This window comes from Poromitra crassiceps (assembly GCF_964638095.1).
Source record: "Poromitra crassiceps genome assembly, chromosome: 3".
Taxonomy (NCBI): Eukaryota; Metazoa; Chordata; class Actinopteri; order Beryciformes; family Melamphaidae; genus Poromitra; species Poromitra crassiceps.
Genome location: NC_139625.1, coordinates 57964473 through 58108651, shown reverse-complemented (window position 1 = coordinate 58108651; position 144179 = coordinate 57964473). Strand labels below are relative to the sequence as shown.

The following is a 144179-nucleotide window of genomic DNA, read 5'->3' as shown; positions in this document are numbered from 1 at the left end:
ACGGATATTGAGACATTGTATTTTTTAAGCGATACCCAGCCCTATTCATGAGTACGGATATTGAGACATTGTATTTTTAAGCGATACCCAGCCCTATTCATGAGTACGGATATTGACATTGTATTTTTAAGCGATACCCAGCCCTATTCATGAGTACGGATATTGACACATTGTACTCGGATGATACTCATACTCGTAAAGGTACATTATATGTACCGGATACTCGTTTAATCCGAGTATTCAGCTCAACCCTATGTGCTAGGCTACTGTGAAGCCTACGACACAAAATACACATGGACTGACTGCTTTGTTAATTCCACTTCGTAATCCTCTCTTGACCCCGCAGAAACAGTCCCTGGAGAAGGACATCCTGGATGCAGAGACAGATGGCCAGAAGAACCTGGACCTGGCCAGGGATAACATCGGCCAGGTGGAGGAGGCTCTGCGGCGGGCCAAGCAGGACATGGCTCAGCAGGTGCGGGAGTACCAGGAGCTGATGAACCTCAAGCTGGCCCTGGACATCGAGATCGCCACCTACCGCAAGCTGCTGGAGGGCGAGGAGAAGAGGTGAGCAGGCGGGGGAAGGGGGTGGGGGAAGTGGGCGTGGTATTCACCCATGTTGCTGTGTGTTAAAATGTACATACCATGATACTTTAATTTAATGCTTACACTAACATTTGTCATTCCATCTCTTTAAAGGATGAATGAAATGATGCGTCCAGGTAAGTACTTTTGACATAAATCTCAAAGGAAAAATCCACCTAATCCACCTGATATATATATATATATATATATATATATATATATATATATATCGATGTAAGAGTATCAGTAGGTGGATTTTTCCGAATAACTGTATTGACATAGTACTTTTCAAGCAGAGAGAGCTCATTCTATTTCGGCAAGTTGAATAATGCTAAAAGCCAAGAAATCTCCCCATTATACTCTCATGATTGATTTCTGTTTTGTGTCCCAACTAAAATCAACCCTCTCTTTTGCGTAGATATGTAAAAACAAACCAACCAATCCAAGTCCTTGCTTGCACGCAGACGTTGTTCACTCGCCGTCGAAGCAACAGCCACCAGTGAAGCCACTCCTCATCGAACCTGTCGTTGCCCTGGCAACACCCAAAACAACAACAAAAATAAGCCACAACAAGAGCAACAACAACAAGAAGCGCCTGCTGGTCCGAGTGGAAGTACAGGCAGGCAGAGTGGTGTCTGAAAGCTCCCATTATGCTGACGATTGAGCCATTCTGTCCTGTCAGTGCTACAAAAAAAACACATATATGACATTCACATTCACAGCATTATGGGATAGGATTAGGGCCACATGTGTCAAATTAATTTGAGTTGTGAGTTGAAAGAAAGTCAGAATTCTGACTTTAAACTCTGAACTCAAATACATATTTCATGTGACCCTAATATTCTTCTATAATCTATAATCTATAATCTATACTTGCACTCTTGGAAAAAAAAGAAAGAAACCAAAAATGGTGCTGAATGTAATGATCAGAATGTTTCCTTTGTGTGCTTCCTGGTTTATCTGGTCAAGTTTGGTCGAGTTTACCAATGTTACTGTCTTGGGAGGTTCAATACTTTTTCCTGGAAGGCTTTGTTTGAAGTTGGAGACGTTTTGTTCATGTGATGGTGTAAGGTCTTATCTTTGTTTATATTTGCTTAGACTCGCAGCAATGCTCGTACCAAACCGGACTTCGCTTTGTGCTGTTTTCACCTTTCTTGCCGTTGTTTTTTCTCATGCTTTGTGAGTCAAGTGGAAATACAATGCTGTCTTTGTGAATGGGAAGGTCTGAAGGTGTCTTGATGAAATGGAGAATAAAGGCAACTCATGGTATCAAGGGAGTGTTTCTGTTGGCTATAAATATCTCAACGGTAGAAACAAGTGCACAGTGTGACACGTACATGTACACAGAGATCATGTTTGTGAGACTCGCAGCAGGGCACATCTGTGTGTTCAACATACTCTATGACCGGAGTTGGGTATAGTTATACTTGTAAGTATACTTGTAAATATAACTGTAGTCCATTACAGAGATACTTGTGAAAAATGTAATGATTAATTCTAGGAATACTTTTAAAGTGAAAGCAAGAAACTCAGAAGGGCATTTAACAGTTGTGTGTTTGTAGGCTACCTGAATTTTGCTCAACCTAATCATTAGTAGTAACTTTCCACTTTTTCCTATTTGTACTTGTACATAAATACCATATGGCTGAAAGTAATCAGAATTATCAATCCAGGACGCAAAAATTTACAGTATGTACATAGATGGTCATACACGCACATTCTCTCTCTCTCTCTCTCTCTCTCTCTCTCTCTCCCAGAACACACAAACTTATGGAAATAAACTGAAGATGCTATCTGGTTGTTAAAAGATCCAGACATCGCTGTGTTTGTTAGATGTGAACAGAGAGAGGGGCTTTCTGCATGGAGGGACACCAGTTCATGTAGGTCGGCCTCCTCCTTTAGCATTTAGTTAGCGTTTAGGACTTTAGGAAAACAAAATATTGGTCTTTGTCTTATCCCCATATAGCCTACTGTATATCCAGATTGAAAACAGTTTTCAGTGGGAAAGAAAACAGATTGAGATATTTTGCAATTTGCATAAAGTAAAAGAGTTACGATATACATAATCTTATTTCAATAGATTTACACCAGTGGTTCTCAAAGTACGGTCCGGGGACCCCTAGGTGTCCTTGCAGGGGGTCCCCAACAAAAAGGGGAATAATTTATTTCCAATATAATTCCAACCATAAGTAACATACTGACACAATGTATGACCATTTTGGTCATGGGTTTCATACACTTTCTGTAATAAAACTTCTAAAAGCAAAAATCTTACCAGACGGGGAACCCTGGGACATAATCTTATCAAATGGGGCACCCTGGGACAAAATCGTATCAAATAGGGGTCCGTGGTCTAATTTGTGTCAGTTTGTGGGGTTTACACCAAAAGACTAGACAAGCTTGATTCATTATAGTAAGAAATATAAGTATTTGGAAAGAACAGACATGTCTGTGAAGCACAATCACAGTGAACATGATTTTATTTCACCTTCATTTAATATTTTATCCAAATATGGCTGCAATTTGAAAAGTATGTATTTTTCACTTCAGCTTTCACATCAAGCAGGCTTGCTATTTGGGAGTAGCCATTTACTACTCCTACATAAGACTCTTGAGTTGAGTGATCGATTCTGTGAGCTTAGTTTTCCGTTCATGTTTCTTGTCTGTGTGTTGTAGGCTTATAATCTCCCATGTCTTCCAGATGTATTATGGATTGGGAATGCATCCACCCCCCCAGCTCACATACCAGCATGTAGATAAACACTGGAGAGAAGTAGGAATAAACACAGCAGGCAGGGGGGTGACCGATGGAGAAAATCTACAACTGAGTCTGCTTGTTCGCAGAAAAGAGCCATAAAAAGAAGATGTTTTGAAGGGAAAGGATTGCTACAACTGTGATTTAACGCTTGTTGTAAATCTTGTAATTTACATTTCCACTTTCACATATTGCAGGCCAGAAAAGAAAAACAGACTTCATAATAAGTTACTTATTTTATGGATATAAGTGGTGAATGAATCTTTCTCAAGTAGACAGATTTAATTTATGTTTTTATTTGTCTTTAATACTCAAATGACTTGATTCTCAGAGGTGGAAAGTAACTAATTACAATTACTCTCGTTACTGTAATTGAATAGCTTTTGTATGTACGTGTACTTTTTTGTAAAATTTTAAAATAATTAATTTTACTTTTACTTAAGTAAATTTTGTTTGAAGTAATGTACTTTGTTACTTTAAATCGTTTCAGAATACAGTGTAAAATAAATCCAAAGTTTCCCCAAGTTTTCTTTGAACTGTGTACCAGAAACTATCCAATCTATTGGCCCTCGCTAACTCCCAGTGTCGCAAACATGCTTGCAAGGAAAGTAGCTATTGGATGTTCAAAAAGTCGCTAGAAGTCACCAGATGTCATGATGGTAATCTGCATATCAATAGAGTCCCTGCTTGCAGCGGAGGGAGGGGGGCTATTTGTGTGGGAAGTGCTGTGATCATCAGAGCTCTCTGGATGACAGGCAACTAGAGCAAACTGGCATCAGCCATAGCAAATGCTTTGGGATTCTACACTTGGCCAGATGAATGACGGTCAGACAGCAACGAGAATACTTTGCCAATGAATCAAAAAGGAATTGGAGACGGATGAGTTATAAAACAGACCTAAATCCATCCGTTTGAGCTTTATGTTTTTGTGATTTTTTTTTATTGCATGAGAGAGATTATATGTAAATGCAACTGTAAACCTAAAGAAATGGAAAGCCCCAGAGACAAAACAAAAAATATAGGCTATAATTATATCCAGTGTAGAAGTGAAATAACAGGTGCGCTTTTTTGGAGAACATTGACAAATAAATGTAACAGAGAATCATTTGTTGATTTTCTGGTGATTTTCTGTTGTCTAGCAACATTTCCTCCTAACATGGCTGCATCATTAGCTGCACATTCTTCATCATAAATATGAAAATCCATCTGTATTTCTCAGAGCGAAACCTCCGATTCCTGCATCCTTGGTCTCCACCTGTCTCTGAATTTTTGCATCAGTTTGCACGCAGGTTCTGTGTACTGCCTGTTTGCCAGGCCGAGCACGAGCGGCACGACCGCCATACTCCCGATGCCTGTGCATGAAAGCACGATATGAGTGGTGGAGCTCCATTTGGTCTCACTTAGCAAGAGAGCCACGCACACATGCATGTAGATGATGTAGGGCACCCAGCACGCGAGGAACGTCAGCGACACCGCCGCCACGCAGCGCGCATATCGCAGGTTCAGCCTCTGCTCCCGGTCCGAGGCGTGACTCCCTCTCTCCACCGAGCGATGGAGGCGGCAAATGTCCTTCAGTTGGCCTCGGGTGATCCACAGAACCCGGCCCGTCATGCCTGCAATGGTAAGGATAGCAGGTAAGACGAGCCCGTACACCTCCAAATAGATGAAAGAGTTGGGGAACACTCGCCGGTATGAGCAGCAAGTGGTTCCGTTTGTAGAGCAGTTCGTAAGAGTCGTCATTTGTCCACTACCGGCACAACAGCCGTTCCAGTCTGGGCCGGTCCAGTTATTCCACCCGAAAGCAGGTAGGGATGCGTAGAGTAGCGGTGGTGTCCACACTACAAGCAATGCGAGTGGAAAACTACGATGCATCCACAAGCTGCTGTAATGCAGGGGGCTGATGATGCATATGTATCGCTCGTAGTGGACCATCACCAGGTTGAACAGGAACGCCAGGAATAGGAAGTTTGGGAAAACATGAACCACCAGGCAGGAGCTAAAACTCAACTCTCGGTTCAGGCCCATCCATGGTATGAAAGGGAGCGCTACACCCGTGCTCAGGTCAGCCACTAGCAGGCTGAGGAAGAAGTAGTTGGGCGTGTTGTGGAGCTGGCGGTTGCAGGCGATGCCCAAGATGATGACCAGGTTGGCCAGGATGATGGAGGTGGACAGCGGTACGGTGATGGCGTAGATTAGTCGTTCCCCGGACAGCAGGGGTTGGGAGTCATTGCAGTCCATCGCAGGTGAAATCAGACCACCAGACCTTCTCCGCCTTGGAGCTTGTCTCCACTCCCATCAAGGTGCAGGTGTCCTGTATGGAGACAGAGCACAAAAGTTATCAAAGGAGGCAATGACAGAGTAAACAGAGAAGGGATGCACAAAATAAATGACAAAGGTTTCTTCTTACACTATTAAGGTAGTAACTAAAGATATTTTATGGGATCCTCAGCTACAGAAACACTAAAACTGGCCACTGGCTGACTCATGCTCATGGTAGACCTCCAGCAGAAGATGAGATGGCAGCTTGGAGAGATTGAGTAGCTGAAGGAGTATAATCATACATAAGCATAGCGGTATGTATATGGACCAACGGGTGCTGGACAAGACCTATGCTCAAATCAATCTTGAGCATGTTGAGATGGGGCAGGAAGAGCAAAACCATGAAGCTTACAGTAGCAGACAGTGAGCTCAAAGTGGTTCAGCTGGATGAGGAATTGCAAGGGATAATAAGTACAGGATTGCAAAAGCTCTTCAGTCAAGAGGCTACCTCATTGTCCTCATTGAACAAGAAAAGATAGATGACCTCCTTGAAGCCCTAGCCATGAGCTCCAAGCTGGGAGAGCCAGGATGAGCAAGACATGAGAATAATAGGCCTAAACAGTCTCAAGATGGCTGATCTCCACACAGCCATGGGCCAGACTAAACATGGCCTTTTAGAGTCAGACGCAGCAGACAACAGACAAGCAGCTGAAGATGGGAAAAAAATAGGTATAGTGGAAAAATGGGAGGAGGAAGTGACAAAAACAATCCTATGGCTGGAAGAGAACGACCTTGCACAACTTCAGGTACAGATAGGCAGAGCAAATATTGAAACCTTTCAACGTACATTTCGGTTTCAGTTTTTTGATACATTTCTTATCTCGATTTCCCTCCATCAGATGGCAGAGACAAAGAAGCAAGGATGCATAGTTGCATGTTTTTTTTAGCTGCATGTTTTTGAAGGAAATAGAAAGCAGAAGATCACAGCCTATGGAGCAATATAAAAAGTAAAAACATATTCTGGGGCAATATTTTATCTCCCAAAACACAAAGCAAACCATGTCCTTTGCAATAATCTTCCTCAATAAAGACACACATCTTACCTTCAGTGTCAGCATTACATTTTACTGTGATATATTTGTCACTGAAATGAAAGAATGGGACTAGCAAAGTCTTCAGATGTATTTTTTGATATCTTCTATGGATGATGTAGAATCAAACTCCTCCATTCCAAGTGTTCACAATTTCACAAATGATTGTGTGATGTGTTTTTTTTTATATGTGTGTCGGAAAACAATGATATGGCTCCCTTTCTACAGTTCTCAGTCTGAGCTCTCCAATTGTCTGGGAGCCAAGACCAGCTAATATGTAAGATGAGAAGCAGCACGTGCAGGCATTACACTAAAGAAGCTATTAATGAACGCGAGGCCACTATCACTTAATAATTGATAAGGGAAGATTGTGGTGTTCCTTTTATAGTTAATGTGCTTGAGTTTCAAATAGTTGGAGAAAGTGGCACATACTGTATCCTTAAGATAACGTTATACTATCTCATGTCTATAAGGATCACACAGTGTCTCTATTGTGCATTATAATCCTCCATGTATACATACAATAAACCACACCTATATGACACACATAGTTTTATGCGTATAGGCTCTATGATGTCATATAATAGTTATTTCACTGTTTATATGGGCGGGGGGTTTGATTTTAAGAATATCATCTAAACATAAATATGCAATGCAACTGTGCAAATGCAAATATTTGCTAATCAATCACATTAAAGCCCAATTAAATAGTATAAACAAGTTTTATGGTATCAATCAAAGTCTTGTCAGTTTTGACAGTTTTTTTGGCAAATCTTAACCTCTTTTTCCCCCCAGCTCTACATTTCATTGTAAGGGGCACCTGTAGGAGCTTAATGCTTTCATCAGATTGAATTGTCATTCACAGTATGAATGGATATAATACCTGCTACAATTTTGAAATTGTTATAACACTGACATAAGGCAAAATACCACAATCCCTGACTGACCTTTTGCAAACTTCTGTGAACTTTTGGAAACACAAATCAATGAAACTAGTCCAGTCTGTTACCTTTATGAGATGAGCAATCCGGTCTTCTATCGCTTGTCAGAGAAAATTCAATAAAAACTCTGTTTCTTATCCCTCTCCTTGTGACTTGCATGTCATAACCACACCCAGAGGCACAAACAAGACGCAGCATCTATCAGGAGCTGTTGGAACTTCTTCTGCATGTTCAGATCCTCAACTCTGCTACACAGCTGCCTTTCCAAAGCAAAGACTGAGAGAGAAGGAATCAGGTAGAGATGGAGAGAGAGAGGAGAGAGAGATAGAGAGTGAGAGAGAGGAGAGAGAGTGAGAGAGAGGAGAGAGAGAGAGAGAGAGAGAGAGAGAGAGAGAGAGAGAGAGAGAACAGACAAATGCAATGGTGTTCCTCGGATAGAAACTTTTAAAGGGGAAGTAGCCTACACGCTGGAGGAGTAGGGAAGTTGTGGCAGGAGTTGCATGTTTCTCCTTCCAAAGAGGGCAACTGCTGGTCTCAGTGGGGATGGTGGAGTGGTGGTCGGGGGTTATTTGTGAGAACACAGGGTCAAGTGACACATGACCCCTTAATTCGTTCTCAGTCATCTTTGCACAACCTTTCCTCCATGTCAAGTCAAGTTAAGTTGTATAGCCCTAATTCACAAGCATGTCTCAGAGGGCTTCACAGAGAATATGTCTAGCTAAATCTAGCTGAACACATCAATAACTAATAATAACAACATGGTTGAACAAGCTTATGTTAGAGAGAGAGGGGGGGGTAGATGGGGGGAGGGGAGAAAAGGGGAGAGAAAGTGGGGGAGGAGAGAGCAGGGAAAGGGAGGAGGTAGAGGGGGAGAAAGGTAGGAACAGAGCAGGGGAAGGGAGGAGGGGAGGCGGAGAGAGAGCATAACAGACAGGGTATACTGGGGGTGGGCGATACGGGTTAGATCAATATCACGAAACATACTAATGTATATCACAATATTGTTCGTATAAACAAAGTAAAATTTAGCAATCAAGTTATCATGTATTATAATTACCAGGCGATATGATGCCACTGAATAGACCACAAACGAACTCCATGTTGTTCTCATGGGCCCCGTACAGATTTTACAACACTGTCCAGGAGCGCAGTGCACTGTGAAGATGGAAAGTTGTTCTCAGTGTAGCAGCAAATGATAACATTCCAGGATAATATCAGAGGCCATTTACACCTGGCATTAACATGCGTTTTCTGCCATCAGATTGCAATCAGATTGTGCTTGACCACATTAGCCTGATTTCATTTACACCTGGCATTAACATGCATTTTGCGTGATCAGATTGCAATCAGGTGTAAATGTCCTCTCAGTCGTGCATGACGTGGATTTGGACACGTGAGCCCCCCCATTTCACATCCTAAATGATGGGCCCCAGATGCTTCAAGGCAGCCTTTAGTTGCCTAAACCCAACCAAGTTGCTTCAGTTGCCTAAACCCAACCAAGTTGCTTTAGTTGCCTAAACCCAACCAAGTTGCTTTTGTTGCCTAAACCAACTGTCAACTGATGGTTGTTTCGCGTTTTAGACTTGAAATATCACTGCTTTCAAAACCACCACCACCACATCTGCCGATCTGGGGAGAGCTGTAGACTAGCACATGCTTCCTCTGATACATGTGCAGTCGCCAGCGGCTTCTTTTACCCTGACAACGAAGAGTTTCACTGGCAGGACGTATTCCGTGGGAGGATCACGCTATTCTCCGCAGTTCCCCTGTCCAATGAACAGAGGCGCTAGTGCAGTGACCAGGACTCATACCCCTCTGGCTTCCCACCCACAGACACGGCCAATTGTGTCTGTATGGAACGACTGACCAAGCCGGAAGTCTACCAGGAACTCCGCGGTGGTAGAGTGCTTTTACCTCTACACTACCCAGATGCCCCCTGTACAATCCCAGGTCTGTTAGAGGCTAAACAAAGTGCAAAACACCAGACATGTTTGGCTGTTACAAATTTATACATAAACACTGTTGTATGCATAACACAACAGTGTACGTATAAATACAACGTGTGTATGTATAAATTCATAACAGCTGACAAACATGTCTGGTATTTAAACATAGCATTGGATGGAGGGCCGGTGGCAGACCTGTGCTGAAGATACAGGAGGAGCGATAGTTTGGATGAGGCCTGGTCCGGTGAGATGGATGAGCTGGGGGCAGATAATGGCTTTAAACATAACATTCCCCCGTGTTCAGTGTCTGACAAGACCCTGTGCAGGCAGGACAATCTGGACATAACGCTACAAAGGAGACTACAATAATCATTTCTACAATTAAAGGTGCTATAAGTGATATTTTCCGTTAAAATAAGTGTTAAATAGCTCTACATTCCAACAGCCATCACTGATATATAGTTTTCGGTCAGCAGTAATGTGGGTTTCACAGTCCCTTCGCTCTCCAGTAAACAGAAAATACATTTGTGGAATCCTCTCTCCTGATTGGATAAAAGTGGGATGGGATTCCCCCAAAAATATTTTCTGTTTACTGCAGAGTGGAGGACCCATGTTACTGACCAAACACTCTATGTCAGTGATAGCTGTGCAAGTAGAGCTATAACATTTTATTTATTTATTTTAATACCACTTACAGCACCTAAAGGTGCATTATTGATCTATGACTTTTATCAACCTCTATTGGCAACCAATAAGAACTGCAACACCAATAGAACCTATTCTAAGTACTAATACCAAGCCACACCAGCTTAAATGACGAAAGCCTGGAGAAATTCCCGTCAGGGGTAATGACACCTTGCTGAGAGAAAGGCAGCACCTATGAGTTTGAAACATGATTCTTGAGCAAGCCCACAGACGGCACTTCTGGTTTGTTTTTGTGCCCCGGTAGAACAAGTTTGCAGTCACACCAGGCTTAAATAAAGGCAATTTATTTTATTTTTTAAAAAGCCAGGGGAAAAAATCTTCACAGCTATTCACCTTATGTAGCCCCGCCCACTTGACCCATTGTGTCACGACTTCCTGTTCAAAACACCGGCTGTTTTACCTGGTCAAACTATTCAGACTCACCTGGTCAAACCTAGTTTGACTCACATATAAGTCAGACTAGGTTTATGTAGTCTCTTAAAACAGACTGTCTCATCTACATCCGGCGAATGCAGCTATACACAGTCTGTACGTTACACCCCCAGAACATGCACAAGGAAGTTGGGAAAAAAACCTTCAGACAGGAAAGAAGTTCGACGGAATCCGACCAATCACGACACGTGTGTCCACGAAAAATGCGGCATATTGGATTCTGATTGGACTAATGAGCGGAAAACCCGCCTTTCTACTTCCCATTCCGGTTGGTGCATGATTCTCCCACACAAAGTACAGACGGTATGGCGGAAGCATTTGAAAATTGCGGAAGCCAACTCGTCTGTTCTAAGAGACTAAGGTTTATGAGTCACAGGAAGTGTAAACACAATCAGAACTTCCGATTGTGTTTACACTTCCTGTTACTATCTCAAGCCAGACTGTCTCTTCGACATAAGGTGAATAGCCTACACAATTCATGTCAGTTTTGTTTTGGTATAGCTGAGGACCTACATAAATCTCTAGTTAAGAGGTAATGATGTATCAATCATACTAAATGCTCTAATAACAATAATAATAATAATAATAATAATAATAATAATAATAATAATATTAATAATAATAATAATAATAATAATAAAAGCAACAACAACAACAACAACAACAACAATAATAATAATAATAATAATAATAATAATAATAATAATAATCATAATACTCATAATCATAATCATAATAATAATACTGTAGGTTATTTGCTTTTTTGGCTTGATAAGAAAGGATTTTTAGCCTTCATAGCTAAAATATAGTGGGACGGAGGTAGGGAGGGAGAGCCTCTTGAAACTCAAGTAGGTGGTTGGTTTTTGTTCCAGACATGTACAGGGTATGTGCCAGAAAGTGAGTTTTGAAAGCCAGATATCCTCTTTTTATTCAGCTACGCTCCAGATGTCTGCAAACGTTATTCCCCAGCTTTCATCATAATGAAACATGTCTTTTTAATGGCTATGTTACTTGACTCCTTTTCCTTCAGACATGTTTACCTTGGCAGGACAGCGGCACCTGGACCTCTGCTTAACTGATTTGTTACATCATATTGTCAGGGCAGCAGCCCTGGTCTCTGCTTAACTGATTTGTTACATCATATTGTCAGGGCAGCAGCCCTGGTCTCTGCTTAACTGATTTGTTACAGCATATTGTCAGGGCAGCAGCCCTGGTCTCTGCTTAACTGATTTGTTACAGCATATTGTCAGGGCAGCACTGCAGCCCTGGTCTCTGCTTAACTGATTTGTTACATCATATTGTCAGGGCAGCAGCCCTGGTCTCTGCTTAACTGATTTGTTACAGCATATTGTCAGGGCAGCAGCCCTGGTCTCTGCTTAACTGATTTGTTACAGCATATTGTCAGGGCAGCAGCCATGGTCTCTGCTTAACTGATTTGTTACATCATATTGTCAGGGCAGCAGCCCTGGTCTCTGGTTAACTGATTTGTTACATCATATTGTCAGGGCAGCACCGCAGCCCTGGTCTCTGCTTAACTGATTTGTTACAGCATATTGTCAGGGCAGCACTGCAGCCCTGGTCTCTGCTTAACTGATTTGTTACATCATATTGTCAGGGCAGCAGCCCTGGTCTCTGCTTAACTGATTTGTTACATCATATTGTCAGGGCAGCAGCCCTGGTCTCTGCTTAACTGATTTGTTACAGCATATTGTCAGGGCAGCAGCCCTGGTCTCTGCTTAACTGATTTGTTACATCATATTGTCAGGGCAGCAGCGCTGGTCTCTGCTTAACTGATTTGTTACAGCATATTGTCAGGGCAGCAGCCCTGGTCTCTGCTTAACTGATTTGTTACAGCATATTGTCAGGGCAGCAGCCCTGGTCTCTGCTTAACTGATTTGTTACAGCATATTGTCAGGGCAGCAGCCCTGGTCTCTGCTTAACTGATTTGATACAGCATATTGTCAGGGCAGCAGCCCTGGTCTCTGCTTAACTGATTTGATACAGCATATTGTCAGGGCAGCAGCCCTGGTCTCTGCTTAACTGATTTGCTACAGCATATTGTCAGGGCAGCAGCATATTGTCAGGGCAGCAGCCCTGGTCTCTGCTTAACTGATTTGATACAGCATATTGTCAGGGCAGCAACCCTGGTGAAAACGAGTTGTTATTTAATAGAACGGGTTGCAGGCCACTCCTGCAGCCTTTTGTCTTCACACATGCTGACCTTTGAGGCCAAACACCATCAGTGACAGATGAGGAAAGTATCCTGGCCTAACTGCACAATATCACAGGTGTTATTCCCCACCGGTTGCTAGTTAAAGGAGAATTTCTGTATTTTTCAACCTGGACCCTATTTAAAATTTTTAAATATGTATAACTAAGTAATGTGAACTGAAATCTTTGAAACTGATGCAGTATTGACCAAGATCACTTCAGTTGGCAACTTGGCTGCTATTTTTCCCGCATGCCCCTACTGCACTAACTAGCTTCCATACTGCTCACCAGGCATAATCCAAGTCTTCACAAGTTGATTTGAAAAGATGACCTGTTTTTAGCTGAAATCTGCATTGTAGCAAGTTACTCAAGGAAGAATAAACTCTCAATAACTGTCAAACTATTCATCATTCATCTAGTTTGACAGTTATTGAGAGTTGATTTGAGTTAATGAGTTATTAATTTGAGTTAGTGTGGACCAGTGATGTCACTGGTCCACACTTTAACACTCAATAACTGTCAAATTAAATGACAGACTTCAAAACCGTTTACAGTTTTCTGATATACTACTGATGTTCTAATGATACAAAGCTGGTTGAAAATGGGCAGAGTGTTCCTTTAAGCTCCAGCTATGTGGTAATTCTGGGAAACCCCTGAGGTGATGCTGGGTAAGCATTGTGCAGCTGCTTCTATGTTTGAGACTGGATGCAAAGTGCTAATTTATGAACACTTTACTTGCAAGCAAGGCACCAAAAGAACATTACAATCTGAATTTACAGTGAATGTACAAAATATTAGGGACATTTACTCTTTTCACGAAGTCCGGACTGATGAGGTGAATCCAGGTAAAAGCTATTATCCCTTGTTGATTTCCTCTGAATAAAGCAATACCAATCACTAAGGAGATGTGAAAAAAGAGAAGCAGATGAGAAGTTAGAGAAGGATTTTTTATTTTTTATTTTGAGACAGTTGAGATTGTGCAAAGGGGGCAGAAACTCAATATGAGGATGTTCTTAAAATTTTTAGTACTGTATATTATGCTATATTTGTGGCCTGATAATCTAGTTTAGATACCGGTAGAGGTATCGGTAGGTAGGTTTCGGTGTTGGTATGGGTAGTCGACTTCGACATGTTTGTGCACACAAGTAACTCTCTGCACACGCTCAAACTCAGACACACAATGAGCTCGAGTGCAAGATCCATGTAGGAGGAAGAAGCTCTTGTGAACAGGATACTGACGGGATGGTTGTTTTTCCTCATCTGGAGACGAAAGGGCAAGTGGAGGGCAGAGAAAACAGGGAGGGAGCGGAAAAGAGAGATTAAAAACAATGTTGGTGGGTGCCCGGGTAGACACGAGCATTGCAGGTTCGAGCCCCCGTGTTACCTCCTCCGGCTTCGTCTGGCATCCATACAGGCACAGTTGGCCGTGTCTGCAGGTGGGAAGCCGGATTTAGTGTATGTGTCCTGGTCGCTGCACTATAGTGCCTCCTCTGGTCGGTTGGGGCGCCCGTTCAGGGGGGAGGGGAATTGGGGGGAATAGCGCCATACGTCCTCTCTTCGCTGTCAGGTGAAAAGAAACAGATGCCGACTGCACATGTATCGGAGGAAGCATGTGCTAGTCTATGGCTCTCCCCAGATCGGCAGAGGGGGTGGAGGAATGACCGGGACAGCAGGGGGAATTGGTCAAGTACAACTGGGGAGATAATGGGCGGGGAAGGTGGGGGGGGGGGGGGGGGGGGGGGCTGTCTTGATAAAAATAAAATAAGTACAAAAATTTAAGCAAATTAGTGTCTTTTATCTGGTGCAATAAAAAACTGCACAAGTGGATGCAGAAGTGAAGTATGACTATGAGAGCTCGAGGATGGAGAGGGGGAAGGAGGCTGCATGTGAAGAGGAACTGGTAAAAGTGTTGGGAAGAAATATATTACACTGGAAGGCAGGCAGCTGTTTCCTTTTCCTTCACAGGTTTGGCCAAATCTGGTCTTCATCAGGGTCTGGATGACCAATCAATATAACAATAATAATAATTTATCAAAACCAGAGGTGGGATGTATAGGCCTCCGTGTCCGAGATTTTCTGTATTTTAATAAAGTATCTGTACTTTATTCAAGTTGTTCTTTCACTGAATTTCACTTCACTCTCTATAGATAGGCTGCTCACTACAAAATTGGTTACTCTTAGGAAATCAACAGCCCCCCCCCCCCCCCCAAAGCAACACCAAAAAGGAAGGAAAGGGACAGAGAGAGAAGCAGCAAGAGAGAGAGACAGACTCAGAGAGAGAGAGAGGGAGGGGGAGAGAGAGAGAGAGAGAGAGGGAGGGAGGGAGGGAGAGAGAGAGAGAGAGAGAGAGAGAGAGAGAGAGAGTTAATGTTTGAATTCAGCTGCTAGAATTAACTTGCTGCAGACTATCTCTCATCTGTGATTCAGATTTTAAATTTAGAACATAATAGCCTAAATGAATTTTGGAGAACGACTTTTACTTTAATACTAAATAGCCTTGTAACAACTTGTAAATATGCATCCATCAATACAAGTGAATGGGAAAGTGATGCTACAGTACTGAATCTCTGTTGGGAGGGATTTCATACACACTTACTTTCTACCTGAAGAGTGAAAAACACCCAGCCTACTTGGCAAACCTATAAAACACAATAACACTGTCACTGTGACCTTATTGTTTTACAGGCTCCAAACGTGTTAGCATGGCAACGAGATCTTGGCCAGCTGGTGAGCTAATGTGTTTTCCTGATTGGGGACAGAGATGGGCAGTATTTTAAGTACATGTATTTAAAATACGTATTTCAAATACATTTGTGTATTTTGTAATTTGTATTTGGCTGGACCGAGAAAAATAAGATGTAATTTGTATCAAGATACTTTCAGACCTTGTATTTTGTGTATTTTAAATACATAAAATACTTTTTTCTTTAATTCTATGTTATTTGATTCTCAAATTGACACATTCTTACCATTGACACAGGTTTAAACTGTGGAGGAAAAAAATGTGACATCATGTCTGATTGGCTTACCCTCAGAACAAACTCAACCACAAATCAGAGGCAGAGGTGACATCGCACAACCCTATTGTGTACCCTAACACATTACAGTTCTTTAATTTCAGTTTTAGCTGTTTTTCAGCACAGCTAATTTCTCCCTCACTTCAGCTGTTAATCACCTTCTGTGAGGGCTTTTGACTTACAGGCAGCATTTCTACCTCAAGCTTTGGAACTTTGACCATGTTAGCCCTAGATATCTGACATCATAACAGTATCCCTGGAGATAATGCGCCATGGCTGCAGTTATGGAAATCGCCGGCTCCAGGGGCTCCCAAAATCATGACTGACAGACAGACAGACACCGCCCACCCACCTTGGTGCCATCGTGCAAATGTGCGCCATCCGCTCACTACATCAGAGTTGCTCGAGTGACATCACTGATGACATCACAACTGCCTGAGTAACATCACAGTTGAGCAAACAGTTGCTCGAGTGACATCACTGATGACATCACAATTGATCGAGTGACATCACTGATGACATCACTGATGACATCACAATCATGACCCACACTGCCGCCACACACACTGCCACCCACTTTGCCAATTTTAATTAAGAAGATAATTAGTTGTGTCTTGATACATACAATATGATACACTGGTTTGAATATGCAGTAAACCGTTTCATTTGCAGATAGGCCAGTGCGTGCAATATCTAATCATCAATTTATATTAGTAATTTATCTCTGGGGGAATTTCCACCAATACAAGGCTTCATACTAGACGAACGCGATGGTTCCACAGTGAAACATTGCGATGGACGTTGGCATCGTCGTTGATGGGGGGTGGGGTTAATTAATGATTTATGAAGTCCATGTGGTGCCGTTTGGCTGCACCACTGCAATGTACGTTCACGTTTACAACAGGACAGCTGAGCTCTACATGTCATGAGAGACCAGCGGGCTTGGATAGGTTACTACTACAGCAAGCGGCAGCAGACGATTCAAACAGTAGGCTATCACTACCAGCAATATTGAAAGGCGCAAAACAATCAAACGTTAATGTTACAGATCGTGACCAACAACGTGTGTGTGTTTAATTTAACTAGCTGGCAGAAAAGGGGCAGAATTACTGGCGGCTAAAGTTAGATTTGTGTGGGCTCAGTTTTGAACCTAACATTGGGTTACGTTAAGGAGAGATAGAAACACAGCAGCAGGCAGCCTACACAGTATGTAATGGAGAGAGTTCCTGGAAACAGGCGAGTTGAATTCACAGTTGACGACTTGTAACATTACTCACATTGGGTTGAAAACAGGAAAGAACGTGAAGTTTCTTCTTTCTTAACATTTTCACAACACAACCGACTTCTGCTTATCTTATCTTCCTCTCCGCTTTACCACTTCTCTGAACTGGGGATAAGGTAAGCTTTGCCGCTTGTTTAATGTCGTCTGTGCGTCCCCCGTGTGTCGCGCGGTTGAGTGGAGATAGCCTTTTTTATTATTAAATCTGCCAAATTTTTAATTCGAACAGATAATCACGATGGTCTGATGTAGAAGTGTCAGAGGTCGATGGGGGTCGGCCCATCGACGATGGTCGATGCCATCGTCCATGCAGGGGTCACCAACCTTTTTGAGGTCGAGGGCTACCTGAAGGGTAGAGAGTCATGTCGGGGGCTACCTGTTGAAATTTGCTCGATTTACCTTTAAATAATGAGTATTATGCATTTAATCGAGACATACACTCTTTTCTTTCACTGTTGTGAAGAAGAACTCTTCCTCCCACTCCTCTTGAAATTGGTAATGTTTTTTCTTTCACTTTTCTGCCATTGTTCTTGCGTTCCATCATTTAGCTTAGCCGACTGATATAATCATTGGCAGCTGGCAGTCGCACTGTCGCAGAGTGAATGACGTAGTGACGTAACGTAAAACTAAACTTTGACCCCAGCCCAGGCGGATCAAAATAGTTAATCAATAATTAATTATACACAGACAATAAATTATACACAGACAATAAACGTTTTTAAAACGTATGCATTGTTAAACAAATTATTTTCTACATTTGTGTGTTATTGTGGGAAGGGAGGAGAAAAACAAATAAAAAATTAATTTTTCTGATTATATTTTTTTGTTTCGTTTTTTTGTTTTTTCTTTCTTTCCCCTGTGGCTGAGCCTGTTTGTCTGTTTTGTCTTGTTTGTGTAAAAAAAAAAAAAAAAAAAAAAAAAAAAAAAAAAATTACATTTTTCTGAACGTGGCTTGCGGGCGCCACAGCGCCACCCCGCGGGCGACTGGTCGCCCGCGGGCGACTGGTTGGCTACCACTGAGTCCATGGTGCCAACCCTAGTACACAAAGGAGAATACTGTCACAGTGGACTAAGAGATGATTTACCATCTAAGGAAACCAGAAAATGTCACATTTGATAAGCTGGAATCAGAGAATTAGGACATTTTCCTTACAGAAATGGCTCAAAATGATGAACAGATGATCAAAATAAGCAATTAAATGAATTGATGGATTGACTAATTGTTGCAGCTCTTTATCACTTTTTATAAAATCTATTTTTATGTATTTTCAAAATACAAAATACGTATTTGTATCTCAAATACATTTTTCAGACGAGTATTTTGTATTTGTATTGTGATAAATTTTTTGAGCAAGTATTTGTAATTTGTATCAAAATACTTTATGATGTATTTTCGCCCATCTCTGATTGGGGAAATATGGGCCAAGGCGGTAAAAGTGGCATGCATGGTCGGGCAGCAACATCCACATAGACGGCAAACCAGGGGCGTATGCAGAAATTGAATTATAGGTGGGCCTGGATCAAATTGGGTGGGCCTGGATAGGAAGGGGTGCAGATGCCTGGCCGAAGGCCAGAGGGCGTCTTGTTCAAACTTGAAGCAGCCTCAGTGTAGTGCCCGAAAAATTTGACGTGTTATTTTACTAAAAATAATGCATTTGACCATCATTTCAAGTAGAATGATACCACCCAAGCAAGAATATTTCAAGTGTTTCAAGTGCTTTACTGAAATATTTGGACCATATAATGATAATACAATTATCTCAACCTTAAAAGGTTACATATAGGTGCCAAATGTTGCATACATGAATGCTTATACTTGTGTGTATAATGTTACTTTATACAGAAATTAGAACCACTGATCCATATACTGCTGTGAGTTTAAAAAATAACAACACTGAGGCTGCTTCAAGTTTGAACAAGACGCCCTCTGGTTTATTTATCCACAGAGAGAACAAAATTCCTAGATGTCATGAAGTTGTCATGCATTAGACTCTGGAGATGATGTGCCCTGCGTTTTTACAAAAGTAACAAAACCATTGGCTAGCAATGCAGCAGCAAGTTTGCCTCTAGAAAACAACCAATTAAAAAAAAATTTTTTTTTTTTTTTTTTTTTTCTTTTTTGGGGTGGGCCAGGGCAAGAAGTGGGTGGGCGTGTGCCTACCCAGGCCCACCCGTAGATACGTCCCTGCGGCAAACGCTCGCCACAGTCACCCATAGAAAGCAAAACAAGAAGTGAATAGCAGGGTTTGACCAATACAGGATTTTGAAAGCTGGTATTTGTGTATTGAAGGTGGATATTCACGTGAGAAATCCATCTTGCCATGCTGCCAGATGCGTTTGAAGCCATAGACCAGAACTGCATCGCGTCTTCAAGCGCCCAGCTCCAAGGCCGCGCCCCTTTTTAGGGGAAACCCACCATAGTTAACCTCGCGTCACCAGGCTCTTCTCGGCGAGAAAGAGCCTGGCTCCCGCCCACAATTGATTTTGTCACCCTACTGGTTCCCGCCTAGAGCCCGCCCTAGACCGGATGGCAGCGTTTCTAGCTCGTCAACTTTCACGTTAACTTGACAATTTGACCCAAGTATCAGAATCCTCTTTCACCGTTTTGACCGGTGTGTCAGGCGGTGGTGGCGGAGATGCCATATTGCATAAACGTTTTGTTTTATGTAACGCTAGCTTTGTTTTGATCAGACTCAGGGCCGATCCTGGCCATTTGGGTGCCCTAAGCGTAATTGTTCTGTGGTGCCCCCCCCCCCCGTAAAACTTTCAATAACTGTCAAACGAAAGACTGCAAAATCATTAATTATGAACGATACTAGTGTATCTCACATTTCATTACATGTGGGAAACAAACAATTGTTAGAATTACTGTACATGTCAGCAAACAAGTGATTGTTAAACTGTACATGCAAGCAGGGGCGGACTGGGATCATAATTCAGGCCGGGCATTAGATACCAAGCAGGCCAGGCCGATACAGGCCGACGTGCGTGCCGGCGTCCGAAGGGCGGCGGTGAAAAATTTGGGCTGTTTGAAGCCCAATTTGGGCCGTTTGAAGCCAGATTTGGGCTGTTTGAAGCCAGATTTGGACCGTCTGAAGCCCGATTTGGGCCAGTTGAAGCCAGATTTGGGCCAGTTGAAGCCAGATTTGGTCCGGTTGAAGCCAGATTTGGGCCGCTTGAAGCCCAATTTGGGCCGTTTGAAGCCCAATTTGGGCCGAGTCCAATTTTACAATGAGATGCACCCTGAATAAAGTAATAAAACCACTAGTAAACCAGTATGCGGCGCCTGGCCTGCTGTTCAGTGAGTGGCCTGACTGAGGGCAACAAAAATTTTTTTTTTTTTTTTTTTTTTTTTTGGTGCCCTCAGTCACGTGATGCCCTACGCAGTCTGCGTACTCTGCGTAATGGGTTGGAGCGGGCCTGATCAGACTCTAGTTTAGGTAACATCACCGCGTCAAGCTAACGGCAACAAAGACGTTGTTAGGCGCATTGCCATCCGGTGTTAATTCTGGGTCCGGGGTTTACGCCCCCATGACAAAAAGCGGGGTGGAAGGTGCCCAGACTAACCATAGTAAACGACGTACAAGAAGCCGAAACCACTTCAAACAAACTATTTAAAACGGTTTAATTTGATAGAGATATGCCGAAGAGTTGCTGTGTTGTTATAGTTTCACTAACAATAAAAAAAAAAAAAAAAAAAAAACTGGTCTGCGATAGGGTAGGCGACGGCGTGACACCGTCAATGTGGACGATGCATGTAACCTGGTGGAAACTGGATACAGCGTTCATATAAGGCAAGTACCTCGTGTCGATGTATCTTGCGCATTCTATGGCCGGCCGAGTTGAAATATATTGTCATGTCATGGTGTCTTTGGGTCATTTATAAAGGAAATGAATTCTGTTATTTTTCTATAGATGTTTTGGGTACTGCTATTTTACATTGAAGTCAACGCGAGTGGCTTGTGTTATCCCCCAAAAAGGGGCGCGGCCTTGACGCTTTGGATGTGCAGTTCTGGTCTATCCCAGCATTGGGCCGGACCAATCAGCATTGAGGCAGCTATACGGGCGGGATTTAGATGTGACGACAGGCAGCAAGAAGCAAGCCCATGATAGACGGTGATAGACAGATGGTTCATCCAATCACCTGCCAGGTGTTTTTTTATTTTTATTTTTATTCTTGTCAAGGAGGAAAAGCCTCTGAAACCGCATTTAGAGCATCATAGGACATTAAAACTCTCCATTGAAATCCAGACTAATGAAATTATCACAGTTCTTTAAGGCGAAGGACGACGCTCACTCACAGGACAGAGTCCCTGTCTCTGCCCTGGGGCAATGGGGATGGGGATATATTATTCGTGAGACCAGAGGGAAGAGCATCTCCTACTGGTCCCCCAACACCACTTCCAGCACCATGGTCTCCCATCCAAGGACTGACCACAGCTAGACCTGCTTAGCTTCTCCAGGCAAGCTAGTGATGTGATGCAGGAGCTATGGTGCTGGGTAGGTTATCTCTTCTTACTGTGAGATGAATTTGAATGTAGGTCTCCAGATGAGGTGAATGAATGTTTGAATAGGTTACGTGAATGTGTATCTATGGTGGCCTTACGTCAAGTTCAAATCAAAGTAGGCGAAAGAAAGTTATTCACAAGAGTTCAAAGTATCAAAACAAACTGTAGGCTGAAGCGTCTCTTTCCTTTGTTGCACACCTGGTTTATTCCACGTCATGTGTGTGGCTATCAGTCTCAGCCAGTCAACTAGAAAATATGCTCATTAAAGAAAATGGCTCCAACGGTCCTTGCTTTTACCAGCTGCCTTATTGGTGCTGCAGCTATATTTCTTGTTAATTATAGTTCAATACTTTATTGCGCTGAAAACAGCTGGATGAAGGAGGGATTATCTCAGCCAGAAGCCTCTTGGATGAAAGAGTGGGAGGGGAAACCACTCGGTGTCCTTCATCTAGTTCAGGCTACCTTGCCATCAACAGCTGACTGCAACTTGCCTCGTGTTGCTCAGGTTAAAAACACAGCAAAAGTACATACCCACTATCCTGTTCAATTACACTTATATTGAGAGGTCGACCTTTGACCTTTTAAGTGGACAAGGACTCCTGTGGATCTTTGGACCATACTACACTATAGAAATCATTTCAGCAGCTCTACTAGTGGCATATATATATATATTATATATATATATATATATATATATATATATATATATATATATATATATATATATATGCCACTATATATATATATAGGAGCGCAGCCTGGATTCACCCACAGGGCCTTAGCCCTCCATGCACCGAAGGGTCTTTCAATGCTGCGGTGTAGCACTAGCTCTATTGCAGCGGATTGGGCATGATCAACCCTTCCGCGGGCTACATTGCAGACAGAGTAGGAAGGCTGATCCGTGAGCGGCTGCTTCCGGGACGCGGGTCGGGGTCTTAATCGGCCTCGGCTGGGTCTACTGGGCGAGGGTGTATGATGTTCGATAGACCCGAAACACCTTACGACCCCAGTTAACATCACTGATGACGCGTCCCAGCGCATGCTGTAGTATGTATTTAGAATTGTATATATATATATATATATATATATATATATATACCAGTTATAGGCAAGTTTCATATTCTACCTCCTACACATCTTTACCAGTTATAGGCAAGTTTCATATTCTACCTCCTACACATCTTTACCAGTTATAGGCAAGTTTCATATTCTACCTCCTACACATCTTTACCAGTTATAGGCAAGTTTCATATTCTACCTCCTACACATCTTTACCAGTTATAGGCAAGTTTCATATTCTACCTCCTACACATCTTTACCAGTTATAGGCAAGTTTCATATTCTACCTCCTACACATCTTTACCAGTTATAGGCAAGTTTCATATTCTACCTCCTACACATCTTTACCAGTTATAGGCAAGTTTCATATTCTACCTCCTACACATCTTTACCAGTTATAGGCAAGTTTAATATTCTACCTCCTACACATCTTTACCAGTTATAGGCAAGTTTCATATTCTACCTCCTACACATCTTTACCAGTTATAGGCAAGTTTCATATTCTACCTCCTACACATCTTTACCAGTTATAGGCAAGTTGAGTTTGTACAACTGATTAATGGCCCAAATGGTTGTGGGCAATTTTGTGTGCAATAACAGGACAGCCAAATAAAAGATCATTTATAAGCCTTCGCTGCCCTCTGGTGCTCGAGTAATGCACATAATTTAGGTAGGCTGTCAAAGTGAGTAGTTTGTGAATACAATGCTGAGATGGAGAAAAAGAAGAGATCACACCTGGATAAATGCATAAATAAGCAGATATCCAGGTGTTCCTATTAAAGTGCTCAGTGAATGTATGTCCAATATGTAAAACAAGAACCAAGAGATTACTGCACCAATAAATCTTAATAATTTTATTGTCTTTGTTCTCATGATTTTACAAATATGATACTTCTGCAATTCAACTTTAACTGTGCAACACAATGGCATTATGGACTGTTAAACTCGACATCCTGAGGGACGTCTGATTCCAGGGAACCGTGAATCCTGAGCACCGAGGACCTTTTGTTTGCTTGTTTTCTTAGCGTTGTCGTCCAAGTGTTTTTACGGAATAGTTGTATTTAGTGTTTATAATCTTTAAGTCGGGTTTATCGGCCCGCAGGATTCACGACAATCTTACACACACGATTTTTCACCACTGACGTAATGACGGCTCCTCTCGATCGCAGTGAAGTCGTACAGTCTCTTTGGATGAGGCTGGTGGTACCAGGTCAGAGTTGCAGGGCTGCTTGTCTTGTTAAACAATGGGTGATCGCGCCACGGAGGTTTGGGACACCAGTACATATAACAATGGCATGCAAGACTCACATACACACCCACTTGTTAAAATCTTTTCTTTTTTTTAATAGAAAATAAAGATTCTGACATACATACAAGCACTGAGCCCTCAGAAACACCCAACAGCCAAGCGTATTGGAAATTAGTATGCGGTGTTTAAGTTCCGTGCGGAGAGACGCACGACTGACCCGACGGCGTTAGAAGTATCGGGGGGCTCGCGACGTTTAAAACCATTTCAACACGACGGCTGGCTTTTTCATATTCAATAAGTCCCGCTCTGAGGACGTAATACATCTCACATTTATATTATTTCATCTCAGTTACTCTACACCTTTTTTTTTTTACTACAAATGTTATGTGCTTTCAATTTAAAACTCAAAGAAAAAGAAAAGAAAAAACAAAGATGTTTGTAGTGTAACGACAATCCACCCCACTCTGGCCAATTTATTGCAAATGAAGTGATAACCTCTGAACAGCAACACACACTTCAATATGGCACAAGCGTCTTAGAAATGACCTAAATCAAATGTGTCGTCGTCATCGTGGGTGAATATCAAAAACCAAACCAAAGAACCACACCATATCTAAAAATATTAAGACATTAATCATCAATCATCAGTAGAGCAGAAAAAAAAGTTTTTTTTTGTTTTTGTTAACTCCTCATCGAAACATGCAGCCTGCCGCTCTGCAAGCAAAAACTTGATTCTGGACCCCTTGGTTTTAAAACGCCCTCTTTAAAGTAGTGAGAGGGGAGGAAAATAAAGCAAAAAATAATCATAATCCTTCGTCTTAAATGCATGTGAACACTGCGAATGAGCGACCCGGAGGTCTAGCTTTTTGTGAAATCGGCTATTACAGTATGCTTCTATTCATCGCGGGGAGCTGGAGAGGCGTTAACGTTAAAGACTTGAGGAGTCCAGGTCGTTGTGCAATTGAGGATCCGACACGCTCTCTTCTTCTTCTCTTAAATCGAGGGTCGGGTGTCGATTCTCCTGCCCTAAGAATGAAGCTAAAAATAAAATGCACACACTGGCCAGCAAGGTGAAGTATGTAGCCCTCCACTTCTGAAAACATTTGCTTGTTCCAGATCGATCAAATTAACTCTTTAAATCTAACAAAAATAAAGGCGATGATCTCCCTTAACAGCAATCTTGGGGCTTTCGTTTGCTTCCGGACATCCGCAACCCACTTAATACCTAGCTTATGTGTGTGTCACCATTAAGACATTTATATATATGTGCTTATCTTAGTGAATGTCAGCTTTGGCACGCTCCCAGCCGAGCTTCCCGACCCCCCCAAAAATCGTAACACGGTTTTGTCAAGAAACTAGTCTAAACCCGAGGATATCGTCGTTGCTTTATAATATCTGACTCTAAAATGTCTCTGGTAGTGTTTAGGAGAAATTGTACACGCGCGAGAAGAAGGCATTCTCCTACAGCCCTTTCTTTATACTTGGGTGGGGCGGACCGAAAAACCTCCCAGCAGCACTCTTCTACCTGCTCGCCGTATATCCTACTACAGAATCCAAATAAATATCGTTTAAAATAAGGGCAAACTGGAATAAAATAAAAAAGGAGGATAATGAAGCAAAACAAATGTCTTATGTGGCCTTATATCGAAACACAAAAAATCTCCCAAAACACAATAAATCCAACAGCGTCAGTCCTCATCAGTGAGTCAAATAAAGGAATAAAGAAAGAAATATTACAGGGAAGGATATATCTATGAGTAGTGGTTGTTGTACTATGTCGAGAGAATAACCGGGCGTCAGTTTGTCATGTGTTAAAAACGGCTTCTTCCTCCTCCTCTTCCCGTCTCTCCTCTCTCTCTCTCTGCCCGGAAGTGATCATGCTCTGTCTGATCAAAGTCTTTGACCTTTCACCCTCGGTTCCCCTCCTCCTCGGCTGTTGGGGGAGGGGGTGTTCAGTCAGCGTAGTGCATGATGGACTCGACGTAGTTTCCGGGGAAGAGGCCTGTGGTGCCGCACATCACGCCCTCGTACCAGCCGTCGTCGTTCTTCTTGATCACGTAGATGATGGCACCCTCCTGGAACGACAGCTCATCCTCCTTGTCCCGGGCGTAGTCGTAGATGGCCACCACTGTGGGGGGGGGGGGAGCAAATAGTTGGTCGTCAATCAAATCAAGTGTATAGAGAGGCAAAGTGACCACCTACCTGCTTCAGCACTGTACCAGAGATTTTCATCCGCCATTTATTTTCCCATACACATTTCGTAAAATGCTTATAAAAATAGTTTTACTGGTTCAAACCAAACGGTACAGATATATTTAGAAACAGGAGAGATCGCATCACATTTCACTGGGACCAAAACGTTTAAAAAAATGCGGGTTTAAAGAAAATATTTTTTCAATGTTTGGTTTTGGTCCGAGTGAAATGTTCTATGGTCGCTCCGGATTATAGCGTTAGCTGAACCGTTTGGTTTGACGAAGTAAAACTATTTTATAAGCATTTTACGAAATGTCTATGGGAAAATAAATGGTGGATGAAAATCTCTGGTACAGTGCTGAAGCAGGAAGTGACATTCCACTTTGCCTCTCTATTGATGTAAGAAAAAGAAGACGAGTCAAGTTAAGTTAAATGTCAGGATTAAGGTTGGTGGCGGTGAAGTAGCTGAGGAGCGAACCGTGAAGACGGACCTTTCTCGAGGTAGGCGCGTGGGGCCCAGGGCGGGTCCTCCTCGGCGTAGGGGTCGCTGTACTCCACCACGGCCGACTCCTCCTCGTCCTCCTCGTCTTCGTAGTCCTCGGGCGGGGGAGGGGGCGGGGTGGGCTCCTCAAACACTGGCTCCTCGGCGGGCGGAGGGGGCGGCGGCACCACGTCCGAGACTAGAGGAAGTCCGAGAGGGACAACCAATTAGAGGTGAGGAAATGCGAGCAAAATGAGATGCCACTGGTTAGGGACTGGACGGGCATTCCCATGCATGCGAGATAGGACCAGGAAATGCAGGCTCCATGCTGGATGTGTTAAGACAACATTTACACACGTATCACTCTGTGTTCTCTTGAGATCCCTACATACTAATCACATTTACCTCGATAACAATAATTGACACAATCATTTGTTTCTGTTTCTAACCTCAGTGCAGAAATACTACATTCACAATTAACGTCAAATATAAAAAGTATGTTTTTACTTTGAAGGTAAACTTCCTGTCTTAGTCTGTCCTCCTCTCTCTAGCTTGTCAGCTGATTCTACACTTGCTCTGTTACCTTGAAGCCAAGCGGCCAAAACCACAGGTGAATTTTGAAGCCAATAACTTCTTCTAATGTGTCCTTATGGCGATTTTCAAAATAACTAGGCATCTCGTGCGTGAAGCGCGCTCGCTGCAGCTCGCCGAGCTGGCACTGCAGCTTGCATTTGCCTGTCCAGTAATCATCAGGGTCACCATTATGAGTTTGCTAGGGACAACCCTCGCCTTCGTTCTGGCTGTGTCAAAAGGATACTGTACTATAACCATAGCAGGGTCAGTACAGGTACCACACGGTACCATAACCACAGTACAGCCAGGTACAGATGGATCAGGGTTGTTGTGGTGGAAATAGACTCAAATAGACAACAGGGAACAAAAGTTTGACAAACCGATTAAACGTGCATTCAGAGAGATATGAGACGGAACTTCATCGGTTCAATTACTTGGAGTGAGGGTAAGCAAATGAAAATCACAGGCACACGTGAACATGCTCAAACATGCAGAATTTTTCAAAATCATGCTTTAAAACGTTGCTTCACTCCAGAAGGATATTTGTCACTTTTTGCCATACATTACAGTCAGAATATCTTTGTGAACAGTCAACCACCAACACTTGCTGCCGAACTGACCCATCATTAGCAACTCGCCATTTGTTTTGAGAAGCTTGTTCAAAACTGGTAAATGGTAAATGGACTGCATTTATATATCGCTTTTATCCAAAGCGCTTTATAATGTGCCTACATTCACCCATTCACTCACCGAAGGCGGGAGGCTGCCACGCAGGGTGCTGGCACAGCCATCGGGAGCAATTTGGGGTTCAGTGTCTTGCCCAAGGACACTTCGACATGCAGACTGGAGGAGCCGGGGATCGAACCACCAACCTTCTGATTGGTGGACGACCCGCTCTACCTCCTGAGCCACAACCCCCCCCCACCTCTACTTTGGCATGCGTCCCAGACAAACAGCTTAAAGGTGCCATGTGTCACACTATTAAACATTAATATTTCATTGTCAGTTAATTGTGATATCTTTGTATAATTACAGTAAACAAATGAGACCAAGATGGAGACGATGATCTGCTTTTGTTCAGTCATTATACCAACATCTCACATTAATGCGGTAATGAGTTATAGATGTTAAAAGGACATGTGTGCCTGTGGCATCTTTTTTGGCTTTGACTACTATAAATGTCTGGGGAGCTTTGAATGAAAGAACCCTTTGTTGTAGAACAAAGTAGAGCCAGGTAATATCATTCCATTCTGTGTCCAGGGCCATCATTTTGATAAATTTGCCAATTAAAGATTCATGATGACGACGCAGAAAGCTGGCGGAAAATAATCCTGAATGCGGTGACAGCAGATCCGTGGTGCAGCTTATGTTGGAGGTTGACCACACCTTCTCTCAGATGAAAAAATATGACAATATATTTCCCCGCCCCAAAGCAGGGGAGGGGTGCGGTCAAAAATCAACGAACAGAGGTCATGCAGGAGGGAGGGAGGAGCTAAAAAGCCACTTACTGGTCTCCTGAACTCGGGCCACAAAGCCCATGAGAGGCAGCTGGGGCGTGATCTGCATGGAGGGGGGAGGGGGCGCAAGCGGGCCTGCTACCACCATACAGCACCAATACAGGGCGATGGAGGGGGGGGGGCGAGAGAGAGGGCACCATGGGAAGTGTAGGGCAGACATAACAGCAGCACAGAAACGACAAAATATGAAGTTAGAATAAAGAAGAATAGTGTAGAAGAGACATAAAACAACAGATGTGACAATAGCGTAGAATAGATAATAGAGTAGAGCCAATAATATCAGTATAGCACAGATATATCAGTAACATGTAATTGTCCTCTCAAGTGTTGTTGTCATGCCAGGGCTTGAGGATTCAATCTGGATCTAATTTTCTGGTGAAAATGAAGTGAGAATTTTGGATCCCGTTTGACAAATCTGTTAAAGGAGAATTCAGTTTACAACCTGGACCTTATTTCCAGCTGGATTTATGTTTTACAAGTCAAACCTTAACAGAAATTTCTGAAAACGATTCTGTAATAATAAGCTAGAACGTGTTGGGAAACAGCCTGGAAAAGAGGTCGTAGGGGCACCTGCCAAGCGTGTTACGTTCTGTAAATAGCTTATTTTCTGCTACGCACCGGCTCATATCCTTATTATATCATAGACACAATGAGAACATGAAGGCTGTATTGACCTTTCTGCAGCTAGTGTGGTCACCCTGTCTCTGTCTGTTGTCCATCACAATGTAGAGATAGAAGCCCCTCTTCCCCCGCTCTTCAGTTTGTAATCCGTTAGCATCACGTTCTAGCTTCATACACACTCGTTTTCAGACATTTCTGTTAAAGGTGACTTGTAAAACATAAATCCAGCTGGAACTAACGTCTGGGTTGTAAAAGACCGGAATTCTCCTTCAAGACGGGCAAAATAATATACTAAGCAAAGTACGGCTAGTGAGTTTTTTTTATGTTTCTTCTTGTAGCTTCAAAACCCGATGATAATCAACTGCATAAATAAAAACAGGCACAACAGAGGCAAAAATAGCAAAATATTAATATTGGATGTAGTTAAAGGCATTAACATCCATTTCACCATTATTCACTTATTTGGGCTGAATAATTATGTCACACCTTGAGAGGACAATAGATGATACACAATGAGAAAAGCATAGAGTAGATTTAAAGTCTGTCAGTAGATGTAAAAAAGAGGCAGAGAATAGAAAATGTGTTGTGTTGTGTTCCTATATTATAGGAAAACATAAGAGATAAAATGGCACAGGAAAAAAAAGAATAGCATGTTTTTTTCTGGGGTAAAGTCCTGTTTTAATCTCACCTGATCAAATTTCTCTTCCCCCCTCTACTGTATTTTTAAACATGTTATTATTATTTTATGACTTTGCATCACTGTGCACATTAAATAGACTAAAGCATGGAACAGACAAAACATAAGAATAGCATTTATAAAACTAGAATAATCTGCCATTTGAATTTGAATATCAATTCATATTACATGCATACAGATCATAGGTTTGGCACACAAAACAGTTTAAAAGATAGGGATAGGATAGCAAAAACAGGAGTGAAGGTGCAGAGTGTGAAAGAGAGAAAGGAGGAAGAAGACCTGAAGATTAGTGAGGCAGTTAAATTGATGGGAAACAGACGAGAAAAACAGACAGAAGATCTTTTCATAAAAGATGCAGATAGAAGCCAGACAGCAGAGAGGTGCTCCACCCCCTCTGAGATATAAAGGCTCACAGAAAAGATGGACTTAAATATGGGGAATGTTCATTTTATGAGAAAAGAAATACGTGAAGATGACAGAATGCTTGAAATAAACATTTATTCTCAGGTACGGGTAGGCATGGGTCGATTTCCGGTTTTACCGGTTCGGTTCGGTGTACGAGCCCAAACCGGTTTGATCACGTGCGAACTGAAAAAACCTAAAAAAAAATTTTTTTTTTTTGCCAGTCCATTCTGATTGCACTATTGTTCGTATTAGCCTCTTCTCAAGTTGCCCTAGTATGCAAAAGTCTTATTTTGTTTATTATGTTGATGTTTGAAGAAAAGTTAAGCTGAATAGTTATGAGAAATAAATACAGGGTGTGTTTGTTACACAGGTGTCCTGCTTCTTTTTATTCAGTATCATTGCTGGTTGACAATACCAGCTTAGAGGTGTATTATCGCTATCAGGTGGACTGAAGTTGCACTACAGACAGTTATGGGCCACACTCGGGAGCCCTGCTTAATTTTTTTTTTTTTTTTTTTTTTAATTACAAAAAAAATCGGTATACCGGTTCGATCCGGTTTAGACAGCAATATCGAACCGGTTTTAAAATTTTCAAACCGACCCAGCCCTAGGTACGGGTCTGTGTATCTGTGCAGCTCTGTAATGACATTCTTCCAGGCAGAACCAGGATGGACTTTGGAAATTGACAATAATGGATTCCATAAGTTCCATTTCCCAAGTTAGACATGGCATGAATTGCACTTCAGGTGCATATCCACATGGTTAAAACCTTACAACAATTTTGGCCTTTTTCTTGCAGATGATCAGTTTTGTCTCTTCTTTTTGTGCTTTTTATCCTTGTATTTTATCACTGTTTGGAGGTACAATGGATCCGCACTGGTTCTTCCCGCACAATTCCGGACACCACAGATTAGAAATGAGATCAGACTTGAATGAAACCTAGTGTAGCGATGCATTATATTGCTGTTCCACCATTTTTGGACAGCAATGAATATCCCCTCCTCTTCCAATTTCCCTGTTGCAGACAATCAGGAAACATGAGGTAACAACATGAGGTAACAACATGAGGTAACAACATGAGGTAACAACATGAGGTAACAACATGAGGTAACAACATGAGGTAACACTGTCTACTGTTTTACATTTGATTCCATCTCATTTTGTCTTGATCACCGTGTAAAAACAGTGAATGCTGCAAAATATACATGTTTTTCCATGTAAATACAGCTTCATGGTTATTTAAAACTCAAGCATCATTGTCATGTAAATACAGCTTCATGGTTATTTAAAACTCAAGCATCATTGTCATTGGACCCTTGAAACCTGTTAAAAGTCCAGTGTCTAATCTCTAAACTTCATGGCCTTTTTGCAGATACCCGATAGCGGGGTGTGTGTACCTTGGTTCTGGTTGAAGTGGGGTCCACCGTTGAGCTGGCTCTGGGTGTGGTTGGGCTGGCCAGTGACGGAGGAGGGCCGGCGGTAGGGCAGGGAGCCTCCCACCGGCGGGTTCTGGGACGGCTGTGCCGGGCGGTTCATGCTGTAGAACTGAGGGGCACCTGGGAGGGAAGACCAGCAGGGGGCAGCAAAGAGAGATTTAACATGGGAGGGGACAGAGGCTTGTTGTCCCACTGGTGACCTGAAGGAATATTCTCTCCAATGTGACATTTATAGACCCCGAGAAAGGGATTTCCTCTCTTTGATCCATCTAATTTCTATCTTTCTTTCTTTGAATGTGTTGTGGCGGGACATAACCCAGGGAGGGAACATTCAAAAGTCTAAACCCTACATTCCCAAAATGTGGTGCACGGACCACACACACACACATCACGCGATATTTGGGATTTTTTTTTAATTTAGCGTGCTCAGTTTTAAAGCCAGAGTTTCTGGTATATGAAACTATAAGACCTGTCCAAAGGCATCGATTGGTACCATGTCATGCAAGCTTGTCAGGAAGGTGGCTAAATAACACTCCAAATGTAGGCAAAATTTTGGGGAGGGGGTAAAAACATTTTCAAAGGGGTCGTCTTTTTCACAGCCTAATGTTGGCAGGTGTGTGTGTGTGTGTCCGTTTTGAACCAGTAGCCTTATGTTGTTATTGAGCCTTTCTGATGCCATTGCATAATTAAATCAGCTTATTTAATTTTATGGGGGTCAGACTTGGGGTGTATACCCAGTGGAAGTGGTCCGTGGGAAATGTGGTTTGGTACATAGTGGTACTTGATTGGAAAAGTTTGGGAACCCCTGGTCTAAACCAATGGGAAATCAGTTAGGGGGAGAAAGGCAGTTTGATTTGATGGGATGGGCGGGACTGTAAAAAAAACGATGGTTTTATTGGTTGGTGTCTTTATTTAGCATTACGTCTCCTGGTGCATGAGGTCACCATTAAAAATACATTGATTTCCAGGAAATTAAGGCATTGGGAATTCATTTGATGGGGACTTTAACCTTAGTTTTTGAATGGCGTTGTTTCTCTTACATACAGCATATTTCCTTACAGCATTACTGTGACTGAACTGTATTTATTTGGGTTCCAACTCTCTCCTACATCACAGAAAATATTTAATTTAAAAAATATAGTAGCATCTGGGAATATCAACCCATTTCTGTCAATTCCCAAAAAGATGAGTTTGTGGAAATGCGAGACACTAATAAACAATAAATAAGGGACATGGCACAGTCAGGTTTCCCATGACTCCATATGGATGGAATGGAGAAAGCACCAGGGCAAAATGCATCACCCACTTTCATTATTTTAGCAGACAAATCAATATTTGACAAGAGAAAAGTAGCCCCAGTTTGTGTGGTGGAGTAGAACTTACCAGCCATAAATCAAATTTAGCTGGTGTTAATTTCCCAACCCAGACAGCAGCACTGCTCGTCAATTGTTAATATATTGATTGACATTCTTACTGGGAGTTTTCAACACACAACTTGCTGTCATATCAATTCCACAGAATACAACTTACACACATGAACTGAAAAACTGAATAAATACACAGAATGAAGAATTCATAGTGAGAATTTCACCCAAATGGCCCATGCATGAAACAGCAGAAGAACATCCCCCCACCAACACAATCACACACACAGCAGACTGGGTTGAATCCATTAGTGAGAGATGGGAGGTTTGACGGAGGCGGAGCCACAGTGATGAATAGTGACTCTGGAGTAGAGGAGAGCAGGGCTGTACATTAACCAAACATATTACTTATTATTACACTTATTACAAACTTATTATAACCCAATATCGAAAATACCCTCACATTAAAGCAGTCTACAATTTAACCTGATAATCATTTCATATCAAATCCAATGCGTTAGAGCACAGCGCCAAAACACAACAGTGTCACTGTCTAAACATTTACAGACAGAATTGAGATATGTTTGCTCCATGTTTTGATATGAACTGCCCTTTAATGCCCATTTTAGGATTTGCTAAGTTTGAATAAAATGTAAAATACCCCACTATCTGCAACTTTTGCAAAATCATGTTTTGATTAATTGCACAGCCCTTGGGGGAAGGATTTAATGGGAAGCAGAGAACACAGTGGCCGTATCTGAAAGCTCATACTGCCTGCTGAACTGTAAGCAGCAGGAACAGACAACAAAACTATCAACTTTAATGTAAAAAACACACACTATTAAGTCAAACTGTTTTAAGTGCAATGGATTCTGTTTATTAAATGTATTTTTAGGGAATCTTAGTTAGTGGTTTGATCCCCCTGTGTAGCTCAACAGGTGGAGCATGTTACCAGTATTAATATGGCCAAGGTTTGGTGTTTAATTCCAACAGCAACAAATGTGTGAGCTCCTGATAATCCTAAAGTGCAATCACACGTGCAGTTCTTTGTTCCGAATCGCAGTTGAAAAGTTAACTTTGTTGTATTTTTGTGTCCATTTAGATTCCCAATTACAAGTGAACCAGGATTTGTAAACAAAAGTCTCATGGAATCACAAGTGGCTTGTTTATTGGACAGAGTTCTGCCTGTCATCTGTCATCCTGCCAGGTTAGAGGTTTTGGCAGTGGGAGAAGGACAAATGAATCAGATTCTAGCCGCTAAAGCTTTAGCTGAGTATGATGGACCTTAGTTACTCCAATCAATCCTTGTGTTTTGGGATCATTTCCTGCAGTTGGTTTGGATTAAGTTCTCACTCCTAACAAACAGTTCTCCTTAAAGACGACTGCAACTCGCATTTTCCGGGCTTCTGTCAAATTACATTCTCACCTTACCAAACAAGTCAAAAATAACTGGAATAAACATTTGTATAAACTGCTCCAAAGGTGTTTTGTGCACCCACCATACGGCTTAATAATTCTGCGATTGTTAGTAGGGCTGGGTTAAAAAAATCGATATATCGATATTGAATCGATATTCATGTGAAGGAACAAGTATCGATACATAAATCCCAGTATCGTTTTTTTTTAAATGCATTTTTTTTTTTTTATAAACATAGGCTATAATATTATAGGCTGTGTGTGGTAGTTAAAACATAGTTTCAAGTTGATGTTTATTTATGTTTGTAGTTGAAAATAAAACATAAATACTGTAGGCTACATGTGCATTGTGCATGCACCATGAGCCAGATGTACAGACCTCAAATCTGTTTGCACTATAATGTTTGTGAACTGGAAATGTTCATGAGCTGTATTTAATTTGATTTACAAAGCATTTATACTTTATGAAACACTGTTTACAACATGCTGCTGTTCAATGATTCTGTATAGTGGAAATCTAAATTTGTTTGGCTTCTCACAGAAGACTGTAAAGAAAGAGACAGAAGACTGTAAAGAAAGATAAGATGTTGAATGACTGTTGGTCATGTTTAAATAAAAAAGAATTACATGATGTAACTGCTTGCTTTATGGTCAATTCTTAATGTAAATATTAATATTTTTTAATAATGCACCAGGTTAGAGGGTTCCTTGTACAATTTACAGCATTAGTTCTTTGAGAATCTCTTCCATTATCAAAGCAAAACTGGTATTGTAACTAAAATATCGATATCGTATCGGAAATCGTATACCGACTTGGGACCTTGTGTATCGGAATCGTATCGTATCGGGAAGTCAGTGGCGATACCCAGCCCTAATTGTTAGTTCCTGGTATCTTTTTATTTGTTGAAATGTAGATGCTTGATTGGCAGTATGAGCTGTGGGACACAACCTGTGAAACATCCAGGGTGAGGGCATGCCTGGTGGGATGGGAAACGTCTGGGGAGGCAGGATGTGGGCGGGGACACTCACCTTGTGCGGGGGTGCCGGAAGCAACGGGGCCCGTGTTAGTGGGGGCGGGGAGCTGGGGAGGGGGCGGGGGCACAGGCGGGACCTCTACTGGGGGGTTGGGGGCCTGTGGGGGGCCGTCTAGGGCGGTGGTGGGGGGGCCCGGGGTGGTGGCGGAGTTGGGGGGAGGTTTAGCGGGGTTGGAGGGGGCGGGGGCCGTACCTGAGGCGGCGTCGGGGGGCGAGGGGGTCGGAAAGGTAGAGAGAAGATAAGGAAAGGAGGGAAAAGAGGGGAGAGGGAGGTAAAGACAAAAGAACAGTCAGAGGGGGAGGAAAGGGTTAGAGTGAAGATAGATCCAGGGTTCCCACATATGGTCCCTTTCAAAATACCTCACTTCTTCCAGACTTTAATTTCATGACCGGAGTTGAGGATTTATGTCAGTTGTCAGTGTGAAGAATGCCGCTGGACGATACGACCGTCAAGTGGGCCAGTGGTTTTTAAATCGAGTGCTATGGAGGCTCAAGAGTCAATAGGTTTTCATTCTCACCAAACACGACTACAGCAGCTGATTTCACCAATTATACAGAGCAAAAATATAAATTCAACAGGTTTCGGTCACATGTTTTAAAAAATAAAATAGAATATCCCAAAATGTATCCACAAACAGCTTACTACTCTTAGCCTGGGAAGCTGATGTGAGCTCATGTTTAATTTGCTTTGGCAGATGCATCTGGCCCCCATCCTGTTCAGACAGATTTCCACCTGACCTGAAAACGGTTTGGCCAATCACAACCGTTGATCTAATATGGGGCAGGTTTGATATGATGACTGACAGGGGAGCACGGTTGAGGAATTTTCATAAACAGCCAAGATGGCTGCTGCTGATGTAGAACAGTCTGTAGAATCCGCTATTGTGACAGACCGTATTAAACAAATTGGACGGTATATTTTCTCTAAAAGAAGAACAAACAATTTTCTTATCTGAACTGTAATGGAGTGATATCGCTGACATTGTTGCATGTTATGTTTATATTTTTGTTTGAGACTCTGGCTTTGATGGCAGTATGGCACACGACCGAAAATCACTGAACACGGCCGCATGCCTCCACAGCAGAAGAGTATTATATACTACAATTAATTAAACGGCAGTGGGTCGACAATTGTGCAAAATTAGCGGTTCTAGCTGTCAACGTATTTCTCCATACTTTTTCCAAGACCAATCAAATCCATTTCAGACTTTTCCAGACTTACGCAGGAACCCTGGAGACCGAACACAGATTAGTCACGCTAGTTTCAGGCACGCTGAGATCCAGGAAGAAAGCAGGAGGCGGTGGGGCGTTAACTGACCTGGGAAGGCGGTGGGCGGGGCCGGTGTCGGCACGGCGATGGGCACGCCCACACTGCCGCTGCCGCTGTTCTCCCGGCTGCTGCTGCGACTGCTGCTGGGGTGGCTGCCTCCGCTGCTCCCACTGCTGGTGGGAGGGTAGCACACACACGTCAGACTACATGCACACACTCACACACAGCCACACACCTCTGGTAAACACTGCATAGTTTGGGACTGTTGTTACATTCCTGTTCACATCACTCTACATAAAGGTTGGTAAGATTCCATTTTGCAGTCCCTAGTTACTAAGTATTTAGCCAGTAAATATATGGTAAATTATAGTTATTATTGAGTAATTACCACTGGTAAATATTATAAGTACGGTAGGTATGTTATTACCAGGCTCATATCCCTTGTAACTGGTTATTCTCTTTTCAATGCAATGAACACAAACTTTTTTTTTTTTTTTTTACTTTCCAGCTGTAGTTTCTGAGCATTTACCTACTTATTTACCAGTGGTAATTACCCTATAATATAGACCTACTATAAATTTACCATAATATAAATACTTAAATAGGAGGAAGGAGGAAGCGTTACGGAAGGGTACCGAACACAATACAGTACATCCATTTTGGAAAAATGTTGCTTCCTCAACTTCACACTATCAATCAACTTTTCAATGATATAGATGAGTCCCCACCCTCATAAGGTCCTAAGATGACTCCTAAAGTTAATAGCCAAGCATAATGTGCATTGCTTTTATTCAAGCAGTCGAGTGTCATTTCCCCCCAAATGGCGGACATCTCATTTTGGAGTGAAACTCTTCACATCATTAATCTTTATGATCCCGCCTCTCGTGTTCCCAACAGCAACAGAATGCTGGATGTGCAGCCGAGGCCGGAGCAGCCCCTCCCCCCCCCATCCTCCTGCCTTTGGAATGACCATGTCACAGCGATAAAAAAGCTGGAGCGAGCTGGAAGCCTCACCAAGGACACAAGACACTGAGCTCTGACAGGTGACGCATTCAAGACAAAGACATATATATATATATATATATATATATATATATATATATATAAAAATAAAATCACACATGTAGCAGACTTGGTGTAGACAGAAGAGAGCACATGGACTGAGAGATGGATAAAATGAGTTGTGGATGGAACGGTGGAGATAAAAGACTCGTGCTGAGAGGAGAGTCAGGGAAAATCATCTCATCTAGTAAGAGCCGGCCCCAAAAACAAAAATAAAAGTAATTGGGCCATCGGTCAGTGCCTATAAGTGGAACAGACGGGCGCACGGACTAAACTTTTCGACTTGTTTTTTTCTCCTCCCCCAAAGCCTGTGCTTTTACTTCTGTCATGGCAGGCAGAGGAATCTATGAATATCTCTGGGAAGAAAAGAGTCTCAGGAAGAAAATGTCAGCTCGTCTGTCTTGGGAGGATGAGCTGACATTGGGTTGACAGGACTGCGGGGGCGGCGCTGTCTATTTCATGACTATTACCATAGGAACCTGCATCTCGCCGTGCTAAATACAGCTCACAATCTCTACCTCCTCCTCTCTTATTTATGTGTGCGGAGAAGAGAGCAGGTACAGGTGGTGGATCTATACATGTGCATTCCTTGGGAGCTGGACCTCTGTCACTGTGGTGCACAAAAGGTGGTCAAACTTGTGAGTATTACAGGCCAGGGCTCCAGACTGCGACCATTTAGTCCCATTTCGCTACCATTTTTGGAGACAGTGCTACTACATTTTATAACTAGGAGAAGCAGTGCGATGTTATAAGGACCAGAGAGCTGTCAGTTTGTTCAAACGACGGCCAGAAGTTGCTGGTTTGCTGCTCAAAGTGAATAAACCCTCACGTTTTTACAGCACCACTGTCTGGTAACAGTCTAACCTTCCGCTAACTGTTGTTGTACGAACTTCTGTTGACTGGAAACTTCCTGTTCACAGCAACTACATCAACACGAGATGAGCCGGGTGCATCAGAATAAAAGCACCAGTGGTTCCGCTTTGATTCAATCAATCAATTCATCAATCAAAACTTTATTCCAGACTCAAGGTCCATATAAAAAGACATGCAACACTAAAAAGAATCCCTACAGACAGCCGCGGAAAAAAGCAATATCCAAATAAATAGTGCATTAATTTCATTGTACAGTACTTTATTTCACTTTATGTTTATTTATATCAGTACTTTATTTAAAGATCCCCTCCCGACATGTTTTAAGATCTATCTCGATGCGACTCTCCATAGTGGGGCGGCATAGCTAACCTATCGTTCATTTTGTGATAAAAGCACCAAATTTTGCAGATATGTCCATAGATATATTCTGAACAAAAGACATCGTCTTCTACATATATTAAGCTATTTCTGTGCCAAATCTGGCACTTTTATCTCTAAATGAACAATAGCTGCACTAATAGGCCTATAATGTACACACATAATATAATGAAGTGACCAATTACTTTGTAAAAGTCCATATAATTTTGAATTAGTATTTTTATTTGGTTCTCTGGCTTACTAGGATCTATATTATGTCTGGTATTGCATGTGGGGCCAATGGGATAGGACATGTTGACATACCGCTGGTCGCCATTTTGAAAAATGCCTGCCACGGCCACCAGGGGGCAAATTTGCGATGCCCCAATATCCAGTTTTGTTCAGAATATATCTATGAACATATCTGCAAAATTTGGTGCTTGTATCACAAAATGAACGATTGGTCTCATATATTGAGCTATGCCGCCCCACTACCATGGATGCTTGCATACAAATATGAGTAAGTACAATCTGTAGCTTGAATAAGAGGCATGTGAGCCGGGCGCAGCTTCAAAATCTGCTGTACTTCCTTTACTACTGACGTCACTGGTACGAGGAAGTACAGCAGATTCTGAATCCAGAGACAGATTCTGAACACAGAAACAGATTGAAAAACTAGAACGACCGCAGCGTGGATTTATGCCTCCGCCATTAGTTCATTCTTGAGTCCAAATCGCCATTTGAGGCAAATTGGAAGAAATTCCATCAAGGCGCTCCTGAGATGTTGTGTTACAGAGCTTGGAAATTGGGTGTGTGAGGTCACAGTGACCTTGAACTTTGACCTTTAACCATCAAAATCTAATCAGTTCATCCTTGAGTCCAAGTTGATGTTTGAGGCAAATTTGATGAAATTCCATCAAGGCATTCCTGAGATATTGCGTTAACAAGATTGAAAATAGTGTTTGAGAGGTCACAGTGACCTTGGCCTTTGACCACCAAAATCTAATTAGTTCATCCTTGAGTCCAAGTCAATGTTTGAGACAAATTTGATGAAATTCCGTCAAGGCATTCCTGAGATATTTCATTAACAAGCTTGAAAATGGCATTCGAGAGGTCACAGTGACCTTGACCTTTGACCACCAAAATCTAATCAGATCATCCTTGAGTCTAAGTCGATGTTTGAGGCAAATCTGATGAAATTCCGTCAAGGCGTTCCTCAGATATCGCGTTAACGAACTACAGACGGATGTACATACGGACCAGAGCATGTGAGCGGAGCGGAGTGGGGGGATTTTGGCTTGAGCGGGGACCAGAGTGGTACGGGAGCGAAAGTTGGAGCGGCACCGATCACCCGCTCAGTCCCGCTCCAGTTTCAATCATATGTTCGAATCAAAATGCATCGGTGCGTGCCAAGTGCACACCCACTATTTTCTTGCCAGCTGCTGCGAGACGAGAAGGAAGAGAAACGAACATGCAGCCGACTCTGCTGAGCTCATGTTATTTGTAGTGAGCAATGCCCATTGCCCAGGCGTTTAAACGCAAATTAAAACACCCTGGCCTTTTGACCTTTTTTATTCTTTTGAGCGGAGCGGAGCAGTGAGTGCGAGCGGGTGAAATCTGTATCGAGCGGGGAGCGGTCTGGAGCGGAGCGGCCGGGAGCGGCTGTGAGCACTGGAGCGGGTGGAAAGGGCCGCTCTGGGAGCGAGGAGCGGTAATTATCACCCCTCCACTCCGTTCACATGGTCTGGTACGGACATACGTACGTACGGATAATAAAAGGCATAAAAACTGACGTTTTTCACACTATATCCCGATTTTGGATAAAGAGCTGGAAAAGTGGTTAATTGGTTAGTGGTTGATTTTTCTCTCTCTTAAAGCACTACGGTAATTCACTTTGTGACTTTTTCCTTAAAAACTAAGTAAATTGTCTATTTATTACCAAAGCATTGACAGTTGAGATGAGAAAAAAATATTAATGTGTTGCTGTGTTTTTGTGCTGGCGCTCCCAAAATGTCCAGTAGGGAGCAGCAGTGCTACTAGTGTAAAAAGTGAGTCTGGAGCCTGGGGTGGGAGTACATGTGATGACGGTCTCTATGTTGGGAGGGCAAAGTGTCAGAAGGGGTCAATTCACAGAGGAAGAAGGGGCATGTTCTCTCATTGCTGCTGTTGAGGAGAGGAAGAAAGGGGGAGGAGGGGCGTGTTTCACAAGTGTAGAGAGGCATGCTGAGGAAAAAGAAGGGGGGGGGGGGGCGGGGGTACCTGTACGTGCGGTTCCTCTGATTAACAGATGCAGTGCGTGCAGGGCTCTGCTGGGGGGGCGCCATGTTGCGTGTCGGGCTCGAGACGTAGTCGTTAGGGACAACGGGCGGACGCACCGGCTCAAGCGTCCTATAGGGGGAGTGGCGCCTGCGAGAGGGTCAGGAGGGCATGGAGGGGGGGGGGGGGGGGGCATCCACAGAGAAATGTGGGGGAGGGGGGAGGGATGGGGTAGGAGAGCAAGAAACAAACAGGTGCAAACTTATAAAAGGGGGTGTGACATCGGGGCTGGTCAGGTGAGTCCACAGGTGTTGGAGGACGGCTCGCGATCGCTGCTGTCAGATAATAAATAAATAAAAACGCCTCTGCAAAAAGTGTGTCTGGAGTGAGGATAAGAAGGCCTACCGACTTATCTGCTGTGCTTCCATCCAACTATCAGAACATTATCTTGCCCCCAGACTTCAACAGAGCGCAAGAGTGACAGCCCACTTTTGAAAGGCTCCAGTTTTATGAGTTTTAGGACTGGAACCAAGCCAACCAACTACGAGATGAATCGTGACCATAAAACATTTGATTCGAAACGTCAATGGATAAATGAATGGGAAATTCACTTCCTGGAACTGTTGCGTAAGAGTAAGACTCTTACACTGAAGAGTAAGTAAGTGAGTCGTTCCTTGACATGTCGTGTGAAGAAGTGTTTGTGGAAGTGACAAAAAATAACAAATAAAAATCCAGATCCCAGAGAGGAAATCTGCGACAAACACCACTGAGACAAACGGCAGATGCCACGAAGATAGTTGTACCGATTGAGGTTGCAAGCCTTGTCATAAATCAAAAGCAGAGTAGCTGCAATGATGGAGTAATAATGTCTAAAGCCACATTGAATGTTGTGCAATGAGACAAAATATTTGCCTGACTATATCATGCCAACTTGCCAAGCTTATGACATTTACAATTTGTCAAATCCACTGTTATCACTATTTATCACATAATTTCTTTGACAAAGCAAGCCTATTTCTTTTTACATTGAGGAACTTGATACATCTACAGTACAAGGGGGGGGGGGGGGGGGGGGTAAAAAAGATCAAAGCAAGACCATGACTGATCCTCCATGACCTCCTACCAGCACACAAGTCTCTCTGGATAAGAAAGACAGCTAAACACCAAATTGAAGCAAGAAAAACATGGTATGGTGGTGTTGTTTTTACCTGACAGCAGCGCTGAGCTGAAGATGCCCTGTGTTTTGTAAGGAAAGGGGGGTGCATAACCCTGAGGTTTGTTGATCTAGGCCTGTAAAGATGAATTTCCCAGCTGACACCGTGGGGTGACCCAACTCTGAGCACTGTTGCTGCTATGGCAAAATGTTGCAATGGAAAATATGGGGCAGCCAGGAGTGTCACACATAGTCAAAAGAAGAAAGGGGGGAAAAAATCAGAGAAGCGTAAAAATATTGAGTGAGAAATAATAATAAAAAAGATGTCCGCCCATAGCTGCAGAGGGCATGTCATGGAAGTTTGGAGTTGTGGTCGACCGGCATGTGTCTTGGAGGAACAGGGACACGACACACGCACACCTTTCAAGGTCAAAAAGCAGGGACGGCCACACACACGGGTGCACACAAACTCATTCAGATACGCACACAATTCTGAAGGTCATGGAAAAGGGACACACACACACACACACACACACACACACACACACACACACACACACACACAGAGAAACTCAAACAGCACTTGACGGCCAGGCAGGTCTCAGGAGTGACACTGAACACAATGCTTTGAGCACAGAGTCCCTGTGGGATAAGAGAAACCTGTAACAGTCAGACAAACACAAGACACATCACTTCTCCATTTGGGATCTCTCTCACAGAAAACACAATATTCTCCACATGCAGCCCATAACCTCTATGCTCTATCCTAGTCATAACCTCTATGCTCTATCCTAGTCATAACCTCTATGCTCTATCCTAGTCATAACCTCTATGCTCTATCCTAGTCATAACCTCTATGCTCTATCCTAGTCATAACCTCTATGCTCTATCCTAGTCATAACCTCTATGCTCTATCCTAGTCATAATCTCTATGCTCTATCCTAGTCATTGACACTGAGTCATGGGCATGTGATCAGGGCAGGAAACCAATACTCGTCATCGGCCAAATGACAAACCACCCCAAGGTTTTCTGGGTGAGAAGGAGATGGATGTTGACATCTGAATGAACCAGAGGTCAAACGGCGGTCTGGACTAGCGGTGGGACAATAATGAAACTTTCATGTCACGATTATCTTGTCAAAAATAATTGCGATTAACGATATTATCATGATAAGCATCAAAATATGCTAAAATCTCTTAATGTGGCACTAAAACATACTGGAATCACTTTACCTTACATTTAATTAAGAAACAATTATTGGAGGTGCTGGCCCCCAGGGCAGACACCTTCCTCCAGCAAATGGCAATTAAAAGAAAAACAGGAAATCGAAAGGACTGTTAGCGAACTAAGTTAAAACGCTTTTTCAAGTCACTCGGGACTCAGGACGATATTCATTCTCATGTGACGATATTTACGATTATACAATTAATGGGAATTTGCCATGATACAATTATCTTGAATTGCAGTGGGACAGGTCGGCCCAGACGTATAATCTGTAACAGCGAGAGAGCCTGAGAAGCGGATCTTCATATTGTCTAAAGGCTAAATTATGCTCACCCTGCCGTGAAGGGCGCGGGGGTGGAGCGAGGGCCGGGCGCGTCAAATGACGTAAATTTGTTGGGCGTGGTTATTCGCTACCTCCGTCGGGTGCTCGCCTTGTGCCTGATTTTTTTTCTCACAGCGCGAGCAACGCACGCTTCTCTCCAAACATGGCTGCTTTCAAGCCACTGAACCCTGAACACTGAGCTGTGTTTTCGCCACATTTATTGACCCATGTGGTAGGCTATAAACTTTGATTTGCAACTGTTCGTTTTTAGTCATTTCACCAAGTAGATGTGTTGTGTTGAGAGCATTATTGAGAGATTAAAAGCAGCACAGAGTAGGCTATCAGGGCTGAGAAGTAAAACGGCTTTCAGTAAAAACAAGTTTGGTGATTCCTTCATGTGCTGATGTGCGGTCGTTTGAGAGTGAAAGCGCACTCAGTACTGCACATAATAGCGTTTCATTGCGACTTTTCACGGGCTGTTCTCCATTGTACAATACATGCTGATCACTTTCTGAGTATAATGGCATCAGCCCCAGCGCGAGGTCTGCACGGTGACTCGCGGAGACTCAGCTTGCTGGAGTATAAGAGCACCTTTAGTCTCAAGGCCAACACATTATTGTGGAACAGCGGTATGGGGAATGCGTCAAACAAGCGAAAATGAGGACGTGATCAGTGGAACAGCGATATGTGTGTGATACTAGAGAGCTAGTACCAACATAAATGCTGCATATGATTTCACTCACAAAGTAAAAATATGTTCACTGTGACCTTTTGGATCTTATATTTTACCTTGTAACACTCTGCTCTCTTCCTTTTATCCATTTTATGTAAAGGACTTTGTGTATGTGTGTATGAAATGTGCTATACAAATAAACTTGCCTTGCCTTGACTTGAGTGTTTATTATCACGATAGACGATATAATAATATACTTATTATCGCGATAGACGATAATATCGTATGTATAGAATATTGTATATTGTCCCACCCCTAGTCTGGACTGATGCTCATATTCAGCTGTTTCTTCGTGTGTTCTCAACTGGTAAGAACACCACACAAGAAGAGAGCAGACAAGTCCAAGCCGGAGCTAGAATCAGATTTATTTTGACTCCTAACCTGACACTAGGATGGCGGGTTTAAAGTCTGTTAGCTTCTAATTAGACAGTGTGAACCTGAACTAACCAAATACAAACATCTGAACTAACCAAATACAAACATGCAAAAAAGTCAACTTTTCAACTATGGTTCACACTAGAGTTGCAACGATTAGTCGATTAATCAATTACCGGTAGCCGATTGACAGAAAATTAATCGCTGACTATTTTTATAATCGCTTAATCGTTTAGACCAATTTTAAGAAAATTTTAAATAAAATATCTGATTCCAGCTTCTTAATAAATGTGAATATTTTCTAGTTTCTTTAGTCTTCTATGACAGTAAACTCATTATGTTTGGGTTGTAGACTGTTGGTCAGGACAAAAGGATGTAATCTTGTGTTTTGGGGGAAAAGTGATGGTCATTTTTCACCATTTTGTGACATTTTATCGACCAAACTAATTAGTTGAGAAAATAATCAGCAGATTAATCGATAATTAAATAATTATTAATTGCAGCCCTAGTTCACATCAACGAAAATAAACCGCAGGTGTGATCGCACCCCAAAGGGCAGGAGGGAATTTGGGATTTCCAGACATATAATAAATCAAATATATCCATAATACACCTCTTTCCATCCCAAGGCCACAGTGGTACATCCCAAAATTCACCAGCTCCCTCCACATATTTTAAAGCCAAATAGATTTTTTGAATAGAACCCCTTCGACTGTTTACCTGCCGAAATGGCCAATAGCTAGACAAACAGACGAGTCACAGTCAGTGTGCCTCGTGGGATTTTCCCACCCGGATTACTACGATCAAGAACAGTTGAAATTCTGAGTGTGCCCTTGGCTGATGATAGCCCTGCTGTGTCCTGGCATAAGATAATGATAACAGTCCCCGTGTCCTGGCATAAGATAATGATTATAGTCCCGCTGTGTCCTGGCATAAGATAATGATAATAGTCCGTGTCCTGGCATAAGATAATGATAATAGTCCCTGTGTCCTGGCATAAGATAATGATAATAGTCCCCCTGTGTCCTGGCATAAGATAATGATAATAGTCCACCTGTGTCCTGGGATAAGATAACGATAATAGTCCTGTGGTGTCCTTGCATAAGATAATGAAATAGTCCCGCTGTGTCCTTGCATAAGATAACGATAATGGTCCCCGTGTCCTGGCATAAGATAATGATAATAGTCCCGCTGTGCCCTGGCATAAGATAATGATAATAGTCCCGTTGTGTCCTGGCCTAAGATAATGATAATAGTCCCGCTGTGTCCTGGCATAAGATAATGACAATAGTCCCGCTGTGCCCCGGCATAAGATAATGATAATAGTCCCGCTGTGTCCTGGCATAAGATAATGATAATAGTCCCCGTGTGTCCTGGCATAAGATAATGATAATAGTCCCGCTGTGTCCTGGCATAAGATAATGATAATAGTCCCGCTGTGTCCTGGCATAAGATAATGATAATAGTCCCGCTGTGTCCTGGCATAAGATAACGATAATAGTCCCGCTGTGTCCTGGCATAAGATAATGATAATAGTCCCGCTGTGTCCTGGCATAAGATAATGATAATAGTCCCGCTGTGCCCCGGCATAAGATAATGATAATAGTCCCGCTGTGTCCTGGCATAAGATAATGATAATAGTCCGTGTCCTGGCATAAGATAATGATAATAGTCCCTGTGTCCTGGCATAAGATAATGATAATAGTCCCCCTGTGTCCTGGGATAAGATAACGATAATAGTCCTGTGGTGTCCTGGCATAAGATAATGATAATAGTCCCGCTGTGTCCTGGCATAAGATAATGATAATAGTCCCGTTGTGTCCTGGCCTAAGATAATGATAATAGTCCCGCTGTGTCCTGGCATAAGATAATGACAATAGTCCCGCTGTGCCCCGGCATAAGATAATGGTAATAGTCCCGCTGTGTCCTGGCATAAGATAATGATAATAGTCCCCGTGTGTCCTGGCATAAGATAATGATAATAGTCCCGCTGTGTCCTGGCATAGGATAATGATAATAGTCCCGCTGTGTCCTGGCATAAGATAATGATAATAGTCCCGCTGTGTCCTGGCATAAGATAATGATAATAGTCCCGCTGTGTCCTGGCATAAGATAATGATAATAGTCCCGCTGTGCCCCGGCATAAGATAATGATAATAGTCCCGCTGTGTCCTGGCATAAGATAATGATAATAGTCCCGCTGTGTCCTGGCATAAGATAATGATAATAGTCCCGCTGTGTCCTGGCATAAGATAATGATAATAGTCCCGCTGTGCCCCGGCATAAGATAATGATAATAGTCCCGCTGTGTCCTGGCATAAGATAATGATAATAGTCCCCGTGTGTCCTGGCATAAGATAATGATAATAGTCCCGCTGTGCCCCGGCATAAGATAATGATAATAGTCCCCGTGTGTCCTGGCATAAGATAATGATAATAGTCCCGCTGTGTCCTGGCATAAGATAATGATAATAGTCCCCGTGTGTCCTGGCATAAGATAATGATAATAGTGCCCCTGTGTCCTGGCATAAGATAATGCCAATGAAAGGAGATCAGAGAGCTTGCCATCTGCAAGATGTCCAGGGGTAACATGTCAAACGGCTTGCTTAAATTTGGCATTTTAATGTTTCAAACCCAGCTCGCGGACATGGTGGTTCTGTCACCTGCACTGCAAGAAGGACCCTGGCAGAGGTTGTGTTAGACTTGACAGACAGGGTCATAAAGATTCTGCCATAATCTGTTATTATTACCTATGTTAAAATGACAGACAGCCTTCAGATTTTTCTGTCATTGTTAAAATAAAATTGGTTGTTACGACCCGGCCTAGGGGAAGATGGAAAGATGGAAAATATTCACTTAACACGAACACTGGACTGCTTAGATTTCTTCCGGCCCTGGTCCTTTCTGTGTGGAGTTTGCATGTTGCAGTGTTTGCATGCGGTTTCCTCCCACAGTCCAAACACATGCAAGTCAGCTGGACTGGAGACTCTGTATTGCCTATAAAAATGTATGCGAGCGTAATAGTCTATAGCTCTCACATTAGATGCTTCACTGCGCTCTAAAACCCATTACTTTTTGTGAGCACACCAGCTGTGTTTAAACGCTGGCTCTCTCCTCCCTGCTTTTGGAAAACGTTTTTATTTTCAGAGTTTTTAATGAGCAGCGAGTGCAGAGGGATCCATGTCCTACATGAAAGACCAGTGTCCAGGGTGTTCTCTGCTTTCTGCACAATGCATGCTGAGATAGGGTCCAGCTTTCCCGTGAGAGGGTATGGAGAATGAATGAATGAATGAAACAGTCTCATAGTATTTCGTGAACCAAAAGACACAGTAGTGGCAGTAGCTCCCAGTGCCGCCAGTTTCAGAGGTATAATGCATTTGCATTAGGGATGCACCGATCGATCGGCACGTGACCGGAAATGGCCGATTTTCACGTGATCGGCCTCGATCGGTGATCTGTTCCGGTCACTCTAAATAGCCGATTCTGTGAGCCGATTTTCACATGACGTGCGCGCACCCCAAAGCACCGAGACAGGCACCCAGCCACCACACCACACACGCCAGCATACCTTCCTCGTTGTGGATTTTTTTCACCGTCAGTGAAGTAGACAAAGCTCGCAGTTTGTCACACATGCAAGTCGAAAATAAGCCGTGGAGACAGAGGTGCGGCCGTGTCCCGCTCGGCTGGAGTCCAGTCAGAGCGGCTCGCTTCACCTCACTGGCCCCTCTCTCTCTGCTCTCTCTCCCCGGGAAGCGGTGCTCCAGCAACCCGCCACCGCGCACAGCCGGCTTGGCGAGGTGAACGCGAGCATTGTGTCCAGTATAACCAACCATTCCCCGACCTGCTTTTCCATTCCACATCAGCGCTGCTGCCTCAGCCTGTCAAGTCATGTTGTAACGTGACGTGGATACAGGAGAGACTATTTGTTTCGTATTGCAAATAGAACGACATGAGAACGACGGACATAATAATAAAAATGCATCGGACTCACAAGTGTGCAACGTTTTCTGTGCGTGACGATATTTTTTCGGATGGCAGATAAAAATACGCATACCAAACTTCGGACTGTGTGTAAACTCCGCCTGATATTCAGACTGAAGATCGTTACTGTAACTCATAAACTCATTTCCCCTCTACTCAAGAGGACTGGTCTGGAGCCAGGCTATAAACTCCTTGTCCATGGATCATTTTGATGTTCTGTTGTACCTGTTTTCTTTTGGAAAAGTAAATGCATGATAGCTGTGGGATATAGGCTATTGGATTTAATTTAATTTTTGTATTCATTGTATTTGCACAAAAAAGCTCTGTCCACTAGCCAACCTGGAACACTTTTATTTTGAGATGTGTTTGAGTGAGAAGGTCCTACTTCATGCAAATGATAAGAATTGTTTATTTGTTTATTTGGATCCCCATTAGATGTAAGAATTGTTCTATGAATCTTAATTTTTAAACAAAGTTACAAAAACGTTTGTGTAAGCTGTCAATTGTTGTTTTTAGAAAAAAAAATCGGAATCGGCAAAAATCGGTATCGGCAAGTCAGACTATTCAAAAATCGGAAATCGGAATCGGCCAAGAAAATGGCAATCGGTGCATCCCTAATTTGCATGTGAGCAAGTAAACATTATAAAGCCAAATATTAGCATGGAGTTTGGTGTGAAAGTCTCTGCTACATCAGGAGAGAAAGAGAGAGTGACACAAATCTGCGCTGGGGGCTTCCTAGAGAGGGAGACTCCGAAGCAGCGCAGATTATTAAAAAAAACTAGAACAACGATGAAACATGACATCGAAATACATTTTAAATCACCCCGAGTACACTAATCAAACAAGGAGATAAGAGAGTAGTGATGAAACTGAGAGAAACCAGGCCCGTCTCTGGAGCTTGTGCTTACTTCAGCAAAGCCACAAACACACAGCTACAGTATGAAAGACGTAACTCTGGACTCCTGGCGTCTGTCCGCCCAGCAGCCCGCACGCCGGCGCACTTTACATACCCAAGGGTGCCCTTCCCTGACATGGGGGGGCTGGGGGGCTTCTGTGTGGGGGGGTTGGTGCGAGGGAGTCCGCCCGCTCCGGCCTTCATGTTCTGGGCGCTGGCCTGAAATGGAGAAATGTCGGTTAACCACAGCACGTATGAGGTGGTACACAAAAAACACAGATAAAAACCTTCACTAGCCAAGTCCGTCTTTAACAGAGTAAGCAATAGGCTTGCTGCGGTAGTCAGTGTTGCACGGTGGTCGGAAATACAACGATTACTTTACTTGCCCACCGACACGCTCGTTTCTCTGTTTTTCCAACAGCGCAGGACATCACACAGACCAAATCCAGGTCATGCAGTCAGTCAGTCAGTCAGTCAGTCAGTCAGTCAAGTAACGCTTAGCGTGTAGGTGTTGCTTCCTGAGATGGCTTCTAGTTTCCCGGCTGGACGGTGTTTGGACATTCGGGCCAATCAAGATGCTTAAACACGGGAAACTCCACTCAACCGGGACGCTGGGTGACTTTAAACACGCCGGGCGACTTTAAACAAACGTGCATTCAAATGACAAGCACAGACGGTTCTGAGCTGTGAAGCTGAGAGGTTGTGTTGTGAAAATGTCGAGAAAGAAGAAACTACCTACATATTCTTTCCAATTTTCAACTCAATGCGAGTACAATGTGTTCAAGTGAATTCAACTTGTTTGTTTCTATGAAGTAGCAGCAGTGACTGATTCACAGCTCACCTCGACGGGTTAGCTTGTTTCGAGTATAAACAGTATAAACAGGGAGAAGTCCGCTGCCTACAACCCCACATGAATAAATGAACATTTCATAGCAAAAAGTCAGTCCAATGCAAACCCTGACCCCGGATATCCACACTTGGTGACTACGTTGACGCCTGCGTTGTAGAGCAGTTCAATGAAAAAATCCAGACCATCAGGACGAACTCGTCTGATCTTCACGGTGGAAGGAAGCGAGGAACAGAGATAAACCGAAGAGAAAAAAACGGTATTGAGCGGATATCTTCTCTTGTAAAATGTCCGTAACCGGTAACACAGGAGGTGTTGTCACAAGATTATTAACCGGCGGGAAAATGTCCACGCCGTGGCAGAGGCCTACTAAGCAAACAAAGCCCTGAACACGCACCGCAGACAAATCCACCGCAGCTCCAACACAAGCAACACAAAAACAAAACAACAACAAACACAAGCGATTCTGTTGTGTATCAAAACCCCGCCCACCCCTCCTTCAGAGTGCTTACTTTGAAAGTCTTACCTTAAACCTTAGCAACCACTATGGTTGGTTTTTAAAAGAGAATTTAGGCAAGCAGAAAGAGAGAAAAGAGAAGAAATCAGTGGGTTAGTGTGCAAATGGCGAGAGGGGGGAAATCACATATGCACATAGTATTTTTAAGCAGCAAGCTACAATCGAAAATGTATATTAAACATAATATTCTATATTCAAATATATCCTCGAATATAAACATGAAAAGAATATCAGAATATGAAAATTAATATTCAAATGTATTATTATTATTATTATTATATATCTTTTTTTACATTTAACCAGGTAAGAAACCTGGCCAAGAGGGCAACATAAAAACATACATAGTTTGCCTGGTTATTTAAAAACACTACAAAAGTGTAGGCTAAACTCTATTAGTACTAGGGCTGCCCCCTCCTGATCGATTGGTCGGTCGACGTGCTCTTGGTCGACGAGATTCACGAATTTCACGTTGGTCGAACAATCGCTGGTGTTAATAATTTCATAGGAGAGATTCAATTTCATAACAAGAAAAGCGGTCTGGAACGAAGTAACGTGGTGCGGAAGCAACCTTTTCTAGAAGCACACAGGAAGTGATCCAGGCTAGAGAGAGAGACAGGCTAATAGTTAGCAGACTATCTAGAGACTGAAAGGAGAGCAACCAGCAGAGTGATGGAATTAACAATTAAATGGCTCAGCTATCAGCGCAAACGATGGACACGTTTCAGCACGCAGCCACCATCAGCTGTTAACGAGGGCCTAAATCCGCAGTACACACCTTATGAGTCGAGACTACAGTCATCAGTGAGACTGGATATCCACAGAGATACACTCCAACTCCGGTAATGTTAGACAGACTTATAAGATGTTACTGGAATAAATCGCAAAAGCTGTCCTTTCTGCCAACTAATTAACCGTTACATAACCATAACATAACCATTGCACCAGCAACTCAAAGCTGTTTCCCATTAACTGAATATGCACAGCACGCTGATCAGTCTGTCCAATCCGGGTAACATTACAACGCTGCAAATAGCTTTTATTTATAATTATCAGCAATGTTTATGTTCAAATAAATATACCACATAGTTATATAAGCTCTCTGGTTGTATTGGTTTGCCTTGCCATGCATGCAAAAAAAAAGAAGGAAAAAAATGTATTTGAATATATTCGAACGAATATGATTTTGGACCAATTTTGACAGCCCTACACCTGGCTCATTGCTGAGGTTAATTTCCCGCCCTGGTTGCTTTCACATTACCTGTCATCACTGAAACCCAATAGTGCTTAGTTCACCTCTAAGAGACCTTTCCATTGGCCGAGCCGCAGTGATTCACCCACACTGACAAGTCTGAGTCAACACACACACATACGATCCCTACACACAGTTCCATTTCAAAAATCCATACTTCTCCCAGACTTTCATCTATTGAGTGGGGGTATACATTTTGGTGAGCATTCAATATGGTATGTGCTGATATAGCAGGTGGGGAAAATAACTCATCACTCTAGTCTATATGTGAAGATTATACTTCACAACAAATGTGAAGTGAAAAGTGGGTTTACAACCACACCGCCCATCAAATGTTTGGGGACACCTTGCCTTTTATACATTTTCGAAGTACCATTTTATTTTACCAGTTCATCAATTCATTTTTCAATGTAGAAATAAGGGGGGAGGGGGGGGCTGCAATGGGTTTGTTAGTCATTTACTACTAGACTGTTAGCTGCTAGGGATGTTTTTGTGAATGTATAGGTTATCATCACAAATATTTGCATAATTATACATTGTTTTCCTCAATAAATGTCATTGGTCTTCTTTACTGGGTTGAAGTTATTGCAAGCCAACAAAGAAAACTGATTTATTACCGTAAGCATTTTTAAGAGCCTGTTGTCCCCAAACCTTTCATGGGCAATGTGTTTTCAGATTTCTTGTGCAATATCAAATCCCTTTCAAAGCCTGATATTTATTAGATTAATTTTCCAAATACTTCCAGAATTTGCACTGCAGACCAGCTGGTGGTTCACGTTTCAGCTGCCAGACAGTTCCTCTTATATTTCCTCTTACAGCCCATTCTACGACTATTACATAATTTGAGTACTTCTACTACCCGCCCTGGTGAAAAACCAGTCATCACTGAAATCCAATAGTGCTTATTCGACCTTCAAAAGACCATTTGGATTTGCTGCAGTGAATCACCCATTAACTCTTAATTACTAGAATTAAGAGGATGGGAACAAAACGACCGTTGGGTGAAACCTACCTTGACTCCATGGCCCATGTCATCCAGCAGGCTGTAGTCGATAGGCTTGCGGATGTAGCGCACAGGCCTCTCGGGATTGGCCGGGGCGATGATCTTGTGTGTACGTGATGTATTCTTGTTTGTGGTGAGGATGCCGATCTCCCGCCTGGCCACCTTCTCTTTGTGGATGTCCACCGTCTGGGGGAGAGACGCGGGGAGGGGGGGGTATTTTATTCCATTTAACAGCTCTTGTAGTGAAACACTAGTAGTTGGACTGCACAAATTAACCACCAAAATATCGAAATCACAATACCGACCACTAGGGCATATTGTGATTATACTGACAAGATATTGCGATTGCGATATGCGATACGATTTTAGTGGGACTGGTAATTTTTGTATTTCACTTTCACTGAAAAAATGTAAATACAAAAATAAGATCTATATCTACATTTATATCTATATCTATTATCTATATATAAATGAATGTGATTTTTACTTTGATCTGTAGTACCAAACAAACATGTTCCCTTATGTCACTCTGGACTGGAGAATATGATTTGTAGGCAGGGGCATCTCTGTAGCACCACAATTCATTTAATGGTATATTGTGAGGAAAAACACACAATGTGTGGACCAAAACAGCTCAGCAGGCACAGTAGAATATCAAAAATTGAAAAAAGGAGCTGTTAGGAATTTGAATGACAATATTTAATGGGAAGTAATTGTACCTGTGTACTGCAAAGAGTTTAACAGAGTACATCTTCAAAAAGGTGATACGGGCAAGAACAATACCGCAACGCAATACAGCCTGACGAAACCCCAACGGTTGAAACGCTTTGCGGTATTGTTCTTGCCCGTATCACCTTTTTGAAGATGTACTCTGTTTGTTAAACTCTTTGCAGTACACAGGTACAATTACTTCCCATTAAATCTTGTCATTCAAATTCCTAACAGCTCCTTTTTTCAATTTTTTATGGTATATTGTGACACATTTTACCAAATAATTTCAGGCTTCTGTGATTTGGATATTGCACTTGGCCATATTGCGATTTTGATTCGATTAATGGTGCAGCCTACTGACCACTGCAATTTTCAGACAGCTTCCTAAATCAAGTATTCTAGTGCTGTGCAAGTTTCATGCAAATCTCTATGCATGTTTTATTCAAACTGACCATTTGATTCATGCGCATTTTTGAATAAAACATACTTGGGGGGGGGGGGGGATGCAGCCCCCAACAAGCAAACAAGTTAGCCGTGTGTTGCAATATACATGTATGTATGTATTAATGTACATGTATGATGTACCACTTGAAAAGGTGGTCTGGGGAATGCTTTGGCGTGCCCTGGAACACAACACTTGTGAATGTGAACGCTAACCGTTCTCGTTCTGAACCACATAGACAACACATGGGCGAGGATACACTCCAGGCGTAGTCGTTGACGCAAGTGCACTCTGTTCCATTCCCGACCATGGAATACATTTTGTAATGTTAAAGCTGACCAGTGGGGGAGGGGGGACAATCGTGCCCGGGCGCGGAACGGAATGGAACGAAAGCAATCGTTTCCAGTGAGAAAGCACCCATAATAATTTCCTATTTGAAAATTCTGCACTTTTCCCAGAAAAATTATTTACCAAATGTGGTTTTCAATATGATGATGATACTGGCTGATGTGACAGCTACAGTTTTGGCAGTTTCCCCTACCATTCTACAGGCCTGGCGGGCCCACAAGGCCAAGGCGCCCCCGCCAGGCCAGAATCTTTAATTATTTATTTTTTTCCCCTGCTCTCCCCAAAATTTCAATAAACCTTTATGGTATATTATTACAATACAACAATACTAGTGTTGACAGTAATAGAAGATGCCAAATCATTCAAAACAATAAGCATTTTACTTTTAGGAGCATTGTACCAGCGTCCGGCGCTGTTCCAAAACGTGTCAACGTGTGTCGTTGCCTGGGAAACGCACATCCCATAATACAACTGTTCGCATCGCATCCCATAATAGTATGATGATACTTGGGATGCCATTGCAAACATAGATGCGAACAGGTTAGCTAAAAGTTTAGCATCACCAGCAAGAGCCCCCAACGTTGCAGTCGGGGTACGTTTCGAAATACCTCCAGGCCTGAAAATTCTTCTAGGGGAAACACTGTGCCATATCATTATATCATTATAGATCAAAATTACCGTATTCGTCACAACAACAAATATCACATTCTAAGAAATGATAGTGTATTTACAATTAGGTACTGTATATAAAATCAGGAGCCTTATGTTTATTTAGAGCAAGATTTTGAATTATCTTTTTGATATTTTTGAGAGTTTCAACGTTTTAACACCTAATTCATGTAACATCTAATCCATGTTCTAGAGATACTGTATATAGACACCAATTTCGTGTGTGTGTGTGTGTGTGTGTGCGCGCGCGTGCGCAAATGCTTCAAAATGCTCTTTTGCAATTTGAATGCTGTTGCATAGGTTTAATTAAACCACTAAAACTATTGTACTGAATATTCAACAAAAATGTCTGATCCTATACACAAAATATCAGTGAAATGACTGTGGGCAGGTGATTTTAGAGTTGAGCAGACGTTGGCTGCCTACCTGCGAGATGTGGTTGATGGAAGACTCCATGCGGCGGAGCTGCGAGGCCTGGATGTCCAGCATCTGGAGGACATTGTTGGCCAGTGTGTTGATCAGGTAGGCTACGCTAGCCAGAGACTGGGTGGTGTAGTTCTTGGTCTCCTCCAGCGCCCGGTGCTTGTCTGGTGACTGGAAAAGGAGAATATACCAGTGTCATCTAGAGCAGTGGTTTTCAAAGTGGGGTCCTTGAGGGGGTTTCAGGGGGTCCCCAACAAAAAGGGGAATAATTTATTTTCACTATAATTCCATCCATAAGAAAGACAATGACAGAATGTATGAGTGTTTTGGTCATGGGTTTCATATACTTCCTGTACTAAAATATCTAAAAGCAAAAGTCTTATTAGATGGGTGCCCCTGGGACAAAATCTTATCAAACGGTAATAATGTAATTGTAATTTGTGTCCGTTTAGGGGTCCTTGATGTGAAAAGGTTTGAGAACCACTGATCTAGAGCACATATATAAATTTGGCAATGTGGGCAATCTGTGTTTGTTTCAATTTTTGTGCCGGTCACAGCTATGCTATTTTACGTGTGATCGGGCTGAAACATTCAGGGGGTGCAAAGGGTGACCTGGTGCAGGTGATTGCCCTAGTAATTACCTATGTCATCAATGATATCAATCATACCATCACTGATGATGTCATCAGTGATGTCATACATAGGGGCATTGTGACATCACTGATGATGTCATCAATGGCACACACACACGAGAGAGACTGAGGGAGAGAGGGGAGACTGGGGGAGAGGGAGACTTTGCTCGCGCGCCAATAGGGCAGGCGAGGCCGCCCAGCTCAGCGAGCTGCAGGGGTGGCGCGGGCTCACCCCTCAATTATCGAAAATCGATAATTGATAGTTAAAGGCCCATTCCATCAATTGTCACTATTACTGACGCCGGTGGCCGTTAGTGTAACTGCAGGCAGCGTGTGAACGAGCTGACGCGCGGGCACCATACTCGCACGCGCACAAGCAGTTGCCTGGCAACAGCAGAGGTGTTGCTTGCTTTGTAACGTTAACTCATAAAAGTCACTTGAAAACGGCAACCTGGACAATTTATCGGTCAGATCAGCCTCGAGATGCCCAGGAAGGATTCTGGATGAATTATCGGACGTTATTGTGGCATGTTTGGCCGTGTTTTGGCTTACATTGGCTGCGGGGAAAAGGATATGATATTCACGTTACCGTGAGCCAGGAACTACCCTGCTTCCCCTGTATGTACGGTACCGTCTAATGCCTGGAGTTGACCAAACTGAACAATCAAACAATGTTTCATAAGCATAACAGTAACGTTAGGCATATTTACGACTGTTACATTCATTATCCACACAAGACGGTAACGTTATTAGTGGAGCTCGGTGGTAATTTAATGTAAATTAATATTATTAATGTAAAATTAATTATATTATATAATTATACAAATTAATGTATGTAAATTAATATTAGTTAGCCGCGATTAGCCTCACGCTAACGTTACTATGTGCAGTCCCACTGCAGCTAACTGCAGTCAGAGCCTTCTCCCCCGGTACGTCTTGACCAAACTGAACTGTCAAACAATGTACCGTAAGCATAACAGACAGTAGGCTAACGTTAGGCATATTTCCGACTGTTAAGATTCATTATCAACACAAGACAGTAACGTTATTAGTGGGGCTGGTGGTAATTTCTATAAATATAGCTAAATCTATTAGTTAGCCGCGTATAGCTAGGGCTGGGTATCGTTCAAAATTTTTCGATATCGATACCGTTTCGATACTTGGATTTCGATACCGGTTCCTGAACGATACTTTTTTCGATACCAATTTTTAGAAAAATCCATTTTAACAAAAACTAGAACGACCGCAACGCGGACTTATGCCTCCGCCATGAGTTCATTCTGGAGTCCAAATCGCCATTTGAGGCAAATTGGAAGAGATTCCGTCAAGGCGCTCCTGTGATGTTGCGTTACAGAGCTTGGAAATTGGGTGTGTGAGAGGTCACAGTGACCTTGAACTTTGACCACCAAAATGTAATCAGTTCATCCTTGAGTCCAAGTCGATGTTTGAGACAAGTTTGATTAAATTCCGTCAAGGCCTTCCTGAGATATCGCGTTAACAAGCTTGAAAATGGCGTTCGAGAGCTCACATTGACCTTTGACCTTTGACCACCAAAATCTAATCAGATCATCCTTGAGTCCAAGTCGATGTTTGAGACACGTTTGATTAAATTCCGTCAAGGCATTCCTGAGATATCACGTTAACAAGCTTGAAAATGGCGTTTGAGAAGTCACAGTGACCTTGACCTTTGACTTTTGACCACCAAAATCGAATCAGTTCATCCTTGAGTCTAAGTAGATGTTTGAGGCAAATTTGATGAAATTCCGTCAAGGTATTCATGAGATATCGCGTTAACAAGCTGGAAAATGGCGTTTGAGAGGTCACAGTGACCTTGACCTTTGACCACCAAAATCTAATCAGTTCATCCTTGAGTCCAAGTCGATGTTTGAGACAAGTTTGATTAAATTCCGTCAAGGCATTCCTGAGATATCGCGTTAACAAGCTTGAAAATGGCGTTCGAGAGGTCACAGTGACCTTGACCTTTGACCACCAAAATCTAATCAGTTCATCCTTGAGTCCAAGTCGATGTTTGAGACAAGTTTGATTAAATTCCGTCAAGGCATTCCTGAGATATCGCGTTAACAAGCTTGAAAATGGCGTTCGAGAGGTCACAGTGACCTTGACCTTTGACCTTTGACCACCAAAATCTAATCAGTTCATCCTTGAGTCCAAGTCGATGTTTGAGACAAGTTTGATTAAATTCCGTCAAGGCATTACTGAGATATCGCGTTAACAAGCTTGAAAATGACGTTCGAGAGGTCACAGTGACCTTGACCTTTGACCACCAAAATCTAATCAGATCATCCTTGAGTCTAAGTCGATGTTTGAGGCAAATTTTATGAAATTCCGTCCAGGCGTTCCTCAGATATCGCGTTAACAAACATCGTACGGACGGCCGTACGGACGGACGGCCGTACGGACGGACAACCCGGATCCATAATGCCTCCGGCCTGGCTATCGCCGGCGGAGGCATAATAAAACTGCATTACACGTTGAAATTATTTTACAAATCTTTAGTTTTCCCCCCATCTTAAGTTTTACAGCAGAAAAAAATAAAACCTACTGTATTTAACATAACTTTAAGTTCTCTAAACGTATTGCCGTCCCTACAAAAAATATTGGAGTACTACAAAGGAAAGAAATGTAGCTAAAACAAATGAATCAGTGGAATAGTTTTCAGTGCAATACAGAGAGTTGCAAATCAGGGTTTAATGCTCACTGATGCAACAGAACTCTATTCTTGTCCAAACTGATGAGATGGCTCCACTTCATGCATGGAAGACTAGTTGAGCATTGACTAGCCTATCAATATAGCCTTATATGCCACAAAGTGAATCCCATTTATATTCAACAAACTATCATGACATCAGCGTTTGTTAACGAGTTGCTAAAAATACATAATGGGCGATAACTGCCCGCTTGCACATAACGTTAACGCTAATTAATTAAACATTAACGCTAGCGTTGCAGATCAGTGTGCTCACTGCTGCAACAGAACGTCATTCTTGTCAAATCTGACGAGACAGCTCAACTTCATGCATTCACTGACTAGCCAATCAATATAAATGAATCGCATTTACATTCAACAAACTATCATGACATCTGCGTATGTTAACGAGTTGCTAAAAATACACAATGCCCGCTTGCGCATAACGTTACGGCGGCAATTAATTAAACGATCTAATGCTAGCTACAACTCACAGCCAGATGCATGGATTTGTCAGACTGAGGGATCTGATAACCGCTAACTTGCGGTAAGCTGACCCACCTCTCAATTATTTCTCTTGTCTGTGGAAACCAGTCCGTGTTGTTTCTGTTTCTTTTCCTGCTTTTCATCATCTTCGCCATATGGTACTCCAGGATAGGAGTAGCTTGAGTGGCTAACTTCTTGTATACTATATCCGCACCGCACGCCTGGCTCACAGTCACAACAAACACACCGGCTAAAGTGGGCGTAACGTTTCCTGCATGCCTCTACATGACAGCCAATCACCAGCCGTATTAGAGCGCGGCGTGCAAGCATGTTGCATGCTTATAGGCTCAATGACGCTGTTTTGTTTTGGTATGGAAAATTGGTATTTTGCAGTCAAACAATAATGTTCCATGACCATAAGCATAACGGTAGTAACGTTAGGGTTGCATTACTTCACACAAGACGGTAATGTTAGCAGAGTTTCTGACCAGGTGGTCAGATACTTGTACTACGGAGTGACAGTAAAAATCTTGAATCTTGAAAATCCATTAGCAAGCAGCTAACGTTATCTGGTCAAAACCACATTACAATAGCTACAAGTAGCAAGTTTCCTTCATGAACCGAAAACACAGTCCTTACTCTAGTTTCCCCCCGATGTCGGTCACATTGCTGCTGTCTGGCCAGACGGGCTTCATTAGATAAATATTTATTTATTTACTCGTACTCGCCCGATGACACGGCCACGTGCCCGATACCACTTTACACCTACGGCATGCGACGTGACATTAACCTCAATGTAGCAAGCCAGCGTCAGGCTCACACAGCTGTTAATGCATGCAGAGAAGCTTCACTATAACAGCTTGTTTGTTTCTGTTTGTTTCTTTCTGTTCAACTTACAGGTTAACATTAGTTGCTCTTCTAGCAGACAACACAGTGCTGTGGATTGGAACAAGCAAAGGCTTACCAGATCGTTGTAATACGTGCTACGTGTCCCGTAATCCATACTGCCTTAAAGTTTAACGTTTTAAAAGTGGAACGTAACGTTAATGTCGTGAAATTATCAGCAATTGTCACAATTTCACTTCCGGTTGATTGGTTTTGCCTTCAAAATAAAAGCATGATAAAGTTAGTTTTTTACAATAAACATTAAAGTAGTAATCTAACTACGAGACCCAACATAATGAACATAAGAACACGAGGAACCTCTATTTTAATGTTTGAATGAAAATAGACCAGCAGAACAAATACAAAGGAGATGTACAGATATGTGGCTTAAATGGTTGATTCATAGCATACTTCTTTATTTAATGGGAAACCTTATTTCCTTATTTAATGGGAAACTTTTGTTTCATAAGCCATCAAGAGAAGAGACTATCAAGTATAGGTGATACCCATTATGTGAAATGTGTGTGGTCTTGCGAAAAGTAGGTACTTCTGCAGATAATATATACTAAAGAAAATGATTAAACCCATAATGTTGAAAAGTTATCTTTTAATTAACCATAAGGCGTAACAAAAACACGTTGTCGACCCCTAATTAAATACTCGGTATCGGTATTGGCAAGTACCCAGATGTCAGTACTCGTACTCGGTCAGCAAAAAAGTGGTATCGCCGTATCGGACAACCCTAATTAAGGCTATATTGATAGGCTAGTCAGTGAATGCTCAAGTATTGTCTTCCATGCATGAAGTGGAGCTGAATGACGTTCTGTTGCAGCACTGAGCATTAAACACTGATCTGCAACGCTAGCGTTAGAAGTTCAAGTAATTTGCGTTAACATTATGTGCAAGCGGGCAGTTATCGCCCATTATGTATTTTTAGCAACTCATTAACAAACGCTGATGTCATGATACTTTGTTGAATATAAATGGGATTCACTTTGTGCCATTATTAAGGCTATATTGATAGGCTAGCTAGTCAATGCTCAACTATTGTCTTCCATGCATGAAGTGGAGTATCTCATCAGTTTGGACAAGAATAGCGTTCTGTTGCATGAGTGAGTATTAAACACTGATTTGCAACTCTCCGTTTTGCACTGAAAACTATTGCACTGATTTATTTGTTTTACATTTCTTTCCTTTGTAGTACTCCAATATTTTTTGTAGGGACAGCAATAAGTTTAGACAACTTAAAGTTATGTTAAATACAGTAGGTTTTATTTTTTTCTGCTGTAAAACTTGAAAACAAAAACCTAAAGATTTGTATCTTAATTGTCAATGTGTAATGCAGTTTTATTATTATTTATTTGATTTTTCTAAAAATTGGTATCGAAAAAAGCATAGTTCAGGAACCGGTATCGAAATCAAAGTATCGAAACGATACGATAATTTTGAACGATACCCAGCCCTAGACGGGCTATGTTGTGTCCATGGGCTTGCCCTGACAGTAAGCAAAGTAATTCCATATTTCGCTCTGTGCATCTGCTTTATCCACAAGCTGTGGTCGTTTGTGAAGACCGCAGCAGCCATGTTTGAGAGGCGGAAAAAAACAACTGTTTACATGCCTACGGCAAGGAGTTGAAGCATACAGTTGAATGAGTTGAAGCCAAAGTCATGACCCGCCCTCCTCTGCCTCTGACTGGCTAGAATTGGATTGGTCAGATTATCGCCACAGCACAGGACACACTTAAGCCACTTTCACACATGAACTCCGGATCAGGTCAGGGTTGCCCCCCACTGAGCCTGCCCCGGATGATAGGTGAAGTGTACCCTTTCACACATGAGGCATGTTGCATTCACACATGAGTAGCACCTCCGCAGAGTTTGTAAAGTAGAGAGGGGGCGGGCGGCGGGGGTGGGGGAATTTGGGCATGACCACACAGTTGTGAAAACTAAAAATACATAATGGGCGATAACTGCCTAACGTTCACGGCATATAATCGTTTGTGCATAACGTTAGTAAGTAATTAATTAAACAACCCTACAACTCACGCCCAGATGCATCGATTTCCTCGAGTCGCAAGCAGTACAAACAAAACAGGTCTTTGCTATGTTCAGTCCTAAAATGCCTCAAACCTACTAGAATTATACAGAATACAGGAAGCTAGACGTTTTTACCTTCAAAATAAAATAAATGTTGTATTACTTAGTAACAAAAAATCAGAATGTCGACTCACTACGGGTTAAAATTGACTTTTCGAAGGGAGCAGATATTCTTCCAGTTTATCTCCGTTCTGTATCTTTCGAAACACACACAAAAAAACATTACACGTGCATTTACTTTATTTAATTGCCATTATTGCGAAGGTTATACCCGGAAGTTTTCGTTTTATACTGCCTGACTTGACGCTACTTGGAATTTGCGCGAACGCTGTGTAAACGTTAAATCAAAGACATCTAGTGGCTGTGAACTGAAGGAAGAAAATCCTGAAGGCAAGTGGTGGCAGTTGCTCTCGTGTTGCAGGTTAACTGCTGCTGCACGCTTTTGAGTGCCAAAAAGTAAATAAAATAAATAAATAATAAAAATAAAAAATCTAGCAAAGTGAAAAACGGCTTTAATAGCACTGTAGTTAACGGGGAGGTTAACAGCTGCAGCCGGTGTGATGCAGAGTATTGAGATTGGGCCGTGGGCACACAGACGGAAACATCAAAGGCCAGATGCATCAGCTAATGTTTCTGGTGGGAAACTGTGTTCACAACTTCACAGGGAGATGGACGCTTCCTCTGCATCCCCCCCACCCCACCCCCCATTTTTTTTTACACATCATGATATCCCCCTGGTGGCTGTAAAACGATCAGACCTGCTGCTTTCAGTGTCTGCCGTACAGTTGGAGCACAGTCACTACAGTGGGTTTCCTCCATTGTGTCAGACTCAGACCAGTGCAATCAACCCGACACTGAATCCCAAGGAGATGTGAATCAGTGTCCTTGAATCCGGTATCAGATGTTGGCCCAAAACCAGACGAGAATGAGGTAATGGCATCAGAGAATTCCCCTGTGCAATACTACATTCAGGTAGTAGGTACCAAGAATGACGTTCGCATTGGAAATCAGAGGAAAGTGACTTGAATTTGCGCCTTTTTCATATCTGGAGCAGTGTCCGAAAATAACAGCCAGCAAGCAGCAAAATCAATAAGTGTCACCCACCAGTGCCACACTGCAACAACACATCTGCTCTTCTCTCTTTCTCCTCTGTTCTTTCTGTGCTACTATTATACACAAAGAAGCACTGAAGAATGGTAGCGGTGGGTGACATATTTCCATAAAAGACGTAGGCCATATTGAATATTATATTATTCTGGCTGGTTAAAATTTGTTTCGGCAGGTCAGCCCTTGGCAGTTCATCTACAAAGTTGGCACTGGTAGAGTTTTGCTAGATTCCACTTTTGAAGAAAAATGAGCTATACTGTTCGTGTCAATAATGAAATTGTAACAGCGTGTGGGATCGGCCTACACTAGTAGGTTATCAGACCAGATGGAGAGACAGCGTTAAAGTGGTACTGCTGTGTCTATGATAGGGCTGGGCGATTAATCAAATTTTAATCATGATTACGATTTGGGCTGTCCACGATTATGAAAACAAGATAATCGACATACAACGATTTTGCGGCTCTTGTCACTCTCGTTCTGTCTTGTGTTGTAAATCAAGCGCACCCCTTCCTTTGCAGCCGTGTGCTCGGCCCCTCCCCCAAAGCCCAAAACACACACCGCTCGAGTTGTACTGTCATGTGAACAGAGACCCCCAGCACGTTTCTCCTCCCCGCTTATTTCCGTGGTAGCACAAGAATAAGATGAGAGAAGTCACAGAAAGAGAGCCGCTGGTCGAGAGGAGAGGTAAAACAACGTATGTGGGGTGGAAACACTATGGTTTCGCCGAGTTTAAAGGTCCACACATCAAGAGCGATGCGAATATACAGCACGGAATTGCGATGCGAGTTTTGACCCACCTGTCAATCACAGCCACAGACTTGGAACAAACAAGCTGCAGCACCCCGCAACACGACCGCTCCCTCTTTCGTTTAATCACTTGAAATCCACTCACAAAGTGGTCTATGACCAAGCAATAAACGCTAAACGAACAAAAATACAAAGCCTCATCTAGGTACTGCCACCGCATACAGTCATCGATTCAGGACACTCTTTACAATGAGACCGCATATTCAACAGCTAACGAGCTCACAGATAAACATTAACAATAGCCTATTATGAACCTAAACGTGTTATTGTAAGTAGGGATGTTCATTTTGAAAATTTTCCAAAATCGATAATCGGTGAGAATTAACGATCAATTATCGATTATCGATTTTATTAATACTTAGAAAATTTTCAATATTTTCAATTTTTTTTTTTTTTTTTTTTTAACAAAATGAATGCCTATGGCAGAAAATACGAAAGACAACGTGTTCTCCTCAATGAACTCTTTATTTCAATGTGTCTCCTCTCCAACACTGCTGTCCCCGGCGCATGCCGGTGTGAATTTCTCATGTTTAAAACAGTTTTGTTGACACAAAGGCCCGTGCCCAGCCAGAAAACTAGAGACTATATGAAGCTCCACCTCACGTTAGTCGGCTGTGCAATGGAGTGGGGCGAGGAGGAACGAATTCCACCCAAACCTAGTCCAAAAAAAAAAAAAAAAAAAATTTTTTTTTTTTTAATAATTAAAAAATCGATCCAAATGCCACAGGATCGATTCCAATCCTTAACGATCGATTATCGATTTTCGATAATTGATGAACATCCCTAATTGTAAGTCACTTTGGATAAAAGCATCTGCCAAATGAGTAATTTAATGTAATGTAAACAAATGGGGCGGCTTTAGCTCAGGAGGTAGAGCGGGTCGGCCAATGACGCAAGGGTTGGCGGTTCGATCCCCGCTCCCTCCCAGCTGCTGTCGTTGTGTCCTTGGGCAAGACACTTAACCCTCCTTGCTCCCGATGGTGTGTAGGCACCCTGCGTGGTAGCCTGCCGCCATTGGTGTATGAATGGGTGAATGTAGACTATCTACTGATTGTAAAGCGCTTTGGATAAAAGCGCTATATAAATGCAGGCCATTTACCCATTTACCATCAACAGCTAACGAGCTCACAGATAAACATTAACAATAGCCTATTATGAACCTAAACGTGTTATTGTAAGTCACTTTGGATAAAAGCATCTGCCAAATGAGTAATTTAATGTAATGTAAACAAACGTTACTAGCGTTCTCATTTGGTTAGTTTTGAGGTTTAAGGACTACTATTCCCACGTCGGGGGCTTAATATTACCCTCTCTTTTATGTTCCTACTAGTTCAGATGTTTACCAACATATTGAATGTAGATTAATAGTTGCAGTTGGTTGTGGCAGTTCACTGCAACATAGTAGGCCTACATATACTGTATATTTATTTTAGTTTTTATTTTATTTCTAAATCTTTGCACTTTTATTATTTATTTTCACTTATTTATTTATTTTCAATTATAGCCTATCTAAAATCCAAAGACATCCAATGTTAAAAAGAAAAGCCAGTGTAAATGTTCAATAAATTCATGATGTTCTCAATGTCAATGAATAATCGTGTTAAATAATCGTGATCTCAATATCAATCAAAATAATCGTGATTATGATTTTTGCCATAATCGTGCAGCCCTAGTCTATGACTTGACTCCCAGCCTGAGGAATCTAGCGTACATCTCAGGGTTCATGCCCACCAGAAGCGATAGATTCTGGTGGGACTCGCCAACCAAGCTGCAGCAGCGGGGCAGGGCTTGACAGGGCCAAGGCGTGTCCATGCAAATGTATTGCTTTCGGTGGGCATGAACCGTCAGACAAGGGGCAGCACGATGGCTCAGTGGTTAGTTAGTACTGTTGCCTCACAGCAAGGTTGTGGGTTTGAATCTCTACCCAGGTCCTTTCTGTGTGGGGTTTGCATGTTCTCCCCGTGTGTGTGTGTGTGTATGTGTGTGGTGGTGGGGGTGGGGGGGGGGGGGGGGGGGGGTCCTCCCACAGTCCAAGACATGCTGTGTTTGTGTAGTATTGTATGGTATGTATTTATGTAATCTACTAAAATGTGTAGTATATATGTATATGAAGTATGTCAGCTATATGATGTGGGTAAACTGGGTATACATAAACAAGGTTTCCATTATCCGGTAATTGCTGGTCTTTTACCGATAAAATCAGTTAAAGTCTGACACATTTAAATCTCTCCGGTCACAAAGTCTGCTGATTTCCACTTGTCCTATCAGCAATTCAGCATCATTACGACATTGCGTTGCAGCTGTCAGTCACAGCCTAGGTAGTGCTACTAGGAAGCTAGCCACCGTTACACATTAGTGTTATCTGGGTTACTGTATTGACTAAAAGTCAGGGACTGTGGAAAAGAACCTGCAGAGTCAGAAGCAAGTAAGTTAGCTGTGGTAAATGAGGTGAACAGATGTTGCTATGAGGAGCTGGATGAAGGTTTAGCATGTTTCTCCTAACATTAATCATTATCCACACACACCTCTCTCTTATCCTACTTTCCCTTCACGTACGGGCACAGCAGAGAGACTAAACTAAACCCAGGGCTATTTACTGCTGTTATTAACATTACTACAGCCGTGTAAGATGCAGGCCAGGGTGCCACCATCTCTATTATTTTGTAATAGATCCTCCTAACGCAACAGAAAGGGTAATAAACGCTAATGCCTGCTAGCTTCCAATTAGCGCTCCTGTAACCTGGACTGTCACTAAGTTAGATGACAAGTTGACAGCTGCGACCGTGATGATGCTGATCAAATACTAGCTATTGTTTTTAAGCTCAATAAACATAGATAATATTTAACCTGAATTTCTCCCATTTGTCCAGCACATTGAAATCTTCTAGGACACGTTGAGCAGCACCAATTTTTTGGTGCCGTAAACAACACTCATATAAATATGATCTAGTATGTATATATGGCATACTGCATAGTGATGATGCTATGTAAAGCCCTTTGAGACATGATGTGGATAAGGGGCTATACAAATAAACAAGACCAGACTATCCATTGTCCAACGCAGCCAAGCTGCGAGGATTACACCCCTACTCACTGCAAGCATTAGCTATCAATTCACACAACGGCATCGTTGATTACCCATTTGACACAGTCCACAAATAAACCAGCACCATCTTTACAAAGGGAGTGAAGGGAGCAGTGTTGCTCAATTACACCCATGAGGACAAACAGTTTCTGTGGCAAAACTACGGGGTGTAGCGAATGTTACTGACAGAGCAGCAAAGTGACATTTTTGGTCAACTGGCCACAGCGGCGGATGAATCCTATTGGTTTACCAGTCATGCAGAATTCTACAATGGAATATGATGATGGGTTACCTGCCAGAAAGGATGGCAGTGTACAACAGCATGTGTGCAAAAGTTAAAGGAAAAATCAACCCTAAAAAACACCCTTAAATAAATAAACAGCTATGGGCCATTGGCGGATTTATTGTCTTGTTTGGTGGTGTATTTTTTTCTTCTTCCCATGGACAAGTGGCCAAACAGAGACAACGTGACGTCACATCGAGATATTCACAGTGCAGCTCCAATGAAGTTTGATATCAGAAAAGATTTCAGGATGTAAAACTAGGGATGCACAGATATGAAGATTTTGGCTTATGCCGATAACAATATTAACATTACTGTTTTGACCGATAACCGATATTGGCCGATGTCGATATGATCTGTATAAAAACACATTTTTATGATAATCAAAATTGAACATACTGAAAAACATATAAACACTGAATTTGAAAAAGTAATGCATTTCTTTATTTCCAAAACATTTGGAAAAGCCCATAAATCATAGATGATTTACCACATTGTTTCCTCTCAATGTGGGATTTTTGGCTGATACTGATAACCGATATTACCATTGCAACATTGGACCGATGCCGATATGTTAAAGGAGAATTTCGTTTTTTTTTAACCTGGACCCATCTCCTGGCAATAATTATGATTTGGCCACTCACCCAGCGATGTCCGTGGCGTTTCTGGCCATCCTAGCGTTGTTTTGAGATCAATAGCGTCCAAGTCAGTTGTAAAATGGAGCTGATTTGGGGCGAAGTGTGAGCCTGTCTTTCCTGCATCTAAATAGCTATTTTTATTCCCGTTTTCACCACATATCGTCATAATCTGATCCCTCAAGAACCACCAGAGTGATATTTCGCCAAAGGCTGTTTCCTAGAGTCTCCCAGGGATCAAATTGCCTCAAACGTGATCTCGGTCACCAAGTCTCGTCAAGTCCCGCGATACTTTCCTGCCGACTGGCCAACTACAGGTAGGACGCTTTGCGGTGGTGGTTTTAGCGTAACCTATGTGGGGTTTGGCATAACCTTCGTTATTTCGAATCCCACATAGGTTACGCCAAACCCCACATAGGTTACGTTAAAACCACCACCGCAAAGCGTGTACCTGTAGTTGGCCAGCCGGCAGGAAAGTATCGCGGGACTTGACGAGACTTGGTGACCGAGATCACGTTTGAGGTAATTTGATCCCTGTGAGAGTCCAGGAAATGGCCTGGGGCGAAATATCACTCTGGTGGATGTTGAGGGATCACATTATGACGATATGTGGCGAAAACGGGAATAAAAATAGCTATTTAGATGCAGGAAAGACAGGCTCACACTTGGCCCCAAATCAGCTCCATTTTACAACTGACTTGGATGCTATAGATCTCAAAACAACGCTAGGACGGCCAGAAACGCAGCGGACATCGCTGGGTGAGTGGCCAAATCATACTTATTGCCAGGAGATGGGTCCAGTTTTAAAAAAAACGAAATTCTCCTTTAAAAAATGACTAACATTGGCCGATACCGATATGATTGCCGTTGCCGATATATCGTGCATCGCTATGTAAAACATCAGTGGTAAACGTCAGGTTTTGGTGTGTCAGTCCCTCAGAATCAAAGGTTTATTTCCAGAGAAGCCATTTTGCACCGAGAAACATTCAACAATCATACAGGGAGAAATTCATCGAAGAAGAGGAGAGAGACCACTTTCTCCACCCACAGGAGCAGGGGAGAGACCATCAGAATGCACTGCAGCTACAAGACACGTGTTCTAGTAAAAGAACCTCACTATTTCTCTGGCTCCGTCAGATGCTATCACTCTCCCCACCTACAACACAGCTCAAAGTAACGAGTTCAGCCGTTCTCTGGAGGTTGTCAAAAGGCTTTTTAGTAGGAAAGCCCAAACGGAAGTAGTAGTAGACAAGGCAGGTTGAGGGAAAATGGGTCCCCCAGGAATGTAAATTATTAGAATTCATCACAAAATTACTTGTATCACAGATTATATAACATATATAACAGTACAAGAGTAAGACACACACCTCACCTGTGGCATGTTCATTCAGTTTTTTTAAGGAAAATGAAATGAAATAAAGAAAATTTGCCACGGCATTATCAGACACATTATATTGTTCATTTACAGCTTAGGCATTTATCCAATGCTCTTATTGAGAGTAGCAATGGGTAAAACAGTGGAGTATTAACTCATTGAGTGCCAGCCACTTTTGGAGAACGGACGTTCCCAGTGCCAGAGTTTCAGAGCGTTTTCAGTGATTTCTCGAGGCCCACAGAATATTGTGTGATATTACTATGTAAACACCGAACATGCACAAAGAACGATGAGACTCTATTGTATCAGCGGCAAAAAAAAGTTTATTGATATAATTTTCCGTTCTTTAGTTATCAGCCGGAGAAGATAGGTCAAAAACAGAAAAAATTGGCGTTTCCATCTAGAAGCTGAGATATTGAGCCTTTTGTGAAATATAGCATTTCAATCAAATCACTGACTCTGAAGCTAATATTTTCTGACCTGAAACATCTGAACAGTAATTTCCTTCAATATAACAGCACCCCCACCCCCCTCTACTGCAAACTCCTCCTCCGTGGGTGTGTCTCTGGTGGCTCTGCTCGTTCTGAGTGCTGCGTGTGTCAGGCGAGTCTCTGCTGCCTGGATGGCGGCCGCTCGTCGGGAGAGTCTGGATCGGGCTCGCTCGTTTCTGGGGTTTCGGTTGTGAGCTGGGATGAAGCTGCGTCCGATTCTGGGCTTTCTGGGCTTTCTGCTGCGCGTTTCAAAGTGTGCTGCACCCAGAGTCTATTTTCGGAGCCCCCCACCATTGTGCGCCGCCTCCCAGCGCGACAGCGAAAAGCCAAACGATTCTCATGAGAATGGTTTCATCACGGCTTTTTCTGCTGTTTTTCCTCGCCTTTCTCTAATCTGGAGAGCACTGTCGCCACCTAATGGGTCCGTAAAATAGCTTTTACACATTCAACATGCACCATACTTTCACAGGAGATGGATCTGGCTTTGATCCACGTCCCACCGTCAAAAAACGCAATTGACGAACATACTCGTCCTTGGCACTCTACGTTACTAAACCAATTGACGAACATACTCGTCCTTGGCACTCAATGAGTTAAGTATACATTTTATCAAAGCAACTACTTGTCTGACAGTGACTTGGAGCAAGCAGAATAGAAAGGCATGAGAGAGAGGAGGTGAAATATTCCACTACACATACGGGGCGACAAATACTGTCTCACAATTTATCTATATGTGGTAACATCCTTCTGACAGCAGGTGGTAAAAACCTTGCAGGGCGAGAAGAAACCGAGGCAGGCTGCCAGACAGCAAGCTGCGAACCAGGACAACCTGTCAGACCTGATCAGCCCTATTCATCAAAGCTGTCAGATTTCAGTATCACACCATGTCATAATCTATTCTCAGAAACACTGATTGGAATGTCACATCTTGTAATTGCAGGCCCAGGTTTGAGATTAGAGACGCTCTGCCCAAAAGATCAGATAACCTGCATCTAGATCTGCAACACAGGGTCTGATCACAAGCTGATCATGCTGCAGAATGTCACATCAAGCTCTGAATGGGATGGTCTAATCATGCATAAGACTGAAACATCCCCCTGCCAGAATGCTATGCAAATCAACATAAACGTTTACACATTTTTTAAATGATTAATCGTTCATAGAAAATATCATTTTAACCATGAGATGTAACGAGTCATAAGGTCTGAAAATAACAAACCTTAGCTAATTAAAGGCATACTTCAAATACATGCTGCTGCTGCTGTAGTAAGTTAACGTTTATAGCAGCTCGCAGTGTTTCAGCAGCACAACTGTCAAGCTCAGTCTGAACATCATGAACCGTGTTTGTTGAGTGGGGGAAAAAACATGTCATGGCTGTTTTACTAGAGATAAGTTTGCTTGATAACGCGTCCTACATCCCCAGCGGATCGATTTGCTGCTCCGGCAGCGGCGGTGATTGATCGACAGTAAAAGATTAATCCCGCAGAGAGATACACAGCTGGCTCGAATGTTTGGTTATTTAGACCGTGGGTGATGCCGAGGGGATAGCTAGCAAGCTAACTGGCTAACACCATAGCTCTTACGGTGGCTGTGCAAGTCAGGCACGGTGATGTCGGAAATATCAACCCGTTGTCAACGTTAACACGTTTCAATTAACTGAATTAGTTCTAGGCTAGAATGGTTTGGTTGCGGTTTGTTTGTGCTTTAGCTAAGGCTAGCTAACATGACCGAAGAACAAGCTGCTGCACCACATCGGGCATCTACGCTAGCTAGTTAGCAACAGCTAGCCTAGCATCACTTCGCCCACCGTGTTGTACCGGTGATGTCCAGCAAAAACCACGCCGTCCCTGTCCACACAGACGACAGTTACCTGAACATAGTTGCTTTCGCAGTACTCCGCAACTCTTTCCAAGTTGGTGAAACTGTCTAGCAGTGCGCTTCGTCCTGCTGGAATCTCCTCTTCCAGAAGCATTTGTAGCTCCGCCATTTTCACATCTTTAGCGGTGTGTGCTCACTAGCGCCGCGACGGCCTTGTACGGTACTGCAGGCCCCACAGCCCATGGAGAGCAGGGTTTCCCCAGAATTAAAATTAGAGCACAGACCCCCTTCTGGTGAGATGGGAGGGAATTTAGGAAATAATTACATACGTTTTTTTAATCACCGTTATTGAGATTCTTATGTCATTTTACGGGTTATTTCGCACCAACTCTTTCTTCTATTCCATTCTCACAAAGAGTTGGTGCAGGTTCGCACAATCTCTTTAATGAAATAGCCTACAGTGGAATCCGCTTATAGTGATCATGGCTATAGTGATCAACCGCTTATATTGATCAAAAAGCTTGGTCCCGAATCATTCCTATACACATGCTGTTTAAATAATTTGCTTAGTGATCAATACTCCGCTTACAGTGATAATTTTGGGCCTTGTCCCACCCTATGGTCCCACCTGAGAACAATGGAAAATTTGTTTAAAACTACAGTAATTTTATTATTATTTTTATACACTGCTAAAAAGGAGCCAACGAGATACAGCAGCGATACCTGGTGCATGTCTGTATATGGAGAGATCGCGGCATCTCTGTCTGTAGAGAGATTGGTGGCATCTCTACCCGAGACCACTGTGTTTGGAACAGCTGGAGGCCTAACTTAGCCTACTGTATGGATTTTTAAAGTCAATAACATTCCTTTACTTTCTATGTACTGTATTAATGTAAATGTCAATTAGATTGTAATCTGCATGAGAAATAAAGAGAAAAAAAATGTTATAATGATCATCTGCTTATAATGATCAATTTGACCCATCACAAGGTGATCAGTCACTATAAGAGGAAAAAAATAATGTATGATCTCCCGAATCTTGTATTTAAGAATCCCATTCGAGTTCTCAACGGGCCTAAAAATTAAATCCCGACCCGACCCTAGTAAGTTGAAGCCTGAGCCCAACCAAACCCAATCAATTAGCATAAATTGTCAGCCCAAACCCGTCGGGCTGGGTCGGGTGACTCGGGTCCCGTCGGGCTCAGGCTGAAACGGAGAACTCTAAAGCTGTGTGTGCATGCATCGCATGTGTGTAAGCATGGAAGACAGTGAGAGAGAATAGAGTATCAATCTAGCCTACTGTACATACATACATATGACATTATGTTTTTGCACAGCCCGCCCCACCCCGACCAATTAGCATAAATTGTCAGCGTGTCAGGCTGAGACAGGTTCTCGTCGGGCTGAAACTGAGAAATCCCAGATCACTGATGCAGAGGCAGCTACATCAAACAGCAAAGGAACATGTAATAAGCATGTAAATGTGCCTGCAGTCCAGTGTTTCCCTTACAAATGTGCAGGCTGAAGAAAATGTGACATTAACACTGTTCATTGAAAATAACCAAAATCTAACACTTTAAGTCAGGAAGGCTGAACCTAAGCTAAACGATGAGGTACGATATAGTTTAGAATGACTGGGATGAGACAGAAAATATTCATACAAATTTAGCAGTATGGAAGATATTTCTTTATTTAAAAAACTGTTGAAATTTACAAATGCCATGTGGGCATTATCAGATGCATCAAAAAAAAAAGAGAGAAAAAGACAAGTGCCATGTCATTGGAAATGCTGATGTCCAAAGCAGTGTGTAAGAACTGAAGGCAGCACAAGTAGTTTTTCCCCTACACATCATGGAAGCTTTTAACAAGTGGTCATTGTGACTAACAGTATGTCAAGGCAATAATGCGGTTTAAGGCTTAGGAAGAGTGGCATGGTTCGATCAATAACCACACAGCCTCTCGATAAAGACAACCATCCACGGGAATACTGTGGTAAAGAGAAAAGTGTGCAATTTCTTGTGTGCAAAACATCCACATACTAGAGTGCATACCTCTGCCATGGCATGTTACCCCCATTGCCACGCCTCCTTTTGGCCAGTGGGTGTGTAAAGTTAATCAGTTTGTCCTTGGCCCATGACCAGGCTTTCTACAAAGTTTTGTGGTGTTACATGTATGTGAATCCATTTAGAAGTTAGGCACCTTTTTGTGATTGAAGACACCCATTACCATGCCCTATTTTGGCCAGTAGGTGTGGAAAATGTATCAGTTGAAAGTTGGCCCATGACCTTTCTGCAGTTTCGTGATGTTACATGAATCCGTGTAGAAGTTAAGTGCCTTTTTGTGATGGGCCACGGCCATTGGCACGCCCCCTTTTGCTAGTGTGTGTAAAGTTAATGTGTTAGTCATTGGGCGATGACCAACCTTCCTAGAAAGTTTAGTGGTGTTAGGTGAATCCATTTGGAAGTTAGGCACCTTTTTGTGATTGACCACGCCAATTAAAGCGCCCTGTTGGCCAGTGGGCGTGGAAAGCTAAATCACTTCTAAGTTGGCCCATGACCAACCTTCCTGCCAAGCTTCGTCCAAATCCATTCATAACTTTTTGAGATATCCTGCTGACAAACAAACAAACAGGGGTGAAAACATAACCTCCAGCCACTATAAACATTAGTATTTTTAAAAGGATATTAGGTATCTTCAGTCAAGTCTTTAAGACAGTGGTTCTCAAATTTTCTCACATGAAGGACCCCTAAACTGACAAAGATTAGACCACGGAACCCCCCCCCCCCATTTGATAGGATTTTGTCCCACGGTCCCCCATATGATAATAAGATTGATGCTTTTAGATGTTTTATTACAGAAAGTGTATAAAACCATTGACCAAAATAGTAATTGTGTTACTTATGAATGGAATTATAGCGAAGATAAATTACGCCCCTTTTGGCTAGGGACCCCCTGGAACCCCCTCAAGGAACCCCATTTGAGAACCACTGCTTTAAGAGATCAAATCATCCACATTTAAGAAATACCAAATTATGTATGGTAGGTAATGTTTTGTGTGTGTGTGTGTGTGTGTGTGTGTGTGTGTGTGTGTGTGTGTGTGTGTGTGTGTGTGTGTGTGTGTGTTACAGGTTGGAGCGGTACTCTTCTACAGAAGCTGAGAATGGCTGCGCTTGCAATTATTATTCTTTTAATGCAGTTATCTCGACATTATAAGTTAATTATCACAAGAGTGTCATGCCAGCATGCATAGATGGCATCTTGACAACTGTCGATCAAGGAGTACCCATTATTGAACAACGCATCAGACTGTACTTCAACAAGGTCTAACACAGTTCAGTTATGAATCCTACCGACAGTCATGACAGTGATCTTGAAGGCTGAAATCAGGTGTGATCAAATGAGCTAGAGCTAGACACAAATCTTTTGAGTTCTCCCGTGATCTAGAGAAAACAAAAGTCATTTTCTTGTGATAAATTAGCTTATCTTGAGAAATCTGGCTTTTGTTTTCTCGAGATAACGATAACGAGATCAATTACCCCATTGTCTCGCAATCTCAAGATAATGGCATAAAAAAAAAATTGCAAGCACGGCCGTTCTTGGCTTCCTTACTCTTTAGCTCTTCAGTGTCGATTCTAGCTTCTGCTGCTGGCGGTGATCCAGGTGTCGTCCTTGGGTGTGGACACCAGCTCAGACTTCACCTCCATCACCTGACCTTTGACCTGGTGAAGCTTCAGCTGCCGCACCAGCGTGCTGAGCAGCACCGTCGCTACAGTGTAGGCGAACCTGTCAGACAGATCAAAACATTATGCAAGGCAATTAATTAATTGATTAAATCAATCAATCAATCAATCAAGAAACTATCTAATCTAAATGATCTAAAAATCATAGCTGAAAGTAATAAACATATTTGTCTAGCCTCCCTCTGGTACTACCCAAAATGTAACAAAAATATTAATAACCCTCTGATCCTCCATTCATGTGACACAGCTAAAGAGATTCACAAACCCCTTAGTATCTCTGGCCTATCACTCCCCTCATGTCCAATCTGGATGATTCCCTTATTTACTGCTGGAGAGAAACCTATTGTCAACAGAATATGGCAGCGAAATAATATTAATACAATTAATCAATTGATAGTTGATGGAAATAATGTCGATTTTAATATACTGAAAACACAATACAAATTAAATGATTCTAATTGTTTTCAATATATACAGTTTAAAATCATATTAAAGAACTAAAGGTCTAAGGGCATTATTGACAAGAGATTGATGGAGGCAGTGAACACTAAAGGAACAGTCTCTAAATTGTGTAAGCTTTTGTCCCACATTAATCATTAAAACACAGTGGGAAAAAGATCTAAAGGTATCTCTCACCACAGAACAATGGGGAAACATCTTACAACGTTCAAATTACTTATCAAACTGTGTGAGGTATAAATCATTCAGTTAAAAATATTTTTTAGGTCATATACAACACCTCAAATATCAAGAAAATGCAGCAAAATCGTTTCCGGTCTATGTTGGTATGACTGTGGTGAGACAGGTTCACTAATCCATCAATTGTGGCACTGTCCAGCAGTAAAACGTTTTTGGGTTGAAGAAGTCATTAATTTGCTAGTCTTTTTTCCTTTTTTTCCAATATGTCCTACGGTGTGCTTACTGGGCAGTAAGCTAGTTGGAATTCAATGCCTGATTGGTCTAGCATGTCTCTCAGTCAAAAGGACAAAACTCATCCATTGGAAAGAGAGGAAACCCAACTGTTTCAACCTAGAGAACTGTCTCAAGGACTATCTGGACTTGGTTTCAATGGAACAAGCAGCGACAATCCTTCATAAGTTTGACAATGGACTTAAAGGTCCTTGGACTTTAGTTGGGACAATTCTGAATAGACCACATCTGATTTAATAAATTGTTTTGTCTGCGGATCATTATGTATTATTTGTTAAATCTGAATGATGTACTGTAACCTAATAACCAGACTGCCAGATGGTCGTGTGATCGTGAGCTCATGGTCTCGCGCGAATCCAGCTGCAGTCAGGTTATGGTGGTTTGCTCTGCATTCTCTGCCCCTCCCCTTTTCCCCCGTTCATGTTTGCGTTTTTCATTGGCATTGTGTTGAGGGGCTTGCAGTATCTCACTACCAACTACCAAAAAATGAAACAACATACAATACGTCTTTACCTGAGCTCCGGACAAGCCTGGCCTCCTGAGAAGCCGAGCAGAGAGAAGCTCTTCATGGCCGATTCCTCCTCAAATCGCTCCGGGTCGAACCTGAGAACGCAGAAGGAGGAGTTTCACACCGCTACAGACGCATACATTACATCGCCATATGAGAAATTTGACTTTTTATTCATACAAAAACAAACAAAAAAACACCTCTCATCAATACCAACCTGTATGGGACGTTCCAGGTGTCAGCATCTTGCAGGACCACTCCCAAAGCATAGACCACCAGAGTCTGAAATACAAAAACCCCAAACATTACATTCCATTTTTTCATATACAAATATTCATCATTAATAACCAACCAATAGTGATAATAGTGATAACGAATAAACAGTAACAGACCAATAGAATCAGAATTAACATATTATTTTTTAACAAGTCTCACCCTCGTTACTTCCTTATCCTTGAACGGATGACTACTCTTAACAAGAAAATCCTTTTGCAGAATTTGATTAATTTGATTAGTTTGTGTTATCCATTTCAGTTGTGTCCTTGTTTGCAATCCTTTCCCCCCTTTATGGTTTCTTGAGCTCACCTCTGGACAATTAGTATTTTCTCTCTTTTTGTAAATAATTTATATTTGTGAATAAACCATTATGTCTCAACGAAGTCTGGGTGATTTTCTTGCTGTGAGACTGAGAGAGGCAGATAGAGACAGACAGACAGACAGACAGACAGACAGACAGACAGACAGACAGACAGACAGATAGGGACACAGACAGAGAGGGGCAACCTTTGTTATGACATTCATGCCAATAAGTCAAGTCAAGTTTATTTGTATAGCACATTTCATACACAGTGGCAATTCAAAGTGCTTCACATAAAATGGTTGACAGGAAAATAAAATAAAAGAAGAGAGTAAAACGGACATTTAAAAGCATCACAACAAAACTTTTAAAAAAAGAGTATAAAAAGTGCATTAAGCAACTTCATTAAGCACACAGGAAAATAAACGAAAAGAAGAAATAAAATGGACATTTAAAAGCATCACAACAAAACAAAAAAAAAAGAGTATAAAAAGTGCAATAAGCAACAGGCGCGGCAGTTGCAGAAAGAGCTAAAACTTACTCATTGGGTTTGCATAGTAGCTGTCAGCAGTTAAAAGCGACGGTAAACATAAAAGTCTTTAGTCTATTTTTAAAAGTAAGTAAGGTTGGGGCAGATCTTAGTTGAAAATTGAGAGAGACACGCAGACATACAGACAGACAGACAGACAGACAGACACACACACATTTAAATGATTTATTTATGTCCACATAGATACAGAGTACAAAGGACATAAACACTAGTAATGCAATCAGATGTTGGGAGTTGGTCAGATACAAGAGTGCCTAATTGGCGACCACAATAATGCATACAAAGAAGATATATATAATACCGCACAGGGTGATGACAAAGGCAGATTGACATACAGTTATACTGTAATACAAGATAAGGGACAGTATCCAATTTCATGGGTACAAAAAGCAGCGCCTTCTCCATATTGAGCGACTGCCAATAATAGCAGATACTGAACAATACCTTGCTAACTGTTTGGCCCTTCTCTTAGGTAGACCAGCCATCTGGAGGCCTCTCACAACCAGCTTATGGACATGACCCAGGCTACCAAATATGAAAACTATAAGTTTACACCTGTAGCCCACTGTGAAATGGCACACACACACACACACACACACACACACACACACAAATAGAGAAAGAGACAAGAAAGAGAGAGACAGACAGACAGACAGACAGACAGACTAGGAGATAGACAGATAGGGAGAGAAACAGACAGAGAGAAAAGAGAGAGAAGCTAGATACCTCTTTGGGGATGACATGCTGATCGACTTTGCCCTCCACCTGCTGAAGCCGCGCGGCGACGGGGGTCAGCTTGGCCGTCCTCACCGTCTCATTCAGGACCTGCTGGCAGTATCTGCCCAGGACAGAGAGGTGAGAGCAGAGCAGTTTAGCCAACGGTTAGGCCTGGATGCTTACATACTTCTTCCTAAACGCAAAACACCGGAATGCATCGTCCATCCTTGTAGGGCTGATCGATAATTCAATATTATCGTTTATCATCTTTCAGTGGAATCATATCATGATGATAACGGGCACATTTTATTCTAAAAAGCTTCAGTTTTAGTTTGACATCAGACCTAACATTACCATTCAGTTCAATGGGATGAACATTAACTTATTATTATGATTTTTGCATACGTTAGCTATATATCGTTATATTCAGCGATAATGAAAACAATCGTTATGCTTATTGTGATATTTGACTTGTAAGTTTCATCTAAATTAGACCAGCGCGGTCTGAGATGTGACATTAGAGTTACAGATTTTGACTCTCAATTATAGGCCAATCAATCAATGTCATTTCTAACAATAGCTAGATGCTGGTTTTGTGTCGACTGAAGTGTTTTTTTTTATGTTGGAACAGTGTGAAGATGTATCACTCCTCTAAGTTAAGACCACCTGAGAAGTCATGACACATCCACACGCACACAGACACTCTTCATCACATGGCAGACAATGAAAGAGATTACTATTAAATTAATTAATTCATGTTTTAATATTATTTTGCACGGCATAGTAGGATTGCCTTTTGGAGGGTCTGGTGAGACGAAGGAGGAGCGCAGCCGGGAGAAACCCACAGAGCCTTAGCCCTCCATGCACCGAAGGGTCTTTCAATGCTGCGGTGTAGCACTAGCTCTATTGCAGCGGATTGGGCATGATCAACCCTTCCGCGGGCAACGCTGCAGACAGAGTAGGAAGGCTGATCCGTGAGCGGCTGCTTCTGGGACGAGGGTCGGGGTCTTAATCGGCCTCGGCTGGGTCTACTGGGCGAGGGTGTATGATGTTGGACAGACCCGAAACACCTTACGACCCCAGTTAACATCACTGATGACGCGTCCCAGCGCATGCTGAAGCATTGTATATTGAACTGAACTGCACTGTATTATTATGTCTTTTATTCTTTTAAATATTATTCCATTATTGCAAAGTGTACAGAGACACCTTGATGTGAGTGATACTGCACTTTAAATAAACTTCGACTCGACTTGAATCAGCCTGAGGCTTACCTGAGCTGAGGGATCTTGTCCAGGGAAACCGGGTCGGAACCCAAAACCTCCTCCAGTTCCTGGTACAGCTTGTCCTGGACTTCCTCTGAGGTGGACAGGAAGTGAACCGCCCAGACGCACACTGCCAAAACACACAAAAGTCCTTCTTACAACATTTCAGATTACTTTCTGCCTTTGGCTCAGTGGGCTAGCTCAGGCTTTTTACAGAGGAAGCAGAGGAAGTGATACTGAAAGCTGTAGTTCCTCGAATGGCCACTTGAGGCTGTATCCAAAAGGGAGCCGATCCCCGTTCACTCCCATGTTAAAATGGCAGAGTTTGTAACAGGATTAAACAGCCTGGTTTAAAACATGGCTTTGGCCTATATAGCTAATTTCACCTTTCATATTACTGTAAGGGAGGTGAATTTTTATATAACTCGCCCGTTTAGAGTGAAATAGACAGAAAATGTTTTGGGGTGATTGACAGGTCGCTTGGATCTTTCTGAAATTTTCATTGCTTATCCAGGAAGTGAGCATGGGCTCATGAGGTACCTGCAAAAAGCATAGTTAACTGTTAATAAGTGCATAGTTAACTGCTAATAAGGTAATAACAAACTATTTATTAGGCTTAATAATGTAACCAAACCAGCTAGTAAAGGTGGTTATAAAGTGCTTATAAATGTCTTATAAGCTACCAATAAATATGTTTATAATGCGATTATTAACACTTATATAGTATTATTAACATAATAATAGTTAATAAGCACCTTATAAGAGCCTTATTACCTGATTAACGCTTATTAATAGAACCTTAATATAAAGCGTTACCGACAATTTTATCTTGCTTTAAGTCAAAAATTTAAAATACATTATACAACAGTTAGTTCCGGCCCGAGAAATTTGATTGGACAAGAGGGATCCTAGCAGTGCTGATATTTCACGATAACAGCACTGGCACTTCACTGTGTGTATATCACTCTGCTTCACAGCTGCTCTAAATCATTGACTGTATACATCCATGGTGTGAGCCTCCTCCAGCCTGTTAGCTGCTGACAGGGCCGGAAATTAACTTTTTGACCCACCGGCCAGTGGCGGGTAGATGGAAAAAATCTACCCCCCAAGCATATTTCTTACCGGCCAAAAAAAAAACGCATTTTTGTGTCACATATATCCATATATATCCATTTTTCTCAGTACATTTCAAGTAGATAAGGTATTCCGTTGAAGAATACACACTTAAATAAGAGGCCAGAGTAAAATTTGAAGCAAATTATTTTAATATATTGATTGATGATTGATTAATCAATACATGTCAAGTCAATCTTATCAATACATGTCAAGTCAATCTTGAGCTTAAATTGTTGTAAAAAAAAACAACGCAGCTAAAAGTAATAACTGCGACAGTCTCAGTGCAGACAGCGCACAACTTGGGCTACCTTTCTCTCCCACTCCACACCTGGCACCTGCGTTAGCTCTCCTGCACTCGTTCTCGGCTCCCCTTCGGCTTTATTGGTGGTAAGCATTTTGATTCATCTCCTCATCATACGAGCTTGGCAGCAATTTAGCAGAGGTTAAAAGACGCTTTTTACCTCCGCTAAATTGACGACTGCATTCCATTCCAGAGTCATGTTTGGTAGCCTATACGGGAGAGCCGGAATGAAAGTCTCACAAAGCACTCGTGTTAGCCAGCTGCGCACCAAAACACACATGATAACTATTATCTCCTCATATATACTGTATCATACGAGTGCCGGCAACAAGTGCGAGCGATTTATTCATTGATTGATTCGCCCGACGTAGGCTGTCAATTTCCCTCAGCTAAATTGACGACTGCATTTCATTCCAGAGTCACGTTTGGTAGCCTATACGGGAGAGCCAGAATGAAACAGCCTCAGCACTCATGTTAGCCGGCTACACACAGTTTTAATCAGACGTCACACCAACATCACGTGACACCTCCGATGAAGACTGCAGAAACAGCAGCCGAAACATGTCAGGTACAAACATTGCCTAACTGGCCTTTATAGATGAACTATTCTAAATAATATATACAAGTAGGCCAAATTAACCTCTTTAGTAGACTAGATCCCTTGCGGCACATTGCTGCCTCTCACTGGTTGGAAATATTACTGTTTCTGCTTGCTTGGTAACTAACACTAGTGCAATCCTGGGGGAACTGTTTTTGTTTGCGGAGGCGAATAATAGACAGAAATCATTCGTTGTCGCAAATTACTTGACAAAAATGCTATTATTACTTGATGAATAGCTTTGTTTATGCTGTACAACTGTTGTATAAAAGCAATATCACACACAAGGTCGTGCTGTTGTCTAATATCGTCACGGCTGTGATTATCACAGCCGTGACGATATTAGCCAACAACAGCACTCCCTCTCATGTGATATTGCTTAATTATAGTATAATCATCACTATAAGCGGATTCCACTGAATAAACATGCAACTGTTGGAATCAAGTGAATCGGTTGGGTGCTCAGTGGCTGGGAGGGTGTACTGCACTGTTTACAATTTTGAGTTTCAGCTCTGGCATGTGAATAAGGGCTCTTGGAAACTATGCAATATTTGGGAATACCATGGAACCCAAATCTTGGAAAACATTGTGTCGGAGGTGGACAGTTTTATTGTGATTGATAACGTGTATGTCGCTTGCAGCCATTTTAACCGAGCCTGCAGTGGAATGAGGGGTTGCTAAGTCGAGACTCAGAATGAAGACTGAAGGCCGAGTCTCGCGTCGAGGCTACTGTACAACTCAACTGATCGCCTCACTCGCTCTATACTCCAGAATGAAACACGCTCCTCTTTATGTATAAGATGCAGAGAATCAGCTGATTGATTAAGAGCGCTAAGTTAGAACTAGCTACAGTATGTGCAGCCTGAAGTTGTAGGGGGGAGGGAAGAGAGCAGCAAGCTCATGGATTTGCAAAAAGGTGCTCAGCTCACCGCTCATGAAAATAATGAGCTTGCTCAGTGAGCGGTGCTCTATTAGCGCGTTCATGCACAACACTGGTTTGGGGATTGAACAAAACATTTGTTTCCATAGTTTAGACTATTTTGTGCAATCCCCAAACTTTTCAAGATCTTAAACAGTCCAGACGTGTAGAAACTCTCTGAACCACTTACAGTTAGCTGTGATGACGCAACCGGCCAGAGTGAAAACCATACTGTCCTCCATGATCTGAAACGAACAGCAAAATATCTGTCATTCAAAATAACACCCAAAATCACACACGAAACATTTAGCACTACTCTCCAGCGGTCTGCTATAGTTTCCATGTTAAAGTCTTTTTCATATTTAGACCATGCTAAAATTATCACACATCATTAACGCAGGGCGAAAACATTCCTAAAATGCCTGTGAAAACTTAAAATTAAAATCAGGGCAAAACATGTCAACAGTATTTAAAGGAGGACTTACCCCCTAGATATGTATTAGAACAGTGATTTGAAAATACCTATTGAAAAAACCAAGAAATGATATATACTCTTGTCTATACTAGACTCTTTGGCTGTGTTAAGTCAAGATTTTTTTTCGGAAATCGACGCCATTACAGTTTGCCGACTGCCTCAAAAATAATTTATTTGAGAGGGGCGATATCTTTATAAATATCATCAACTAGCCAACGCTGGTGGCCTGTATGGAAACAGAAAATCCTGAAATGGTTGATAGTTATATCAATTTGGCCATTCAGTGGCGAACTAGAAATTTAATTATTTTTGTCCCATTTTGTCCCATGTGTGTGTGCGTGGCTTGCATGTGGCTTGTCTAAACTTACGTTAAGAGCCTCGCTGCTCGCAGCACACAGCACACAGTGAGGACAAACCTCTCGCTCTGGGGTAACACAATGCGAGATTTCTCCACGTAGACAGAAATAGCTGGTGTGCGATTTAGAGAATACAGTCTGAGATTGGGTACAGGATTGAGGGAATCCCGCATCTGTTTGCGAAGGTGCGACTGGACAGGACGCTTTTCACAGACGGGCACAGTAGTCGGAGCGAGGCGAGTGTCTCTCAGGGCTACTCAGGGCAGAGCTGCAGATCTCTCCTCCTCCGCGCATTCAGTCTGTCCAAAATCATTACCGATATAATCTCAGTAGGAGGGATGCAGGGAAATATGATAGTAGCCGATGTGTTTAGAGAAGCTTTGTCACGTTGTCACGTCGTAGTATAGCGTTATATTTTACATGTGCGCTAAACTGCGACCATATTTGTTTGCGGAAATATCAGACTGCTCTCTCTGCTCCTCTCAGAGCACAGAGAGCCCAGCTGCTGCTGGCCTGCTGCGCGCGCCCGCGGAGCTTGGGGCTCGTCCATGTAACAGTACGACTCTCGCCTGCCTGGGCTGGAGAGAGTGCTTGCAACTCGGACTGATAATATAAACATCATCATTCGAGCTTATCCAGGTAAGATATCAATAAAGTAATGACACATTCAGCGGGAAACTAACTATAATTAAGACATGTGCCAACTTTGACGACGTTTGGTTCAGTATTTTAAGAGCAAACTTCAATAGGAATAGGCTTGGAGTTCTGAGGAGCCGAAAGGGTACAGGGGGGGTAGGGGAGTAATTATCTTGAAATCCCATAGTCTTTGGGAACACTGTGACGTCAAAGTGTTCCTAATCTCCCATTCATTTGAGAAAAAAAAAAAAAGCAGTCTTTGACCCTAAGAGGGCGCTTATGCCAGGTATGCTGCTGAAAAATGATACAAATGGTAAAATGGCAACAGTTTGGTGTCAAATGTGGAAATTCTGACCAGAATTCTTCACACATCACCCCCAAAGTCATATATATTGGTTAAAAGCTGAAAAAAAGTGTTTTGGAGGTAAGTCCTCCTTTAAGCACCATTGGTCAAATATTTACATTTCCAGCAGTGGGAAAGAGGATACAACAAATCTTACAAATTGTCAAATTGAGTGTTTATTTGCCAGTATGCCATGCAACTGTATTATTTTACAGTTTAATAAATTGTCTCAAAAAGTCTTGAGGGCAAGCAATTAGAGTGTGCCATATCATATGGCATATATATCATATCATTATCGATATATCAGGTTGAAAATCCCTCGGGAGGAGAGAAGGTAGGAGGAGTGAAAAAGACGATCAGGGCTCTTTTCCTCTAATGTTCAACTTTTTTCAGCTTTAAAACGCCCACAGCGCTCCTCCAAAAACAACAGACACCACCAGCGCTGAAATGCCAGGTGCGTTCATTAAAAGAGGAGCACATCTAGCGCGTCCTTACATAGAGAATGAATTGCAGAAAGACGCTGGCAGCTCCAAAATATATCCCCTTATTAGGCTGCATAACGGTGTGACGTACGCATGCATGGCTTGTTGCTGTTGAAGAGTTAACTCCAGAAAGGGGAGTGGCTTCAGTGTGGAAGTGGTTTGGTTACAAAGGAGCATGTACAACAAACCACTGTAATATTTGAAGGCATTCAAGGCATATTTGAGTATTTGAAGGCAAACTGTTCGGTTTATGCTGACATATAAAACTATAACACTACATATAAAACTATAACACTACATATAAAACTATAACACTTATTTTGTTGGAATTATATGTTCTTAAAAAATATTAATACAATATGTTGCCGCATTTTGTCATATCGCCAAGAATATTATTATAGCCGGAATACCCTGAAATATCGTGATATTATTTTAGGGCCATATCGCTCACCCCTACAAGAATGTGCAGTCTGATGGTTAGTTTACAGACTTTTCCCCAATATACCCCTCTACTTTCTAAGACATGGACATTTTCCAAATCATTTTCCAGAGCTTTCCTATACTTTCCATCATCAGAGCCGGCGGCACAGACAAATTTGTAGATGGGCATTAGATCTGATAGAGTGGGCATGATTTCAACCCATGGTATTGCCATGGTATTACCATGGGCTGCATGTTTATACTAGTTTCTTAGTCACTTGGATGAGGATGTGTGAAGAGAGAGATGGAGCGAGGGGAGAGAGAGAGAGAGAGAGATAGAGAGAGAGAGAGAGAGAGAGAGAGAGAGAGAGAGAAGCAAACTAGGTGCAGATCCCAAAAGCAGGTAAACCTCTGGCATTATAGTGAGAAGGAGGAGAGGGGGTGCTTGAGCACTAGCATAGTTTGTACAGTACAGTACAGTTTGAGAGCAGCAAAAACAAAGCTAGTTCTAGCTTGGATATTCGACAGCCGTTCACAGTGAATGTCTGTTGAATACGTAACCTAAAACTAACTTCCCCGCAGTATAAAATGCATCTCTTCAAATTTAGTGCCCGTTTTGGTTTTCTAGACCGTGCGGGCATGTCCGTGCTGTCACAAAAGAATTGGAGGTACGTGGTTGTTCATAAGCCCCAAAACACACACACACACACACACACACACACTATCTGCTGCGGTTCTCTGCATGGGTGACCTAACAGACAGGCTTAACACAGTGACTCAGCCCAGTTGACAACTAAATGTTTCTTAAACATTAACTGAACTCAGTCTGTTTTGGGGGGCATAAAATTCCATTTGGACTGGCATTGCTACCAAATGCCCACCTGTGCCGCCGGCTATGCTTTGCATTCCACGTTGTGATCAAACACAGCTTCCCCTGTGCATTTAAACCATGGAGGAGTGTCCGGTCGCGCTGCCCAGACGGAGTGTGTGTCAGTGTTCACCTGCCGCTCTGTGAGGCTGGACTGAAGCAGCGTGTCCACAAACACCGTCTGGCTGCACTGGGCTTTCCTCTCCCTGGATACCGACAACAGCACAGACTCCATCTCTGACAGAGCTGGACAGGAAACAAACAAAAGGGGGGGGAGAAAAGACGGCATTTCAAGCGTCCATCCTGCTTTCGAGCCCTTGAGACAGGCTCCAAAATTGACACCCGGGGGCGTCAAACGCCAGCAAAGTTTGTCCTTGGCAGACAACCGCCACAGTGGCTGCTAACTTATTGGAAAGATCTTATCTGTATCAAACAGGCTCCTGATCGGCTGCCTGTTGCTTTACAGTAGGAACCAGGGCTGAAAGATATTGTCAAAAAACACAATTGCGATTCTTTCAAAGAATTTTAAAGAAAATTGGTTCTGTAAAAAATAATAATATATATATATATATATATATATATATATATATATATATATATATATATATATATATATATATGATGAAAGGTTTTCAACATGTACCAAAGATTACCTGCAGCCCTAATGTTCACAAATCCAGGTCAAGTGTGTGTGTGTGTGTGTGTGTGTGTGTGTGTGTGTGTGTGTGTGTGTGTGAAGGTGTGCACTGTGTATGCCACTTGGCTAAAAAGGGGCAGTGGGGGGGGGGGGGGGGGGGGGCATTTCGACATGCAGGACGGCAGGGGCAGAGGCCTGAAATTTGGCATGGAGGTCAAGTGTGTGTGTATGTGTGAATGTGTGTGTTTGCCAATTGGCTAAAAGGGTAGCCTGGTTAAAACCATCCGGATCTATGAACTCACATTCTGTTTAATTTGTGGATCCATCTAGACTCTGCACTGTGCACAGTCATTTCAGTGGGTGGAAGTCCTTCAGCCAATCAGCATCGGATCCAGTCAAATCCGGCGAAAAAGTATCCGCTGTTGCATACTCCTATTCTTGTTTAATTGTTGTTATTGAGTCTATTTCTGCAATAACTGCACTTATGGCTGTTTAACCTCAACGAACTATGACGGTACTGCTCGAGGCGGAGAGCCATGGAGGCAGCCGTTAATGTTTCGCCAGTGGCGTTCCTGATTGGCCGGTTACAATGTCAAGTACGAGGCAGGGCCCTGATTGGCTAGTGCACTTTCTAAAATCTGAAAGCGCCCACCCCAGAGGCAGATGGTCTAGAATGAAACACAATGTGAGTTGTTCACGTGACCGGATGGCTTACCAAGCTACTAAGAGGAGGGAGATTTCAAAATGCAGGATAGCAGGGGCAGAAATTTGGCATGGAGGTCAAGTGTGTGTGTGTGTGTGTGTGTGTGTGTGTGTGTGTGTGTGTGTGTGTGTGTGTGTGTGTGTGTGTGTGTGTGTGAAGGTGTGTGTTTGTGTTCATGCCAATTGGCTAAAAGGGGGTGGTGGGGGGTAAATTTCGAAATGCAGGGTGGCAGAATAGGCTGCCATCCTGCATTTTGGAAATTTGCATATATTTGATTTGATTTGATTTATTAGGATCCATATTAGCTTAAGCTACTCTTACTGGAGTCCACATAGAACATTAAACATCATACATTTACAAACTAGACAAATAAAATAAAATAATACAGTGCATATATATATATATACTGTATATATATATATATATATATATATACACACACACACACCGTATATATATATATATATATATATATATATATATATATATATATATATATATATGTATGTTTGCAGCTATTGCAAATTCGTGCTTGTTTTTTTTATAATTGTTCATGCAGAGGGAAGACAAAAACTACTGATGAAGTTGAAATTAAGGCAATAAATCTGCTCACAGGACCTGATTTTATGCATGAAACAGAATTTAAATGGATAGGGTGACGTGTAAACAATTTAATAGAGATTCTAGACCTGTAAAGAAGGATACATAAATTATGGTGCATGTGATCTTTCCACAAATCCTTCAGTTAGTCAGAATATTTATCTTTACTTCTGTTAAAACATGTTCAGTGAAAATGCAAATGACATCACTCACCTTTCTCATAATGCCCTTTCCTGCTGGAGCTCTTCTCCAAGGAGCCATCCAAGTAGCCTTTCCCGATTTCTGACCAGATCTGGTGGACCAAAATCATCATCAACCAACACATTTGACAAACATCCAAAATCCAAAATCATCATCAACTAACACATTTGACAAACATCATTTCACCATCAATTTCAGCAGAACTGAACTAGGCCAAACAAGCCCCAGTCCACAGGGCCACAGAAGAAAGACCAAACGTGGAAAACTTCTTCCTTTCAAACTGAGTGAGCACAACTTGACACATAATTTGAATTTATTTAAGCCTTGTGCTTCACATATTCACCCATTTGTCATATTTATTAAGGATTTGACCTGCTGCTGGGTGTCGGTGGAAATCTTTCAATAATAATAGATCAAATTAAATATTTTGGTGAATGAGAGAACATGTCATATTATGTGTGTTTGCTCTGTAATATTTCTACATATTGTATTAATTAATACACAGGACAAGATGTTACTATCCCTTGTGCCAAAATCCAAGGAAAAACACATTTAGAAGCCCAATCCAGAATAAAACAAGCTAACAGGCTAACAAACTAATAAACAAGACACAAATCACCAGTTACCTACCCTAGCCAACAGCAGTATGAAGCATGTCATTGGGGTTTTCAAGTGGGCACCTTCCTTCACCGACGTTTCGTTAAGTTAGGCCCACGACACCTCAAGAAGGCTTAACGGTGTAATCCAGCGTCCTGGAAACACCCCCCTCCATGCTACCACCGCACAACTGCATATTACCTCACTATCTAAGCCTAGCTATCCAGGTTGATTCGGTATGACATTCCTGACTACACCACCACTGTCAATGATTCAGCCCTGTTGATGCGGACCGTTAATCATGACCACCAACAAACAATCCCTAACTACACCACCACTGTCAATGATTCAGTACATGTACATAACATCTGCTTTTCAAAATTCTGTTCACGTTACTTTTTTATAGTTTGAACTGTGCCACGGGGTACACATATCGTGTTTGTGAATTTAAAAGATAACTTTGCAAGTCAAGAAAGTTGCAGTTTGTGGTAAAACTGTGGCACTATAAGTTATAAATCAGAAAGACTACGCACAATGTTTCCATGACTTTTCCAGGTTTTTCATGACCGTACAAACCCTGAATTGTGTTTATTCTTTATAATTGGTTTGTGGGATGTGGGTGGGTTGGGGATTGTGAATGTGTGGGTGGTATTTGTATGTGTCTATGTGTACCTGGCTGTAATTAGGGGTTCAAGCCCCAAAGGGGCTAACCCCTATTGTTTTTGCTCAGATTCTTATTCTTATTAGGGTTAGACTATTCTTATTATTTGTATTTTTCCTCATCAGCTGTGACGCAAATTCCCGTGAGTTGCTACATCGCAGAGACCTGAAATTTGGCCCAATGACAGATATTTGTTGTTACTAGATTCTCCAGGGAAAAAAGTAGAAAGAAATCCGCCCACGGCAGGTAATAATACAGTGATATTTTGTTTTTAGGCCTTCGCAGGCCATTTTAGGGCATTATTTGTGACATCATCACCATCACCCTTCCCTGTTTTTCGAAAATGAGATGACTCATCTCAAGGGGTTTTCCGTCAATAAACTTCAAGACTCTGTTGCTCTTTCTTTGTTATTGCTATTGCTATCGTTCTCTCCACCTACATGTAAAACCCACAACTGAATGCAACAAGTTCAGGCTTGTTCTCTGGGGATTGTCGAAAGGCATTCTGGGAAATGTAGGAGATAACTAACTGAAGTAGAGGCAGGCAAGGCAGGTTGAGGGAAAGCAGGTTCACCAAAAACGGTAAATCACACGAGTCACAAAATAACATGGCAGAATGAAGATGGCAGATTGAAGCCTCTCACCGCGTCGTGGCTCTTGCGGAAGCAGATGACCTGGGCATCGTCTCTGAAGCGCGGGCCCAGGGCGAGCTGGGTGACGGTCTTCATGGCCAGGCCCAGCAGGTGGGCACACAACGGGGTGTGCTGGGCCTCGGGGAACGACTGCCACTTCCCCACCAGCTCCTCCACCAGCTGGGAGAGAGACAGCAGGGTACAGGCTACGTGAATACTGTATCTGTGAAGGCTCGATCAGAGCAATCTAGTAAGAGAGTGGCACCAGTGGAGGTCCAAAATGAGTGTGAGTAGCCAATGAATAGCCAGGAAGGGGGCTCGTGCTACGTTTGAATGCATAAAATAAAGCTGATACAATTTGATTCTTTAAATGTCTGACCCTTTCAAAGTACATCACAAATGGTCCATTTTGCTGCAACTTGACAGCGCTGCTTAATCCAGAATCTTACTTCTGGGAACTTTTGTGAGGTAAAAAAAAAACGGTCCATTGGAGTGAATGGAGATGTCGCAACTAGGGATGTAACGATAACCGGTTTTAATGATAACCGTGATAAAATTCCTTATGATAACTGTACCGTTTCAAATTTCTAATGATCATTAAAGCCGTGGTACCGTGATTACCGTGTTACCATGATTACAGTGCTTTGAAAAACATGGTAAATACTGTCCATCATCATCAACAAAAGTTGACAACTGTCTCCCAGATGCAAACGCGCAGCCTTGGAGAAATCTTTTCAGTGAGTGTATTAATTAATACACAGGACAAGATGTTACTATCCCTTGTGCCAAAATCCGAGGAAAAACACATTTAGAAGCCCAATCCAGAATAAAACAAGCTAACAGGCTAACAAACTAATAAACAAGACACAAATCACCAGTTACCTACCCTAGCCAACAGCAGTATGAAGCATGTCATTGGGGTTTTCAAGTGGGCACCTTCTTTCACCGACGTTATAATCGTATAATCCTTTTTGGGTCTGAGTTTTCAATATAAAACTTGGTGAAATGATTTCTGTGAGTGTATTAGTACTTTTTGAACATTTTCAGCACATTTTACAAACCATGATAATACTGATAACCGTGATAATTTTGGTCACTATAATCGTTTGTGATATGAAATTTTCATATCGTTCCATCTCTAATCGCAACTCTTCTATTCTACAGCTCTGGGCTGGATGTGTGTATTATGTGTTTCAGTTAAGGCATTCCCGCCTACTGCATTTTAGTACCGGTAGTCATCGATTACTGTTCTAGTCGACAAGTCACGAGAGATATATATTTTTTCTGCCTTTAAAAATGATCAATTCTCATCAAAAAGGTCTCAAAACAGCCAGTAAAGGCTTAATTAATGTAGCCAACCTGGGGCTATGTGAAATAGCAGGGTCCTCGTTTGGCTCTGAGAGGCTGTTTACAAATGAGCTGCTAAACCCCTGCGGATACCGACTGTTTGACTGCAGCAACAACATAGACTGGAGTCTTTCCGGCACTAAATACTGTACCTTAAATTCTGTTTATTTAACATGACATAATGTGAAAAATGATTGTTCAAACAATCTATGCTTAATTAATTAATTAATTAATATTCCTTAAGCCACTGATGAATGATTAGTCGACTATGATGCACAGTGTCGGTTAGTGGTTTTGACAGTCGACTAGTCTGTGAAACCCAGAGTTTCAGTAGGTTCAGCGTTAGTGATATAGTTCAGTTTAATGACGTCAAGGCTAACCCACCCCTGTACATTTATTGTACTTGGTGAATAAAGCCATTGGCTGGGTTTCCCAAAAGCTTCTTAGCGCTAAGAAGCTTCTTTAACCCTTCTTAAGGCCCCCTTAAGAAGCAAACGCGTTTCCCAATTGCTTCTTAGCCTAAGATGATCTTTCCTTACGAAGGCATGCGTTTACCAAAAGCTTCTTAGCGCTAAGAAGCTTCTTTGACCCTTCTTAAGGCTCCCGTAAGAAGCCAACGCGTTTCCCGATTGCTTCTTAGCCTAAAATTATCTTCCGTTAAGAAGGCTGCGTTTCCCAAAAGCTTCTTAGCGCTAAGATGATCTTTCTTTAAGGTTTTGTAAGAAGGGTCTGGGGCATTCTTAACACCTTCTTAATGACGAAACACTGGCAGATCCAGCCGCGTCAGGCAAAAAGAGATACTTGTGTCCACTGTTCCTCTTGTGTTTTTCCCTTTTTCCTTTCTTTCATGCACCCTTTAGTGTTTAAAATTGGGGAACACTTGAAAATCTCCGCTGTATGTATGGTTACTTGTGTTTTAAATGTTTTACCGTAGGCTATATTCCTCTAATCAGAATGGATTCCTTTTATAATAAGAATGTTGTGGATTTATATAGCACCTTTCACAGAACCCAAGGTCGCTTAAATTCTGTAGTGTTTCTCGCAATTTTGTTGTATGCTGTGTATATATAGCAATTTGAACTGCAGTCCATGTCTGAAATAAATAATGTTTAATAGAAGTTCTTGTTTAACATGACCACGATTAGGTTATTCTACAACAGTGTTTCTCAACCACTGGGTCGTGGCCCACTGGTGGGCTCAGAGTGCCATCTAGTGGGCCGCAGAGGACCTCTCACATCGAGATAGTGGACAGCTCCAGTTAAGATGCTTCTTAAAGGAGAATTTCGGTTTTTTACACCAAGGTCCTCATTTCCAGCTTAAAATATGATGTTTTCTACCCACAAATACTTTTGGGTTCATTCGGATCCCCACAGAAGATTTGTCGCACCGAGTACACTCCTCAAACACTCAAACAGGCTAGAACGGGAGCCTGCGGGGCATGCTGCTCACGCTCTGTAAATGACACTTTTTCGGTCACACCGCGGTTCATTCTGGTTGTAAATATAATTATTTAGCTAATAGCTAGAAGCTAAGCTAACAACAACAAAAGAGTCGGCTCCGATCTGCCCCGGATGGGGTTACAGTGCTCATCTTCTTCTTCTGTGGTTTCTCTGAAGAAGTGTGGTAAGAAGAGAAACCACAGAAGAAGATGAGCACTGTAACCCCATCCGGGGCAGATCAACGTTGACTGTTGTGTTGGAGTTAGCTTAGCTTCTAGCTATTAGCTAAATAATTATATTTACAACCAGAATGAACCGCGGTGTGACCGAAAAAGTGTCATTTAGAGAGCGCGTGCAGCATGCCCCGCAGGCTCCCGTTCTAGCCTGTTTGAGTGTTTGAGGAGTGTACTCGGTGCCACAAATCTTCTGTGGGGATCCGAATGAACCCAAAAGTATTTGTGGGTAGAAAACATCATATTTTAAGCTGGAAATGAGGACCGTGGTGTAAAAAACCGAAATTCTCCTTTAAGAGCCTTCTTTAGCGATGTGTTAAGAAGGCTGTTAAGAAGGCATTTGGGAAACACTTCTTTGGAGCCTTCTTAACTCCTTAAGAAGCTTCTTAACTCTTAAGAAGCTTCTTTGTTGGGAAACTCAGCCAATATGGTTCTTCTGATATGCTGGAGAAAAAAAAAGAATATATATATATATATATATGAAGAGTTCATTTGCAAAAACAGGTAAACGCCATTCTTAAAATGAATACTCCCTGGAGCGCACATAGAAAAAATTATTGAGGTGATTTATGTGAAAATGATCAGATGAATATATTTTAGTTATGGTTGATAATAAAAATTTCCCAAAAATAAATAAATTAGAGTATAAATACATCAATATATAAAATAAGATGATAAAAAGTCCAAACGGAGATACCTGTTTTTGCAAATGAACTCTTCATATATATATATATATATATATATATATATATATATATATATATATATATACATACCGGTGTATATATATATATATATATATATATATATATATATATATATGCATGATTTTGTTGTTGTTTAAAAATAAAGTAGTTTCTTTGGATGCCTCTGAATATCCGATGAGGCTCGAAGACTAGGCTAGAAAACACACACACACACGCACGCACACTGTCTCTCTCTCTTATGATCATTACAACATTAGAAAAATATTAAATGTTTCACTCTTCCTAATGTATGTGTGCTGCTTGCATTCTTTGCTAGTGAGAGACAGACAGCTGCGTGGGAGTTTCACAGGAGACCTTGAGCATGAGGGGGAAGTTGTTCTTCAGCGTGTTGTTGATGGCGCTCTCGTACACCTTCTTCCTCATCAGGGTCTCGGTGGTCCCGCCTCCTATCCCCGACTGGTAACCTAGCAACGACTTCAGCATCGTCTCGAAGGAGTCCGCTAAGAAGAGAAAAGGGTTACATTTTGATTCATTCATGCATGCGTGTGACTGTGAGCAACACACTGGAAGATAAAATAACAAGGTAAGATAATACTGTAAAAAAAAAATCCAGAATTGATATTCTGAGCTTTATAGTTATGTAATGTCTGTATTATACTGCATTTTTTTTTTGACACATTTCTAATTTGCAGTCATATATATTACAGGCCATTTTCTAATTTTATTAATTATTTTTTCCTATCATCCATGTCTCAGCTCCTGAAAATCTGCTAGTTTGTGAAGTTTTATCAAGCTATCAAGGATGTAGTATTAGCCTAGTTTTCAGGCCATTGGGATCCTTTCTAAGGTTAATTATTTCAGTTTAGTAACAGGTGGAGCAATTGTTATTTTAATTCCCCACAATACTACCGAAATATGCGGGGAAGAAATGCTACGGTGACTTGTGGATCCAAGAATTTTGTTACTAATGCCTACCCCACACTACAGGATAATTTGCAAGATTATGGCCAAGATTCCCCCCTCCCGATTTTCTCGGGGGTGCTCCCGATTTGAAGCGCGTCGGGCAGATAATCTTCCCAAATGATCCTGTAGTGTGTGGGGTTCAAAGATTCACAATCGGGAAGACTGCCTCTTCCCGATTCTGAATCGGGCATATCTAACATGTTAGATATTTACAACCCGACAGGCGATTGCATCTTGAGTAGAGAGCCAGTAGTAGCTGCGTTTCCATTACAGTTTTGCGCAAAATAATCTGGTCCGCGTCCGCTCGCAGCCCCGCACAGAAACAAAGAACGAGGAAATTGTCATCGAGGTGAAATACCCGTGCGTCTTTGAACGGGACGGAAAACTAAATGCTATACTGCAAAGCATGTAGCCTAGAACAAGCGCTTAGGTCTCAGCTTCCCGCATCGGCGAGTGTCCGCACGGAAAAGTGAGTCAAATCAGCAGACGCGCCCCTCCACAAGACACCTGTGCAGACGGTTTTCGCCTGGCCGTGCACAGTAGGCCTACACCCCGAATGGACGCGGCTGTCCGCGCAAATATTAGTTAAACAAATCCTTTCAGTGCAAATGCATTATAAAAACAAAAAATAAAATTTGTTTAGAAAACGAAATGACACTACTACACCCGGTGCGCACACTGAATAGGCATTTTAAAAGTTAACGTCGAGCCCTGCTGGCTGCTTCCAAGGTGAATCTTCAGCATAATCTTCTAGTGTGTGGGGTTGCGTTTGAACAGACGCGATTGTGTGTGTGTCCCAAGATTGAAATGTTAAAAAATCGGCTCTCTCTGTCCTGTAGTGTGTGGGCTCTCAAGATTTTTATAATCTTCAAGGATTTGAAAATCCTGTAGTGTGGGGTAGGCATTACTTTCAGTAGTTCTTCAGCCAAACAGATGGGAGCTGTTACCTGCCTGCCAAAGCGGCTGATAAAACAGATGACTGAACCAATCAGAGCCAAATGTTCCAGCACTTGGCTGGTGGTTGGTGTTGACCCACCCTGGTAACCTGGAAAATCTGAATACTGAAGCCCTGGTGGTTTGAGACTGAGATGTGTTCAAATCAAATCAGCTGTGGAAACACTGGTGCTACTCACTGCTCCAGTTGGGGTTGATGTGCTGCTGCAGCTGGTCCACGGAGCCCAGGCTGACCACCGGCCGGCCGCCGAACCAGAAGGACGCCACGGGCCCGAACTCCCGATGCAGACTGACCAGGAACTCGTGCAGACTGCCTTTGTTCACAATGTCCTGGAGGTTCCCGTCCCTGAGAGAGAGGAGAGGGGTGAACCAGGGCGGGACAGAGGGGAAGGAAGATGACCTGATGCCCAGTGATGAGTAACATCTAATGTGAAGACTGAGCCAAGAATGCACAATTCACATCCGAGCCGCATTAGTATATACGGTCCAGTTAAGAGATGAAACGGTGTGAAAATTTCATATCACGATTATAATGACCAAAATTATCACGGTTATCAGTATTATTGGGGTAGTGTTAAAATGTCTGGAAAATATTAAAAGTACTGATAGACTCACTGAAATCATTTCACCAGGCCGTGCACCCGCGTCTGGGAGACTGTTCCAAACTTTGGTTGATGATGGACAGTATTTACTGTGTTTTTCAAAGCGCTGTAATCACGGTAACATGGTAATCACAGTAACATGGTTTTAATGATAATTAAAATTTCAAATGATAATACTATCCGTTTTTTATCATTAAAGCAGTAATTGTTTCATCCCTAGGTCCGGTAGGCCTATTGCACTGTCAATTTGTAAATCTGAAAACTGCAAATGCAACCGAGTGAATGTGAGTCCTGAGTGATAGTGAGTAAGTTGGTTAAACTCACTCCCCAGTATAAGGCCTGTTCACCAGCTCAAGGGAGCTAGCTCTCTTGGTGTTGCGGTTAACATGTGCACTTTGCAAGTGGGAGATGGTGGAATCAAATCCCGCCTCCACCCCTGGTCAAGCCCTTAACATGGGTTGCTGCCAGAACTGTCAACACAACGCAGGCTACACAAACATCTGTAACTCTGTCCAGAGTACAATAGTTCTTTATAGCCAATTAGAGCTCAGTATCTATCCTCAACATGGTCACTGTGTACCTTTTAACCTCAGTGAAATAAACAAAAAAGGCTGCACACTGTAGCTCGCGTTTGCTTTTCTTTTATTCCATGTGTTACGTTTCGAGCTTACGCTCTTCTTCAGACATGAAATGAATGATGTCTGAAGAAGAGCGTAAGCTCGAAACGTAACACATGGAATAAAAGAAAAGCAAACGGGAGCTGATGTGTGCGGCTTTTTTTGTTTATTTCACTGCAGTTTTTATTGGGTCCAGCACCTGCCTTTCAAACTGGTTGGGATGTGCGTATCTTTTTTCACTGTTATACCTTTTAACCTTAAACATTTGGCATTTGTTGTTGTTTTACCTGTATCCTATACTTTGCTGCTGCAATTATGCAATTTCCCTTCTGTGATCAATAACACATCTTATATTAGACATGCATCTTACATGTTATCCTTTATGTTGAAGCAGGAAGGATCTAAACTTGCCAATCAGACAAACATTTAGATTTTGCTAGTGGCTGGTGTGTTCATTTTTGAATATGATGCAAGATAAGGTAAAAGATAAAAGTGTCTTACTTCTCATCGGTTGGGTTGAGGCCTGGGATGCCAGACGCGCGTCTGGATGACTGGAAAAGATTATTACAAATGGGATTTAGGATGGATCTCTGAACAGTGATTTTTATTATTCACATTATTATGTAAAACCAACCATAAGTGACTACAATTAGTTAAGTGAATTATTGGCAAAACACAAAAAAACAAGTGCTCAAGAAAGAAGATAATCAACGACCCCACATGCCCTTGTGCTGTGGTGTTGGATATTGTTGGCCAGCTCTGCTGTGCATTGATCCTTGGTTAACATTGTCATTGTCACGTCTGTGTCCTTTTGTCTTTCTCTTCTGTTCTTGCATGTATGAATTTTATTTCGGTATGAATGAACTGTTTGTTGATTGCAGCGTACATGCCTTGACTTGCCCCTTGATGGACTAATAAAAACATTTTGAATTGCTAGCCGTAACAGGTGAAGCGACTTTTCAAGTTGAGATTTTGTTGAAATGTGCCTGGTGTATTGGATGCAGAGTGAAGAGGGTCCTAATGATTCGCAAAAGGTCTCGGTGATGTTTTATGAGATGTGTGCGCCTTTAGCCACGAGCAAGGGGACGTTAAAATGTCAGACTTGTGAATAGAGTTGGTTAGCTAACGTTAGCCGACCGCCTAACCTGAAACTTGCAGTGACTTACCGGGTACAAATAGAGAACAGCGCCCACCAAAATGATGACAAACGTAACGGCAAATATGGCAAAGTCCAGCATGACTGCTCGTTTCTGAAAACACACTACAATAGCTTGTATTCATGGAGATTTGAGCGCAGTGCTTATCGTTACCCATAGAAGTCGTTACCACGTCAACAGAAACTGTATGATCGTTTCTCTGTGTTTGACAGCAAGGTCTGACTGACTCTGGAGAGACCAGATTAATTCACCTCCGAGAGCATGGATTGACTCGATTCATGTGTGTGAGGCTTCCGGTCATGAACTTCCTGCTAAGCTAACTCACGCAGCAGATTGTGTGTCGAAGAAGCAGGAGGAGGAAGTTCTAGATGTATGTATTGTAACGTTCCTGGTAACTCATGAGGCAGAGGCTTCTTGTACAGGGTTCTTTATTATCAGTTAGCCATATTTACAACTCTCAGCGGTTGTCACGCTCATAGCTAGCAGCTTCCCGTCTAGGCAGTATCTGGAGACTGACCGCGCATGCTCAGTCTCCCCCGGAAGTATCCCCACAGCATAGTGTTCCCCAATATAACACTCCCACACATCAGTTCCTATCAGTAGTTGAGACACTTCTATTGCTCACCAAGTATGTGTAACACTGATTCGCTACATACTCCCCGCCCTACAAAAAGTCAACGCCCACGTTGACACCACACCCACACATCCCCCTGTACCAAAACACACCCAAACATCTTTCTTTTCTTATTAACAGCTTCTTTGTTTTTTAACCACATTTTATGTCACCACATTTTATGTTTCACTCTCATGCTTTTCCCACATCTCCTCCCCCACAATATCTCATGTCATGCACATCATTTACTTCTGTTACAACATTTCCAACCACCATCTCCTCCTTTTTTTTTTTTTTTTTTCAAAGTCCCCCAAGTGTCCAATTAAACACAGTCCTCACACTCCCTGTAGTATCTCCACACGTCCTCCTCGTGTCCGGCCCAGTAGAAAAGTGCACTAACATTGCGGAGCATCTTCTCAGGCTCGTCATGTCCCGTACGGCCCCTGTGCGCCCACCGCACAACCAACCCCCGCAAGTATCTGGGCACAACCGTCTGCCTCCCCTCAAACCCGTGCCCTGTTCTCCCCAACAGCCCATCTTCATCCAGCCGCAGGTCGGAAAACATGTTCCACAGTTCTTTCGTGGCACCGGAAAACATGTGAGTCTCCCCCACGGGGGGCCGGCGTCCGGCCGCCACCCACGCAAGCACCGGACCGATCTCCGCGTCCTCCGCCTGCCTGCGTTTAAACTCCCCCACGTCGACATCCATGATGGTCATGTCGTCGTCCTCCAGGTCCACATCTGCACAGCCCCCCTCGTCTTGCCCTCGCTCGTCCTCCCGTCCCCCTCCCCCAGGGGGCGGCATGTTCAGGACAGCAGGGGGAACACAACCGGCCTCGATCTCCACCTCGGCTTTCCGTCCAGCAATCGTAGGGGCCCGCAGTGCAGTTTCTGGCCAAGTGCTCAGGCGAACGGCACGTCCAGCAGAGTCTCACCTGCCCACCGCCCGCACGTCTCTCCTCTCCCGCCGTCCCCCGGTCCCCGACAGCCCCTCGACACTCTCTGGCCAGGTGTCCCGGTCTCCCACATGTCCAACACAGTCTCCCCTGCGGCTCCGCGTGGGGCCCGTGCTTAACTGTGACGCGGTATACAGTGATGTTGTTAACGTTAGGCCGCTCCCCTGGAACGGTGGGAGGGTGGCCCATCTGGACTACTGGCCCCCCTGCAAATGTCAATGTGCTTTTTCCTAGGTCTACTGTGCATTTGTTCAGTGTTAAGTAGTCTTCCCCCGGATGCAGGGCCCCGCCATTTCTACCACCCACACCGGAAAGTCCACTGTCTGTCCCCCCACTGTTATCATTACGTGTCCCCTCCCCTTCATTGGCATCAACTCACCGGATACTGTTCTTAGCAGCTGTGCCGCTGGCTGCTCCAGGCGCGTCCCCTCGGGCATCATGTTGACGTTCACCAGCGTTGCCGTACACCCCGTGTCCACCAGGGCGGCGCAGTATCTCCCCTGTAGGTAGACTGGAACATGGCAGCCGTTCATCGCGCGCGGCCCGCTCTGCATGTTGACAGCTCCGGCGATGTCGTCTACTTCGGGGCACGACGGAGCCCCACCTCCCCATTGCTGTCGATGGGCTCCCTCCCGCGATGACGTGGCTACGGGCAATATGACATCGGGGACCCGTCTCGCCCCTTCTAGACGGGCCCCGTGTCGTTTCCCTGGTTCCACGCTCCTCCACGGCACTCTCTGGCCCGATGTCCGGGGCGTCCACAGGTCCAGCAGCGCATGGCCCCGGGCCCCCTGGGCCAGGTATTGTCTCGTGGGGTGGGCTGCAGGGTCGCGCTTCGGAGCAGTTATTTTAACTGCTGCACCGACTCGGACAGTTCTCTCACCATGTTGCCTTGTTTCGTCAACGCCATCTTCCATGCTGGCTCTTCTTGCAGCGGGCTCTCCGCCGCCATTCCCACCACGAGGGCGGCTCCCCCCGCGTCGCTGTCCATGGCCCAGCCCTCCACTGTCTCTCTTTCCAACGCCAGCTCCAACGCTACTCCTAGTGTCTTTGGCCGTTGCAGCATTACTTGATCTCTTAGGCCTCGCGGCGCGATTGCCTGGATGAAGTAATTTCGGGCTAACTCATCCTGTGATTCTGGCGGCAGCCGGCTGTATACGCGCCGGCTGAGGATCTCCATGTCTGTAGCCAGCGCCCGCAGCGACTCCCCTGGTCGTCTACGCCTGTTACACAGTTCCGCGACCATGATGCCTTCTTCTTTGCACTGTCCGAAACGCCTCCTCAGGGCCGCCATCACAACGTCTAAGTCTTTTGTATCTGCCATTGCCGCCACACATGTTATAGCTTCGCCCTCGAGTGACATCACCAGGTGACTGGCTCTCTCCTCCCTCGACCAGCCATTCATGTCTGCTGCTACGTTAAACATTGTGCAATATGGCTCCCACTCGCCTTTACCGTTGAATTTTGGCGGGGTGATTTCCTTTCTTCCTCGCCGCCCGCTGTCCTTTGTCGCCTCGACCCGTGTCCCGTCTTTGTCCTCGGCCCGCAGGCTAGCTCCGCTGGGCTGTGGCACAGCCTCCATGGCTACAGCGGCAATGTCAACCCGCTCGATCTTCACCCTCACCGGCCCCGTTTTTTTCCGCTCCTTCTCCCGCCTCGCTAGCTTGCCTGCTAGCCTCCTTTCTTCAGGAACTTGTTAACCATCTCGCCGATTCTGGAGGCAATATTCACCGTTTAAACTTCTGACGCCAGTGTAACGTTCCTGGTAACTCATGAGGCAGAGGCTTCTTGCTGGTACAGGGTTCTTTATTATCAGTTAGCCATATTTACAACTCTCAGCGGTTGTCACGCTCATAGCTAGCAGCTTCCCCTCTAGGCAGTATCTGGAGACTGACCGCGCATGCTCAGTCTCCCCCGGAAGTATCCCCACAGCATAGTGTTCCCCAATATAACACTCCCACACATCAGTTCCTATCAGTAGTTGAGACACTTCTATTGCTCACCAAGTATGTGTAACACTGATTCGCTACAGTATGTTCAAATCTTGTATAGTGAGGTGTTTCCGACTTGGAAAGGGTCCAGTGACAGTGAATAAAGGAGTGATCAGTGGAGTGCCAGTATGTGTTGATTGTGATTTATTTAAAGAAGTGGAAGGTGTATTTGAGGCGAAGAGAATGAATAGGTTTAGACATGGTGTAAGTGAGGAGAGTACCTCATTGTGTTTGAGTTTTGAAGGAGAAATCCCGGATCGAGTATTTTTGGAGTGTGTCAGCTATAGGGTGAGGGAGTATGAGAGGGCTCCTCTCAGGTGTTATTCATGTCAGGAGTATGGTCATGTTGCTGCAGTGTGCAGAGGAGAAAGGAGATGTGGACGGTGTGGTGGAAAGGAGTGCAGGAGGGAGAAATGTAAAGATGAGGCAAAATGTCTGCATTGTGAGGGGAGTCACAGAACAGGGTCAGTGCAGTGTCCACGTAGAGTTAAGGAGAATGAAGTGAGCAGGATCAGAGAGGAGAAAGGAGTGTCGTATGCTGAGGCTGTTAAGTGCAGGGAGATTGAGAGAAAGGAAAAAGTGGAAGTGCAAAATGAGTCGGAGCAGAAGAGTGGAACTGGTGGAATTGAACGAAACATTTGTGTGGACAAGAAAGGATTTTTGACATTCATGGCTGTTAAATGTCAATGACAGATATGTCCACAGTTCTGTACTAGTGTTCAGTGTTTACTGGCTATGTGAAGGGTTAACGCCACAGTGAGGCGCTATTGTACATTGGTAGTGTGTACCTCCGTGCCACTTCCTTCCGGTGCCCGAAGAAGAAAATGCCGGGGTTGTTATTCAGTGTGGAGCTGTAGCACTGACAGCTAGATGCTTGTGACCAACAGCGATTAAATAAACTACGCCATAAAGGCTAAAGATATCATCTCTCTCCATCGTCTCATTTTACTCCCGGATGCAACATGCTGCAAAGACGTATAACTCAACAATGGCCATGGTAATTAATTGTGCGGAACAGGTCAAAGGAAAAAAGGAAAAGATTAAGATGATGATGGATGCAGCTAGAAGGTTCTTGAATGTTGTTGACATTTCTGGAGAGGAGATCGAGAAGGCGCTGAGGGATGAGTTCCCGCCGACTGAGTCGTAGAATGGACATAATATATCATGAATGGGAGCACTATGGGTGGATACATGATGAACATTGTAAATAGATTCCAATATGATGAAGACATCAAAATCCAGTCAATTCAGATAAGTTAAGGTTTAGTTCAGTAGATGGCGGTAATGCAACATTTTGGATGCCAACCGCCGTAAAACCAAACAGAAGAAGAAGAAGAACTCACGCAGCAGCTAGGCTAACAACACACACAACACACACAACACAACAACTCCTCGGACAACTATGACTTCGCGGAGAACCGGAAGTCATAGTTGCTCAGCTCGGGGTTGTCATCATAACTGGTACAAACGACAATGCTTCTTGGAGCAGGAGTGTTTTGATCATCGACCGCGTACGAGAAATGAATGTGGATGCAAGGCACGCTACGACCTTCATCCCCCTCCAAAGAATGAGGAATCCCTTCGCCTGTGGATAAAAGCTTTAAATCTGAAGAAACCACCGAAGAAACCGTATGTTTGTTCTTTTCACTTTGTTGACAAAAGACCTACAAAAGACCACCCTATACCAGAGAAGTGGCTGGGAGGCGAAGAAGCCAAAACTCCAATGCAAAAGATGTGTGTCGGAACACATTGTTCAGTGCGTGGCTGTCACAATACACGGAGACGCCTGAAGGAGTGGTTGGATCGAGAGTGTGTTGTTCATCAGCTCGCCACAAAACGGCAATGTCCCTGCACACCACTGTTTTCCTATTACCGAAAACCAGATGCAGGTTTGGTTTCACAGATGTGGATGAAGGCGTTGAATTTGAAGAAACCACCGAAAGTCATCTTTGTTTGTTCTCATCACTTTGTGGACAAAAAGCCAACCAAAGAACATCCTTTCCCTGAACTGTGGCTGGGATACGAGCGCCCTCCCCAGAAAAAGAAACGCAAACTGCGAAGCACCAGCTGCCAGAATGAGGCTGAATCGGAAGGTAAGCTACTGAGGACACACAGGGCGCGGAAGCGAATCGCATTTCCCTCACGAGCAGGCGCCTGGCTAGTCTCTTAGAAGAGACGAGTTGGCTTCTGCAATTTTCAAATGCTTCCGCCATACCGTCTGTACTTCATGGGGGAGAATCATGCACCAACTGGAATGGGAAGTAGAAAGGCGGGTTTTCCGCTCATTAGTCCAATCAGAATCGCAGAAAGGCGGGTCTTCCGCTCATTAGTCCAATCAAAATCCAATATGCCGCATTTTTCATGGACACACGTGTCGTGATTGGTCGGATTCCGTCGAACTTCTTCCCTGTCTGAAGGTTTTTTTCCCAACTTCCTTGTGCATGTTCTGGGGGTGTAACTTTAGGTTAAGAAATTAACCCCTGTTCTCTGAGACATTCGTGAGGTATCTCACTATGGGAACACGCCCTCTGCGCTGTTTCCTAGAAGCATTTATTGCATTACGCCAGTCCTGACTGGCTGACGGACGTGACGTCTGCTCCCTAGCGGGAGGGAGCTTCCCCTACTATAAGAGCCTGACGTCACGTCCTTACCCTCAGTCTAAGCAAGCACAACCTCTTCCTCGCTCCAGGCAAGGAGGGCTGTCTGGTGAGATACCTCACGAATGTCTCAGAGAACAGGGGTTAATTTCTTAACCTAAAGTTCTCTTTCGACATTCGTTTCGGTATCTCACTATGGGATATAGAGACTCCCGTATTGTCAGACAAGCTTACCTCGAAGACCGAAAATACAACCAGTTACGATAGTCAACAGGGACAGTTGGTGTCTCAACTCACGCTCAGCACTGTGTGAGACAGTGTAGGTGCAGTGACATCCAACCTGTAAAATCTGGTGAAGGTGTGAGGCGTCGCCCAGCTGGCAGCCGCACATATCTCCTCCACAGAAATCCCTCGAAACAGAGCCCATGACGTGGCCATTCCACGCGTGGAATGAGCCCGCAGACCCTCAGGGGGAGGAATCCCCCTACTATCATACGCCATGGTAATAGCCCCCACGATCCAGTGTGACAAACGCTGCTTCGTGAGAGGCTTCCCCAAGTGTGACGTAGCCCACGACACAAACAGCTGTTCAGACTTCCTGAAGCCAGCTGTCCTGTCAATGTATATGCGTAATGCCCGCACCAGGCAAAGCGCATTAAGCCGCTCCTCCTCTCCCGAGGAAAAAGGAGGGGGATGAAAAGCATGTAGCTCAATAGGGCGATATGGCAATGCCGGGTTGAAAACCTTAGGCACAAAAGCGGGATTAGGTCTCATTATAACCTTATCCACCCCTGAAAACCGCATGCACGCCGGATTCACCGACAACGCATGTATGTCACTCACGCATTTACCCGAAGCCAAAGCGAGCAACAGAGTGGTCTTAAAGGAGAGTATTTTAAGCTCTGCGTGATGTAAAGGCTCAAAAGGTGGGCGTGATAGCGCCTCAAGCACCATAGCCAAATCCCAAGGGGCAGCCAAGTCCCTTGAAACCGGGCGCAGGCGTCGTGCCCCTTTCATAAACCGACAAACGAGAGGATGCTGACCCGCCGTCTTGTCCCCAAAGCCTATGTGACATGCCGATATAGCGGCTAAGTACACTTTGACAGTGGAGAAAGCCAAGCCTTTATCCAGCAGCCCCTGCAGAAACGTCAGGATCACCGGTACGGAGCTCTGAAAAGCCACCTCCCCGGCTTTTACGCACCACTCCTCGAACGCGCGCCATTTACCATCGTATGCGCAGCGCGTAGAGGAGGCTCTGGCGCTCTGAATAGTCTCAATGACACTTCGTGGAAGCCCGACAGTAGTCAGATTTTGCCTCTCACTGGCCAGGCCCATAGGGCCATGCGCTCCGGATGAGGATGGAAGATCTCCCCGCGAGCCTGCGTCAGGAGATCTCTGCGGAGAGGCAGAGGCCATGGCGTGCCGCACAGCAGTTGAATTATCTCCGCCATCCAGGTTTTCCCTTGCCAGCGTGGAGCTATCAGGATCAGAGCATGGCCCCTCTCTCTCACTCTGGCAAGAGTAGGAGTGATCAGCTCTAATGGGGGAAAAGCGTACAGGGGGACACGCGGCCACTCGTGTGCCAAAGCGTCCAGCCCCATCGGCGCGCCCTGACCGGTCAGGGAATAAAACAGTGGGCACTGAGCATCCTCTTCCGATGCGAACAGGTCTACCTCCGCCCGACCATATTGGGACACCACTTCGCTGTGAAGTTTCCAATCCTTGTAACGGGGGTTGCCCCGGGACAGCAAAGCTGCCGCCCGGTTCAATATCCCCGGCACATGCGTGGCTCTCAGTGACAACAAGTGAGAGTCGCTCCACACAGTCAGTCTGTGTGCCAACATGTGAAGTCGGTAGGAGCGCAGCCCACCCTGTCTGTTGATATACGCCACCACCGTGGTGTTGTCTGTTCTGACCAGGACATGCCTCCCCTTCAGGAAGGGTAGGAAATGCCTTAGTGCCAGCGAGACCGCCTGGAGCTCCAGAAAGTTTGTGAAACCCCCTCAGCTGTGAGCTCCATGTGCCATTCGCCAGTCTGCCCTCGAACACGGCTCCCCAGCCTGTCAGAGAGGCATCTGTCGTAACGACTTTTCTTGCCAGGATCGTCCCCATGGAGACGCCCGTTGTCAGAAAAGCCGTGCGTCTCCAAGGGCGCAGGGTGAGCGCGCACGCCGATGAGATGGAGACCCTGTGATGACCGTGGTGCGTCGGACTCAGGTTGAGTGACGTCACCCACCGCTGAACCGGCCTCATGTATAGCCGGCCGAGTGGGATCACCACAAGCGCTGACGCCATCAGGCCCAGCAACCTGAGACACACCTTGAATTTTAGTAGCGCCCCTCTGCGAAAAAGTGTCAGACAAGCCCGAAAGGCTTCCTCCCTTTCTGCCGACAGACGTGCCCTGAAGACAACTGAATCTAGATGCAGACCTATAAAAGTGATCTTTTGAGTCGGGGTCAAAACACTTTTCTTCCAGTTTATTGTGAAACCCAGGGCTCCCAGATGCGACGTAAGCTGTCTGGTCTGCGCCTGGATATGCTGGGGTGAATCTGCCAGTATAAGCCAGTCGTCTATATACGTTGCCAAGCGAATGCCCCTCTCCCTCAGGGGGGCGATCGCTGCCTCGGTGCATTTCACAAATACCCTGGGACTCAGTGAGAGTCCGAACGGGAGCACCATGAACTCGTAGGTTATTCCCTTGAAGGCAAACCTGAGGTACTTTCTGTGAGGCGGATAAATATGGATGTGAAAGTAGGCGTCTTTCAGCGTCTTTCAGCGTCTTGTGCGGTACAGCTGTGGCTCCACCGAGCTCTCTGCTGGACAAACCCTTCTCTTCTTCCCGTGGCTGTGAACTGTGAGCGCCGATGTGGCCTCTGCACGCCTCTTGGAGAGCCCGGAACATGCTCTCTGTAACTGGTTTAGGAACAGAACATCCCTCGGGGGTAGCGAATCGGTCGTCTGACTGGACCCGTCGTCTTCCCCCGGCAACAGCGCACTAAGTACGCCTCTTCTTCCTTGCCCCCGTCGTGGCAGGAGGACCAGCCTGGTCTCCCTGCGTCACCACGGCGGCAAAGGTTTTCTTCCCCCACGCGCCTCTCTGTTCTGGCGGCTTGCCGTGTCCCCGTCCGCCCGTCTGGGGTGGGCCGGGGAGGGGCTGTCGCTTGGGACCACCGCGGTAGCCTGGTCGGGCGGCGGCCTGGGCGAATTGCCTGGGTGCAGCAGCGGGGTGGGGAGGGGGTGGCGCTCTCCTGGGCAGGCAGAAGTGTAGCGCTTCACCTTCCTTCTTTTTCTCCTCACAGCGTTTTTGCATGGAGGCAACGGCTGGGCCGAACAGGCCCTTAGGATCCACGGGGATGTCCAGGAGCTGGGTCTTCTCCCTCTGGGACAGGCTGGATAGGTTAAGCCATCTAGCTCTCTCCTGAGTGACCATCATCGCCATGGCACGTCCGGACGATTGAACTGCGCATCTATGCAGACGCAGGCAGAGATCCGTGACCACACACACCTCATCCCACACTTGTGTGGAGGGTGAGGCTCGCATGTCGTCCTGCAATTCGGCCTGGTAGGCTATTAGCAGGGACGATGCATTCAAAGCCTTCACTGATGTGGCAACACACTTGTACGCTTTCTCCGTCAGTGATGATTGAAAACACTCAGCCTTGGAGGGCAGGCCTGGCCCCGCCGAGGCCATGGTGTTCTTCTGAGTGGGGTGGAGGTGGGAAGCCAACACCGGTTCGACCGGCGGCAGGTGGGCGAAACCTTTCTCTTCCATCCCGGCCCAGTCTAACGACGACCCTCCCAGGACGGGGTTCTTGCACGTTAGGGGATTATCCCATGACCGGGTAGCCTCCTCCAAGCACTCAGGGAAAATCGGCAGCAGCTGCTTTGCCGAGGGCTTGGTTGTGGGCAGTCTCCGCCCTTCGTAACGAGACCTTGCGGTCTCGGCGAGGGCTTCGGGCCACACTATGCCTAGCTTCGCAGCCGCTCTCTGGCAAACATCGTGCAGGTCCGTGCCGGCGGTCGGGTCTGGAGGGCCAACGCCGAAGAATCCCACAGCCACCGGCTTTGCAGCCGGTGCGATGTCAAACGGCGCGTAGCCTCTGTCCTCCTCATTGTCGGAGCCCAAGCTGTCAGGCTCGTCTCCCGACTCAGAAGCTTCGCCCAAGACGTCGTCTTCCCCGGCCGCGAGGCCGTCGTCAAACTCGTCGGTCAGAGGGATTAGCTCGTCGACCTGTTCGCCCCAGCTCGCCCCCGCGTGGATGTCTCCTCTGGGGCTCTCAATTAGTTCCTGTGGTGGGGGAGTGGATACCCCCAGCATAGGGTCCGTCGCCAGCATGCTGGCCTGGCGTGCCAGCCTGCGTCTGCGAGTCTTGTTCGAGAAGCGGGCACAATGCTCGCAGGCAGTCGGGGATACCATCGCGTCTTGGGCATGTTGCAGCCCGAGGCACGCTGAGCACATTAGGTGAGTGTCTGCTCCCGAAATTTTATTGCCGCAAATGCACGTCCTCGCCGCCGGAGGGTTGGCTTTACCCGTGGTGGGGATAAGTGCCGGCTCCGACATCGCTCAGGCTAGTAGCAGCTAACGTTTGGATACGAACTAGCCGCTAGACTCAGAAAGTGGAACCGTACAGTGTCGGGATAGCGCTCGTTGACCGAGGTGTAAGCTCGCTCTGTAAGCAGTGATGCTAGTCTCTCATCCACCGTACTGTCCTTCCGAGGTATGCTTCAGGAGCGAGAAGAGGTTTTAGACTGAGGGTAAGGACGTGACGTCAGGCTCTTATAGTAGGGGAAGCTCCCTCCCCCTAGGGAGCAGACGTCACGTCCGTCAGCCAGTCAGGACTGGCGTAATGCAATAAATGCTTCTAGGAAACAGCGCAGAGGGCGTGTTCCCATAGTGAGATACCGAAACGAATGTCAAAAGAGAACGTACAGACTGTGTATAGCTGCATTCGCCGGATGTAGATGAGACAGTCTGTTTTAAGAGACTAGCGCCTGGCTGTCCACACCATCAACATATAAAGATGGACGCCGCCTCGGGTCCCGTTCAGTGAAGCCGCTGCATGTTAGATCGCCGCTCTGGCGGCTGTAGCCAGTATAGGTCACAAGGCCCACCTCCCCCATGTTAGTGGATGGGAAAATCACAACCGAAATAATCACAGTAGGCTATATGTCAGATAATTTTTTTCCAAAGGTGGTTTGTATAATTTTAGATAGCGTCACCGTGTCCTGCATCGGACTCCTCTTTGCCTGTTTCGTCACGTCCGGGTCAGAGGTCTCTGACGTGGTTTCCGGTACTTTAGCGGGCATTTCAGATGCTGGATCGCCGCTTTGTGAAAGTGGAACTAATTTATACATCTATATGTGTCAATATGTGGAATTTCATATGAATATGTGCATGGTAACATGTCAAATTACTTTAGGAAAGTGACTTTGATGACAGAAAGCCATAAGACGTGCTTGGGCGACGAGAGTTACTGATCTTTAAAGTTGCTAGCTTGCTAGCTAGCTAACGCTAGCTTTGTCTAAAACACATCCAGGCCAGCAGGTGGCAATAATGCAGCAAAATGGGACTCAGCGACCACTACAAGCCACTCTCTTTGTTGACTATTACTGGCTTGCTAACCACTGGCTTGCTAACCAGCAGAGCCGCAGAGTGAGCTGTCCGTAACAGGACAAGAGCAGCTTCCAGTTAAGACGCCAGCAGTAGCGTCCTTTCCCCGACTCTGGTAAATCAAAGACACAACTAAAATAAATTATTTCAACGGTATGTTGCTAGAAAGAAGTTCTACTTAACGTTTTCGCCGTTAAACTACACGGAAACATGACATGATCATTGTAGCAGTGTTTGAAGCACAATTTTAACAGAAGTTTTGTAAAAATATCGTCCGATGCAGGACACGCTTCCGTTAGTCATTATCATGCTAATGCCTGTGCAAGTGGTCTTTTTTTTTTTTTTTTTTTTTTTTGATTTTTTATCCCATTTTATCCCCCATTAGTGCTAATTTTTTTAATTTATTTATCCTGGTTGCTACTTCATCCTCTGTCGATCAGGGAGAGCCGAGACTGATTCCATGTTTCCTCCGAGACATGGGCAGTCGGTCAGCCGCTTCTTTTCACCTGACAGGGGAAGCTTCACTGGTAGGACATAGTACGTGGAAGGGTCACGCTATTCCAACCAGTTCCCCTCCCCCTGAACAGGCGCCCTTAACGACCAGAGGAGGAACCACACTAGCAACCAGGAAATTGCATGTTTTTGTGAAGGGGGTTCCTATATGAAGGAAACCCCCGGGAGGCACGGGGAGAACATGCAAACTCCACACAGAAAGGCCCTTTTGCCGACCCCCACCCGGGCGGTGGGCACTCGAGGACATGCGGATGGGCACGCATTCCTTCAGCGTTCACCTCGTCCCCAGGTGGGAATCGAACCCACGACCTTCGAGCTGTGAGGCGATAGTGCTTACCACTACACCACCGTACCTCCGCAGTGTGGTCATTTTTCAGATCAGTTTGTTTTTAAGTACTTATTTGACATATAAAAAGGGATAAAAATGGATGATTGACAGCTGTGGCAGCCGGGGTCCTCTCGCCATTCCGAAGTGTCGGCATTCCGATCATTGACTTCTATGCTTTCGGAGAGGCGGCCCTTTTTATCTCCGAAAAAGGTTTCGCCATTGCGAAAGATATTAGGTCCGCCATTCCGACATAGCATCTTGAGTTATTTAGCCTACAGGGGTGGGAGAGGTTAGGTTTAGGGTTAGGTTCTGGGGGAGGTTAGGTTTAGGCATGGGGGGTGGGAGAGGTTAGGTTTAGGGTTAGGGTTCTTTCGCAATGGCGAGACAGATCTCCATTCCGACAATTTTGTCGGAATGCCGGTATTTCGGAGTGCCGACATTTCGGAATGCCGGCGTGTCCCCGTGGCAGCCAGTCTCAAGCCGTCATTGGCTGGACAGGCTCTTCATATTGTAGCGTATCGCTAATACGCCAAGGAACCGGAGACTTGTGTTGGTACAGGCTTCTTTATTGACAGGCTCATTCAGCTCCTAGCAGCTAGCTTCTCAGCTAGCTCCACACACGACACCCGCTCTAGCCCGCTCGCAGAACTCGACTGACATCCGGCCCGCGGCCGCTGGTCCTATATACCCCCTTCCCCCTAGGAACACACCCACACACATTAGTTCCTAGCTGCAATCTAGACACTTCTATTGCACATCACATTACAGGTAATACCTGGATTACCTGAACCGCTACATACTCCCCGCCCAACAATAAGTCAACGCCCACGTTGACACCCACAACCCACACATATCCCCCCTGTACCAAAACACACCAACCCCAACACTTTTTGTATCCCCCCAATTTGTCTCTTATTATTTCACCACTTCTTAATTTCCGTTCCACCACCACCATTTGCATTTCTTTTCATTTCTTCCTCTTTCCCCATTCCTCTAAATTCAACCCACATTTCAATTCTCTTTTTACACACATTTCAATTGAACTCAAACCCATTTACGTTTTCCCTCTTTTCTTTACACTCATTTTCAATTCAACCCACATATCATTTCAGTTCAACATTTGACCCCAACATTTACCGTATTTCTCTTTTCTTCTTTACACATTCATTTAAACCAACATTTCCATCCCCCCTTCTACAGCTTCTGTCCCACCTGAAGCACATTACAGTCAACACAGCTAAGGCAGTAGTCCTCTACGTCTCCCTTCATCTGTACCCAGTAGAAAACTCGACAAAGGCGGCTGAGTGTCTCTTCAGGCCCTCGATGCCCCTGACCCCTGCGGCCCCTGTGCGCCCCCCGTAGCGCCAGTCCCCGCAGGCAGCTGGGCACCACCACGACGCTGCCACTCTTCCCGCGCCCATCCAACCCCAGAATCCCCGACTCCCTCACCCTCAGGTCCGGAAACAACTCCCACAGTTCCTTCGTGGTACTTGAACACATGCACATCTCCTCCAGGCGAGGCCGGCATCCGGCCGCCACCCACCTGCGCACCGGTCCAACGCTAGTGTCCTCCGCCTGTCTGCGTATCCACTCCTCCAGATCGACATCCTCCATAGTCACGTTCTCATCCTCCAGGTCTTGCACTCGCTCGTCCTCCCGTCCCGCTCCCCCAGGGGGCGGCGTGTTGAGGACAGCAGGGCAAACACCACCGGCGTCGATCTCCACCTCGGCTCTTTGCAGTGCAACCGTGGGGGGGGGTGTAGCGGTTAGGCTGGGCCGGTTCCCCCGGCGGTAACCCCCCAGGCTCACCCGCAGGCTCGAGTGTCGCTTCCCCGACTGCCACAGCATTGCAGGTGATGTCTCCCGCTTCCCTCGGGCTGTTCACTGCTCCGCTACTCCGCTGCTCCTCTGCCTGTTGCTCCGGCTGCTCCCCCGGCTGTGTGTCTCTTCCAGCGTTCACACTCTTAGTGCAGTCTCTGGCTAAATGCTGAGGCGAACGGCACGTCCAACAAAGTCTCACCTGTCCGCCGCCTGCACGTCTCTCCTCTCCCGCTGTTCTCCAGTCCCCGACAGCTTCTTGACATTCTCTGGCTAAATGTCCGATCGCGCCGCATGCCCAGCAGGCTCCCTGCTGTCCATGTCGTTGTCCCGCATACCCGGTCCGTCTCCCGGGACCGCCTCGGCACCACCTCGCCACGTGGCCCGGTTCTCCACAGGTCCAACACAGTCTATTTTGTGGCTCCTCCGGCCGTTCTCCACACTGCGCTCCCTCTGTGCTCAACTTGTCCACGCGCTGCCCGACTTCCCGCAGCGCCATCCACAGCTTCACTGCCCAGGCAGGAATCGCCTCTGCCAGCCATCTGACCTCTCTCAACAAACGGGCTTCCATGGCCGCCAGCGCCGAGCTGATCTCCGTCGTCAGCTCCTCTTTTCTCCCGTTCGCCAATGGCCATTCTTCACCGTGCACCATCACACGTGGCGCCCGTAGCAGCTAGCTCACACAGCTAGCTTGCTACCGCTAGGTCGCTCGAGCCTTTGATCTCCAACTTTTCCTCCGCCGTTTCTCCTCACTCTCTCCCCTCTCGACCGAATCAGGCGTTACCGCTTCACTTGCTGACACCAATGTAGCGTATCGCTAATACGCCAAGGAACCGGAGACTTGTGTTGGTACAGGCTTCTTTATTGACAGGCTCATTCAGCTCCTAGCAGCTAGCTTCTCAGCTAGCTCCACACACGACACCCGCTCTAGCCCGCTCGCAGAACTAGACTGACATCCGGCCCGCGGCCGCTGGTCCTATATACCCCCTTCCCCCTAGGAACACACCCACACACATTAGTTCCTAGCTGCAATCTAGACACTATTCTATTGCACATCACATTACAGGTAATACCTGGATTACCTGAACCGCTACAATATTATAGAGCTAGCGTTAGTTTGACATGGACACAGTGCTGCTTTCATCATGTTATCTACCAGACATATCGATGGACCACAATAAAAAGGACATTGTTTTGAGAAAGGTGTGCGAGGAAGTAACGTTGGTTGGGGACTGAAGTAAGTTCAGAAAATATGTGTTTTATTAGTTACTCCAGCTACGTTATCGGTGCACAATGGTTTTTAACATGCAGGCTAGCATTAGCGTTAGCTGCTTGCGCTAGTCGGCTGTATTTCATTATTTATCGGCTTAATATTACTATTACTTAACAACCGATAACGATAGCTGGAATAACACAATAATAGACATATTTTCAGAACTGAACCAGGTTGTCCAATTGACAGGATATGTGTTTTATAAAGTTAACTCCTGTCCCGGGTATAAGATGAGGCCTAGTACACAACCACCAGCCATTATTAGCTCATCACTAACGGGTTAGCATCACATACAAACAGAGGTTTTATTTTTTGTAGGCTATTAAACCAACAAACGTTTTTATATGCATATCTCGGGGAAATGCTTTGACTGTGGGGATGTTCGTTCTTCACAAGCTCCTCTCTTAGTAACGATATACCATTGGCATAAATAAGATATAGCTCAGTGGGATATACAGAGTCAGAGAATAGACCAGGCAGCCTGGCTCACGCACTGGGCTAACGTTAGGTTTGGCTGCCCTACCCACACTGTACCGTGGGGGTACAACAACGTAGCCTCACGGTTAGATTTGTTAAACCAACATTTGCTCCAAAAGGAATTAAATCATAAAGTTAATCAAAATGCCACGGAAACATTAGGCTAATCAACACAAAGCTGTTCATCCGAGAATTTCCCCCAGTGAGAGGCTGAGAGCCGAGCAGCCCTGGCTCCTCTTCCGGGCTGAGAGGCTCCTCTTCCAGGCTGCTCTCAGAGCACGGGCTGAGAGCAGCCCGGAGGTCTGACTTGTCTGGCTGATACAACTCAATCTCCGACAATGAAAATCAGATTTTTGTACATGCGTCATTTTGATAAACTGATCTCATAGTGGGAATCTTCCTGGTTACTTTTGGCGAGACAAAAAATATTACAACTTAAAGTGCCATATTTACAGAGCTAGACTGTATATAGATGCATAATGCACTGTGCGCATTCTAGAAACAGCAGCTCTACATAAGAAAGTTCAGAGGGGCGGGGACCTCACATATAGGTTCTAACTCAATGGAGCTAGTGCGCAGACTCTGGTTCTCTGATCTGAGAAGATTTTGGCTTCAATAGACCATACAGGGAGGAGAAAGGGACGCGTTCTCCATTCATATTATACCTCAATGGTCCACACAAGGTGCTAATTTCTCGGGCATCAGCGGCTGCAGCTCTACTCTTCTTCATCTTTTGTTTTCCCATACCTCATTTTTATCAGGAGTAAGTTTATAACCTCATAAATGTATAACGTAATGTGTTCATTCATGACAACTATCATGGCATGTCCACGTCTTGGGATTGGGGTAAACACTGAATGAATGACCACGGTAGGACTACTAAAGAGTGTTTGTTAACAACATTGTTGTGTAGGTGGGCCCCTCTCTCTCTCTGTCCCTCTCTCGACACCGGATGACCACCTGAAACCCTCTTCAGATAGCAACGTCACCCCCCTCTCTCTCTTTCCCCCTCCCTCTCTCTCTCCCCCCCTCTCTCTCTTTCGCTCGCGAAAAATAGAAGAGACGCCGAACAAGCGCAGCAGAGCGTGCAGGCAAATGGTCAGATCAGTTAACATTGGCGGCGAGGAGGGAGGAGGGAGAGCACATTCACGAGGATCCAGAGCCCCCACACATTAAAGAGGAACAGGAGGAACTCTCGACCAGTCAGGGGGGAGAGCAGCTTCAGTTGGACCCAGAGCCCCCACACATTAAAGAGGAACAGGAGGAATTCTGGATCAGTCAGGAGGGTGAGCACCTTCAGGAGGACCCAGAGCCCCCACACATTAAATTGGAACAGGAAGAACTATGGATCAGTCAGGATGGAGAGCAAGGGCCAGAGGAGGACGATATGACAGAATTTCCATTCCCCCCTGTTCCTGGGAAATGTGACGATGAAGAGAAACCGATTAAAACAGAAGCTGATGGAGAGGACTGTGGAGCATCAGAACCAACCAGAAACTTAGATCCAGCTATGGGGGTTTTCCATACGAAAAGCTGGCCTAGCACGGCCTGGCACGGTGTGGAGCCGCTGCCCAGCATGGCTTGGATTTGCACTTCCATACAACAGGTTTACCCACTTGAAGGTGTGTCTTTTTTATTATCATTACTTTTTTCTTTCTTTCTTTTTCTTCGTTTTTTCTTCCCAATTGTAAATTTGACATTTCACTCTCCAAAATAACAACAAAAATAGAAATAAATCACCTGTACATCAACTGAATTGTGTCACTGATGAGGTTGCCGAGAAGGGCCTGGAGGGAAGTGAGGGAAGTGAGGGAAATGGAATGAGAGTACAGGACAGAATGTAGGGAAGCAGTAGATGGGTGGATCCAGAAGGAGGCGGTAATGCAACATAAAGGATGCAACTGCCATAAAACACGTGTGGGAACCCTGTACATCCTATTTGTCTCCCTGTTCACCGACCCAGGACGACTGTGTCTCCGCTCCGCCCACGCAGCTGGATGGGGTCCCATACCGGAGGAGAAACAAGAGTGCTGCTGTTACCCTCTGGGAGCGACATCCATCACCACCTGATGGTGCTGCTACACCTTTCCTGCAGCCTAGGGCTAAGCAAGGAGCAGTGGGGCCATTACAAGGTCCCAATTGTGGGGCAATGGGGGAGGAGACCCCCAGAGGAAAGGAGGGTGTTCCCTCACCAGACGGCTACAGGGGAGAAATGGACACTAGTGTGCCGTACCTGCTGCCTCCACCAGGAGTCAACGGTCAACTTGACCCTGCACAAGGAGCGCGTCCTGTGCGTGAGAGGAGGGCACCCGTGTGGTCAAGAGACTATGATTTGACCACCCTAACTTGAGGGTGAGTTCTCTCCATCGGGGAGGGAGTTGTGTGTGTGTGTGTGTGTGTGGGGGGGGGGGGGGGGGGGGGGGGGGTGTCTCTGTCTCCCTGTGGACATTTGTGGGGACGAATTCCCACATACCCGAGAGATCACTAATGGCTCTCACCTGTGTTGGGTGGGAGTTGAGGCTGATGCTGAAATAATAAAACGGGACATTGAACGGCCGGGCGGCTGTCTGTAACCGGGGCTGTGGCACTATGGTGGGAGGGTGCTGTTAGCAACTTTTAGTGTTGCCAACAGTGAAGACAGCCAGGTAAACCTTCCCCATGTTAGGAGGGGAGACTGGATGTCTCAACACTTAAAGGAACACTCCGCCCATTTTCAACCAGCTTTGTATCATTAGAACATCAGTAGTATATCAGAAAACTGTAAACGGTTTTGAAGTCTGTCATTTAATTTGACAGTTATTGAGTGTTAAAGTGTGGACCAGTGGTCCACACTAACGAAAATTAATAACTCATTAACTCAAATCAACTCTCAATAACTGTCAAACTATTCATCATTCATCTAGTTTGACAGTTATTGAGAGTTGATTTGAGTTAATGAGTTATTAATTTGAGTTAGTGTGGACCAGTGATGTCACTGGTCCACACTTTAACACTCAATAACTGTCAAATTAAATGACAGACTTCAAAACAGTTAACAGTTTTCTGATATACTACTGATATTCTAATGATACAAAGCTGGTTGAAAATGGGCAGAGTGTTCCTTTAACACTCAATACTGCTGGACTGGTACTTTAATTGAGGTCACAGGCCAGTAGGGGCGCTTCGGGAGTGGAAGTAGGGCGGCCTCTGGGGTAGAAGACAGTCAGCCACTGGGTGAAGTCATCCACTGTCTAGAACCCTGTGCTGCAAGAAGGCAGGCAGGCTTGGCTACTTTAAAGTGAGTCAACTGCTAATGATCCTTTTTTCTTGCTCTCACTTTGACAGCCTACTTAAATTATGCGCTTTACTCGACCACCAGAGAGCAGTGAAAGTGTATAAATTATCTTTGGCTGTGATTGTACAAACATTTCCCACATCCATTTGGGCCATTAATCAGTCATACAAACTCAACTTGCTTATAGCAAGATGTATAGGAGGTAGAATATGAACAGCCTAATTTTGCATACATTGCTTAAAAATCCATTTGTGGGTATATGTGGTATGTGTCATGTATTTGAGCTTGACTGAATCTTTCATGTTCCTGTGAAAAGATAAAAGTTAAGTTTAGCTCATCCAAGAGCTTCTGGGAGCTATCCACCTTATTTTTGAATGCCCCGCTGTAAAAATAATTATGGGTACAAGGTCCGGTTTAGGGACTCGCCACTTACTCTCGTATGTTGTAATAGAATAGGAAAAGTTACAATTCAGTTTGAGAAAAGCAAATATGAGCAATAAACAAATTCAAAACCACTGACTCCCAACAACAAACACAATTGTCACTCATGCATAATCTTTTAAAGTGTTTATTTCCTTTCACATAGAAACTGCAAAAGCACCCTATAGATGAGATTGACCTCTCTGAACTGGTCTGTATCAAAGCCCATTTCATTGAATACAGTATAGGGATATAGAGTAATGTGGAGGGGACCAATAGTTTTTAAAGGTCAGTTGAGCTTTTTGAACTTTTAATAAGCTGTGGTATTTTCTGTGTGTATTTTACTGGTTCTGAATAATCTCCATTCTTCATTGGATCATCAAGACTACTGTCCTACAGACAGAATAGGTTGAGGCGATGATAATCATAGACCCTGGGATAGCTGGCTCAGCCTAGCTGGGGGCGTGGTCAGGGTGGGGTAAATCCCCCGTTCTATCCATTCAGCAAAGTTAGAATTTAGCTGCTAGAACAGCCCAGGCAGACACGATCGGGGATTTGACCACCGCAGTAAACGCACATCTGAGCAGACGTCTTGTGTTGTGCTCTAGAACCCCCAAACTTGTAGTTTAGAGCTGCAGTAGCGTCCTTTGGTGAGTCAGCCCATGCAGATATATGGCCGGTTTTACCCCACTCGCGCGCCAGCCGTATAACATTTTGTGGGCATTCCCACAACCCCAACCTAAGACGTAATTTCACCCTCTTTTCAACCAGCTAAAATGCAGTTACAAAATCAACGTTGATATCGCAACGTTGTTTCAACGTCTCCTCTTCAACATAATGTAGGTGAAAAAACACAATTTGGTCAAACATATTGATAATTCGTTAGTTGTAGTTTGAAAGAGACAATATTGACAGTGTGTGAATTGGTATTTCTCAAATTCTTTGTGTAACTGAGAGTTGAAATGTGGTACTAAATTTCAACACGTTTAATGTCTGGTGAAATATCATAAAATATCATTAATATGTAACTATCGGCTATGTCCTGTCAGTAAAAAGCTTCCAATACACCATTATTGTCGTTAATACTGTAACGTAAACACAGTAAAATAAGGACTAGAGTTTCTGCAGTAAGTAACACATGCACACGTAAATGAGACGATCCTGCAGCGACTAGACTGACAAGGACGCAGAATTGAATCAGAAGCAACAACAGCTGTGCTGGATGCTATTACAGATGAGGCTGAGTCCCCCTGCAGTTGCCAGAGTTAGTCTGAAGCCACAACAACATTGTCTTATAGGTAAAATGCTCACTTCCATTTCAGTTGTTTGATTAGCTCAGTTGGTAAGGCGCAGGGGCACAATGCTGTAATGCCATAGATTGCAGTTCAAACCCCGCATTGGATGATGCTTTTTTTTATTTTATCCTGGTGAAACCGTGGTGAAATAAGGTCTAAATGTGGACGTTTATTCAACGTCTGCAAATAGTGGGTGACTAAACTTTCACTTTTTAACCAGTTTTGGACGTTTTTTCACCGTTGACCCTAAACGTTTTTTAAACGTCTTTTCAACTGAAAAATGCTCACTGGGTGAATGGAGACTGGCTCTGTTTATTTGAGTCATTTGGAGAATTTGATATAGAGTTGGCAGTGTTTCCCCTTAGGTTTGCTGCTTTTATTTTTTTGGGAGGGGGGGCAAGAAGAAATTATTCAATCAAAATGCAGAGATGGCCAACAAAACTGATGGAGGTTGCTACCTTCAGCTCATTTATCTGTCTTCTCTGCCCTTTGTGAAGCACAGAGAGGAGAAACACTAGCACAATGGCAAAGCAGTAGAGACCCTAATTACCCTTTAATTAGGCAAATGACATAAACATATTTCGATTCTTTCAGGGGGGTGGGGGGTCCCGTTGGGTCGGTGGGCAGCCCCCCCCCTCTTCCCCTTCCCCCTCCCCCCAAGACAATGGTAGGGGAAACACTGGTTGGGTCAAGCTAAGCACATACACTTTCCATGAAAAATGCATTAGCAATGTTTTTGAGGCATTTCTTGTCTTAAACACATCCATATATGCTTTAGTTTGTGAAGACCTGCACATTCAGTGATTGAGTGAGCGAGTGAGTTTTGCACCAGTGTCCACTCGATCTACAGTGTAAAAGATGAACTTGTGGTTCACAGTGAGTCGTTTGCACTCAGCGCCTGGGGGCCGGGCCTGGCCAGGTTGGCCCGGACCCGGGCTTGGTCCACGGCGTCCAGCAGGTTTTTGGAGTCGAGGGCCAGCGTGTGGGCAGCCGCCAGCATCTGGCGCTGGCACTCGGTCCGCAGCGATGTCACCGAGTTCTGCTGGGCAAGACGCATCTTACCGATCAGCTCCCCTAAGTCCTTGTTCAGCAGCCTCTGCGTCCCCTCAATCTGAAGCATACAGTCACACAGGTTGTGAACACTTTCCTTGAAGTGATGCATAGAGTGCTGCAGGGATGCGTCCGGAAGAGCTGGAGGCTAGCTAGCACTTCCGGCTTGTACGTGTAAAAGTTAATGGGATTTTTGTATGGGGGTTTTTGGTTAAATGCATGAAATAGGGTCTGTGGTTAACAAAAGTTTATGAAACAGTGTTTGTGTTCCGCAAGTTAATCTTCACAAATGAGGACCACTTTTATGACTTTTGAAGCTTTTCTGAAAATTGTGTTAAAAAATGCAGTTCGCTTCAAACTGCATGACATCCACTCCAAATTGGTCTATCCCAGTGGTTCCCAAATGGTGTGTCCAAGGAGCTGGCTTAAGGCACACCAGAGTGCCTGGACACCTGGACTTGTCCTAATTTTGTGCCTTGGGATTTTGTGACAACCATACATTATTGCAATTGCAAATATAGCCTAAAACTATACAATAAGTGGGTGTGTTGCTGCTTTGATGTAGTCATTTTGCAAAGTTTCAAATTAGTTCGTAGAGTAATATATTTTGTCACATTTTGTTTGAAGTTAGTAAATAAAAATCATTTAGAGTGATAAGAGTAATAGAGGCTATTTTGCACCGATAGACTTAGGCTATATAGGTGTGCCTTGAGATTTTGTTGTGCCATTTGGTGTGCCTTGGGCACAAAAAGTTTGGAAACCACTGGTCTATATCATGGTCTGGGCCAGGGATGGGCAACTTTGATAATAGAGAGGGCCACAAAAAAATCTCCTTGCTACCAGAGGGCCAGATTTTGCTGAGGGCTGGCGGCCGAACGGCGCCAGCGTAGAACATTTGGGGCATTTGAAGCCAGGTTTAGAGGAATAACTAATTTTAAATGAACAGTTGTGATGTCATTATTCAGTCTTAACCACCAATATTTGATCCTTTTCTCACTCACTCTCCTCTGTCCCCACCTGCTCTCCCTGCAGGGCTTGAAATTAACTTTTTTGACCACCTGCCAATATGATTTTAAAGTTACCAGCCAATTAGAATTTCCACTAGCCAAAATGTTTTTCTTGAAATAAACCAGAATATGAGTGGGTTAATTTAAGCATAAGTATCAGTAAGTGGCCCAGGATTCTCAAAGCCATGTGTTGAGGGTCACGCAAGAACAAAAATGCACTCTTGAAGCTAAATAAATCAAAAACCAACAAGTTAATTATTACATTTTTTACTTCAATGTAGAACAGTCATTTCTTACACATGAGATTACTTTTAGCCTTTTAGTCATAAAGATTATTGAAAGATATTCCATATTCCAGACTGAAATGTTATAAGAGAAGTGGAGTATTGGCCAGAATGACATGAACATTTGGACACTTATTCAGCAGGTATCTTGCATGTTGCGTTCAGGTGCACTATAATTTTTTATTTGTTTATTTATTTATTTATTGCAATTCCAGCGCGGGCCACACAGGGGGCCGGGCCGTGGGCCGCCAGTTGCCCACCCCTGGTCTGGGTGAATACTCTTTTCTGATTGGCTGGCAGGTGTGTGTTAAAACAATGTAGCCTAATGCTTGTCTGTCTGTCCGGTTATATTTGCCTTTTTCACTTCGCACCCAATTCACCCATTTTGTGTCTAAAAGGCAAGAAGTAACACAGGTGCAAGACAATGACGGTTTCCAACTTCCAATCCATTTAGGTGATCCAGTGCTGGGGCCCTTGTTAAAGTTTTGCTTGCACCTGTGTTACTTCCTGCCTTTTAGACACAAAATGGGTGAATTGGGTGGTGAAAGTGAAAAAGGCTAATTGTAAAAGAAAATGGCTGAAGCAAAGAGATGATCAGACCAACTTTGTAGTAGAAAGGGAGCTGGAAGGAGGAGGCCTACCTCTGTCCTGATGGAGGCATGCAGGGAGGGCAGCAGCTCGTCCACCCTTTGGATCAGACCACGAAGAGTAACACCCACTGCCTGAAGGGCACAAGGGGAGAGGAGGCCAGGTGATGCAGGGAGGGAAGGACAAACAGAAGGGAGGACAGAGGGAGGGAAGATAGGAAGGATCTTGTTTAATTTGAATTTGTAGAATAGCAATAAAAAAAATAGTCCATCCAATTCACCCACCCACACACACACACACACACACCCACACACACACACACCAACCCAATCGCCAGAATAAAATGTCTGCATTTTACGCAGGGGTGAAAGTGGTTTGAATTTCTTGCAGGAACTATAGGCTACTACCCCAACCTTCATCGTTTCATATTGTTCTCCTCCCACCCCCATCGCCTGTTCTTTCTTCTGTGGAGGGACCTGCTGCTTCTTGTTGAGTCTCCTCTTCCTCCCTCTGGCCCTCAACTGTTTTAATTAAATTAGAATAACATTTACAACTAAATTCATCAACAGTCAAACAGTCTCTGTCTTTGAATTGTCAGAACAGTGGGCAGATAAATTAATGACCAGATTATTAGTAAAATAAAATATCTCAAAATGTATCCTACAATGTGTAGGATACATACAAAATGTTGTACTGTATGCACACAGACTGTGTTCTGAGTAAGCCACTGTCTAGTTTGCTAGTATTAAGCTAACTTCATGTCCATTCTCTGGTCTAAATTAGCATCATCACCTGTATTTGCATCTGAGGGTGGGTTTTCATTTTGCAGAGGCTCTGCCTCTTCCCTCTGGCCCTCAATTTGCTCTCTTCTTCTAACTTTAGCCCATTATCTGCTTCTTTATCTCTCTCCTTCCTCTTAAACATTTGAGTTATTGTTCGTTGCATGTATCTGCTCCTTTTGTTCTGAAAACAATGGCAAACATGTTGGGCTCGTTTATTATCCATCCTTGCCCGCTGCCCGGTGCAAATTGCATTAATAAAGTAGGTGCATTTGGTCGCAAAATGTCCGGGAACAATAAATCAAACGCACCTTTATACCACAGTTAGTTCCGGCCGAGTAATTTGATTGGACAAGAGTTGCCTACCGCCATCCATTTCACGTTAACAGCGCTGGCACTTCACTGTGTGTGTAGGCTATCACTCCATTTCACAGCGCTTCGTGTGTATCACTCCATTTCACTGCGCCTCCTCCAGCCTGTTAGCTAATGGCCCAATCCCACCGCAGCTACTCGCCCCACAATTGCCACAAAGTAAACCCATGCCTTGCGGCACATCGCTGCCTGCCTGCCTCTCAGTGGTTGGAAATATTACCGTTTCTGCTTGCTTGCTTGCTTGGGAACTACACTCGTGCAATCCTGGTGGAACTGTTTTTGTTGGCGGAGCGGAGGCAAGCCGCAAGCGAGACTAGACTTGACACAGCCCAGTGCAGGCAGCAGCAGCGCAGGGAGCAGCAGCGCATTCAGGAGCTGCGTGCTGGAAGCGCAAATCAGCATACACAGCACGGATTAAAAACCACTGACAGCCAGGTCTAATACACGGCACAATTTGGAAGCAATTTATGAGAGAGACTGTTGTTTATTAGTAATGTCATAACGTCAGCCATGCATTTCCTTGTTGGAAATTATGGATCGACTGCACTCTGCAACAATCGGATTTTGATTGACAGGCAGCTGCATGTCTTCCCCCAACGGCGTTCAGGCACCGAAAGTCTTACCGGAACTGCGCACCGGACGGTTCCGGCCCACTTTCACCAGTGATTTTACGTGTCTGCAATCCACACATACGTACAAACTCTGTCCATTCGAAACCAGTGAGCAAGCTCATCAAATTTGCATCAAACATCGACTTGGACTCAAGGATAAACTGATTACATTTTGGTGGTCAAAGGTCAAAGGCCAAGGTCACTGTGACCCCTCGAACGCCATTTTCAAGATTGTTAACGCAATATCTGAGGAACGCCTTGACGGAATTTCATCAAATTTGCCTCAAACATCGACTTAGACTCAAGGATGATATGATTAGATTTTGGTGGTCAAAGGTCAAGGTCACTGTGACCTCTTGAATGCCATTTTCAAGCTTTTTAACGCGATGTCTCAGGAATGCCTTGACGAAATTTCAGCAAATTTGCATCAAACATCGACTTCAAGCATGAACTGATTAGATTTTGGTGGTCAAAGGTCAAGGTCACTGTGACCTCTCGAATGCCATTTTCAAGCTTGTTAACGTGATATCTCAGGAATGCCTCGACGGAATTTCATCAAATTTGCCTCAAACATCGACTTGGACTCAAGCATGAACCGATTAGATTTTGGTGGTCAAAGATCAAAGGTCAAGGTCAATGTGACCTCTCGAACGCCATTTTCAAGCTTGTTAACGCGATATCTCAGGAATGCCTTGACGGAGTTTCATCAAATTTGCCTCAAACATCGACTTGGACTCAAGGATGAACTGATTAGATTTTGATGGTTAAAGGTCAAAGTTCAAGGTCACTGTGACCTCACACACCCAATTTCCAAGCTCTGTAATGCAAAATCTCAGGAGCTTTCTTCCAATTTGCCTCAAATGGCGATTTGGACTCAAGAATGAACTAATGGCGGAGGCAAAAATCCACGGTGTGGTCCTTATAGTTTTTTATATAACTTGCCCATTTGGAGTAAATAGACGATAGAAAATGGGGTGATTGACAGGTCGCCTGTCCAGTGATTGCAGCTTGCCGATCATAGCAGGCGAGCTGCGGCTCTGGGAGACCTCCATCTCACGTGAGAAGGACCCCAAGATGGCGACAGAACACTGCTGGAAAACACGAGTCCAAAAAAAATCCATACTATTTAGGTGTTTGAAACAAAAGAAAAGAAAACAAAAAGCTTTTTACATTCCTAAAATGTGGTATTTTATGTTTCTGCAAACAATCTCAACCTAAATTTGAAACAAAACGGAGGTTAATTTGCAAACCTAGCTGCCTTTCTAATGCTAAATGCAAATAAAACAACTTTTAACAACTTTGGTTATGTTTAGGCAAGTAAAACAAGTTAAAGTTATGATTATGGTTTGGGTTAGGCTTAAATAAAAAAAAAAAAAATTAAATGTGACTTACGGTTGAAATGTAGACTTTGGAAATGCTCGGGATCGAACACGAGCCTCCGATGTGAAAGGTGAATGTTTACGCCCTCCATCCACACCACCCTTACTGGTTACTGTGCTATTTCAATAGCAGAATCTATGACATGTATAACATTGTTATACATGTATCTAGAAATGTGATGCGCATTTTTGGTTATTTTGGTTATTGGTTACATATCCATGGATTGCAGAAATGTACAATGCCAACATTTTATTCTGGCAACCATGCTGTACACACACACACACACACACTACACACAGTGGCGCCCTACTTTGACAGCGGTGGGATACTCAGAGGGGTGCAGTGTGTTGACATCATTCTTCAGCCGAACCACTTCCTTGACTATAGCCATGACACCGGTGTAAACCTGGTCCTCAGATCTGTCCAGCTCCGCCGTGGGCAGAGGCTGCAGGAACACAATGCTAGCATGTTACCTTGGAAGTCTATCATAAGGAACTATAATGCTCATCATTTGTGTTGCATATAACGCCAAGCGTATCATATTTGATACGTGATTTTTAGAGCCCTCTAAATCATAAGTGCAAAAAAAAACTGAAAAACCTGATGTATACAATACGATACATGTAATTTGTGGATAATGCACTAGGGGGCAGTGATTTGTGCACCTCAGTGCCTTGTGCTGACATAGTCAAGATGGCCACCTGCAAGGAGTAACCAACATGTGATTTTGCAAGGAGCTCTTTGTCAATTTTGAAAAGGTAAAGGTAAGAAAAACATTCAAATTGTTACTGAAACATCAATAGGAATAGTTACTAGCTTGATGCAATGTAAAATTACTTAAAATTTCATAACCTGTGTTTTAGTAAAACAGTGTTGAAATGTAGAGTATCAAATGATATACTGCAGGTATATAAGATAATTTATCAGCAAATTGGTCAATTGTCATTTTATTGCATTTCATGCATGATGCATATAATCAAGCAACATACAGTCTTTTTATTACTCAAGTAAAATAATTAAAGGTTTAAATGACATAATTAGGTGTATTTAGAGTAAAAATTAAGATATTTATAACCGGTATAATTTTATAATTTTTTACACAATGCCTTTTAGATGGCAAGAAAATACTCAGTTGAAGATGCCCTGAAGATAATACTGGATGGGGATGCAAGTGACATGGATGATTAAATATTCGATAGCGATCCTTAGGTCGACCTAATCAGATCTTACTGATATCACTATTATGAACACAAACAAAGAACACTTCTGACTCTTCAAATGTTCATAATTTTTTTTTTAGTAAAGTGCATCACTAATCATTAGGGCTGTGGCGATTCACTTATCTCCCGATTCGATACTATCATTCTTGGGTTCTTGGGTGCCGATTCGATTTATATTGCGATTCTTAAGTATTGCGATTCTACGATTATTGCGATTCGATATTACGATTTATTGCGATTTTTGTTTATTTTTTTCTTTTATTTTTTCAGTTTGCTTTTTTACACTAGATTAGAACATTGGAAAAGTTGAATCATACACTAGAGACTGTATATTATATCATGAGTAGGGCTGGGCGATATAGTTAAAAACAGGGGCGGACTGGGATCATAATTCAGGCCGGGCATTAGATACCAAGCAGGCCAGGCCGATATGGGCCGATGCGCGTGAAATTTGGGCCGTTTGAAGCCCAATTTGGGCCGTTTGAAGCCAGATTTGGGCCGTTTGAAGTCCAATTTTACAATGAGATGCACCCACTTTAACCCTGAAGTGTAATTATTACTTCAGACTAACTAATAAAGTAATAAAACCACTAGTAAACCAGTAGGCGGCGTCTGGCCTGCTGTTCAGTGAGTGGCCTGACTGCAAGCGCCATTTTTCTTTTCTTTTCTTTTCTTTTTTTGGCGATTATCGATTCTGGAATAAAAGATTGATTCAAAAAATCGTGACATTAAAAATCGCGATACTTAGGTGAATCGATTTTTCCCCCACCCCTACTAATCATATATAAAAGGGAGGAAGGGGGTTCTGTCATTGAGTTGTTGTGCGCTGAGTGATGTCACTCAAGCACTCCATAATGTGATCAGTGATGGTCACTCGAGCAATTGTGATGTCATCAGTGAGTGATGTCATCAGTGATGCGAAGGGATGGCAGGTTGCATGTATCTTTTTTTGCCCTCTACTGCAAACCAATTTTCCCCTCAAGGGACAATAAAGATGTGATCTGACTGATCACCTTTTCAGCATAGTGGATGATATGCTGCAGTCTGCTCGTGTCAATAGCGTTGTTATAATCTGAAAATGTGAAAAACATCCACACCGGCCAACCACATGTCACTGCTGCAACTGCCCTGCTGCAGCTGTTTGACATCATGAGTGATGACATCAGCGTGCTGCCTGCCCTGCGCTGTCAATGAAAGCCCAGGTGAAAGCAGGATGTTCGCTTCGTATTATCGGCTCGATATATCGGCAAAAATTTCATTATCGGAATAATAAATAATAACGTAAAATGGCCTATATCAGCCGATAATTGATCTGATCAATATATATATCGTGCATCCCTAATTTAACATGCTTAAAGGACAAAGTTTGTGTTAAATCTTGTCTTGTTTTATTGTTTTTGTTTGTTGAGGAAAAAAAACGTGAGGACTATAAGGCCTGATGTATCATATATGAGACGATTTGAAAATCAGACTTGCAAAATGATATTTTCTTTTTTTTCTTTTTTTTCAGAAGGACCAATAAAGACTCCAGATTCAAAGAATTTGAATTTTCTCTCAATTCTTTGATGGTTCAGCCTTTTAGGGTTAAGTGTGACCTATAGTAACATTTATAATCGAGGACCAGTGCACACGATATCAGGATTCACACCAGCAAGAAGAAGCAAACAACGTGTTTCGCATATTGCTTTATCAGATTCATTTTGTAAATAATTTTTGTCAAAATTAGCTCATTGCCTATTAATGCTTGGAGTTATTCATTGTTTTTTGTGTCTGTCTGAAATCTTTTTTTTTTTTTTTTCCCACAAACTAGGCTACTTTGACAAAAACTTTGCTTTGACCCCCTGCAGTACCTCTGCAGACCCCCCATTGAAGACCGCTGCCCTACAGTATGAACTCAACATGCCAAATCCCAACTTCCCCATGCCTTAACTCATAACTATGATATTTCTGCATTGAGCTTGCTATTATGAATTTTCAGGCAGGTTTTTATTTTTTTACCTGTGTGACTGGGGCAGGCTTGGGAGGCTTCTCAGGAGGCTCCGCTAGAGAGAGCAAGAGTTAGTAATGCAACTAATGCTACCAATACATCTCCAGATCTGCACATTCTATAATCTAATATGCCATTTGCATCTATAAATGATATAGATATATGATAGGGGGAATAGTTTTGTCATGCCTTTCTGTACGTATACACTGTAGTAGGCCTTCTGTACACCAGTTAATATCAAATACATACGATTTCCCCACATGGATCATTGAAGTTTTGCATTAATAATCTAACAGAGGTGAGATGTTTGTCAACCGAAAAGGGGACTATTCTGAGACTGATCAAGCATTTGGCCAGGACCTGACTCGTAAAGAGGAAGATTTCCAGACAAACAAGGGTCCATAGTATCTGAATAATATATGACTGAATTAATGTTTGAACATGTTTATGGAGGCACAGCCCATAACTCACAATATTCTTGCTTTTGATCAGGAGGCTGCAAACAGCACAGAGAGAGAGAAGCAAAAATAGTGAATAGTCTAAATTGTAAATTTATCGGTATAAGTTCAAACAATGCATGCATTCAATTTCAAAATTCAATTGAAAATATTACTATTAAAGTCACACTGAATTGAAAATTATTTTTACCCCTATTTGACAATATGCAAAAAAAGAAAGGAGGAGGTGAACAATTCCTATAATAAAACAATAAAAGATGTTTTGAACAATTCCTCCCCTGCCATCAAATAAAATTGTGTCTCTCCCAAACTGATATTGGGAGAGCAGCTTTAATACAATATTACTTGTAATCCTAGCAGAAATTAAACCTTTGATTTCCATGTAGGTCTAAGCCGTCTAAGCAGAGGTTTTCAAAGCAGTTTCAGTGAATGAAAAAAAAAAAATATTACATTAGTTCTCAAAAGGAGATGTCATAGAATAGTCTAAATGTGTGTGATTTGGTTAAAGAGATAGTTCAGAGATATATAGTCATTTGGGAAATTTGACTGTTTTTTCCACTTTCCCAGAGTCAGAAACAAATACATGCCTTCAGACAAACCTTTTTATATATTTTGTATAGTCTGAAGTATGTCAAACAGCAATATCAGGCTATATTGGCTCAATTGTTGAGTGTCTATGGGATCAAATAACATAATCATGATCCCATAGGCATCCAGGAATTGAGTGAAGGGGGCTCCTTCTACTAAGCTTTGTCTGGGGGAGGCCCACAGTCTCAGACTTTGAAAACCCCTGGTCTAAACAATACTGTACCTTCATGATGTTTGACTCCTGTTGCACGACAGGATCCTACAGAAATGCACAATTTCAATCACATCTGAGCTCAGACTCTGATCAATCAATTACAGCATATGACAATATTTATACCATCAGCAATACCATCAAACTTCAAGCTGCCAGAACATGCATGTAAAGGGGCTTACGGATACTGTTTGTATTCAGGATGTGTGTGTGTGTGTGTGTGTGTGTGTGTGTGTGTGTGTGTGTGTGTGTGTGTGTGTGTGTGTGTGTGTGTGTGTGTGTGTGTGTGTGTGTGTGTGTGTGTGTGACCTCTCACCAGCTGTCTCTCCTCCTGCTCCAGCCACTGTTTATCCAGCAGCATCTCTCGTTTTTGCCTTTGGAGGGTGTCCTCCATTCGCTCTCGCTCTCTCTCCCAAGCTGGCTTGCTGTCCCCATCTCCCTACACACATACACACACAGAACATAGATGCAGTAAAGATGACCAGTGTTTAAACGGCATCATATCATATCAGCGATTATCATTTGTCTGCGGTCGCTTGATTATCAAAGAAGACATCGCAGTGCTGGACACACATTTGATTCACAGGCGACAGCACCAATAAGAAAAAGATATGGAGACTAAATGAAAATAAAAACAAGGAATTTACAACTTTAAGATTAAGAAATTATTAAATATGTTGTAAATGGCTAGAAAATAAACTCACCGGTAGCGAGCACACTCAAGATAGATTAAAAACTCACTGGGTGCAAGGCAAGCAAAGAGTTCAGTAGTGAGAGAAAAAGCCAGCACTCCAAATGTCCTTTCACAGGTTTTAATAGTTCCTCAAACCGGGCAGCAGCAACGAACGTTTCAGCCAAAGGCCTTCCTCAGCGTTGTGCTGTGTCAGGCAAAAATTATGGCTATATACAATCATGCCGGAAGTACAATCAATTATTGAATTGAAAGCCAGGATTGGAATTGGAATAGCTCAGCCAAACCTCAATGGGGCACTAGGCCTACATCTTTTTCTCTAATTTTGCAGAGGAAGAAGAAGAAGAAGGCGCTTGCTTATTCAGAAGAGCAGAGCTCCATCCATTTCTCAACATATTTCTACATCCAGTTTATCGTCACCACCACAGTAAAAAGCACTAGGAAAATGCAATGCTGTCACCGTTTGGATTTTTTTTTTTTTTTTTACTGAATTCTTGTGTGATAATACACTGGTGGATATTTTATTACATTGATGTTGTATATTGTATGACAATGTGCCTGCCCAACCTTGGGAACATTTGTTGAAAATCCCAAAAAGAAAATAAATAAAGTTAAAGGGATAGTTTGGACTTTTTTGATGTGGGGTTGTATGAGGTATACTTCAGTAGTATACAGTCAGTGTACTACATGCAGTATAATGCAGCCAGCGTGGTCCCAGTTTGTAGAAATAGAGACTGGCCACGTCAGGCAAGTAGAGCTGTCTGCTGAGTGTGAAGGGGGCCACAAGCAAAAAAAAAAAAAAAAAAAACTTCAATGCTGCTCACCTGGTGTGAATTTTTTTCTTTCTTTATGTGATTATTACCGTAGTGCACGCGGCGCGAGCCCTTTAAGAGCAATGCATCATGTGTAATTGCCTACTGTGGCTAATGTTAGCGGCTAGCTAGTTATGTTATATGGCAGTAAAACGCCACTGAATGACCAAATTTATATACATTTTAACCATTTCAAGTGTCACAGGGTGATATGTGATTGAGATGTGATTGTCAGGGACCCCCTTATTTACCTTGTCGAGTGATTTATGATATTGCAATTTACGGCTTTGCACCAGTTTATCAGACAGGAAGTGGGAGTGGCTTATGTTAGTTTTATATGACGTGGCATTTCCGCTGCCAGTCTCTCTCCCAGTACTAGATTGAAGAAGACTCTCAGCTCTGTCACGGCTGGTCTCGAGAGCCTTCCCTCCGTTTTCACGTATGGGTGTCAGTGTGTGTGTGTGATACTTATGTTGAAATAGTGTCTTATGAACGGAGGCTGCCTGTATCTGGCCTCCACACCACAGACTCGGCTGTCCATTGAAGCCCATGCAGGCCGTCTATCTGTCAGCGCCCCAACCTGTCCCAGGTAAGCACTCCCATCTGTTTATTGGACTTCTTGTTTGATAATTCTTGTGCAAAGACGTTCTGTTGTTGTTGTGGCAGGTTTGTCTAGACGCGAGCCTGATTCTATTTTGAGACCCGACCCTGTCACACAAGTAACACTGTTTCCATACGGATCACCAGCGTTAGTTTGTTGTTTATAACGTGGCTGGCTATATTTCTAACGTTCTCCATCTATCTAGCTCTGATACACTGAAAATACTGGGAGGCAGGCCATGCGACTCTGTCGATGATTTGATTTGACAGTTCTGGGCACTGGGGTTGGCGTAGGCCAATCCTGGCGTGTTCCACCCCCAAATCGATTGTGTTCTGGTGCAAAGAGAGTGGGTTCCAGGACGAAACAGGCTCGAGCCAACTACGTTATCTTTGGAGCAGCGCAGTAAATACAATATTCCTGGAATGCTAGTTTAACTAAACAGTTACATGTCCTCTGCATTCTACATCAAATGAAGACATTACCGTTTGTTTTATTTTGTATGTTACATACTTATTGGCCAAGTTATGTTAGTTTATGAGCTCGGAATTCTGCCAGGGTAAAGAAGGGAGTATAGGCGGCCATCTTGCCTGCAGAGTTTTCAAATCAAGTAGAATACTGTTTTGCAAGTCCCCCTTTAAGTAATTAATTAATTAATTATTTGCTCATGACCCTGATCACAATCAGCAGACAGTTCTACTTGCCAAACTCGGATCGCACCAGTTGCATCCTACTGCATGTATTACACTGACTGTCGGCAAGTACCTCATACAACCCCACATCAAAAAGTCAGAACTATCCCTTTAAGCACTTTAAACTGACATTCATGGGAATTACCACCATTCTCCTATTTGAAACAATGGTTTGCTGTCTATAAACCTCTGCAATTAATGTATCAATGCATATAGGCTGAGAATCAGTGAGATACTTACCCTGAGGCTTTGTTGGCATGACAACATAAATACACAGATGTAGTCAACCATGACAGCTATATGTGTGACAGCATACTGTATTTATGTGTGTGCGTGTGTGTGTGTGTGTGTGTGTGTGTGTGTGTGTGTGTGTGTGTGTGTGTGTGTGTGTGTGTGTGTAAGGCACCTGTAATGATATGCTTCGACGAAGGCTGTTGCCTTGTATTCTGGATGGCTAAGGCAGAGAGAGAGGGAGAGAGAGAGGGTTAGAGAGAACCAACCACACACCCTCTGGCGGCCATATTGGAGGTATTCAGCCCTTGGGCACCAGTAGCTGTGAACTGATTAGGTTAAACAAACAACTTGACAACATAGTGCTTCATTTCAGGCTCTTTGACGGGGAACTGATCATTCCACCCAATGGTGTCACTCTTCTTCCTCCCAGAGATTTTCTTTGGCCATTTCAGACCGTTTCTTTCTACTTCTGGTCCACAAAAAGACAATTTTATCAATCCTCTAGATTATATTATTATTATTGTGTTACAGTATTGTTGTTGTTGTTGTTGTTGTTGTTGTTGTTGTTGTTGTTGTTGTTCAGGGTTCTCACACCTTATGGAACATCAAATTCAAGGACTTTTCAAGGACTTTCCAGGTCCAATTCCCTCACATTCAAGGACCCAACATGATATAAGACACAGATCAAGGTTACAGTAATTACTGTTACAACACTGATCATTTTTATAATGAGAACTAGCAGACTTTACGAAGCTCAGACAACAATTAAAAAGAGAGAGGCTGTTACATGTTAAAGGGAGGCTTTGCCAATTTTTTGTTATAATCTCGGTAATATATGCAGATCGATGCAGATGAGCAGTGTTTACCTTGTCTTCATGTTTTCCTGCACCGAGAGCTCTGCAGTTTATTCCAGGCACTTCTGTCTCAGAATGACACAAAAACGAGCAAACAGATGTTCTGCTTGAGGGCGGCTGTTCTAACTACAGATTGTTTATGTTTACTTTTTCTTTATGCGCACATCCACGAAGAATAACGAGTGTTAATGACCCATAGCAGCTGGCGGGGCCGGAGTTTCTACAAGCAGACGAACTGGGATTTGCCAGCGCAGAAAACATGAAGACAAGGTAAACACTGCTCATCTGCATACTAGATTATAATGATCCAAAGCGGATTGAAAATATGCAAAGCCTTCCCTTAAGTAAAAATAAAAAATATATCAAAAGATCTTGAAATATATAAATATATATATATATATATATATATATATATATATATATATATATATATATATATATATATATATGCAAGCACTTTCAATGACCGATGTCCATTTGTCTATATTCAAAGACTTTCAAGGCCTTTTTTTCTCAAATTCACAAACTTTCAAGGATTTCCAGGACCCATGGGCACCCTGATGTGTGTGTGGGGGGAGGCGGGGGGAGACACCTTGGGTGGAGGCTCTGTTGGAGTCACGGAGTCGAAGATGAGGGAACGTACTCTGTCTCGCCTGTTCTCCTGCTCTGACTCCACCTTGTGGATCTCACTATAGCGCACCAGAGAGAGAAACACAGAAACACATCAGCTCACAACATTAACTATATGTGACTGTGTGTGTTCCTATACCAAATGTCCTCACAAGGATAGAAACACAGACATCTGCTAATATTAATAAGTAACTATATGCGACTGTGTGTAGATAGAAAGACAAGGGAAATGAGTGATAAAGGGGTCAAACCGAGAAAGCTGCAAGGCAATCAACAATGGTGGAGGCCAAGCAATAGGGAAATTGGGGATATTTACAGGGGAAATTACCAAACGGGAGCATGGCGGGCGAGGGGATGAAAATACGGGAGAAATTAATGAAAAATGGGAGAGTTGACAGGTCTGGACTAGAAGTTAGCCCATTGAGAGAATGTACAGTATAATAACCTAATGACTATTCTGGTCATGGGTTTCAAGATTCAAGATTCAAGATTCAAGATTTTTATTGTCACTCCATGGTACAAGTATCACGTGTGAAATTCTTGTGCTGTGAACTCCGTTTACAACATAGTACAAATATAACAGGGCATTGAGTGCAAAAACAACAAGAGACACAACAAGCAATAAGGCAGTATAGTGATAAGACAAGTCAGAGACAGTGGCATATTCACTGCACATAGGTGCACATGTCGTGTGCATACTTTAAACGTGCTTAAACATTTTAAATTCGGCGTATTTGACATACAGGTGCCAATAGCATATTCCTTATTAAACATACAATTAAACTCGGCGTTTTAAATTCGGCGTATTTGACATACAGGTGCAAATAGCATATTCCTTATTAAACATACAATTAAACATTAGACATACGTAATGGTAGCAGCTACAGTACGGTACAGTACGCTACTTCACTATTTGTGTATGTTAAGGAGTCTCGTGGCCTGCGGGAAGAAACTGTTCCTCAAGCGATTTGTGCGTGCTTTTGGAACCCTGTATCTTCTCCCTGAGGGTAACAGGGAGAACAGGCTGTTGTGGGGATGGTTTGTGTCTTTGATGATCTTCAGGGACCTCCTGAGGCACCGCTGTTTATACAGTTCATGCAGTTCTAGCAACTCACATCCTGTTACGCGCTGGGCCGCGCGTCTCACTCTCCGTAGCGCCCTGCGGTCCATGGTGGTACAGTTCCGTACCAGGTGGTGAAGCAGCCAGTCAGCAGGCTTTCAATGGTGCCTCTGTAGAAGTCCGTAAGGATTTCTGGCCTTAGCCCAAATTTCTTCAGGCGCCTGAGTCCGTGTATTCGCTGTTGGGCCTTTTTGACAACAGTGGCGGTGTGGCCGGCCCAAGTCAGGTCCTGGTGGATGTTGACTCCCAGGTACTTGAAGCTGTCCACCCTTTCCACCACTGTGCCGTTGATGGTGATTGGGGGGGGTGTGCCCCCCCCCCCCTCCTGTAGTCTACAATGATCTCCTTGGTCTTGGAGACGTTTAGAGAGAGGTGGTTGTCCTGGCACCATTGTTCCAAGGCCCCCACCTCCTCTCTTCACGATGGTGTTCGAAGTTTGAGTCGCCACGCAGTCGTGGGTGTAGAGGTCGTACCAGAAGGGGCTGGAGACGCACCCCTGGGGCGCTCCTATGCTGATGGTCAGTGGGGAGGAGGTGAGGTTGCCCACCCTCACCACCTGGCGGCGGTCTGTCAGGAAATCCAGGATCCAGTCGCACATTGCTGTGTTTAGTCCCAGATCCTTGAGCTTGTGTACCAGCCTGGATGGTACTATGGTGTTGAATGCTGAGCTGTAGTCCACGAACAGCATTCTTACATAGGTGTCCTTCCCCTCCAGGTGGGACAGGGCGGTGTGGAGCACGTGTGCTACTGCATCCGCTGTGCTCCTGTTGGGGCGGTATGCAAATTGTAGCGGGTCGTGGTCCGGGGGGAGTGTGGGGCGGATCTGTGATATGACCAGCTTCTCAAAGCACTTGCTGGCTATTGGTGTGAGGGCTATTGGGCGCCAGTCATTGAGGCTGGTCACTTTCTGCTGCTTGGGAATGGGGATGATTGTCGCTGCTTTGAAGCAGGAGGGAACTTGTCGGAGGGAGAGAGACTGGTTGAAAATGTCTGTGAATACGCCTGCCAGCTGGCGGGCGCAGGCCTTGAGGACCCGCCCGGGGATGCCTTCCGGGCCGGCCGCCTTGCGTGGGTTGATGCGCAGGAACGTCCGGCGCACCTCATCCTCAGTGATGGTGAGAGGGCGGTCTGGGTCTGTGGGGGGTGGGAGGTGGGGGGGGGTTGGTTGTTGGGTGGGAATGGGATGGGGTGGGGGTGCTGAGGGGTGGGGGGGGGAGAGGAGGAGGGGTGGTGGGGGGGCGGAGAGGAGGAGGGGTGATGGGGGGGAGAGGTGGCAGGGGGGAGGAGAGGAGGGGGGGAGGGGAACGCGTTGAGTTCGTCTGGCAGGGTGGGTGACACGTTGGCGTTTTGCTGCCTTTCCCCTTTGAAGTCTGTGGCAGCATGGAGGCCTCTCCACAGGTGTCTGGGGTTGTTGGAGTCCAGTTTTGCCTCCAGCTGCCTTCCATATTCTCTCCGCGCTTTTTTTATTGTAGCTCGGAGGGCGTATTTCGTCTGCTTGTATTGTTCTGGCGTCCCGGACTTGAAGGCGGTGGTCCGGGCGTGAAGTGCAGCCCGGACATCACAGTTAATCCAGGGTTTCTGGTTTGGCATTGTTTTGACTGTTTTTGTGGGGACTATGTCCTCTGTGCATTTTTTAATAAAACATGACACCGTTTCAGCATATTCATCCAGGTCTCCTGTGTTGAATTCTCCCCATAACACTTGGTCGAAACAGTCTCTCAGGATGTCATGATTCGTCTGACCAGCGTTGGGCGGTTCGGTAGACTGGGGGGTGTCGTTTAAGCTTTGGTTTGTGTCTGGGGACGAGCCAGATAGAGGCGTGGTCCGATTTGCCGAATGGGGGGCGGGGTGTTGCTTTGTAGCAGCAAGGAATGTCCGTGTAGCACTGGTCCAGAGTGTTTTTACCCCGTGTGCTACAGTGTATATTCTGGTGGAGGGTGGGCATTCTTTTCCTTAGGTTCGCTCTATTAAAATCTCCTGCGACCACCAGCGCCGTCTCCGGCTGTCTTGCTTTCTGTGCGCTGATTGCGTGGTCCAGTTCTCTGAGAGCGTTCTTTGTGTCTGCCTGAGGTGGAATATACACAGCTGTGAGGGTGACTGTGGTTGTTGTGTCTTCCCTAGGGTATTACTTCAACTTATACCACTAGCTACAACATTAATTCAGCCAGAGACGGACTTCTCGTTTGCAATGGTAGCTGGTTTATTTTCGTAGTGTCACGGTCATGTGACTCTCCTAGTGGCTATACATGTCATGACTCATTAGACCAACAGAGGGCAGTAAAGGCAATAACCCCAATATATGACATCTCCTCCCCACTTAATGAAAGTGTACCCATACATCATAAAGGCAAAAAGGAAAATAATAATGCCACTAGCATTAGCAGGTGTGGTCAAACCAAGAGTAACTATGTGTAGCATGTTACCGGTATCAATAACTCCAAACAATAAGGTCAAATACCATCACACCTGGATCACACAACATACCAGCATGAACATTTTTTTTTCTTTTGTTTTACAATTTTTTTTTCTTTTACAATTTATTTTACATTCCCCCCCAATGTCTGAGTTTGTTCTTCCTGTTATTATTAAGGGAATGAGGTCCGACTCCTCAGACCCTGACATTACCCTGGGGATTATTCTGCCCCGTCCTTCTGGGTATGTCACTCATTACAAATCCAGACGTTTGGGTGACTGGCGCTCCCTCTGAGGATAGCGACGGATAACACTGCGACCCGGCGAATCCACACCGGCTGTAGCAGAAGCAGATGGCAGTTTAGGGAACGGTGACAGTTCAGTTTGTGAATCAGCTGAAAAAGTGGGGCCCGGGGAAACAGGCTCCACAGAACACGGCACATCCTGGGTGATCGTGGGCTCAGCACAAACCACTGGTGGAGGTTGCACTGGTGATGCGGCAGACCCAGGAAGCAGCTGGTCGGCATGTCTCCTCCAGACGATGTCCTCAGTGGTCCTGATGGTGTAAGACACAGGGCCGGTCTGTGCTAGGACTGTAGCAGGCATCCATTTTGGTCTGTTGCCATAGTTACGTGCCAGTACACTGTCACCTGGGCGGAAAACCCTCTCCTTCGCTCTGTTCCCGCGTCTCTCCACCTGAGCTTGTTGGTTTTGGTGAACAGTCTCTTTAGTTTTGGGTGGTTTCAAAAGGTCAAGATTGGTGCGGAGTTGCCTCTTGATGAGAAGTGCTGCAGGAGCAACTTTTGTCGTTGAGTGTGCAACATTTCTGTATGACAACAGGAAACTGTTCAGCCGCTGGTGCAGGGAGCCCTGTCCCTGTGAAGCCTTTAGTGCGTGCTTCATGCTCTGAACAAATCTCTCTGCTAGTCCATTAGTAGAGGGGTGATAAGGCGCAGAGCGGATGTGTTGTACTCCATTCACCTCAAGAAATCTCTCGAATTCTTGTGAGATAAATTGTGGGCCATTATCACTCACTAGTTGTTCAGGAAATCCAAATCGACTAAACATTTCTCCCAGTTTTTCGATGGTCTTCTCTGCTGTAGTAGATCTCATTATGGACACCTCTGGCCATTTACTGTGAGCATCTACGGCCACCAAGAACATCCTCTCTTCAAACGGGCCAGCAAAATCAACATGGACGCGCTGCCATGGCTCCTCTGGCCACTCCCACGGATGAAGAGGGGCGGGCTGTGGCATGCAGCGGACCTGTTGACATGATGGACATGTCCTTGCCGTCTCTTCAATTTGTCCATCAAGTCCAGGCCACCAGAAGTAGCTCCTGGCAAGCTCTTTCATGCGGACCATTCCGCTGTGGCCTGCATGTAGCTGCTGCAGTAGCTTTTGTCGCAACACTGGTGGAACAATTACTCTGCGTCCCCATAGAAGACATCCTGCCTGCACAGAGAGCTCACATCTTCTCGCGATGTAAGGCTTTAGCTCAGGAAGATCCCCACATCCTCCATGCATCACTATATCCAACAGCTTTGACAGCACGGGATCATTTCGGGTGTGTCGTTTCACTTGAGCATGAGTGATGGGAGCTTCCTCCACTTGCCTGAAGTAGAAGATGCCGGCCTGTGGCGGCTCGCTGGCTTGTGACGGCTCGCTGTGGTTGACAGGCAGGGGTAGCCTAGAGAGGCCGTCCGCGTTTGCATGCAGGTCAGATTGTCGGTATTTGATGTCGTAATCATGAGCAGACAACAACAAGGCCCATCTCTGCATCCTACTGGCTGCTAAGGAGGGTATGCCAGTATGGGGCCCAAATATTGTTGTCAGGGGGCGGTGGTCTGTCAGAAGAATAAACTTCCTTCCATAGAGATATTGGTGAAATTTCCTGACACCAAACACTATTCCCAGCGCTTCTCGTTCAATTTGTGCATAATTGCTCTCCGCTTTGCTAAGCGTGCGTGAAGCGAAAGCGATGGGTCGCTCCTCACCGTTGGGCATGATGTGAGAAATCACGGCCCCCACTCCATAAGGAGAAGCATCACATGCTAGCTGTAGGGGCAGTGTGGGATCAAAATGTGTCAGGGCGTCAGACTCCAACAACGCCTTCTTTGTTTGCACAAAAGCATCCTCGCACTGCTCAGTCCAATTCCAGGCCTCGCCCTGGCACAACAGCTCGTGAAGCGGCTTGAGCAAGGATGAGAGGTTCTCAATGAACTTGCCGTAGTAGTTCAGGAGCCCGAGAAAAGAGCGTAGTTGACTCACATCTTCGGGCGCTGGTGCTTCTGTGATCGCCTTGATCTTGGATGGAGCTTTGTGTAAGCCTTCAGAGTCAATCACATGTCCCAAATACTCCACTGAAGACTGGAAAAACTCACACTTTGATCTGCGGACCCTGAGTCCATATTGTGCCAGTCTCTGCAGTGTGGCATCCAGGTTTACCAGATGCTCTTCCTCGTTCTTCCCGGTTACCAGTATGTCATCCAGGTAACATTGGACTCCAGTTAAGCCACTCAATATCTGGTCCATTGCACGCTGGAACACAGCTGGGGCTGATGTTATGCCGAAAGGCAGTCTGCAGTACCTAAAAAGGCCCTTTTGAGTGCTTATTGTGAGCAGCTCTTTCGACTTCTCATCCACCTGCATCTGGAGGTAGGCTTGGTTGAGGTCAATTTTACTGAATTTCTGTCCTCCAGCCAGGCCAGCAAACAGGTCATTGATGAGAGGAAGTGGGTACTCCTCAGCCAATAGCACTGGGTTTATGGTGACTTTGAAATCTCCGCAAATCCTCACTGAGCCATCTTTCTTTGGCACAGGCACGATCGGAGTGGCCCAGTCGCTGTGTTTGACTGGCTCCAGCACCCCACTCCTGACCAGGGCTTCCAGCTCCGCTTCTACCTTTGGCTTTATGGCGTAGGGAACTGTTCTGGCCTTAAAGAACTTTGGTTTGCTGTCAGGCTTGAGGTTCAGTTTGACTGTGATTTCCTTCATGGTTCCTAGTTCCTCTTTGAACACCTCAGCATGTTTATCCAGGACTATTGTCAGATGTGAGTCCCCTTTACACACCTTGTGGATTGCCTGCCAGTCCAGCGTGATTTCCTTGAGCCATGAACGGCCTAGCAGAGATGGAAAATCCCCTTTTACCACGTACAGTGCTAGTTTCGCTTTTTGATCGTTCACCTCAACTGTGACATCAATGACCCCTTTGGTTGGCACCGACTCACCAGTGTAGGTTCTCAGGATGAGGCTGGTTGGCTGTAGTGGAAGGTGCTGCAAGTGTTTCTTGTAGACTGCATGAGACACAAGAGAGACTGCTGCACCTGTGTCAATTTCCATGCACACTGGTTTTCCATCCAGCAGCGGAGTAACCCTGTATGTATCTGGGCCCCCCTGTACTGACAGCACATACACTGTTGCCTCATCTGATGAGCTGTTGCCCACCTCCATAGTGTGGCTTGGCTGCACACTATGCACTGATTGTCCCTTTTTGAATCTCGCTTTCGGCTTTTTGTAGTCGTGCTTTGGTTTTCTGTCAACTCCCTTTGTTTTACATGCACGCTCCAAGTGCCCTTTTTTTCCACATTTTCTGCAATCCACGTCCTTACTCCAACACTCAGCTGCAAAATGTCCGGTTTTGTCGCATCGGTAACATTTGTCCTGAGCTCCTTTTTCTTCAGTCACAACCTTGTGCAGTTTTCCACTTGCGCTGAGCTGATGAGCCTCCCTGGTAGCTAACTCCATGGAAACGCTAATTTCAATAGCTTTATCCAAAGTGAGTGCACTTTCAGTGAGCAGGCGTTTTTGTGCAGCTTCACTCCTCATCCCGCACACGAGTCTGTCTCTGATGGTGTCATTCAGCACAGCACCAAATTCACAATGTTCAGTTAGCCTTCTCAGTGCAGCCACGAACACTGCTACAGACTCGCCTTCCTCTTGGTTCCTTTTATGGAAGCGGAAACGCTCAGCGATCACCAGGGGTTTTGGTGAAAAATGGGCTGCTAATATGGCCACTATGGCAGCGTAGCTATCAGCTCCAGGCTTAGCTGGCTGGACCAGGCAACGCAGCAAGTTGAACGTCTTCGGCCCCATAACACTTAAGAACGTCGGCACTAGCTTCTCGTCCTTTATGCCGTTTGCTAGGACAAAGTACTCAAAACGTTCTGTGTAGGAGCTCCACTGTTCAATATTTTCATCATAGGGGCCAATGCTACCAATTATCCCCGCCATTATCTTCTTAGCAGGTCACTGTTCTTTATAAACAGCTCCGTTTTGCGTGACTGTAACGTTACTCACGCTGTTATTTTTCCTCTGCCACGCTGTGTCGTTCTCCCGACGGTGAAGCTAATTAGCAGCTTGCTATTAGCCTCCAGCAAACACGGCAAAAACAGAAAAATACAGTCCAGCTTGGAATTTCCCTTCCCACCGAGCTTTCAACACACGCAGATGTAGCTGGTTTATTTTCGTAGTGTCACGGTCATGTGACTCTCCTAGTGGCTATACATGTCATGACTCATTAGACCAACAGAGGGCAGTAAAGGCAATAACCCCAATATATGACAGTGGTATATTCCCGCGGGCTGTAGTGGGGTACGCACTGAATCATGACATACTCTAGGTCTGCTGAGCAAAACGTCCCGATATTAGTGTTGTTGGTACTCCAGTTCTTATTAATCATCAAACAAACA

General features: G+C 43.9%; 5 protein-coding genes across 12 annotated transcripts in view; 1 reads left to right on the top strand and 4 right to left on the bottom strand.

Moving 5' to 3' along the window:
* The window catches only part of LOC310774160 (keratin, type II cytoskeletal 8-like), an 8238-nt gene extending 6384 nt beyond the window's left edge, over positions 1-1854 (top strand). Inside the window, exons 7-9 of one of the 2 annotated variants that reach the window (XM_083634240.1) lie at positions 347-567; positions 700-722; positions 1050-1854. In XM_083634240.1, the coding sequence (XP_083490366.1) occupies positions 347-567; positions 700-722; positions 1050-1249 (444 nt within the window). In that variant the 3' untranslated portion in view covers positions 1250-1854. Of the gene's footprint in view, positions 1-346; positions 568-699; positions 723-1003 lie in introns of both variants that reach the window. The other variant, XM_083634241.1, reaches the window with a different exon arrangement.
* Positions 1855-4555: 2701 nt separating this feature from the next.
* gpbar1 (G protein-coupled bile acid receptor 1) lies at positions 4556-5578 on the bottom strand (the record flags this gene model as incomplete). The annotated part of the gene is made up of 1 exon (XM_083633090.1): positions 4556-5578. The coding sequence occupies one exon, from the start codon at positions 5576-5578 to the stop codon at positions 4556-4558; it is 1023 nt and encodes a 340-aa protein (XP_083489216.1).
* An 18077-nt stretch (positions 5579-23655) lies between these two features.
* abi2b (abl-interactor 2b) lies at positions 23656-73075 on the bottom strand. Of its 5 annotated transcripts, none has more exons than XM_083633837.1 (10): positions 72946-73075; positions 56489-56656; positions 53902-54078; positions 50392-50495; positions 41596-41742; positions 37093-37217; positions 31922-32080; positions 28793-28879; positions 26722-26910; positions 23656-26165 (listed from the first exon to the last, which is right to left on the bottom strand). In XM_083633837.1, exons 1-10 carry the CDS (start codon positions 73060-73062, stop codon positions 25990-25992), a joined length of 1449 nt encoding a protein of 482 aa, XP_083489963.1. In that variant the 5' UTR covers positions 73063-73075; the 3' UTR covers positions 23656-25989. The 5 variants fall into 5 exon arrangements, with proteins under 5 accessions (XP_083489963.1, XP_083489964.1, XP_083489965.1 ...); XM_083633838.1 differs by having other exon boundaries at positions 28793-28876; XM_083633839.1 differs by having other exon boundaries at positions 37093-37214.
* Positions 73076-75735: 2660 nt separating this feature from the next.
* Positions 75736-99916, bottom strand: cyp20a1 (cytochrome P450, family 20, subfamily A, polypeptide 1). Its single transcript, XM_083634242.1, has 13 exons — positions 99754-99916; positions 99089-99138; positions 97548-97714; positions 95806-95951; positions 91738-91905; positions 89848-89926; positions 87828-87940; positions 84305-84359; positions 81190-81310; positions 79925-80036; positions 78289-78353; positions 78077-78166; positions 75736-76676 (listed from the first exon to the last, which is right to left on the bottom strand). The coding sequence occupies exons 1-13, from the start codon at positions 99823-99825 to the stop codon at positions 76526-76528; spliced, it is 1389 nt and encodes a 462-aa protein (XP_083490368.1). The 5' UTR covers positions 99826-99916; the 3' UTR covers positions 75736-76525.
* Positions 99917-119766: 19850 nt separating this feature from the next.
* LOC310773862 (protein-tyrosine kinase 2-beta-like) overlaps positions 119767-144179 on the bottom strand; it is a 54643-nt gene continuing 30230 nt past the window's right edge. For 2 of the 3 annotated variants that reach the window (XM_083633848.1, XM_083633849.1), the window contains exons 22-30: positions 135919-136015; positions 134645-134692; positions 131762-131884; positions 131458-131493; positions 130660-130684; positions 130200-130243; positions 127292-127426; positions 123893-123973; positions 119767-122021 (exon numbers count right to left, since the gene is read on the bottom strand). In XM_083633848.1, the coding sequence (XP_083489974.1) occupies positions 121782-122021; positions 123893-123973; positions 127292-127426; positions 130200-130243; positions 130660-130684; positions 131458-131493; positions 131762-131884; positions 134645-134692; positions 135919-136015 (829 nt within the window). In that variant the 3' untranslated portion in view covers positions 119767-121781. The remainder of the gene's footprint in view (positions 122022-123892; positions 123974-127291; positions 127427-130199; positions 130244-130659; positions 130685-131457; positions 131494-131761; positions 131885-134644; positions 134693-135918; positions 136016-144179) is intronic. The other variant, XM_083633850.1, reaches the window with a different exon arrangement.

Coding starts and splice junctions, on each gene's coding strand:
- abi2b (XM_083633837.1), bottom strand. CDS start 73,062: ATGGCGGAGCTACAAATGCTTCTGGAAGAGGAGATTCCAGCAGGACGA. Junction 54,079..56,488: donor CCATCAACCACATCTCGCAG/GTAGGCAGCCAA, acceptor TCTCTCCCCCAG/ACGGTGGACATCCACAAAGA. Junction 28,880..31,921: donor CCACTTCAACCAGAACCAAG/GTACACACACCC, acceptor GTATGGTGGTAG/CAGGCCCGCTTGCGCCCCCT.
- cyp20a1 (XM_083634242.1), bottom strand. CDS start 99,825: ATGCTGGACTTTGCCATATTTGCCGTTACGTTTGTCATCATTTTGGTG. Junction 99,139..99,753: donor CTGTTCTCTATTTGTACCCG/GTAAGTCACTGC, acceptor AATCTTTTCCAG/TCATCCAGACGCGCGTCTGG. Junction 78,354..79,924: donor AGCATGTCATCCCCAAAGAG/GTATCTAGCTTC, acceptor TTTGTATTTCAG/ACTCTGGTGGTCTATGCTTT.